Source organism: Pholcus phalangioides, unplaced genomic scaffold, assembly GCF_987345545.1.
Source record: "Pholcus phalangioides strain wild (caught in Gottingen) unplaced genomic scaffold, Ppha-v1.0 ptg000015l_1, whole genome shotgun sequence".
Taxonomy (NCBI): Eukaryota; Metazoa; Arthropoda; class Arachnida; order Araneae; family Pholcidae; genus Pholcus; species Pholcus phalangioides.
Window position 1 is genome coordinate 114,175,011 of NW_028301608.1, and position 121,896 is coordinate 114,296,906.

General features: G+C 36.6%; 1 protein-coding gene across 1 annotated transcript; it reads left to right on the forward strand.

Annotated features, from left to right (window-relative positions):
• Positions 1 to 15,645: 15,645 nt before the first annotated feature.
• Positions 15,646 to 118,338, forward strand: LOC149077634 (BDNF/NT-3 growth factors receptor-like). Its single transcript, XM_089245180.1, has 9 exons — positions 15,646 to 15,954; positions 64,301 to 64,441; positions 65,643 to 65,779; positions 86,490 to 86,874; positions 89,976 to 90,137; positions 92,712 to 92,839; positions 93,044 to 93,217; positions 93,337 to 93,495; positions 114,230 to 118,338. Exons 1-9 carry the CDS (start codon positions 15,876 to 15,878, stop codon positions 114,488 to 114,490), a joined length of 1,626 nt encoding a protein of 541 aa, XP_089101306.1. The 5' UTR covers positions 15,646 to 15,875; the 3' UTR covers positions 114,491 to 118,338.
• The last annotated feature ends 3,558 nt before the right edge of the window (positions 118,339 to 121,896 follow it).

A 121,896-nucleotide genomic window follows, 5' to 3' on the forward strand; every position in this document is an offset into this window, starting at 1 on the left:
TATTTTTTCCGAGAACATCAAAAAGAGTCGTGAAGGTTCATTTAAATCTGCATCGCAAAAAAAAGTAAAACGTCCTAAAATTCTTCAATTTGCATCCGTGTATGCTGAGAGGATGTCTTATACTTACATTAAAACTATTAAGAAAAATGTGGCGCTCATGAGAGAAAAAAGGGAATTTCTTTTTTTTTTCCATTTTGTGTGAAATTCAAAATTAGTTTATCTTCTGAGTAAAAAAAATGTTTTGAATATTTGCGAAAAAAAAAAAATTTTAAAGGCCATTTCACGAACCATCATATTTTCTTGCATGAGTCTTAAAATTTCAGAATTCAGCAAATGATGAGAATTTGTGAGAAAAATGGCGATGAAAATTTAAAAACATAACTATTAACTTCAAAAAAGAAACAGAAGCATAATGTGTATCTCTAAACCTTTTCTTCTTTATTTTTTCCCCTTTTTGCTCCCCCATTTTAACTTACTATATAGGATACGCCTTTGTAATTACATGTTGTACTGCTTGAATTCTAGTGTAGAGGGGTGTCCCATTAATTTATAAATAGTTAAAACATTCATAAAATTGAAGGAGTCCGTATATATTCGATGCGGTTTCCGATAATTTAATTTTACGAAAGAGGATTTTTTTTTGGTACAAAAAAGAACAATTAGTGCAAATGTTTGTTAGTAGAGACCGCGCTGCATGAAAGCAAATTAATGGAAATATTAAATTCAGAGTCCTATAAAAATCGGTATGTACGGTTCTAATAGCTCATTTCAGAATTTTCCTATTACTAGCGCAAACACAAAAATGTTTGGATTCCGCTGTGGTGAATTAATTTGGCAATTTAATCTGGAGTCACCAGATTAAATTGCCGCTATGGTGGTTGAGTGGTTATAGTGACAGACTCGCGATGCGAGCATCCGGGTTCGAACCCCACAGTGGTGGTCGGCTGAAGTTGGTTTTCTGTGGTTCCCAACTTCAAGGCGCAAATGCGAGCCGATCTCCCCGTTAAAAAGTCTCGCCACAGAGCGTGTGTGGTGTAGCAGTAGTAGGTAGGGCCTCCAAAAAATGGCTCGGGGAACCATGATGTTCTTAAGTCAGCCACCTCGTTGGGCAATTTGCCCTGTTGTGGCGTTGTATTTGTATAATGATGTTGGCCATTGGTGGATAAAGCATCATTGGTGCAGTTGTTTCACCTCAGCCTCGAACCGCACGCTCAGACTTTACTAACGTTTCAGACACAGAAGAGGTTGCAGAAAGATTTTTCACGAAAAACGTTTTTTCGTAAAGCGCTCTCTATGGACAAAAAACTAAACATTTCTTTTCTGTACCTTAAAAAAAAATCCCTCTTCGTTCGCATCTACGATTATTGTTTCCACTGGACACAAAATTAAAATCATTACATGATCTTGGATGACAAAAAATAATTTGATATCACAATTTTAAATGAATGGTACTTTGAGTTATAAGTTTATTTTTGCAATTATTATTGTACTTGCCATATTATACATACAGTCGAATCCCGTTTTAACGAATACCGTTATAGCGAAAATCTCGTTTTAACGAACACTATTCTAATCCCTCAGATAAGTTCACATAGGAACAATGCGAAAACTTTGGAATTCCTTTTTAACGAAATTTCGTTATAACAAAGTGATTTCTCCGGTATCTTGGAGTTCGTTGTAACGGGATTCGACTGAATTATGATAATTAGACACAGAAGCACACACAACCTGAACAACCTGACAATTATGCTCAGAATTTTCAGGATATCCTCATATAATACCGCGATGCAATCTTGAGAATCTCAGCAATTGCATAAGATTTACTTCCAACATTAAAGTAATGAATGTATTCACAAGAAATATGCCTTTCAAGTATCAATCATACAAATGAAGCGCTGTTTTTTCGGGTTTTCTCCAAGTATTGAGACTAACGATCTTATTTGGCTGCTCACAACGAATAAAAGCAATGAAATAGGAAACATCCAAATATCATGTATCGAAAAAATGCTTTATCTTATTTTTTCCTTTTCGATCAGTGTTTAGTATTGAGGTATACGTTCGATAAGGAACGAGGAAATGTTGTACGGAAGAAACATATCAAAAATACTTTTCTCGTAAGCCGTAAGATATTTGTGATTCCTCAAAGGAAACTGATTTCCCAGAAGTAAATATTACATCACATACGGGTGGAAATATTTGCTCTATATTCTGTTGCATTCCCTGAATAATTATTTCATAACTAGCATGAAAAATCCAGGTTTTCTCCATTTACTGGGAGCGAATACAATGCTCGGTTTCGTTCTTAAAAAAAAAAGTCTCTTCGCGTTCTCCTTTCCGCTTTTCCGGAGCTTATTTCGTCCTGGACGATGCCGTAAGGTTTTGGAGATCGTACAGAAAAGGAAATAGACGCGATTGAGTGGGTGCAGAGAGGAGCCACGTGTGGTCTTATTGGCACACAAGGCTATGCAAACACCAACTCTTTCCCTTGTGGGATATAAGCAGATTACTTTACGGCTGGGCCATGCTGGAAAAAAAAAATCCCCGCCAGCCACCAAGACAACGGGCCGAACGCCGGCCGGCATCGCGTCAGTTGGCCTCCGACCCACTCAAAGGACCACTACACTAACACCAAACATGCCCCCCCCCCGCTCTGAAGCAGATTACCTAATGGAAAAACCATGCCGTGCTGGTAAAACTCCCGATGTCCGGGTCCTGCCCGTAAGCCACAGGACCCAACCACGCCGGGGGCCCTCATTTCCCCCGACTCACGGCAATCACACTCCTCAAAGTCCCCGGAAACCTTCGCCGACCGCCAAGAATCACAGGAGAACTGCTCGCCATCGAGCCCCCAACCCACGTAAGAGGTATATGATCGAAGCGCTTAAAATTTCCAACAGGATGGACCATAAGTTAATAATGCACCGTCACTCTACTGCTTCGACACCAGTATCGTTTAGTAAGGGACAATTCCAGCTTGTGGTGTCACATGCATTTTTTTTCAAAATGAATGACATGTCAAATGAATATTGTTACGAACTTTCGACGATAGATAGCGCGATTTGTTCGATAGAAATATCGATTCAGAAATATCGATGATACCGGTTTCGGTCTAAGCGCAGAGACATGCGATTGGCGGAGAACTGGCAGGGCGTGTAGAGAAAAATCTAGAAAGTCCCGCCCCTCCATATGGTAGCGTTGCCGACTAGGAAACTGTGAAATAGAATTTTGTGGAATGTTCTTTTTCTCGAAGTTTCTATCCGGGTTATAAATACCGTGGCGCTCACAAGATGGCAGACAGAGAGAGGCTAGACCGGCTAAAAGAGACTCGAATAGACAGACTCTATTGCTGAAGTCAGTTGCGTTTAAACTTTGCAAGGAAGTTGTTAGCTCTCTGATTAGCTTGTAAATACGTGTAAAGTGCTGTTCTGTAAATAACTCTGTGTTCGTCCGTCGAACCGCTTCTTGTTTTGCAACATCGAAGTCTTGCGGAAAATTATCCGGAACAATATTTAATTGAGCAAAAAGAGTTAAATGAAATACACATTGAAAGTGAGGAAGAAGAGAAGCTAATATCATCGTCAAGACTTTGACATTCAAAAATATGAATGGAGCATTCATGCATCTTGACAAATTTTTGACCGAGTGGAGAACGTATATCTCAAGTACGTAAGGTGATTGAGAAAGATACAGCACGTTATAGAACACTTTATGAAGAAAAGAAGAAAAAGGGTGGTATTCACACACGCGCACACAATAACTCTTGACAAATTTGTAAAGGAAACACCCGAAAGCAATTAAGCACTTCTCATTAACTTAATGTAACTTAATGTGTACAATTTTTTATGGTTTTTTCTATCCCTCTACTTCCAAACGTTCAACATTCGCACACATTTTCAGGAACAATTATGTGTGAAAGTCGAGTGACGCCTGTATATGCAAAACATTGCCAATATTGAGACAGTTTCAGTACCACATTTTCACTCTCGAAACTGGTACAGAGTGATTCTTAAACACAGTTTGAGTATTTCTTTTGAATTAGAGCCATACGATGAACGGTTGATAAGATAAAGGTAGAATTAGGACATACGGGACACCCTGTATATCCCTACTGAAACAACATAAAATATGTTCATTCTAAAGTACCAAAAAAATTGAGAAAACAAATTAGTATAATGGGGATCTTTTTTGCCATGTATTTGCCACGTCTATTGGCAAATACATAATACATTTAATTATCGTTGTGTAGGTTTACGTGATAAATCTGTTATTATTGTATATAATAACCGATAATTATTCATATTTACCAATAATATTGGTAATTGTGATAAATTCATAACTTTTATATCTATAATGTCGAAGTAACGTCGCTAAATTTGATAAATACTAAAACAGTTATCACTTTTACCGGAGATTATGCATAATAGCTAAAAGTCGTTAGTAAATTGGATAAATACTTGATATTTACGCGTTTATCTGTGATTATGCACAATACTCAAGTGTGGTTGATTAATTTGATAAATATGAAAAAAATTCTAAATGAGTTTAGCATGTGTGGTGAATATAGCCAATCCCCGATATAATGATAACAAATTTTATGATCGCACCTCCATATAATTATTCAATACATGTGTGAATAATTATAATTCACACATGTACAATGATAATTATCATTGTATAATATATCATATAGTACGATTTATCATGTTTACCTACGACGTGACACTTGGGTACTATGCATAATCGCATAAAAATTTAAATTTTTATCAATCAGATTTATGTTTCATTTTTTTTAGATGAATTATTTGTTCCGATATAATGATAAAAAAATAATAATTTTAAACATATAATTGATAAAAAGAAAAGGTATTATTATCAAGGAGAGTAGCATTAATGCAGTAAAACTTCTCTTTTATGGACACTGGTGGGACAAAAAAATTTTCGTCCGTTAATGAGGGGTTTGAAGTATATACTTTTATTACACAAGGACACATAATTTGGCCTTAAAAGAGGGGTTACCGCATCTGGGGGGACAGTGTCCGTTAAGAGAGGTTTTACTGTATTAGAATAATGATGTCAAGTTGGAGGGCTTATGAAGCGGAAAATATCGGAAATAACAGAGAAATTCCAAGAAAACTGTCGGACGTTTGAAGGGGAACATCTGCATTATTTTCTCAAGCTTCCCTTCGAGACAACGTCAATCAAGTCTTGTCCGTATAAGAGCGTGAAGAAGCTGAAAAGCGCCTCTTCATCTCACTTCCAGCTGCATACAGCTGGAGATGCTTTGAGAGTAGATTATATAAGGAATATATGGATTTTTCTTCGACTTTTTCCTTAACGAATCCAGCTCTGGATCTGAAATCATGGGAATAAACAACGTTGTCATTGACGTTAATAAACCGGACATATATTAAGAAAGCGTTTTCCCTCTGAATTAGAAACTCAACGCAATATCCATACCGACTTGACGTTAATAATACGAGCTGAGGAGAACATTGGATATATTTTTTTGTTCTAAAAATAGAATAAGTTATACTTAGACCATTGCATAGGTATATTCTGTAAATGTTACTGGTAGATAAATATACAAAACATGGTAGTCAAGGTCGATAACGCATACTCGTAATACTGTTTCTGATGCAGTGGAAGGTCGATAACTTTATTATACGCGGATAACTCGACAGTTGCAGTGAAACCTCGATACAATGATACTCTGCGGAAAAAGAAAAAAATATCGTTGTATGGGGATTATCGTTATATTGGGAGGTATCATTATCATCGGGCCCCGCCAAATTTATACGGTTGTTGGCATTTCTTCTGAATCGGCGTTGTTAGTACCTTTCATAAAATGCATTTATAAGCATTTATTCGGCACCAAAAAATTCCAATTAATTAGTTAAGGAATAATATTTGGTTGGTCGTTTCACTCTGTAAAGTAGATTTTCTCACAGCACTTTTGTGTACTACACAGAAAGTAGCTTCATTAACACTTTCGGAGGGTGGATATCGCAAAATACTCACGTTATTAATCATACTCGAAATAAACAAAAACAGGTGAGCAATACATTGAAGGTGATTTTGAGTAAAATACGAAAATTATCGTTGTGTAGCAGTTTTACAACCTCGTCAAAAATTATTGTTATAGAGGGAGTCATCGTAGTACAAGTTACCGTTGTATAGAGAGGAGTTTAACGTTAGACTGCATACAGGCAATACCTAAAAAGATTTCAAAAAAATATCGTTTTAGAGGCATTTATCGTTATATCGAGTACCGTTGTAGCGAGGTTTCACTGTATTATTCTCATGGCTGGCATTAATACCAAAAACCACTTTAACTCGACACAACGTAGCTAAATCCCGCTTAAGTCGACTACGATTCGCGATGTGCTATCACGGCTAATTTTTCGAAATTGTCCACGGATTGGCCAATTAGTAAATTTTTCACCATTTCCCTCGTATATCTCAAGAATTCTTCGTTTGATTGTTTTTTTTTGTCTCGTTTGTTGGTGAAAAATACTTCCTCATACCTTGAAGGTAGGGTCACTTTCTATTTTTTGGAGCCTGGGAACTCGACCTGTGGACTACGAATGTTCTACGTTAACGAAATTTAACTAAGTAACTAAGGTTACTTAGTTAAAAAAAAACAAAGTTTTCCTAACTTTTGGCAATCGCATGCTCATCCGCAAATAAGAGATATTTTTATACACTTATGCTTCTTCGATCAGAATTCGGGATTATTCGGAAACTTTAAGTAGAAATTTGCAGATTATTTTTGTTATTAACTTACAGATGGTGGATTGGTTAGTCTTACCCATTAACATGGGTAACAGGGCGTATGATATTTTACTGGCGAACCATTGATCCTAGAGGCATACTTCCAATTAAAAAAAGTATCCAAATAACACAAAGTACTCAAATATGTCATTCATGGTTCAAGGAGTTAAACAGGGTGTCTTGTAAGTGATAGCACGGACTTTATCTTATCAACCGTTCGTCGTAGGGGTTATAATTCCAGTTTAAAAAATGTTCAACAGGCGTTCAAAAAATTACTCTGTACCAGTTTTCAAAATGAAAATAAAGTGTGTACCAAAATAAAAATAAATCTAAAATTTCATATGGTACTCTTACTTCCAATAAGAAAGTTGTTTCCCTGTCTCTCCTGATACCAAAAAAAATTCCATGTTTCCAAGTGCAATATTCACAGAGATATTCGAATTCGAAAAACGGGGGAAATTTATGAAAGAGTAGTGTCTTAAATGCGAGAAAAACTTTACCCGCCTTTGTCGCTGTTTGCAGTAAGTATATTTAATCCCTTTATCTTATTTTTGATCTCTGTAGAGCCGATAGAGGACGCTAACATTTTCAATAACAGAAAAAATCTGTACAAATGCTCTAGTTTCATGAAATATCTTGAAATTAGAAAAATGATCGCGAAAAGAATGGATTTCTCTGTTTGTGCAACTAATTAAAAGTCAAATCCCCCCCCCCCTCCACGATATATACCTTTCAATAGCCTTATCCTGATGTTTTACTCATTTTGGCACCTTTGTGATAATATTTTCGTAATACATTGTAAGTTTGTAAGTTTGCACTGTAATGCCCCCCCCAAAAAAAGGGGTTTCTAAAATTTCCCGGTTCTTAATTAACGGATTCCGTGTTTCGTCCCGGTTTTTATCTAGGAATTCCGAGATTTGTCCCGATTTCTCAGGCCCCTTTTCTGGCCACTCTACTCTTAACTAAGGACTGGGGAAAAAATCTCAGTGACTGTGAGGGGGTGCGAACCAAAGCCTCCCAGATAAACTATTAGTATGTAGGAGGCTTTATGCGTACCCCACAGAGATAATAATCATAATATAGAGCCGTTATAGAGCAGCTATATATATAGCACTTTTACTGAACACGATTAAAGAAAATGTGCTACTTTTTGCTGGTCTTTAACCCTCCTGTTAATAAAATTAGTGTTGTCGATTAATTCACTCTGTGAATTTGTAATATTTCAAAGAATAAATATTTAGCTTAATCATAATGAGCCTGAAGCTGTGTGTTAATCTCAATAACCTTCATTTAACTGATATATTATATGTACCACATGCGAAGCTCTAGAAGAAAGTCATTTGATGTTTTCCATAGTACTGTATTGACATAGTTCCTTCATCTTTGCCCAGAAGGACTTATTTCAATTGAATTTTCTCCAACAATATTTTTCATCGTGTAGAAATAATTAATCCGAAGCTGAACACATTCATATGTATAGTAACTGTATTTAATCGGGAAAAATTCTAGAAATCCGTAATGTAAATACCGTGCAGGAAAAAGGGGGATGCTGTAGAGTGTCTCAAATATCGCCTACGGTTTCTTCTTGATTAATGCTGGTAACTGGTGGCCACTACCGAAACTGTGAAGCTCCCCCCCCCCCCCTCAGTAGTTGTTTGTGGAAGCTAGACGGACACCTGTGTTGTTTTTCTTTTATCTAGGAATTTTTTTCTGATTTTCGTATACGAAGAGTTAATAAACACGTTTAATTACTCTTTTTACTATAATCTGTAAAGTTCAAGTGATAACGTTATATCACTTGAGGCAGTGACAGTGACTGTAAACAAGCTGCATTTCGGTGTAGTTTGTTTCTTGGTTTGCGATTCGATTTCGAGGGCGATATATTTGAGAGCTAGATTGTTCCCAATATCGTTCCCATTATTGCTCTAGGCGACATTACGAACATTTTCGAAGTAGGTTTTTTTTTTTCAAATGTCACATAGAAAGACGTGGAACAAGATCAAAATGAGAGATGTAATATAGCGGTAAAAAATAACGAGAGATGGGACTATTGAAAGCATCGGAAGTTTTTAAAGCGCAGTGGAACTTCGGTTAACGAGCGGTTCGGTTAGCGAGTGATTCGCATAACGAGCAAAAGTTTTGAAAAAAAATTAATTCGATTAACGAGCGATGATTCACATTACGAACAAAAATTCTGCGCTTTATTTATTGTCACGTTTCCGCAACTAAGCGGACGATTTTTCACTTTCGTGCGCACACACACACGTACTGTGGAAAATTGTAGGAAATATTTTCCCTTACAGTATCCCGTCGGCGTGCCTCACTGGAACAATTGAGTGTGACTACTATACGAAACTAGATGTCGCATTGTAATCGCACGTATGTGTACTTGTTTTTTTATATACATTCTGCTTGGCCAGGAGTTTACAATAGACGAACTGTTGGACCACCATAGCATGCAACAGTAAGAGCTAATATTGAGGGAATATTTTTCTTAGGAAGAGAGAAGTGAGAAGTCCCTCACTTTTCAAATGTGATTAGACCGGTGTGCAAAATGTGGGAATCTGTGCAAAATTCTGTAGAAAAGAACCAATGAAATAGAAACACCGTAAAGCAAGCAATAAATCTGTCCAACGACAATGTAATTTCTCATCTCCGAGAAATCTTAAGGATGAAAAAATGAAGTGTCATTGGAATAGGCGTAAGCAGAATTTTCTCGGGGGGGGGGGGGGGTTTAAATTTATTTTTCTTCTCAAGCGGGGGTAAAATAACACTATAATCTCGACCTTGGGGGGAAGGGGGTGTTAGAACCCCAAAACCCCCGTTTGCGTACGCCAATGGTCACTGGATACGTTATTTTTAAAATCACTCAGAAAGAATAAGAATGCAAACCACAATGAGTCCTCAAATCTTCCAACACGAGATAGTCCTCTTCTCTCTCGTTGTTTAGAGTAAGTTAATTTGTATAAATTATAGTATCGCATGTTTGTTTATGGCGTTATTACATTATATATATATGTATTTTATTGTATTATATTAATATTATTATTGTATTATATATTATTATTATTGTATTATATATTATTATTATTGTATTATATTATTATTTTTGCATTGTATTATTAATTAAATGTCGTTCTTATTAGTCATTTTTATGTGAATGAATAATTGCGGAACGAATTATCCGTGTTTCCATAATTTCCTATGGGGGAGTTTGATTCGATTAACGAGCATAAATGCGGAACGAATTAAGCTCGTTAACCGAAGTTCCACTGTACCTGGATCTACACTAAAATACTACGTCGAAGAATCCGAAGATGAGCTTCAAAAATTGCTTGATGTACCACTAGGACGAAGGCCTTTTTTATCTCTTGATGTAGAAGATCAATTTGTTGAGAATTATTTGCAAATGGATGAAACATAATGGACTAACGACAAAGGATGTGAAAAAAAGATGAAATTTCAACTTGCCATTAGAAATAATGTATGCCACTCATTTTCTGAAGAAAAAAAGTTCAGTTAGGAAATGGTTTCCTCTTTTTTTTTCAACAGATACCCTACCTTGTTTCTGGAAAAGAAAAAAGAAAAGGAAAAGCACTATCACTTGAAAAAGTCCGTCAAGTTCTGGCAAGATACTGGCAGAAAACATCGGGAAAAGCTGCAAAGGAACCAGCTCCAAAAAAAACGCAAATCGGAAAAACGAAGGGAGATTTTTCCTCTTCAGAAGATGAACCTCCATATGCGGAGAAGATAATGATGCCCAGTGTTCAATTTGGAGGACTTTACTCAAACCATTGTCATGGAGAAACATGGTTAAAATGTTTGATATGCAACAAATGGTCTCGCGAAAAATGCGATGAGGGAAAGTAAAGGAAATAAAAGTTATGTTTGTAAAGAGTGATCCTTTTTTTATGTTGTATTTAGGAAAAGTGTCAAAAGGTTACGTTAATTTATATTCCCGAAAGTGCAAAATAGCTATCTTGTATTACTTTCGATTCTGTTGTGTCTTAATTTTCACGTTTAAATAAAGAAAATATAATCATAACACAAATTAAACTTTATTTCAACCCATTTTAGACTTAGGCGATATTAGGAACACTTTTTTTAATAGGAAAAATTCCGAGATCATAAAGTTTTTTTTGGAAATTTTAAAATTTTTTGGAACGTTAAAATTATGTGTCACAGTTGTAATTCAGTTTATTTTGTAGATAACAGTCCAGACAATAGATAGAACAATTTTTACACAAACTGCACATGAATTAGTCCTCCAATTAAAATAATGGCTTAAGTGGGTGATATTTCGGCCTCCCACCCACCCTATATCACCACAATAAGAATCACAGCATGAGATACGGTCAAGAAAACTGCTGATGGAAACACTAAATCCATGTGATTTCATTTAAAATAAAAAAATTCACTCAGGCGTCGTTAAAAACTGACAAAATGACATTTTTATAAAGGAATAAGCTTTGGAGCACAGTGTAGAAAAGTGAAACCTAACGATTGTCACTCAGAACTCACAAAAAATGAAACACCAAACACACCCTGTCTGCTGTAGCCCGTTCTTCAGTGGAGAATAGTTATATACAGGTATATAACGCGGATCAAATAAAATCGTTCAAATAAAAACACGTGGTTGTATAGATAGATGGTCGACACGCGATGATGGTGTTGATGGTTTTTTTTAGGATTTGAATAATAGACGGAGTGTTTCAATGATGAAAATGCAAGAAAGGACAATTTTTTATGAGTTTACCCCAAATATTGGAGAAGTATGGAAAATGCTGGAGAAATAGTTAAACAAACAGCGTTTTTTTTTTAATGATAGCTATGAAGCAAATAAAAGTCGAAGGGTATAGAACATTTTTTTTTTTTTTTGAATGATTTTAGCAGAATTTCATCCTAGCGAGCTGCCTGAACTTTATCAGACCGTTTTTTACTGAAGAAGAGGCTATATTAGCCTTTAAGTGATTGTTTGGTGTTTCAATTTTTTTGTATTTTGAATGGCATTTTATTTAAAAAATGTCGAGGAGCCACAAAAAGACGGGAAAGTCCTGTATGATTTATTTATCATATAGATATAGATGTCGCGAGGTCGTGGGTTGCGAACATATTTTAATATTAAAGAAATTATATGCTCTTATAAAAATTCTGACGTGTTGTGTGCCGCAATATTATTTTAATTAACTGGTTTTATTAATTAGACACTTCTGATCATAGATAACTATTGTTTAACGAACACAATTAATTTCTCATCGATATTTTACATTTTGTGTAAGCATCGTATGGCACTAATTGTTAATAATGAAAATTAACATATTTTAGTCACTCACCAGTAACCCATCTGTAACAATAGCCTTTTACGGCATTTCTCGACTTTTGGTCACTAAGCGCATGGTGTACTTATTTTTCTCTCCGTCTTTGATATACAGCCTCATTATGGCTCAAATGACAAACCAACTCACGAGCTCACTTCACGTAATTCCCATAACGACTCGCGTGATACAAATTTAAAGCACTTTTAGCGATCACAATTTCAACTCACTTTCTTACGGCTCTTAATCCAGGTCCACGTCATTTTTTTAGACACGGTAACACCTCGCCCTTAAACGCGAAGTGCCTTTATTTTAGGAAAAAATCCCGATGTGCCTTAGCACCCTGATCAGCGATCTACAATGTTACGTGGTCCCGAGTGAATTGTCTCTTTTTTGCAAGACTATCGAGGTTTGGTTTGACTTTGGTTGTTCGAATGAACAAAGAAACCAAATCTGATTGGTCGGATAGGAAGCCTTTGAACTCATCACGTGTTAAGGGACCAAAGAATAAAAAAATGTGTTTTATTTTCGAACTAGTTAAATCCAGATTTTGGCGGTAGCACTGATTCATAAGATGAAAACTTCGCCATCTTTTTCTGATGTCAGAGATATTTATGAAAACAAGGCATATTATGGCATGACGACTTTATGCCACGATTATGCTTTCATATATTGGCGTCAAAGTTTTTAACGGATCCGAGCAAGTTATACCCAATATAAATAATATTGATGCAATACGAGGTTTCTCATCGTGGGAAAGAATGTAGGAACACGTTAACTTCGAACTTAATACTGTAAAGGGGAAGAGGGAGAGTTGCGATCATGCCATATATATTCTTTAAACCTTTGAAATAAAGTATTGAAAGCAGTCCAAAAAAATAAACTAGACACCTCAAGAATATAGATTTCAGTAGACATGCAGATACATTCACAAAGAGAATGAAAGAAATGGAAAATTTTTGGATTCTGACAACAATATTTTATCGAAATTCAAGGAAGTTCAATGAAGTAGCAGATGTTTCCATGATCATAAATATTCATGACGACGAGAACTCTCTTCGTGAATATCACGCATTTCTGCACATGCTACTAATTCTAAGAATCTACTACAGCTTGAAAAAAGCCTTGAGTAAAATTACGGCCACAAACTCTAAGAAGAAACTCCAATCTCTCTCGGTCCTGGATAACGATAGAGTCTATATGTTGTAAAAATAAAAAACAAGCGAGATGCTAATGGCAGCGAAGAATAAAAAATGAGCTCATCCCTCGCACCTAAATGTTACTTTAACGAGTTTTAGGAAACTCCATTCATCGTCTTGAAGCTTTTTTTTTAATACCGAATCATGCCAATGATACCTTCTGAGATCCATTCTTGAAATTCCATGTCGCGATCGGGCAAAAAATCTCATAATGTAAGTGAAAGCCATTTTTCTCTCCAATCCTTTTGTATTAAAGTCTGTTTCATGAAAAGGTTAATTATCGCAAAAATATCGATGAGAGGAAAAGGAACATGTTCGACTTTTTTCGAATCATAATTTTACGATAAAATTATCATTGATAGAATTTCTATGGTAGAGGTACTATCGGTCTATCGATCAGGTAGCTATTCAATTCGTTTTACCTTTTTATAACTGAATATTCATGGCAAAGCGGGTCATTTAATATTTTTCCGATTGGATTTTATTGATTGGGAGTCATGGATAATAACCCAATACGTACTTTTGTACTGCACGATAACATGGTGAAATAGTCAGGGATATGGGTTCCCTATAATGTAATCAATACATGTTGGATTGTCCATGAAAAAGTTAACCTTTTTGTTTTCAAGTAATCGCCGGGTTTTAAAAATATCAATCTGCATTAGAAAGTTAATGCTTGCTTTTAAATCAAGTTCCATCTCATTCTTGGATATCGAATCGATCAATCAACATTTTATCTAGTTCAGTCAAACCCCGATTGAATGAATCGGTTAAATCCGTCATTGTTATTCATTAAATCGAGGAAAACCGTTATATCGAGGTTGAGATTAACACAAGCACAGAAATTTGAAAAAAAAAGAAGTTAAATCGGAGTTCCTTATATCGAAGTCCGACTATATATCAATTGGAAAACAAAATCTGCACTCTATTAACTGGTTGGATCTTCCGATCTGTGTCCCGTTGAATGGGAATGCCTTATTCTCTAATGAGGGACAATTTTGACACAATTTACCTCTGAATAAGGGAAGAAACTTCTATTTAAGGGATAAAAATTCTAATTCGAAGGTTGTGCCGTACTTCAATTTACTCGCATATTACTTTTTTTATTAAGTTTGAATTTTCATTTAGTTTGAAATAACTTCTTTCACCGATTCCGATTTTTTTTTATTAATGATTTCGTTTAATAATACTGGGATTTTTCCCAATAATTCTGAAGTTGTTTTTTCATCGGTTTTAAATTTTCATTAATTATGAAATTATTTCTTTCATCTTTATTCTTAATTTTTTTCACGAACTTTTAAACAATTCTGAAATTACTCTGTATATAATTCTGCATTTATCTCTTTCGGTGACTTCGTAACTATTTTTTTTTCATTAATTATAAACTTTCATCAATTATGAAATTATTTCTTTTAGTAGATCTAAAATTATTTCTTTCTAACGAAAAAAATAATTTTAGATCTATTTAGGTTTTTTTTCAGCATTTTTGTAAATTCTATAATTAGGTATACTTTTTGGATGCCATATTTTGCCTCTCGGAATCTATGAAAGCACAGGTCCCAAAAAGTGTTCTGCAAGGTCCCTCAAATTCGTTACAACTGCTCTTATTATGTATCGAATTCACAGCAATACTTCGTGAATCTGGAAATTGATTCACAGTTCTAAATACAGCAGTACAAATTTCAGAGGTCCAGCGTTGCTCAATGACTTTTTATTTATAACTTAATCGTTTTCATATGTAAAGCTACTATTTTCACAAAATGTTCGGTGAGCCACGACATAAAAACTCCGAGGGCCACATTTGGCCCGCGGTCATGGGTTGTAGACCCATGCTTTTAACGTTCATCTTTTTACAATATGGCTTGACTTTTCTAATGATTATTAATGATCCAAATATATTGTGAAAGCTCGTTTAATAACAACGATTTATGATAATTATTCAACAGAACCAATACGATCGAAAAACATCACCACTCACACCGTTCTGGAGTGTGAAAACATCACTCAACTCATTATTAGTAACGAAATTTACTTTCATTATTTTATTGGCACATTTCTTTCACTATATAATGATTTGTGTCAAGATCAATATAAAGATGGCAGTGCTGTGAAGGCAAGTGCAGTATGGTACCGAATTACGATGGAATTATTTCTGGGAAACTCGGTATTTTTTGGTAAAAAAATGATCGGTAATTCGCACCGAGCGAGGTTTAAGGTTACTGCGGCTCACATGTTAGACACGTCTTCACATTAGACATTATTTATTACGACGTCGCGCCCCCAAACGGAGGATTTTCGGTCTCTATGAATGAGTTACTTTTGTTGGCTCTTCAGTCGGATCAATTGACTTGAGAGAGGAAGACATGTTCAGAGAGAGACTCCCAGGATAAGTTCTGTGACCTACTGGCTGAGTTATTCTCTGCTCTTCGAAACATTCATCACGTGCTCTTTTCCAATATTATTATTTATTGCTTTAGAATGTTTCCAAAGTATTAGTTGAACATTTCGTTCATCCTATAAACGATATTATAGTATTGTGCTTTCTATAAAAACTGTTTATTATCGAGTGTAAAAGAAGAAGACTGGAATAATGAACTCTACAAAAGAGAACAACACATCATCAGAAACTCCGATCATCGTATCCAGTACTGAAGCTGATCCGGTGCTGGGTGAGTTACTGATTAGTAATTGCTTAATCTCTATTAACAGTTAATCTCCATTAAAATTGATGGCAGTGGTAAATTTCTGCGAAATGATGGATTATGTGTGGTAAATAGAAATAATTTCTTCATCATATGCAGGTTTCCATGCTTGTAACATCAGTAATGCAAAAACCGAAACATAACATTGATTATGAAGAATGCATTCATATTGAATACTGACCATGGACTAGGTCACAAGTTTATGAAAAATACTGTTGTAATTATTATAAAGTGTTTATAATTTTCTTAAATTCGATTTTTATCTATTCTGAAATCCTATATAACGATACCGTTCATAACGATATTAATCTATGGTCTGATACACTTTTCATAGTGTATATATATATATATATATATATATATATTGCATTTATAACGATGACTATAATAGTGATACGTTTCTCTGGTCCTCTGGGTATCGTTATATAGGTGTTTCTTTGTATCTCTGTGCGTATGTACTTTGTTTCAGTGCAGTATCCTTCAACGTTTTTACATCTGCGGACAGATGAAAATAGTTGAACCATTTCGTGGACCGACGAAAATGAGAAATAATTTGCGTATCGGCAAAAATTGAGTAAATAAGAGAAATAATTTGAGTAATAATTAATTTTTAATAATTATTACAAAAAATAAATTAATTGGGAAATAATTTGAGGATCAAAGAAGATCTTTTACAAAACTTAAAACACAAACTACCAACAAGCACAAAATAAATCAAATGAACTTTTGTAAAACTTTTATAGTGTAATCCTAGCATGTTAAGAACTAATGTAGAGACAGTATAATATTTAATACATTTATAAAATTATGCATTAGCTACATGAATTGGTCTGAATGTTTCGTCAACAGGCTCACTGACCGATACCGATCCGTGGATCAGTGGTTCGCGAGAACACTGTTTCAGAATATACTGTTTAGTAACTTTCCAATTATTTCTGTTGCTGAACTGTATTTATTGAGTATTGTGTATTAAGAAACGTTACTGATGCCTTTTTTAATGTTTGCTTGTTTTTTTTTAATTAAATTAGCACAAAAATGGGATCATTGAAATCGGTATTAATTTTTGAATTTCATTATTTGATAATATATTGACGTGCGCCTTTGAGTAATTAAAATTACAATTAAATGAGAGTGTTCTCACGAAGTTAAGAACTTTCTTCTTAAATACATAAAATTTAAGGATAATTTCTGAAATCGATAGCCTTCGAAAATTTAAAGGATTGTCGAAGGTTAAATAATTACAATTGATTTTACCCATCAATATGGAGATCTATGAGTGCGGATAATTTTAGAACTCTTGTTAAATTTCAATTTATTAGAAGATAACTACTATTAAACCATACATGCACCTCATCCATATTCCTCTGAGGAATTTCTGACAAATTGGTACATGTTAGAATATGCATGTACGTGAAGTTTGTTTCTGTGTAATGCTTGTTATCTTTGGTTCTGCCATCTGCCATCCATTTTGCTCCACATTGCTAATAATATAGCAATGATTGAATAATTTTATCGTTGTAGACCTGTTGCTCTCAGTGGCGAGACTTATTTAACGGGATAGATCGGCTCAGATTTGCACCTCGAAGTTAGGCACCAAACTCGAAGTTGTTTTAAATGATAATCAACATTGTAGATCTGGAACATAGGGTACAGAATGTGTTTTTGGTTAAAATAATTCCATTAATTCAGGAATTATTTTTTTCCTATCAATTCGTTAAACCTTTCAGACCTGAGCATTTATTTTTTGTAATTTTCAAAATGTTTTTGCATTTTTGATACTCAAAAAATGCATTTCAGCAAATCTTTATTTTTTCACATTTTGAATTTGTTGTGGTAGGAAATAATTCACTTCATTTAAATTTTTCAGTCAAGACGAGATGCAGGGTATATTCAACTTCACATGCATTTTTTTCCAGAATTTTATTGCTAAATTTTGTGTAATAAATCACGCTTTTACCAGAGACACTTTCTCCTGTAACCCATATTTAAACTCCCCCCACCCCCTCCTTCCGAAAATTGCTCTTTGAGTGCTGCCCTCTGATGAAAACCCCTTTAAAATTCATATTCACCATAATCCTGACTCAAAACTTACTCAATCCTTTAAGTCAAGGCTTAACTCCTTGTGGTTGTAAGAATAAATTCTGCAGTGAGAAAATGCAATTCACACATTCGTCGCATCACAGTTTCAAAGGGATAATTCTAAATTCTTTTTTTTTCTAAAAGTAATTTTGAAAATCAATTTCTCTGGATTTTTCAAAAATAAATTTCTTCATTAAGATTTTTTTTTTATTCTGTAACTCTATGAAACTCTTTTCTTCGGCGGCCACTGCAGAAAACTTCGAGGACCACAGATGGGCTCATCCGAACCAACCAGCGCGACTAACGAGGCAAAGCCGACGAATGGATCTGACTGGCAAGAAGGGACGTGCATTTCTGTATGTGTCATATATTTTTAGCGAAAATTATTCAGAGGCGCTGTCACCCAGGTAATGAAGTTTTGGTTGCAAATAAAGCTACCTGGAGACTTTCGGAGCCGTGACGCGGGGGTGTGGGCCGGGGCACCTGCGGCCGGTTTTCCGGCCCGTGGGATCCCTACTGCGCCGGTCTTTTGTTGGAAGTTACGCAGCAATACGGGGGTGGCGGCAAGACCCCAACGACCAGGCTCTCCACCTGCAGCTTGGACTTAGAGTATCGTGGGTGCAAGGGGACTGCCGTTGGTGATTCTCTATCGGGGGCGCCCTTGCCAGGCTTCCCCCCCCCCTCCAGATCCTCTCCCAGCATTTCCCAACCCACACGGGTAGAAGGCTACTATCCCAGAAGAAAGAGAGTCCGGACCTTCTCTCGTCTGACAGAGTTTTACCTTTGTTAACATTTTACAAAATACTGAATAACTCTATGTATTTTATCGATGTCTCATGGAGCATTAAATTCAAATATCACTATTTTGTGCAACAAAAATAATAAAAATGATAGTAGCTTAGATCGAGAACTCGGTGCTAACAAACATATTCTAACCAGTAAAACCAGGTTTTTGACCTCAAGTTCTTTTCACTGCTTCGAAATAGAAAAATTATTCTCACATCAAATATATTAATAAAAGATGAATTCAGAAAAACAATTACTGGGAGCTTTAAAATAACTCCAGACAGAGTGCAACACATTTTTGTCTTCGTTTTTTTTCCTATGTGTCAACGAAGTGATGGTGCACACGTGTTGACTGTCTTCTGAACATTAACCTGTCGACTTGTCACGAGATCCATGTTATAAAATACACCTGCGATAAAATTCACAAACGTGGAAAAATATGTTTAGCATTTCACGATTGTCTTTGTTTCGTGTTGTTCAGTTTCGTTTTCTTCATGAGTTTTTGTGATAATAACAATTATTTATTTCTTTAATCTAATTTCTTATTTGAGTGGATTTCAACTTAGTTCTTATGTTACGGTACGCGTGATAAATCCGGTTATTATACACCGCATAATTTTTTATATTTGCTGACCATTTGGCAGTTTGATGAATTTCCCTAAATTTATCACTTCTACCGACGAAGATGTGAAAGATACCCAAACGCCGTTGGTAAAGTTAATGAATACTTAAAAAATTATCACTTTTACCGGTGATTATGCATAATACCGAAACATCGTCGGTAAACATGATAAATCGTTCTTAATTTATCACTTTTTGGACTGGTGATTATATTAAACATAATCACAATTTCGTTTTCGTAAACATTATATATCGGTTCCATTGCCGTAATAAGATTGATTTTGCACAGATCATACTGATCTCTTGGGAATACGTGAAGATCACTTTATTTAAAAAAATGTTATCATTGTTATTTAGATGACAGTACTTGTGAACCAGCATCTGAACCGGATATAGGGAACTCGGATTTAACGAAATTTTCTGAATATCTCCGAAATAACTCCTATAATTAAATCCCGTTCAACGAATTCTGAAAGTGGACCTCGATATAACGAACTCCTATTCAACAAAAAAATTTTATGATTGTTCTGCGATATAACAAACTTTGATTTGACAAATTCTTGGATTTAACGAATTTTTTCAAGTTTTTGTGTATAAAACCAGATCCCGATATAGCAAACACATTTATACAAATTCTGCAATTGGACCCCGATATAACGAACTCGTGTTTAACCAATTGCACCACGATATAATGAACTCTCGTTAATTCTTTGTTCATTGAACCCTTGAACCCTGAATGGCAACAAGGTGAAAGCCAGAGACCTCCTTTGCCAGTAAGATGAAAGCCAGAGACCTCCTTTGCCAGTAAGATGAAAGCCACGGACCCCTGCATACATAGGCGTACGCAGAATTTTCTCAAGGGGGTGGTTACGTTTTTTTCTGCAAAATAACACTATAATCTCGGTTTGGGGGGGGGGGTTAGAATCCCAACCCCCCTCCCCCTTTGCGTACGCCAACGCTTCGGTATAATCTTTTAATATCTTCTGTCATCGAGCACTCTTAAATGCTCCAAGGAGCACCATAGTGATTGATAACAATAAGTTTAAAATGTTTGTATGGTGTTAAGTCTTCCAAACTCATTGTTGTCATTGGCTCTCTCTCTCTCTCTCTCTCTCTCGCTACAAAAAATAATAATTCTTATCGCACCCTGCCCAAGACAACCTTAAGATCCCATGTCGTATTTGTAGATTTTATCACCTTTTTGGTTCATTCCTTCCATCAACCTTCCCTATGGGGCAATATCACCCATTTTGGGTGACACTGGTCTGTCTCTACCTTTTCACATTCCATAAAGTTCTTGTTGCAAGCTACAGCATACCGTGAAAAAAACTGTCGCGACACAAGAAATTCACTATTTTTAGAATGCATTATATATATATATATATATATATATATATATATATCATAGGCGTACGCAGAATTTTCTCAGGAACAAGAGTTCAATTTCTTTTTCGTCTCGGTTTCTTTTTCGTCTCGGACGGGGGGTGGGGGGGATTTACATTTTTCCCTGCAAAATAAAACTATAATCTCGGCTTGGGGGGGGGGGTTAGAACTTCACTTCAAAACCCCCTTTGCGTATGCCAATTCCTTCATATATAGAATAAAATTCAGCACATAATGATGTAAGAGCCATAAGCTAATTGCTATCTCATCCCCGCTCTCACGGAAACCCTGAAACCTCTCCAAGTACCCCCAAGGGGCCCGCGGTCCCCTGGTTAAGAAACACTGCTGGAAATGAATGAAAATTCTCTCGATACCCGAATCGGGTAACCTGGTTGTGGTTAGAGAAATTCTCAGTTTTCTTTTATATACCTTGTTTTCAGTATCATAAACGTTTCCACACTCGCTTTGACTCCGACAGTAGCCATCTAGAATTTCCGTATTGAGTTTTTAATTTATGCAGCATGAACCAGTTGTTATTCGGCCATTGTTGCAGAGAATTTTCTCTGACAGGGTTCTCCAAACAAATGGCTTATCCCAGGTGTCATGAATTCTACCACAATTGACACGTTTAAAAAGTAATACGGTATTTGTAATTGGATGAATCGAGATGCTATCCGCGTACTTAATAAGACAACCTTAATTCTTTACTGGGAGTGTATTTTACTTTATTATAATCATTGGTTTTATTTTAGTGTTTGTTAATTTTTTTTTCGTTATAATTGTTATTGGTTTGGGTTGCTATATTTTAGTATTTTTGGAATCCATATTTTTAAGAGCATTTCACCTGTTTTGTCCTTTGTATTTGTATATAGTAGGGGTTCTCTAATGAACCAGGAATGAAACGAATCATTTAATACGTTGTTTTTCTCATTTTTCTTTGCCGACTTCGGTGGAAACCAAGATGTAAGCGTAGTAAGATAACGTCAGTTATGAAATGCTTTCGAAATTTCGTCATCAAATGTGCGCATCAAGTTTTGGTCATGTTTCCGAGAACGGTAGCGTTCGTGTTGGTTTTAATATCGATAAACGGCGTACTTAGTAAAGAACGAGTTCAAAGTGACTGCAGCTGTCATGGAACTTCTAATCGAAAACCTAATTAGACCAAAGTGCACTTTCGTAAGAATGAAAACTTTTCTCGGTAAATTTTATTACGCTCCATTTCTCTTCGCTACTTCAACTGGCGTATATTTCGATAAATTATCAGTATAAGCAATCACGCAAACAGCATCAGCAATCACGTCTTGAAATTCCTTTCAGACATTCAAAAAAATCGAGACTTGGAACCCTATAATATTTTATTAAACTAATAACTAACGTAAGAACGTAAGAGCTTCAAAAGAGGAAAGGGACGTCTTGAACTTGCTACTTGCTAAGCAAGGATAGTTTTTATGAAGCCAATTGCTATTCAGAATGGTTTAGAGACAATTTTGTCTCAAAGAATGATCTTTTTTCGTTGAGAATTCAGAAAACTAGGTCGACTGAACAATGATGGAAAACTTTCTTTTTTTCCAAAATGTCTTTTTTAGTTTAAAGATTGTTTTTCAATGAATAATTAATATCGATATTCAACGCAAATCTTGAATACCATACAGCTTTAATGTAATTTTTTAGTGTGAGTAGAAACAGAAACTTTATGAGTTTTATCTTCTCATTAATGCGTAACATCTATGATTTCATATAATTTACTATGTGTATATAATCAGATATCTATAAATATGATTGCTGCAAACCAGTGTGCTTCATCCGCTAGTCCGTGGACCTCTGCCGGTCCGTGGGAATTACCTGCCGAACCGCGAAACATTTCGTCCAATCCATGTAGCCACTGCATAATTTTAGATTTTATAAATAAAATACAATATACATACTGTTCATGTATTGCGTTCTTGAACCCCGATCTCTCGTTTGGCAAACGAGAACCAGCAAAAGATAACTAATGAGAAAAATAATTTACATACCAACATAGAAAATGAATAAATGCCAGAAAAAAATTGTGGGCCGGAAAAATAAAATAAATACGAGAAATATAATTTTCAGGAGAAATAAATAAGAGAAAGTTAAACTTGTGGGCTGACAAAAATATGACGAATGAGAGAAATAATTATAGACCGGCCCAAAAATAAATAGAAAAAATCATTCATAGAACCTGCTGATCACCAAGACAGAAATAATAATCAATAGTGACAGCATAATATTCAAATTAAATCTTAAATTATGTATAGGACTGCATGAAGTGACCTGAAACCGACCATGACCACCGCTTTGTTCCCATAGAGGATATAAGCTAATCACCCAGAGGGATTGGGCCATATGAAGTGACCGGAATATCTCGCGGACTGGCACCGGTGAACTAGCTGATCAACGGTTGGAGGACACTAGAAAAGTGTTCACTGTGGGCCGCTGGAGGTAGTTGAACATTTTCACGGACAGGTGGAAATTGACGTAAACCAAAAAATAATTTACTAATAAATAACGATTTTTTACCAAAAATAATTTACCAATAAATAACGATTTTTTACCAAAAAAAAAAAAAACAGAAAAAGAGTAATTTGCGGCCTTTCAAAATAAGTAAATAGAAGAAAAAAATAAGCTGTAGAAGAGTAATTTGTGTGAACAGGCAAAAAACCCCAGTAATAATAGAATTCATAAACAGTAGAAGGAAGTAATTTTCAAACAGGCAAAAAATAAGTAAAGAAGAGAATAAATAAGTAGAAGTGATTTGCGGACCGCGCAAAAATAAGTTTTTCGGAAAAAAATAAATAGAACCTGTGGACTGAAAAATATTAAGTATCTACGAAAAATGTGTGAGTCAGCAAAAAATAAACCAGGGAAAAATTAAATAAGTAGGAATAATTTGGTATAGAATAATTAACCGGTGAAAAATGAATGAATGGAAAAAACGATCCGCAGACCTGCTGATGGATAAGACAAATAAAAGACAACATAGAGACGGTAAAATATTTAAATTAAATCTATAATTAGGTATATCGGTCATATGAATTGGTCCAAAAATCTCGCGGACCGGACATTGACCATATTTCTCACGTCACATTTCTAACAAAAAAAAAATACAGCATTCGAATTTTTTTTATTTCTGAATGATGTCTTACCTACTCAGTTGAATAATAATTTCTCATTTCCAATACATATTTTAATTCAATTCAAATTTCATATCCTATGTTCGAATTTCTTTAGGGATCCATTCTTGTTACAATGTCATTCATCTTCAAAGTTATTTGAAATTGATTTAATCTTTTGAAATAACTAAATGGCTTCCAGCACTATTCGTAATATCGGTGCATATTGTGTCATATACATAATAAATAATCCTCAATCATAATAATTAAAACTAAAATACTAACTGGTGATTAATTTTAACAAATAGAAAACACCGATTTTAAACACTTCATTTTTTATACGTGTGATAAAAGCAACTGCCTCCGGTGTTTCGTTCAATATTTTATTTAAATCCAACTGTATTGAACACATTCATGAGTTTTTTCTCCAATGCGTAATAAAATTTATCTCAGAAACAATAATATCACAAGTTTTTAAAAGAAAGGTAATAAATATCATTAACGCTTTTAAAATGCTTTGATAATCTCTTTACTCAAATAGAAATCGCAATTATTACGAACCCATAATCAAATTTCGAGTTCAATTTTCGAGATATTTATGTAACAAGATATCGCGATTAAAATATAAAATACTAAGTAGTAAACGTTACCTGAACCAATATTTTCATTTCGTGGAAAGTACTTAGTTATTAAGTCATTATGTAAATACTTCTTTAACTTCCATACAAAATGCTGTCCAAGATTAGAAAATTGCATCAATAATTTATTAATTTTCGAAAATTTTCTTTCTTTTTGATTATTTTTATTTCAAATTAAATTAATTAAAAATCACTAGAAATTGCTACACAAAGGGAGAAAAAAGGAAATGCATTAAGCGTAAATATATTAATAATCTGAAACCAATTATTACTTATTATTTCAGCGCGTGAGATCCAAAATGATATTCTCATTCAATGACGACGCTGTATTCAATTCGACTTTCCGTGTAATTGAATTACTCACGTTCATTCCGTTGTATCCAGCGAAACTGACATTTATTGAAATGTTGTTTGAAGAAACATCTCTTAAAGGGGATTCGTAACTTTTTAATAAAGTTTCTCTGGAATTAATGAGATTTAATATGCACACATAAAATTCACGGAATTCATTAGAAAAACTAAATGTAATTCTTCCCATTCGAAGCACGCTTCCATTATTCTAAATTTGAATATAATATTTAATTTTGAAAAAATTGAACTCTAGTTCCCCTGTTTTCAACCTCAAGTGGAAAAGAAAGACAATCATGCCTAATTTTACCTATCTATATCTTACCTAATTTACAAAAAAAAAATTTGTACGGAATACGAAATGTATAGACAGACCATCTTGGGACTGTTTGCACTATTTCCCAAAGGGATGGACGGTCTTGGAGAGCCTGATGATTTCAGACTCGATTATGAAAAAATTCATCTTACCCCAGGAAGCACCATTAACATTTCGCGAGTAGAAATTTAGTGCTCCTGAGGTTGCCTGTGAAATGTACAGTGTGTCTCTAATTTGAGTAATGCTATTCAGGAACTTTTTCGAGAGAGAAATAGTATATGAAACAGCAAGCTGTCGAATTTTTAATGTAGGGTGTCATATTTTCACCTTTAAGTTATTTTAAAAAAAATTTCAATTTTTTTTCAAAAGTCTGAAATGCATACCATTCAAATTTTGTGCAGTTTCGCCCGCTGATTCTCCTGCCAGAGGAATTAATTAATTAGTTCCAGAACGAATTATCAAAATTCTAAATGTATTTAGTATATTTCTAAATTCCATATCTGTTGTTAGTAAATATAGTGTTATAATTGTGTGTGCGTGGTTTATATTGTCTATTTTTATTGTCTATTTAATATAAAGGATATTAGTTGTTAATTTTTTTTGAGTGAAATAAATTCATCATATTAAGAGTCGTAAATAAGAAACACCTTTGATGTTTCTCAAACTTCACTAAAGATGCTTTTTACAAACATTTTGGATCTTGTTGCAGTTGTATTTGTTTTCCTCTGAATTATATGAAAAATTATCAAATTTGAATTGGAATATATTGATTTTTGCAACTGTCACAGACTTAGTAATATTCATGTGTTCAAATAAAAAAAAGACCTACATAATATCAAGAGATAAACGGGAAATCCGATCCCGAACACGGGATATTGCAGCAAAAAAAAAAAAAAATTAAGTTTTGTACAATTTTTTGATTATTCCTGAAATAGTTGAAAATCGAGGAAATAAATTGCAAAACCACAGTAAACAAAAACGTTTTCATGAAGAAGGATTCGATAAGTCGGCAAAATCACACAATTTCTGCCAAAATAGATGAACAATAATGGATGGGAAATAAATGTAAAATGGAAATCGCAGGGAACTGAAATAGAGTTCACGGAAAAAAGGGAACTGACAAAAGGGAAGAGAACTGTGGAAACTTGACAAATATTTGAGATGAATATTTAAATTTGTAGTCCTAACTTATACCGGATACACCCACCCTTCGGGAACGCTTCGATATCTCTATGAGATGGGAAGCGGGGTGTGTCCGGTCTTCAAAGGTCAAAGTCCTAACTTATAAATAATCATAATGTATTTATTATAATTGTCATATTTTTATAATTATCACAATAAAAAGTATTATAATTACAATGATGTGATTTATAAGTTAAGAAAAGCGTCTTCATTCATTATTTTATAAAACATGAAAAAATTGCTTTGTTAAAAGAATGGGAAAGTTTTGTACAAAAAATGTCGAATGACAAAAAACTACAGGAATGTCCCGTAAATTACGGGTCCATGGAATTGTTTTTGATTGTTTATTGGTCCTTGGGATTAGAAAGTTTGAGAAACGTTGCTTTAATCAGAACTCCACAGAAGAAAACTAAATTTCGAAATAGGTTATCTTCATCGGAGTTGATGAGATTTTCCAGGTTTTGGAGATCCTGCTTCGAATGACAAACACATTGGTTAAGTTTGGTGTATCTGATGAAGAAAAACAATAATAACAGATGAATTTGTCTCTTTGATTGAGTGTTACACTAACTTTCCAAGTGGTTATGAAGTCGAAACGAAAAACGAAATAATAGAAATAAAGCTTCAATTAAATATAAATAAGCTTCAATTAAATACAAATAACGTTCAATTGAATATAAATAAGGTTCAATTAAATATAAATAAGCTTCAATTAAATACAAGTAAAAAATTCGAACGGCCTTAACACTGCAAGAATGTCCCGTAAAAAACGGGTCCATGCAATTGTTTCGAATGTTCACTGGTTCTTCGGTTTAGAAAGTTTGAGAAACGTTGCTGCAATTAGAGCCCTCCCCCATCCCCCCACGGTAGAATAAAACTAAATATATCGAAATAGGTTATTTTTATCCCAAGTTGAGGAGGTTTTCCAGGTTTTAGGAACTCCTGCTTGGAATAATAAACACATTGGTTAATTTCGTTGTATCTGATGAAGAAACACAGTAATCAGATAAATTTGTCTCTTCGATTGAGCCTTACATGAAGTTTCCAAGAGGCGATCAAGTCGAAACGAAAAAAAAAAAATGCAGTGTTGAAGCTACTGCGTGTGGGCGATGATGGCGGCTGTCAATGTAGTACAGCTAAGAAAAGATCGGAGGGTAAATTTCTTACAGCTGTCACTGACGTGGAATAAGATTACCAGATAAGGAACATCGGGTGAAAACGAGGAGAAAAATGCATAGAAAAACAATCACCAAAGAATGCTTTTTTTTTTTGGCTCCGAGGGAAAAATAGCAGAAATGTCAGGATGAACGCATAAACACGTTCTACTCGTATATGAAGGATCTGTTGTTTTCCTTTGTTATGAAGGAAACGCTAAATAAAAGAATTCCATAACTTTTTTTTGTGTGTTTTTCTCCCTGCCAGTTTCCATACACAATACTTTTACCTTCTTTCCTTAGTAATTTTTCTCGATTAAAGGCGTCAATTCTTACATCCAAAAATAATACTGATGATTCACAAAATGAAAATAGCTTTGTTCATAACTTTGTCTTTAATTCGTTTAAATTGCTTCCGATTTCATTTGTTCAACGTGTAATTCTGCTTCTTGCGAATTTTTCGAATTTCAATAATTGTTGGTTTTCTTCTTGTGTAACGTTGATCATTTTTGTCGCGCCACGATCATTTTCTGCACACGATGGCTAATTAGACCGGGACCTACAATTTGTTGCCGATTCCGAATGGCAGTCTCGTTCTTTATACTCATCGAGAGGTTGATGTGGAATGATGTGGAATAATGTGATGAATATACAGGACACCCAGTATATTCTTGAGAGAAGGGCTGTCATTTCAACTTTTCCGGAGGGGGAGGGGGTGAAGAACGTGTACTCAAATACAAATACAAATACAACGCCACAACAGGCAAAATGCCCAACGAGGTGGCTGATAAAAAGATGCCCATAAAAATATGGATGTCATATGTTTCAAAAATACAGCAACCCCATTAAAAATGCAATTAACATATTGTATGTATATATACATACATATATATACATACCATTTTTAGTGTATTTTCTAAATCCGAGAGGGGCAACGGCTCTTGTCAACTACCCTTGACATCCCCCCCCCCAAATGACGGACCTGCCTGTAAGTGCATAGCACTTACCTTTATCTCCTCAACCGTCCGTCGTAGAGGTATGATTCCGATTTATAAAATGTTCAACGGGTGTTCAAAAATCACCCTGTAGCAGTTTGTAGAGTAGAAATTCAGTGTGTCACAAATAACAAAACTATAAATTTTTATACGGTACCCCCTTCAACTTCCAATTAGAAAGGTATTGCTCGGTCTCTCCTGATGCCATCCAAACAAAATTCAATGTTTCTAAGTGCAATATTCACAGAGATATTCGAATTCAATAAGCGGAGTAAATTCGGGAAAGAACAGCGTTAAATGCGGGTGAAACGGCATTATTTGCGGTTGATGAGATAAAGGAAATGGACACACTTACTGGACACCCTGTATAATGCAATATTACACGGGTTTCCAACTGCCCTACCGGCTTAAAAAGTCCTACTGAGTTGAATAATTTTTTTTTATTTCGGTGGTACCAAGGATACTTTTTGTTTTACAAATAATGAGCACTATCATTTTCCCTGCACAGACCGGTTGTTTCTCTGCGCACAGAATTTAGATATCTGTGCATCATGCTACCTCATGCAATAAGGGATTTTTCTTTTTATGCACGAAGGAACCCCGTGTACACTCATTCTTAGTCATTTTCAGACTCTAAACATTCGTTAACGGGGAGGCCTCACTTCCCCACAACAAACTCATTAACCATAAACCTTTATTAACTTTTAAGAACCATGAGAAAATGGTGCCTTTCTTGGTTACTTTTGTCCTTTCTTAGTTACTTTAATATATATATATCGGGCCAAAATATGCCTTTTATGAAATAACTATACAGCACTACATGCTAAAATAAGAGACTTTTACGGAGGCGAGATATCTCGTCATTGCCGCTTAAAGGGTTAAAAGAATAATTAATTAATTAATTTGGGCCGATATCTTTAATCAGGACCATTTAAGTTGGGGTACATTTTTTTCGTTAGGTACAACATAAGTGTAGCTTAGTTAAAAAATAATCATTAAAAGCCATTCAGAACCAGGACTTCCATTTAAAAAAGTCTCTTCGCAGAGAGTAGGCAGACTGTCAAGATGATGTTTACATAACATGAAAATTCAAGCATTTACCATCTTTGCGTCAATATATGGAAGAAATATTCACTACACCAGCAAGAACACGAAGCAAGCGCAACTAATAAGAGAAATACGTTAGGGCCATGCATATACATACACTCACACAACACTTTCCGACATATACCATTCGTTAGAAATTCCGCAGATGAATGTGTACCTGTTGCATGCACGGTTAAATAGCAGTATTAGCCATCTTCCATGACTTCAAAAAATCATATTCATTATTTTGAAAAACGTAAAATAAATAAATATTTAACTTTGGCCGGAATCAAACTATAAACGTTTGATAAAAGATATTTTACAAAACTTTAAAAAAAACAACCAATAAATCCTATTTCTTACATTCGTTTGAATGTAACCGATACGCTTATTGGTTGCATTTTTCAAGTTTTATAGAAGAACTTCAATATAACTTTAATAGTGTAATCCCTCGACTTTAACCCTAGATAACTAAATATTCGCCTAATAGACTACTAACTAAATTAGTTACTGTGTAACACACACTGATTTCAGTTCAGTTATCTAGGGTTAAGTTATAGTGATCATCTACTTCAATATTCGTACTCGAGTATGCTTGAGCGTATCTTTCCGAAGATCAGACATAAATAGCAACTGCCTTGAGTTAGCTCTGATGAATAGCACTTTGAATGCTACGAGGGAATATTTCATAAATAATGCATTTACACGTACTCGGTATTGTATATAAAATATTATATATACGCGGTGTCTCTTTTGATTCCATCTGCATAGACTCCTTGCTTCTCGAATGACCACCACATTCGAGAGATATAGCTATTCCACTGAGAGTACCAATTTCATTCAGAAGTCGGACAGCTTTTGTAACTTCTGAATCTGTCTTTCCGATGCTCGTTCTCAATTCATACAACCACTTCTTGCACAATGAGAATTTAGGCTGTGACGTGACACTCATATTCAAAAGCGTAGTTCTCATACCCCATAAATGTTTATATATATATATATATATATATATATATATATATGCAATATGTTTTATTATATATTTCAATGCATATATATATATATAGGGCGATCATATCGTCGTTTTTTGGAAATTCAACCAGAAAATTCGTTACAGAATATCAACATAATGTACGGAAAATTTTCCATAGCTGGTAGGGAGTAAATGTGAAATAATATAGCGTACCAGAGTTGGAATTTATGAATACGCACATTCTTCTATAAATAGAATTACTAGCATTATTAAACGGTAAATCGAGAAATGGATCAACGCACTAATGCTACTCAGAGGTCCCCCAACTTCGAAGCGCAAATGCGAGTCGATATCTCCGTCAAAAAAGTCTCGCCACAGACAGCAACAGGCACATACAACGGTACAGCTGTTCAATCATTACACTTCACTCATAGTTAAAGAAATTTATGGCAAATGGCAGTAGATGGCGCATAATAAGAATTACCCAGAAACAGGCTTCACGGTAGGTTCACATCGCGTACGCGCACATTCCAACACACACACACACACAAGTACCAATTCCTTAGAAGTTCCGCAGAGGAATAAGGACGAGGTGTATGTTTGGTTTAGTAGTAGTAGTGTAGCGCTACTCAGATTCAAATAAATTAAACAAAACAGCAATGTAGATTATGACACACTTTCCACTTTTCATACAACGTGTAAATAACTGAAATAAAACGAAGAGGTGGATTATGGAAGGAAAATGCGACAAGCCCCTGCAAGAAATCGAAACACTTTCCCCCCTCGTAATCCAGGTGAATGCGCTGGATCAGTCGTTCTTCAACTTGTCTATATCCGCGGTCCGGTACAAATAGTTAAACAATTTCGCTGATTGGCAGAAATGAGAAAAATAATTTACGGACTGGGAAAAAACAAATAAGTTCTATAATTTACGTGCTTGGTGTTGCGAACTGGCCGAAAATAAATATACGAAACTACCGAACCGTCTTACATCAGCACATCCAGGGATCTCAGACCACTGTGAAAACTGGCCGACAAAAGCCCGAATCATTTCTGAAAATTGTACTTTAGCTAAAACTCTCGTCAAATTCGTGAATTGGCAGAACTTCGGGTTTTGGCAGTAACACATACAGTTGTTAACACTTTGTATGAAACATTCATTTCGAAAAAGTCGTAACGGATCGTGAAACTTATTCATTGCTATCATAGTAAACATTTGCTGAACAATAAATTGGGCGCGGTTGCCCTGGTCGATAAGGTACTCAAGTACCAAAGAATGTGTAGAGGTGTGGCGAGTTCGATACCCGGATCGTTCTTGTCAAAACCCTCCCTGACGCACGGGTATAACAGGAACGATGACATGGCCACAGAAAAATATTGTTATCGCAGGGAGTCCGATACCCCGAGGGGTTAGCGCACCGATCTCTCGGTGAGTATAATATCCCGCTGTCGTTCGGAATCGGCAATAGGTCTCGGTCTAATTAGCCCTCGTGTGCAGAAAATGTCAGTGGTGCGACAAGAATGATAAATCAATAATAAAATCTATTTAAATAATTCATAACTGACTATTTTATGTTAATTAGCTCATATTGAAATATATTCACTTAGTTTTTAACGAGACATGTACGAGTAATAACTTAGTACACACACACACACACAAAGCTGCGCTCAGTGTGCCTTTCTCTCCTTGACATTTTTCAAATCATGTCACGGAATTATTTCTCATAAAATGATTTCCCGAATTCAAATTCCATCGCGAAATGGAAAATAAAGTACGCGTACAAAGAAAAAAAATTCTATTCAAATAAATTTCAATATTCCTCTAAGAAATTAATATTTCAATATACGATGTACGGTCGAGTTTTCCCCGTATAACAAGTCGCTTTATTAGATTAAAATATTCGTTACAAAACTGAGTAAAAATTTAGAAAAAAGCCAGCCACACACACATTTTATGTAGAAGTTTTCGAGTCCCGTGGAGTTCGTAAATAGTAAATCACTGAAAATATGCAGATCAAAGACTCCTATAAAAAGAGCAGAGTGTGCGATTATCAGTTTATTTCTGAATTTTTTTTGTTACTGCTGCTTACATGATGTTTACAATGTGATGCTGCCATTTGTGAAGTTGAAAATAAAGTTTCCGTGTAACGAAAAAAATTCCCTTCAAATAAATTTTAATATTCCTCTACGAAACTTCAATATTCCTTACGTTTTACTCGACACGGATCGCGGTAAGCTTTGCCAACGTTTCCGATACAGAATAGATTGGAGAAAGGTTCAGGAGTCCAATTACTCACGCTGCACCGGTTAACAGTGCCGTCTGTCGACAAAAATTTGAACTAAATAGTTTTCTGTTCCAAAATAGAAAATCTCTCCCTTAGAGAGAATAACCTTTTCGCTAACCGCATTCAAATTCACCTATTCCTTTAATTTTTTCTTTACGCATTTTTCAAATATTTACGAATTTATTATATACCTTGCATATATATTTATTATATATATTGTTGCACAGGGTGTCCTGTAAGTGCTAATACGGCCTTTATTTTATCTACCGTACGTCGTAGTAGTATAGCTTGAAAAATGCTTAAAAGAGGCGTTCAAAAATTACCCTGCGCTAGTTTTGTGAGTGAAAATATAGTGTATCACAAGATAAGAAATCTCTAAATTTTAAGTCCCCCCGTCCTTCCAATTAGAAAGTTGTTACCCTGTCTTTCCTGAGGCCAAGAAAAAATATTCAAAGTTTCTAAAATGCGATATTGGCTGAGTTATAATTCAAAAATTTGTGAAAATTGGAATCATACCTCTACGACGGATGGTTGATGAGATAAAGGCTGCATTAGCATTTACGGGACACCCTATATGCATTTCATAAGTACTGAACAAAAATTCACTTTCGCATTGGAATTTCCGAGTCCAAAAGAAAATATAAGGTCTAGGTTGACTCTTTGTTCTGGACCTGCTAAATTATTTTTACAGTGAAACCAATTTAATTCCTAGACTCGCTTTCTTCGTGTGTCACTTTTAATATAGTTTTTCTATTCATTAGAGACTGGCAGAGAATTGGTATTGCAAGTGAAAACAAAGAAGTTCTCACTTCCGAAACCGTCTTAAATGTATTTGGTTGGAAGTATAGCGGCGACAAGTTATATAATCGTATCAGGGTTATTTACTATCTTTTATTTCAGGTGGTTTCATCTCGAACTGCGTGGGTGTTTCCTCGCAAGACCCAATTTGTTCCAGTCTGAGAACATGAATGAGGTTTCCTTCGCTCCAAGTTCTTTTATTGGCCGAGATTTCTTTAGAAAAGCCGCGTCTTGACAAAATTGATGGCTCAGAGACGTTCTCGTATGATTTACCGCGGGCTCTGTATAATACTTTCAAGGACCCTTCGCCACCCTTTTGTCTTCATAAAAGAATTTTTATCCGAAAATCCATTAATCCGACGATACTCTCTGGAATCCATTAACATTGCTCAGTTTAATTATGCCTGCGCCTACTACAAATTCGATGTCAAGGAATTATCTGTTTTCCTTTAAATGTATATCTAGTTTTTCCCTTATAATTTTTTTGTTGTGTATTGAATTGCATGCTGTAGAAAAACAGTCGAACTTGGTTAATTCGAATCTCAAGAGCAAAACAGTTTGAATTATCCAAAATTCGAATTATCAAATTCATCGGTACAGGATTACTTACTTTCATAAAAACATCAAAATCTCTTGATAATTATGAAAAATATATTAAGCGATATTACTCGCCTTGCTAATTTCTTCCTTGTTGTATAAAACGTAATCGTTTGTATATAACGTATTCGATCACGAAAATTATTTCATTCACAAATTTGTAATTTTCTTTTTGATGATTTTAAACATTGCACGTAATCTTCAAGTTGATTTAGAGAATTGAAGATGAGATCTTCGAGCTTCAACAGCCTTATTATTTCTAAAATAAGTGTGAGGATAGAGAATTCTGTTGTTTCCTTAGATTATTTTCCGAACATTTTGCGAGAAAATTCAATGTGACTTTATTCTCTACTTTTTCACCCATGTCCACATCTGTAAGTTAACCAAAAACGTTTTTAGAGTTGGATAAGTGTTTAGACAGGGTGAAAATATTACATTGATATTCCAAAATAAACAAACAATATAATTCTAGAGATAGATGAATCTTCAACGTGTCCGACCAGAAAAGCCACTGGAATTTCAGCATTCCAGCTTTTGAAAATTCTGTCTTGGGAGAAAATTACCACAGATACTTTAACACAGACGCACTTCCTGACTAATAGAATTTGCATATTCAATTGACAAGTGCTAATGAAATCATCGAAAATTCAGTGAAACACCCGCTGCAGCGGGAATTACAAGCGCATGAAATAAAATATATCCATTGGAGCGAGTCATCTCACTTAACACCTTATTGGCGAGCAAATGGTTTTGATAATTATCGGACTAGAAGCCAGCATCAGTTTTATTGGGTTGAGTTGACTCACTCCGGTGGATTTGATGAAAATATACAAAATAGAAATATCGTGTGTGGGGGGAATATATACAATTAGGGATCACCCGTGCCATCTCACTTAGCACCTTATTCGGTGAGCACCATGAATACGGCAATATGAATAGGCACGTGCGTTGTGGACATGAAATGCGTGAAGAACTTGAACAGAGGGAAGTGAAATATACATTTATATACATATATATAACTGCCAGGCCGAGTCGTCTCGCTCTAAACCTATTTTGGAGAGTAATGTGGGATTAGTTTAAATGGGGGATTGTCTGGAGATAGCTTTAGCTAAGGATCAGGTTCGGTCTTGTTGTTTTGGTTGACTCGCTCTGGCTAGTTGTATTTATTAAAGAAAAAAATTAATATATATAAAATAAAAACCACATGTAATGGTTATTATGAAACCATTCGTGTCCTCCCGCCTAGCACCGCCGCTAAAAAAAGCTGAATGGAGGGCACTTGTGGTTATCAAATACATTTACATTATTGTATAGCCGTTGTTCCTTTTGCAATTTTGGGTCTGCTAACGTTGCTCGTTAAATTGTGTTATATTTTTTTGTTTTCGTTGGCGTGTATACAGTTGCCACTCGAGCACTGACTACATTAACTAGAACTTTTCTATAAAATAGTACTGACGTGAACTTTAATATAATTTTTTCATAGAAAGAGTCTCTAAACGTTGAAAACAATTAATAAATTTTGGACTAGCGGTGCCATTTCCTATGAAAGTCATTTTTATTTAAAATTTTAAGCACAATTCGTGTTATCTTCGAAAAAAAGATGAATAATCAAAGATGATTCCTATGAATGTAATTTTTGTTATTTTTGCAATACATTCTGTTAGTGATGATGCTAATAAACCGATGTAATTAGGCAAATATATTCGATAGACCTTAGATTTTCGTTCATAACCTGAAAAATATTCGGCAAAAATATCACATTAAAATTTATGTTAATGATATAATTATTGATTTCTAAGCAATAATTTATAGACTTGATATAAAACTTGATATAAGACTTGATAAAAAGTTACTTGATATAAAAACGCAACACCAAAGTGGACGTAACATTGGGGCCGGGATTACGCTATAAAAGTTTGATAAAAGATCTTTTAAAATACACTTATTGGTTACTCGAATGTAACCAATAAGCGTATTGGTTACATTCGAGCGAATGCATCCAATAGGCTTTGTATATATTAATGAATATCCATTGATATGAATGCATCCACACTGGTTGTTTTTTTTTTCAAGTTTTGTAAAAGATCTTTGATCAAACATTTGTAGTGTAATCCCGACCTGAATTCAAATTAAGTCCTGTTTTGGAATCCCAAGCAATGGGGCTTCATCGAACCAAAAAAAAGGGATTTTTTTTCAAAAATAACATTTTCAACGCGTAGTCGGATATAAAACTATATTTATAACGTTGGTATTAATACAGGCACTGTCACTTTCCCTGTTTGTTTCCAAAATGTTAACAAGGAATAGTAGTCACCAATTAAGAACACGAAATTGGTGAAAACGCTAATTATAATTTTCCGTGGTGTTGGTGTCGGAAAAGAGAGAAGTCACGAAAAATTTAACTGTTCTTCATTCATTGAATCTTACTTTTTCACATGGTGCATATATCTTATATTACAGTACCAAGTTTCATCAAAATACCTCTATCAGAATGTGCGCTATGTACGTCTGACTTTTTTAAAAGTCCCCCGTCCTCTAACTTCCAATTGGAGAGTTTTTGTTGTCCTGTCTCTACTGAGGCCAACAAAAAAAATCCCAAGTTTCTAAGTGCAATATTCACTGATATATTCGAATTCCAAAATCGGAGAAAAGTTGGGAAAGGACAGCATAAATGAGGGGTAGGAGCATTGTACACTAGTTTTTGCTGTCCTTTCCCAACTTTCCTCCGATATTCGAATTCGAATATCCCAGCGCATTTAGAAACTTGGTTTTTTTTTTCTTTTTTTAGCTTCACACACACACAGGAGATACAGGGCAACAACTTTCTAATTAGAACTTAGAGGCAAAGAGACCGTTTAAAGATTTAAATTTTTCTGTTTTGTTGCACGCCTTTTGAGCATTTTTTAAATTGGAATCAAATACCTCTACAACGAACAGTTGATTAGATAAAGGCCGTATTAGCACTTACAGGACACCCTGTATAATGTACAGTAGGGCCATAGGCAAAAATATATTTTTACGTTTTTATGCAAATTATGAAGTCTTTTCTTCCTTTAATACCAGCAGGATGTACTATTTCGCCATGGGCGGAGATACGAGCGGGGGGGGGGAAGATGTCGAGGGTGGAGTCGACTGATCTAATGTATATATGTATATATGAATTGACATCATCAACGTGCCCCCCCCCCCCAGACTTCCAAGTCTATTTCAGTCTGCAAAATATTAGGACAGTGAAAATAGATTAAAATACATTTTGACTACACATTTGTATCATGACAAAAACCTTTTCGCATTCACACATGTGTGTAGGAACACTTGCATTATCCTCAATGAAAAAAAATTTCATTTATTTATTATTATTGTGTGTTGTTGTTGCTATTAACTAATTAATTAATTTTTTATATGCCCAGGTATGTCGGGCAACAGATTTGTCGCCATTCGATTTTTATGCTCTGTATCTGTATATTTTTTTCACCGATTTAACGTTGAACCAAATGTTAATCAGTTTTAGCATCTTGCATATCGATCAAGTCTCATAACTTCATATATTCTAGTGGCGAATTTCTTTTATTCGCAAATCAAGCTTACGCATGTTTCCCATAGGAAATATGTTAATTACCATTGATTCTCAAGGGCAGAAGAAATAAGCATTCTCCCCATTATTCCTGCAAATAATTTACTTATGCTCAGTTTGAAGGACTAATTCATTTACTTATATGTTCGGTTCGAGCGTTCGTGTGAATTTTCGAATAAATATTTGTGCGGGAAAACATAATTGCATGAAAATACTGTTACGTAAGTGTATAACATACTTTAAGTCAGAGGAATTTCCTACCTTCCAGACATTTCGGGCCAAAAAAAAAATTCCCACGAAGCCTGAGGACCAATAAGTCCTACTGCAGTGTCTAGATTCACACATAGGCCAAGATCTCCGAGTATGATAACAGAAAGCCTTATATGATTGAAGAATTTTATTTATTCTGAAATTATTTCTCCAATTTATATGATTCTGAAATTAGTTTCACCAAACATGAATCTTGATTGATTCTGAAAATTTTTCTTTCAATAATTCTGGAAATATTTTTCATTAGTATAAATTTTCCTAAATTGAGAAATGGTTTTTTTTACCAATTCCTAAACTATTTCCCATTAATTTTAAATTGTTTTCCTTAATCCTGAAATATCCTTTCCTTAATCCTGATTATTGTTTCTTTCAATAATCCTAGTTATTGTTTCTTTCAATAATCCTAGTTATTGTTTCTTTCAATAATCCTCTGATTATTGTTTCTTTCAATAATCCTAGTTATTGTTTCTTTCAATAATCCTAGTTATTGTTTCTTTCAATAATCCTAGTTATTGTTTCTTTCAATAATCCTCTGGTTATTGTTTCTTTCAATAATCTTTAAATATTGTTTCTTTCAATAATCCTTAAATATTGTTTCTTTCTATAATCCTTAAATATTGTTTCTTTCTATAATCCTTAAATTATTCATTCTCAATAGTTCTGAGATGTTTTCAAAAAATAATTTCGATAATTTGCTTCGTTCACCAATTTCGGAATAATTTTTTTTTTCATTACGGTTCTTTCTCTTCAGCATTTCTGTAAATTCTGTAGATTTACTAATTATTTTATGTTACGGGTAGAACTCGATGACGGACACCTCGGGACGGAAGATTTTGTCCTTTAATAAATAGTAAACTACATTGAAGCCCGTCGACATAATTCAAAAACGTATCCCTTAACGCCGTTAACGATAAGTTCCACATTTTCGAGGGCCACATAAGAACCACATAAGAACCACATTGAAGGTTCCTGACACAAGTTTTCTCAAAACACTTGACGACGAGAAAATCAAAATGATGTCTGTAAAAACTGAGGAATTTTTTAGATCTTGGGGAACCAATTTACGATTGGTCTAACTAGGGTTACCAACCGTCCTCCCTTAGGAAGAACCGTCTTCCTTTTTGGTGTCATTTCAAGCGTCCTCCTACGTTTTCGAAAATTCATTCTTTTGTCATCCTTTTCATTTTTCTTATTTTTTCCGGAGATTTTTTTTTTTCAACATAACATATATCTCTTCATTGGCATGAATGTTTCCGTGCGTGTGTTTTTCAAGCACATTTTTTACATGCTTTGACCGACGCCCTCGAAATTCCCAGACAAATCCAAGTTACCTCCTAACAAGGCAGATGATATTCTGCCCCAGCTTGTCCTCGGATAACATGAAAAAGACAGTCGGAAAAACAGCTCTTAAGGACGAAAATCTCAATATCCGTTTTGAGAATACCATTGTTTACTCACCAACAGCAGATGGCGTGTACTGGAGTGGGTAGAGGTAGAAAGTTCACAGCAAAGTATCCTTTTTTTTAACTAATTTAATTAGTTCACATGTACTGATACTAAAATGCATTTAATAGATTAATCAAGCGACTTAACAACCAAAGACAAAGGTTTTAAACGTACTTATTCAGAGAATATTTATGAGAATACGTTGATAAGACCGTAACAGTGCAACGCGATTGCACCATCCATAAAAAGTTTTTTTTATTTTTTGCTAATAGTGACTACGCCCTCGCGCATTAGCGCGAATTTACAGGCATTCATTACGTATGTACATTTCATCAGCACTTCCATCTACTTTCTCTGATAACGATACATAAAAAATAGCGAAGTACGGCCTGTAAAATCTCGTATGCGGTGGCATGTTGTGAATAATGATGTTCTCGTTTCATCGTGACCACGTTCAGTCGAGGTAATGCTAATGCCGCTCTTACCATCAGCATGAAATCTATTATTTAGTTTTATTTAGAACTCTCTTTCTCTCGTCTTTTTATGGCTGCTTTTTCTAATCTGGGCTACGAATGGGTTCAACGAAACTCATGGCTCATTTCCATTACCGTTATTTGAATAAATATTTCACGAAACATTTCACTTAGTTTTTTTACCTTCTTGAAATATTAGTGAGGTTGTGAGGTTGAATATCCTACAGATATCTTTTACTTTCAGTGAGGGATATTCACGTTGACATCTGATTCGTATTCAGTACCCCAGCTCCAATTATTTCAAGTGGCAATAGCCATCGTGAAAAACCCATAGCCGTTATGAATACACAAAGCAATTTTTACAACGTACGGATACCCAAAGTTTTTTTTATATTTTTCTTTTACTTCCAATGTAGAAGATAGATGGTGTTGAACAGTGTTATGGACAGTAAAATAAAGTATTCATACATCATCGGTCTGACACGAGCGACGCTGTAATGTTAGATTGGTCGCTATGCATTGAAGGGGAATAGTTGTTATCTTGCATACTAATTGCTCCTATTGGCATAAGCAAGGTTGGGCGCAAAGGGCGCTAGTTTCCCCTAACCCACTCCAAATGATCAAAATTTTTAAAACATCTTAAAAATTTGTAAAAAAAAATATTAAAATTTCGAAGGAAAATGCTTCTATGTGCTATTTCAATCAATTTCTGTTAATTTAAACTCCTTTTTGCAGGATAGTAACTCAAAATTTCTCTGGTAGAAAAATCCTTGTGCCTCCCTAAGATTCCTCTTCTACACAAAAGTAAAGAAAAAATATCCATCACAAAAATATAGGGTTCCTGCTGCCACCTAGCAAATAAAAGCTAAACTGGGTGTTATAATTCTTCAAGAAAGTTAGTTTTTGGTTTTAAACTGTTATGTAGAATAGAAATACACGACATTTGGCATAAAACTATTCATTTTTATACTGCATATTGATACACAAAGTAGCAGTTAATATGCTTTTATGTTTCTTTTGCTAAATTGTTTTTCCAAATGTAAAAAAGAACACGTTATTCAGAAAAACATTTTATTCATTTGGTCCTTATGGGGCCCCGGCTCTTACGCTCGCTAATTGCTCGAAATAGTGGCAGTCACGAGCTTTAAACTTAGTAAAATTGGTATTGTGGCGCATAAAATTTACATCGATATGCAAAATCAAATTTAAGAAAAAATACAATTTCAACTTAATTTTTTCATAGGTTGTTTATCTTCAATCTGTAGATCGGTTTTGAAATCAACAATTTTTTTTTTCAGAATTATAGCAGACAATTTTGCTTTTGTTCAATAGATTATATGAGGGACTTTTAAGTTTGAAGCGGTTTCTCGTGTTTATAGTAGCAAAGGATAAAAATTCAAATACAACGCCACAACAGGCAAAATGCCCAACGAGGTGGCTGAGAAAAAGATGCCATATGTCATATATTTCCAAAATACAGCAACCCAATTAAAAATGCAATTAACAAAAATTGTAAACAATATATCGACGCCTATCAGGTTTTTTCTTTTTTTCTCGCCGGTTGAAAATCATTTCTCACATTTATGTCGGTTCACAAAATTTTTCACTTAATTACAGCGGTCTGCAATCAGAAAAACGTTCGAGATCACTGAGCTAAAACGTACAAGGCCAACACCATATTATAGCAGAAGGCTTCCGCGCGAAGCTCGTGACGTCACTGAAGAAGACTATTTCACCTAAGGCGACTTGATAAGGATATTCTAGTGGCTATAATTTCACCTATATATAGCAGGCCGACGCATGCGATATCTTTACCTTTTTTGCACTATATCCAATGACTGCACGAGAAATGGACTTCTTCAGTGACGTCACGAGCTTCGCGTGGAGGCTTTCTGCTATATATGGTGTTGCCAAGGCTTTTAGAGTCAATAGATAGATAGATAGAACCGCTCACAACCCCGGACTGATGCAAAGCACCTTTCCCGTTACCTCAAAACAGGCAAAGGGTAATAGAGTCAATAAAGGTTTAGTGTCAATAGGTAATTTTATCCTAATTTCATCCATTGCCTTACAATTCGACATTATAGTGTCCTCTGATTTTTTTTTTCAATATGTCCCGGATTCTATCAGTGAATTTGTATTATGTCCCGGATATTATCAGGATTTGTCTTGGTTTCTCTGTCGCATGTTCTGGCCACTCTATCCTAGGCCCGCCAATTCCGAAGTCCGGTCCGGTACCATAAATCGGCTATGACACTATGAGTGATGTGAGTTGAAACTTGGCGATTTCTTTTTGTCCAGAAGTTTCTTCTAAAGTGAAACTTTAATTATAAAGACTGTTTATATCACGAGAAAAAAAACGAATAATTATCGATATATGATTGCATACCAGACCGGGTACGCAAATTTTTGGAGGTTCGTCCAATCCTGCACTGCATACTTAAGAATTCGTAGATTCCCCCATCCAATTCGGGACATTGAAACGGTGCTGTAAAGACGTAATAAACAGAGAAGGAAAATGAGAAATCTTTTAACGTTCCACATAAATTCGATGTATTTTTATGTGTATACTGGATTCATGTGTGCGTGTATACAGATACTCGTGTTCCCACTATGGAAGATACTATTTTGTTATTTGAGTATTTGAAACGTTATCGGAATTCCTAAAATCCATTTAATGTGAAACGGATAAATACCAAATAGCCTTTGGCACGAAAATCTCACGAATATATTTTTCATTTCCGTTCAAAGCATCTATAAAGTGAAGTGAAAAAAGATTTGCGTAGGTTGTTTGAAAATGTTCTTGTTATATCCATAAAAGTTAACTTCATTACTTGTCTTCATGTTTCGTCTGATAATACGGTTACATGAACACACTAGGAAACTGTAACAGCATCCTCTTAGTGATAACTCTTTAGTTTTATTTATTTTTTCTCTACAGTTTGACTAGTCAAAGCGTTCGGCACCGACTACTGATGGGGTTTCCTAAGGGTGTGTTTTCATGTTACATTAGTACAATGAATTCGTATCACGCTTATTTTCTTTGGCATTTCAAATAAACGTTGTAACGATACCAAAAGACCAAGATTCTTTTCTGAAGTACGGTATTTGTGTTATCTAGACGGAAAAAGGAAAAAAAAAGAGTATCCGCCTAACTTCAGTCGGGGGCAAAGTTTCCGTGTGAACCATATTTAACTGTAATACGCATCGTACACCTCGTGAGATTCCCCTCCAGTAAAAAAACCTCCTTAAATAACTGGAGTCGAATGTGAATAACGCGAAACTTATGTTCACCTGAGAAAGTTTATTCAGTTCGATTGCGAGGATGATGGTATAAGAGGGTTAGAGATGTTGATAAATTGATAAATATCTATTCTTAATATGATGCTGGCGAATAAGAGTTTTAAAACTTCAATTTTTCGATTAAGTGATTTCGGTAGTGTTTACACTTCGTTTGTATTATAAGTTTCAAATTATTTGAAGCAAGTATTCTAGAGAATGAATGCACATCCGTAAATGTTTCGAGCGATAATTTCATAATATTAATACACACACACTTCCAGGTTTTCAAACTTCTAAAAGTGAATATAAGCCCCAGTCTCCTACTAGAAAGAATTTCTCCGCAGAGAGCAGGTATTTACAACTTTTATACTTCAAAATGTGGAAGACAAATGTGCAGCACCTGTATAACACGGACGAGCATGACTCCGACAACATAAATATGTTTTAATATCATATAATAATTACGCATATACAGGGTGCCTCATAATTTCGTGAATTGTTTAAAAATTTAAAGAATTGGTGTATTTGAATGAGGTTTGTTAAAAAAAAGTGGTTCTTTCACGGGGGTTTTTTTTTTCCTTTGGTACGGAAAAAAAATTAGTTTGAATTATTGTGTATAGAGGGCGATGTACGAAAGCAAATCACTGGAATTATGCAAATCAGAGTCCTATAAAATTCAGTTCGTACAATCCAGCTCATTTCTGAATTTCCGTGTAGCTGGGGCTTACATAAAGTTTTCATTGTGTGATGTTGATATTAGTGGATAAAGCAGTGTCCGGGAAGTAGTTTTGCCTCAGCCATGAATTGCCGGCTGAAGCTTTAAAAAAATTTCGGATCATTGGCGTACTCAAAGGGGGAATTTTGGGGTTGTAACCCCCCCCCCCCCAGAGCCAAAATTGTAGAGTTATTTTTTAGGAAAAAACGTAACCGCCGCCCCCCCCCCCCAGAAGGAAAAAAAATCTGAACGCCCCCCCTCGAGAAAATTCTGCGTGCGCCTATGTTTCGGATACAGAAGGGTTAAAGGAAATGGAATTCCATAGAATTAATTCTGTGATTTGCTTTCTTGCAGCGCCTTGTAAATTCGAACTATTTTTTTTTAAAACTAAAAACAATCCCCTTTCGTGGGAATAACTTCTTCGCACACCGCATTCAAATACACCAATCATTTCAATTTTTATGAATTTTTGAACTATTTTCGAGTATATGGGACACCCTTTACATGTACACAACACGCTCCTGCATGTAACCAATTCGTTAGAAATTCTAGAGAAGAATGTGTACTAGGTGCATGTCGAGTGCAGTAGTAGTAGCATATACACTCCAACACTAAGTACTACTTGCTAATCGTACACATTCTTCTGTGAAATTTCTAACGAATTGGTACGTGCCGAGACATGTGTGCGTATGCGTCATCTTCACGTATTTATGTTGACAGAGTTGTTTCGTGCTCTTGATGGTGTTGCCATTTGTTTTCCATATTTTGAAGTAAAGATGATAAATGCTCGAAGTCTCGTGTCATGTAAATATCATGTTAAAGGTCCGACTGAAATAGGGAGGCCCAGCTCGCATTCACGCCTCGAAGTTGAAGTTGAGGAAAACACACTTTTCTTTGAATAAATGATATTCTCTTGAGTTTCAGACCCTGTGTGTGAGAAATTGCGACAGAGGGAAGAAAATTCATTGAACCATACACGCATTCTATAAGGATTCCTCTGAAGAATTTTTAACGAATGCCGGAAAACTATGCATGTATGCGAGTGATTTCAACGTACTTATGATGCCCAATTTTTGCGTGTTTCGTATTTGAGATGTGCTGCCATCTCTCATCCACATTAGAAGTCAAAGTGGCAGATGCCTGAATTTTCGTGTTTATCTGAATATCTTGTTGGTGGTCTGGCTGCTTTCTGCGGAGAGAGACTTTTCAAATCTGAGACCGGCCGCAATATATCTTTCTGTGATTCCACATCTTGGGAGACAGATGGCAGCACCACTATAACATGAAACGCGCATAATTCTGACAGTATTAACACGTGAAGCCCACAAATATAATCACGCGCGTGTGAATAATGGGTTCTGGCGTGCATTGAATCGGTTAGACATTCCTCCTGAGGAAGTTCTAAACCCAAAACTAAACATTAGAACATGGATTATTGATCTCTTCTGTTCCACGAACCCTTTCTTTTATCAATAACGCGAAGTCCACGGACCCCTAGTGCCTATGAAATGAAAGCCACAGTTCCCTTGTGTCAATGAAAGTGAAGACCACAGATCCTTTTTCAGAATAATATTCAGTGTATAAATTTCGGCCAAACCCCGAAATCGGCCAGTTGACCCGGCCAATATGCGAAATTCTGTGGAATTTCTGGCATTTGCCGAAAGTGGCTGGAAATATCTATAACATTGGTATTATCGTTAGAGGTTACCACAGGTAGCCATAATTATGAGTGGCAATAACTATCACAAAAAATACACCAACTTGGTGATGACCCCGAATCGTACCTTTTCTTTGACCAAGGATCTCCAGCCACTTCACGAACAGGCTGGTGAAAGTCCGAAATTCGGACATTGGCCGGGTCAACTGGCTAATTTCGGTCTTTGGCCGTAAAATATTCAATGAAAATAATAGGCTAATTGTTTTCTCGTCCAAGCTGACGCATCTCTTGAATCTTGAAGGCTTCCCAAGAATCCTCCAAGGGTGCCTGTATCCTTACCTATAAGAACCCTTGTTCACACACACAAGTGCACGGAGTTCATGAACCCCTTGGAGAGATTGTAGTGAGGTCTGTGAACTTTGAAGAGAAAACAATCAGCTCATTCTTTGTACAATGCTGTATCCTGAATGACGTCCGTGGCATTCACTTTATTGGCTGGGGGGAGGGGGGGAATCCGTAGACTTCAACTTATTGACAAAAAAAAGGGTTCGTTGAGCTCAAATGGTGTTAATAACTCCTGCTGTAGTTTCTGATTTTGGTTACTGTGCAAATGCGAGCCTATCTACCGGTTAAAAAGTCTCACCACAGACAGCAACAGTCCTACAAACAGTGCAAATATTCAATCAGTACTTTCACTGACTTAACTTCAGAAATGTAGATGGCAGCACTGAAAAATCAGGCACAGCACTTGATACGCACTCAGACTGGTACACACATTTACACTGCTGGCACAACTCACTAGGTAGTAAATTGCCCATGGCGATAGACCTCAATTGTGCTCGGTTTGAAAGAAAGAAAGTTTTGGTTTCGGCATTCGAGTTGGAGATACGGCTGAGTAGTGTGTGTGTGTGTCATGGACAAAAACATTGATAAAATAAATCACGTTAATTCGTTCGTATACTTCAAATTCTGTAAATCTAAAGGTAACCATCACGTACTGTTAGGTTTTTACTTGAAAGATCTGCGTGTATTTTCTGTTCCTTTGTATTAACGGAATTCTAGTAACAAAGAAACTATATATATAACATGTACTTTCTAATAAGGCCAATGCGCTTGGTCTAAATCTCCCTCGCAATAATTGTTTCAAGTGTCAGGCTAATCGTATTTGCTACTCTGAAGTAACTTTGTCTCGCTTTTTCTTCTTCGGAAACAAACTTCGGTCAATATAGTTGTTTTTCTGAGAAAAAAGTGTCGTTATTGATGTTTCGGATATTGATCAAAGCAGCCATACTCTAATGACAAAAGTACAATCTCATTTTCTGTCTCGTCCTTTCTGATTCTTGTTTTATTCTTTTCGGAATGACCGGCTGATCAATATTGAATCCTCGGACACTTGTTTGGTTTTGCGTGATCAACCAACGTACGACGCAGTTTGCTATTTGACCAGCGATAAAAGACACGAACAATGTACGAACTAATGAAACAATGAAGGAAAATTATCAACAAAAATTTATTCATCAAGCTATGCAAACAAAAAAATTGGTTTTTTTTTCCCTTTGCGCCTGTGCAGAAGTTGTCATTTTTGCGCTTGTTTTGGCTGAATATTTATGAAAATGATGATTATTACCAATTCCAAATTTTCTCGTCGAACAGCTACTTCGACAAACGCTTATTTCAGTGATGTATTAGAGACAAAAGACTAAATTTCTCGTGAACCAGATCATCAATATGGTTTATTGTAGGCTTTTTCAAAAGCTGGTATGCTGGAGAGGTTTTTGGTAAATTTGACCGATTGTAGGTAGAAGGGTGTTTGAAAAATTAGCGGTTAAAAACTTTGGCTACAATTCGATTTTGAGCTGCCAGGGCTTGTAGATCGCCAGTCAATAAAAATATTTCAATGGAAATGGTGTCACATTATAGGATTTTTTTTTTTTTTTTTTTTTGCTCTTTGGAAATATGTGCTCAGTTTGCGTGTTTAGGATTTTCAGAAACTTCACAGATTCGGGGTTTTTACACTTGAGGCATTTTTTTTTCCTATAATCGATTATCCACCATAACTTGAAAACGCTTCGAGATAGGAAAGAGTTTGTAGGGTGTTCCGTGTTCCACTTCGTTTCGTCTATCACCACTCACTCTGTATATCTACAGTATTTTTTGTTTGTTTTTTTTCCGTCTGAAGTCAGCTATTTTTTTGTTTCGCATAAATTTCGTTTAGATGATTATCCTATGATTTTTCGTCATACTTCTAAGAAGAAAATAAAATAATAGGAAGCAGTTTATAAAACATAAAATAAATCTATTTTCTGCTTTATTTTGGTAGTAAAATATTGGGAAATAAATTTGGTTACCCAGGGAATAAATCTCGTGTTATGGAATAAACTCATGCTGCCATAATTGATTCACTCAGAAATTTTTTGTGGATTTCACCTAAATATCCCCCCCCCACCCGCGATTATACACAGGGAATGAGAAAAATTGGCAATGTGCTAGTTATTTGAGGTTTATTAATCTTCATGTAATAAATACATTCGTTTGTTTCAAAAAATTAAGTATTCCAAAAATTTGCAATCGTTGGCCGTAAAATGCTCGTTTACTGTATGGCTGAATGAACTCCAAAATCTCTTAGAACCCAGCTTCGTGGCCGAGTCCTTTTACTATATGACTATAATAGCATTTACATCTTCTAAAATGTTTTTGAGCACATCCCTGTTAAAAAATAAAAAATTACATGAAACGAATGGTTCCTAAAATACTAAAATACACTTTAACTTCCATTTCAAAAAATTACAACACCCGAATATATATAAACACTGATTATTACATGAATATTTTTATACAACTAGATATAAACTGGTTGTTCAATAAAGATTTATGTTGTTTTCTCTCAGCAGCTTTTGGAACTTTTCGATATCCAGACCAATTACGGTATCCGTTATTCAGTGGCACTTCAGTATATAAGAAGCATTATCTTAGGAACATAAATATACATCGTTATTTTATTTCACTATATAATACGAAAAACTATCAACATTAAATTTTTCGTTATTTCGGACAAACAATGTCCAGATTCGTAATCCTCGTACATATACACACAAAAAAGGTGCATTAATACAAACATCCTATTTGTAAGTATAGCATAAAATACGTTTATTTTTTCAGATTATTCGATGCAAAGTAAATTAAAAGCATAAATAAAGCAAAATACATTTGTCATCGAAAAAGTGCATTATGCGCATTTCAATGGACTCTCTTCAAATCTATTACAAGGTATTCGTGTACGTTAAAAAAAAAAAATCAGGAATTTTTCCAGGATTACAGTTTTTTCTTTTGATTAATCCCCCAGTACGAAACTTAATTGTAGTCAGTATTGTTTAGTGAATACCAAATAAACTCGAAGTGAATTTCTATGCAGATTCTATTCCTCTGAGTATTTGGATAACCATTAGACATATACGTATTTTCTTTTCCAACAATCCCGCTTTGTCGCCATAAACAATATACTGCTGGTTTACTTCAAAAAAAAAAAAAAGACGGCTTCGTCGGAATTGTAATTTTTTTTGTGGAACCTGTGCCTGTGCATATTCGTAAATACCGTGCATGTTATAGATATGTTATGTTCAGATGCTACTCTCTATTTTCTGAATCGTGAGTGGAAACATTGCATTGAATAGTTACTTTCTGCATTCGCCTTAGATTTTGGATACCATACAGCAGGTCTGTGTACAGGGCGATGTATAGGAGCAGTAGTTATGCACTATGTTTTCGGAATTACATAAGGCCGAGTACATTATTATGCGCGGGAGTGTATAATAGAGACTAGCGACGAGAACAGTTGTATTGTTTCGTTCTATACAGCAGACACTCGAAGAGCGAGACAAAGGAGAGAAAGAGGCCACTCAACGAGGAGCACGACTTGAATATGCACGTTTGGTTTCACCTCGATATGCTGGTTTTCGCTAGCTGCTGATTGGTCCATTTTCTCTTTTCTCTCTCTTTAAAAAAGAACAGCTTCTGCGGAGAGATCATCATCGTCACAACGTTTCAGATCCTCTCCGGTCATTTTCTCCATCCTGCTCCTTTACTATGTGCGGACATCTCTTCCTCCTCCCTTATGCGATTTTTTCTTCCTAGTCTCAATTCTTGTAACACGTACCTCTTCGTCCCAGTATGTGCGCAGCTAAAGTGATGGGAAACCCGGTTGCATGTATCTGGGTCTTCAGGTTCAGTTATGCACTGTCAGAAAGTACGTACTAGAAACTCTATCAATCCAAAAAAACAACTTTGCAACATAATATCATTTATAAAAAAAATTTATCTTATTATTAAAAAGCATTATTATTATAAATCGTGGCATCAAAAAGAAAGCTGCAGCTGCTTCCAAGAAACCCGGCTACTTACGTACTTCGAATTCATCAGCCAGAACTTTTTTCGCTGATGAGTGACACTTATCACGCACGTGGAGGGTCATTAGTGATCAAGCAAACGAATATTCACATGATCTAGTTAGCGGGATTTTCAAAAGAAAAAATTTATATATACATCACTTTCGGAAGATTAATGTTTTCTCGGAAATGAAGTTTTTTCACTTTAAGGGAAAAAGAAAAGTTGCATTTTCTTGACGATGGGAAATTTTCCTTTTCTTTTCCGGTAAAAACGCCATTTTTTTTTATAATTCCCATTATAACCGCCTACGAAATTCTTTTGTTAAGTTTCGTCAGCCTGCCTTTAAAAAAAGTCTGCGATTAAAATGCGTTAAGAAGGTATTTCATAAGAATGCGTAATACAGAATAAAATGAGTTTTTTTTTTCGCTTAAAAAGGAAGAGTTTGGCTATTCAGGCTATTTTTTTCAGTGTTTTCAGCATATTCTGAAAGTTTTCGTGGATTTGAAAGAACTGTTGATGGCAACACATTTTTTTTCCGGGAAAAAAAACATGTTGATTGGGAACTTTACCCGGAAAGGTGTATTATTCGTTATTATACTTTTTGTCGTGATCGTAAAATTTGCAATAAAAAATGGTTAAAAATTTTTCCGTGTTACTTTTGCCTTTCTTTGTCATATTAAAATACTTTCAAAATATTATTTTTGAAGAAAAAAATGGATTTACAAATTCATTCTCTCTATCTCTCTCGCTCTCTGCCGCTGTGGTGGTCGAGTGGCCATAGTGACAGACTAGCATCGCGAGGACCCGGGTTCGAACCCCACCGTCGCTGCAAGGGTGGTCGGCTGAAGTTGGTTTTCTGGGGTTCTCAACTTCGAGGAGCGAATGCCGATTTCTCGTTGAAAAGTCTCGTCACATAGAGCAACAGCTGTACAATTATTCAATCATTACATTTCACTCACAATTTGAAATTTAGATGGCAGCACTAATTTACGCAAAAACACTTGATACGCAATCAAACTGTTAGATACTCGCACTTTCGGCAGTACTCAATCGGTAGTAAATTGCCCACGGTGATAGACTAGAATTGTGCTCGGTTTGAAAGAAAGTCTCGTTCTCTGGTAATTATTAAAATGAGTTGTATAAAAGCATGAATGTGGTCTATACAGAGTGATCCTGTACACTGAGTGATCCACGAGACAAACTAGAAGAGTTGAAAAAAGACACCTGAATAAGAATTTTTTGTTCGTAGAATGTGTGGTCGAATCACAAAAGCAAAGGTGGAAGCGGGCCTTTTTAATGAATGTACAACAGCACTTCACCAAATGAAAATACATATTTTTTTCCGACGTATTTTCTGTGGTATATACTATCAATCAGTCGAGGGTGTAGGGGTTGTAATGTGGCAGGCTTCCTCATGATGCAACCTGGTTAACCCAAAATCTACTACAAGTTATTGTACTGCTTATCACAGTAAGGATCCGGAGAGGTGCAATGGGGGGCGATCACTCCGTCCAAAAGCTGAATATAATATGGGAAAAAAATTATCTTTGTCCCGTATTTTAAAGAGCAATCAAAGAACTATACAGGCATACACATTAAATTGCCTTCTGGCTCATTTCTCCGAATCCACGCTTGACTTGTCATTGTGTGGCACAACATGACCTTCATGGTCCACGCACGAATAAAAACCAAACTTTCGTGTAAAAAAGTTAGGTTTTTATTGGAACGTATGCACCTTCGGATTGGGTAGGAGTTTGGTTTTCATTGGTACAAGGACCAACAGGGATATGCTGCGCCTAACAATGATAAGTGTTATAATGTCTTGTGGTAAGTATTGCGTTAACCAAGTTGCACCATGAGGAGTCCTACCACATTACAGACCCCTGCATCCTCGAATCCTGCATCGTTTATAGCACTTATCGCGGCAAATGCTTCGGAAAATATGATATTTTCTTTTGGTATGAAACGCTGTTGTGCACTCTCTAAACACATCTACCGTGTTTGCTATTGCATGTGTGGTGTAGCAGTAGTAGGTGGGGCCTCCAAAAAATGGCTCGGGGATCCATGATGTTCTTAAGTCAGCCACCTCGTTGGGCAATTTGCCTGTTGGGGCGTTGTATTTGTATTTGTATTCGATTACACATTCTATCATCAGAAATGATTGTTTCGGTGTCTTATATTACCTCCTAAAGTTTGTTCCATGAATTTGGAATCACCCTGTAGAGTACGATGACACACAGATAAATCACAGTGTTTGTTTCTTACTGAGCTTTATTTTAATGGTTTCAAATGCCGTTTCTGATACATAATTGGTGTTTCATCATTATTATTTATCTCACTTTTATGTTGTTTCCGAACAATTTGCTACTGACGTTACTATCAATCATTTTTCTTCTGACGTAATTGCTAATTATTATTTTCTGTTACCATGTAAGTATTTGCTACTATAGTAAGTATATTGCTGATCACTTTGCTACTGACGTATTTGCTGATTACCTTGATACTGACTGTTTACAATCAGAAATAGCTTTCTTTCTGAGTTTTCAACTGCCTCAGAAAACCATGAAATTTTGGGAGCGTCTTAATGTAGATTCGGGGAGAATTTTCAAAAAAACTAAGAGTGTTCACATTGCTTTTGATGCGTAAAATCACAGTGTTTGTAAAATAACTTCACCACCATCAGCGTTAGAATTGGAAAATAAAATTCACTTGCCCCACGGAACTTTCTGGTCCGCAGACATCATCATTGGTCCGCCAAACTAATAATCTCTTCTGAATAATAATAATTCATTTTCCGAAACATATTTTGTTATTTAGAACAGTGATATATCATCAAGGGGTGAAAAAATCCCTAAAAACTATTAAAATTTCAGTCCAACCTTATGAAGCCACCACTATTGATTCTGTTTCTTTATCGATAAACAAGTTTGTAGGTTTAAAGAGGCATTTTTTATTAAATTTTCAGAAAACAATTTGCAAAAGATATTTCCTACTACGAAAGAAAAATATACTGAATAGTTTTTTCCTATGATTCTCAAACAGCAACATGATTACGAAATAATTAAAACAAAATATCTTCACATAAGTGGACATTTTTTTAGCAAATTCAGCAAAAAATAAGACACTTTTCGCTACTTGTCCCACGAACCACCACAATTTTTTTCTCGGAGGTCCGACTGTTTAATCACTGGTCTCGGGCCAGCGTACCACCAATGATTTCGAACTCTGATCAAAGCGCGTTCTTGTATACTCAACGTTATAGTTTTTAATGAAAATTTAGAATGGAAACAGTTGTCTAAGAAATATTTAAATACTCGGTCATCAAGATTGAGCAGTTCTGTCCTATGGGTGCAAAGAATCAACATGCGTACTATACCAAATACAGGTTCTATCTGTATTCATTCTTCCTTAATAAAATCAGTTTCGGAACTCTTTTTCAACGCAGTAGCATCATTGCAATCACCATCTCCAGAATCATCGCTAATCACTTTGATACTGATTTCATAGCTGCCAATGATAATTTGTCCACTACGTCGCTGTAGTACGAGAATTCGATGCCACACCTCTGATAATACAAATAATACAAATACAACGCCACAACAGGCGAAATGCCCAACGAGGTGGCTGATAAAAAGATGCCCACAAAAATATGGATGTCATATATTTCAAAAATACAGCAACCCAATTAAAAATGCAATTAACACAAATTATAAACAATATATACACATGATAAAATATTATACAATGCCCATAAAGAATACTTATGGTTGTCTTATTCTAAGAATGGATAGCTTCTCGATCCACCCCACCATGTTTATCGTATTTCTTTTTAAACGTGTCAATTGTGTTACAATTTACTACGTCCGGGGGTAAGCTATTCCATTTATTAACAACACTATTAGAGAAAAATTCCCTGCGACACCATAACCTTGCATTGTCCTTCACCAATCGATGCTGGTGTCCCCTTGTAAAAGCAGTTGATTGGCGGTGTACATCCTATGGTCCATCCTATCCATTCCGTTGAAAATTTTGAACACTTCGATCATATCTCCTCGACACCTGCGTTCATCCAATGTAAACATATTCAAAAAATGAAGTCTCTCTTCATAACTCAAGCCCTGTGGGCCAACAAGGACACGCGTAGCTCTTCTCTCCACCCCTTCAACCAATTCTATGTCCCTCTGTAGGTATGGTCTCCAAAACCTTACAGCATACTCCAGTCCAGGACGAACTAATCCTCGAAAAAGCGGAAGAATGACTTTATGAGAACGCGAAGAGACCTTTTTCAAAATGAGACCAAGCATTCTATTCGCTTTTTTGACCACCGCTAAACAATGTTCAGAAAACTTAAGTCGCTCGTCAATGAGAATTCCCAAGTCGGTGACCCTAGTTGCATCCGGGATAGTGACACCATTCAACTCGTAAGAGAACCGTGGGTTGTTCGAACCAAAATGAGCGACCATTCACTTATCTACGCTAAACGTCATGCTCCATTCATTTGCCCATGCTGCAATCCTGTTTAAGTTGGTCTGGAGCAACTCCCTATCGTTTTCATTCCCGATTACCCCCATTAGCTTCACATCATCTGCGAATTTGCTAGTAATTCCATCGATACCCTGATCGAGTTTATCGATAAAAAGTGAAAAAAGTATGGGGCAAGGACACTTCCTTGAGGAACTCCACTTGTGACGTCTGTCCAGCCAGAGAATTTCCCGTTCACCATAACTCGTTGCGACCTATCTCTTAACCACGATTCTATCCAATTCAGCAAGTTGCCCCCTATTCCAATCTCGTGTAAACGCTTCAAGAGTTTGCCATGTTGGACCCGATCGAATGCCTTCTGGAAATCAAGGTAAACAACGTCGACATTTTTGCTCTTACCCAAAGCTTTAGTCACGTGATCATAGAAGCAAAGGAGGTTAGTTACACATGACTTCCCCTTCCTGAACCCATGCTGATTATCCGACAATACATTATTCTCGTCTATCCACTTCACAAACTGCCTTTTGATGATAATTTCCAAAATTTTCGAGAAGGAGCTCGTCAAACTCACTGGACGATAATTTGACACCGCTTCTCTACTACCCTTCTTGAATATCGGAACAACGTTAGCAAGTTTCCAATCTCTTGGGACGATACCCTCAGCAACACTACTCCTGTATATCTGTGTGACTGGCCCCAAATACAAATACAAATACAACGCCACAACAGGCAAAATACCCAACGAGGTGGCTAATAAAAAGATGCCCATAAAAATATGGATGTCATATATTTCAAAAAAAAACAGCAACCCAATTAAATATGCAATTAACACAAATTATAAACAATATATACACATGATAAAATATTATACAATGCCCATAAAGAATTGCCCCAACAATTCATTAGCACATTCCCTGAGAACCCTGGGATAGATATCATCTGGTCCTGGTGCTTTGCTTGCACATACATTTCTTAGAAGATTTAGGACCTCCACGTCTTCTACTTGAATATCGTTGAGGGTTTTATTGCCCCATGCAACACCCGTATATCGAATATCATTATCTCCATTAAAAACCGACGTGAAAAAGTCATTGAAAGCACTACACATGCCTACATTGCTCTCTACCCTAGATTCTCCTATCGAGAGGCGGCCAACTGTCCCCTTACATCCATTATTGACGTATCGAAAAAATGATTTTGGGTCAGAGCCAATGTTATCTGCCAACGTAGATTCAACTTCCTTTTTACTATCCCTTATCACTTTCTTCAACAGTCTTCTTTTATCAGTAAACAATGATAGGTCACCTCGTCCACTTTTATACTCCCTGAATGCCCTTTTCTTTCCAAGATAAAGGTTCCGCACGCTATCCGTGAACCATAGAGGGTGCGATGTACAAACACGCTTTTTTCGAACAAAGGGTATGACGTCGTGCAAAACAGAGGACAGCTTCGTACTAAATTCTTCCCATTGACTTACCACCCCTACTGATTCCAACCGGTCTTTGAAAACTTCCGCTAACCTCTCAAAACATCAAAGTTAGTTCTCCGAAACCGTCTCTACCGATTCGATTACTTGAAAAGCGCCGCTACTTATGTCATCATTGATTTTGAAATATTAGAAATTGAATTCCTTTCGAGATGCTTCAACTCTTCAGTAATGTTCCCTTCATGAAGTGATTTTCTTTTCACAAATCCTAGTTATAAAGATATTTGAAGAACTGCGTCAGAATTCGAGATTCAAACGACAAAATTTTCATGTGTTTGAGTAAGAAGAAAGGGAGATGTAGTTTTTCCTTCCTCCCTTTCGGCAATTTTAACTCCCGAAATTCTATAAGCTCCGAATAGCGATAAGAATTGCTATTCAACAAATCTTTTGATGTCATTTTGAAGCGCCTCAAGAAGAAATCTTGCACTTTTAGATGAAAATCTTGAAATAATATCTACATAAAAAAAAAGTAAATAAGGATTTTACTTTAAATTGGGGTGTAAGACGCCACCAAAATTATGTTCATAAATTATATTTCTTACAGAACGAGAGTTAATGCATTAAATCATGGGGTGGCACAATCTCCAGCCCGCGGCCCAAATGAGCCACGACAACGGATTTTCTTCCGGCCCGCGAAATTTGTTTCTGTAGAAAAGTATAAACCCAAACACACACATCACGGTAAATATCCAAGCTTACCATATTTCCTTCATAAAAATACGGTAAATCGGGATCCATGCGGGATATCACTCATTATCTTTTAAAAAATTTCAAATGCAAGTAAAATTGCAAGTTACAGTCGAAAAAAATTGTCAAAAGCAAGTAAATATTGCAATTACAGACAAAAAAAACATTTTTTTAAAGGGAAATAAGGTTGCCAATCACAGCCGAATGAATTAATGAACGCCAGAACTTTGCCACCGGAGCTTATCTAGTTGCCGAATCTCTTCCAGACCAGTCCGGAACACTCTCAGTAACAAAAAAAATGTAAACACATACAAATTTTTTACAACATATTTTCCCCAGATACTGTCACGATTAACAAATTTTGTGATGATAACAGACGAGATGGGATTGGGAGTTTGAGAAAAGTTCCGGGGTTTCGTTAAGACGGGTGAATACATATTTTAGAATGAAGGTATATTTTAGAAGCAATTGGTGGGGGTCCATGCGATCTCTCATCTGTTATCTTACACTTGTCACATTATATACCTAGGATACAACAAGCAAACAAAACGAGAATCTTATTGTATAATACAAAATACCCATCGGCGCGAGTCATCTCGCTCAACACCTTGTCGGTGAGCAAATAAGTTTGATAACTTATGGGATAGAAGCCAGCATCAGTTTTATTGAGTTGAGTTCATCACTCGGGTGTATCTGATGAAAATATACAAAATAAAAATATCGTGTGGGGAAATATACACCAGTAGGGATCACCCGCGCCAATCATAGCCAAATAGGAAGTAAGGTTGCGACTTACAGCCAAAAAAATTATCTAAGACAAGTAAAGTTCCAAATTACAGCCAAAAATGTTACATAACATATAAAACATGTTTACATAACATATGAAATGTTACATAATATATAAAATATAACAAAGAAACAGATATTTTTTCTGGATATTATGCTGAGGTGAACTCGGAAAGAAAAGTCATCTTGTCCCAGCCGAGACTCTAACTCTGGCCCCTCTTGCATACCGGACAAGCAAGTTACCATCTAAAACGCTGGAGACGCGACCCTGCCTAACTTATTTCACGCACTGTGACGTAAGGTGCTGAAGTAGAGGCATTATTAGCCTCTCTTAAATTCAGGAAATGGCCCTCCAAGTGAGACAGTACAGAGTCAGACGGCTTGCTTTTTTTTTCAGCATAAGATATCAAGGAAACGGATATTTTCTGGATATTATGTTGAGGTTTACCAACACCATCTATAGCAGGAGGCCTCTGAGGAAAGCTCGCGACGTCACTGAAGAAAGTTATCTCACCTACACCCATTGAATAAAGCAGGCCGACGAATGCGCCAACTTTACCCTTTTTTTGTAGTATATCCAATGGCTCTGAGTGAGATAACCTTCAGTGACGTCACGAGCTTCGCGCGAAGATCGTGTTGGAGGAACTCGGGAAGAAGAACCATCTTGTTCTCTCTTGCATACCGAGCAAGCATGCTAGCATCCACACCACTGGAGACATGACCCGGCCTTCCTTATTTCACGAACATTGCTTAAAATAAGGAAGGCGCTGAAGGGCCTGGGTTTGAGCAGCACCTCCTAGAGATAGAAGGCATCCGCACGGGTTGCCAAGTTAATCTGTCATGTCATTGAGACTACCTAATAAGTTTACCACATTTTGAACCATCTCATCCTATTTCGTTTCTTCTTATTTTGGCGTAGAATCTTCCTGCTTGGCTCACAAATACCAAATATGATGATCCAATCTACATGGTGATTGGATGTGGAACATAGAAATCGCCAGTTCTGAGCCCGGTCGTTTCCTTTCCACGCAACGATGATACTGGCGCGAGCAGCGGAATTTTTTTTCCTGGATATTCTGAGGGAAAATGGACGTCACGAGCAGCGTGCGGAGGACTTCCATCTCTAAGAGGTGCTGGTTTGAGTCCCAGCAGAGACAAAATGGCTACTTTCTAAGTTCACCTACACATAATACTGTGGTGTTAGGTCAGAACATGATAACTCCACATTTTTGAGATATAAGCATTTTCATTGTCATTTAAAAATCAAAAATAAATCATGCACACAAATACAAATTGAAATATTTTACATGAGCATGTTGTTTAGCCGTAAGCACGTATTTGTGCATTCAACGCACTTTTTAATTATTTATAATTAGCAAGACTTACTTTTACATCAAAAGGCCATTTTTTGAAGATATCATGTTCTGACCAAGCACCACAGAATATTCTGAAGATATCTGTTTCCCCTGATATCTCAGGCTGAGGGAAAAATACTGTCTATCCCTCTATAACAAAACACAATTTTAATTTATTGGTCCCCAGTCAATTACGATAAAACTATACAAGTTAAACTTTACAATTAAATTACATATTTTACAATATTTGAAGGAAAGTATACGAAGAGAGTATGCTACACACTGTATTTTCACTCTCAGAACTGATGCAGGGTAATTTTTGAATGTTTTTTGAGCATTTTTTTAAATTGGAATCATACCTCTACGACGAACGGTTGATGAGATAAAGACCGCATTAGCACATACAGGACACCCTGTATATATAAATACGTTGAGAGAGAGAGAGACAACATATTTGCATCATGGCTAATGAAAAAGCATTTCTGGACACTTTCATTAATGTGTGTAGAAACACCTACATTACCGTCGATGTAAAAATTAAAAAACGAAAATGTTTAGATTTATTTTCATATTTTATACTCCCACGTTGCATCGGGCATGCGGTTAACAAAAATTAACATGACAACTCGAAATTTTTACATGTCCCGGACATTTTTGGCCTGGTTGCGGGCCATGTTTGTCCTACTGGCCATGGGTTGAGCATGTATGAGAATTACCGTATTCTTTCAATTGTTCAATTTCTCAGTCTACGTAGCTCTTTTGTTCTCGATCGATAATGCTGATCACGCAACATCACGCATATTTCCAGGATAATCCCGTGAAAAGCTGGCACGTGTGACTGAACACATCAAGAAGAAATTATGACACATTGTGGACACACGTGTGGGGGAAGATATTCAAAGGGGAGACGATCATCGCCTATGAAAATGTCTCAGCTTCGGTGAAATATTGCTCACTAATATCGGAATTGTGATTAACGTTAATAAATTATTTCCATTCGATAAATTAATGAGCGACCGAAACCGTGCAACTTAATGTGTAGCCAACATAGAAGCAACACGACGGGAGATGATTCATTTGCCAATGCTTAATAACACGAGGACAAGTCGTAACGCGTCACTCGCATTTGCAGAGAAATTGATCGCTATCAGATATCAATGTGATGGAAACTGACATGTTGTTTGTTTGCGTCGGTTAAAATGCGAGAAATTCCCCTGTTGTAGTGTTTCTGACAGCTGAATAAGCTGGTGGCATTTAGGTGGTATTTTCTGACTAGTTTGGGGTGCTGATCAGGAATTTTATCATACAGGGTGTCCCAGAAATTCGTAAATGCAGTGAGACGCCGCTTATTAAAATCACGGATAATGATAGATACACGGCTTTTCTCTCAGCCCAACATGTCAAGGCAACAGATATTTACTATATTTTATACCGAGGTGAACTCGGAAAGGAAATTCATCTAGTGCTTGCCCGGAATGCAATAGGGCCTGGGTTCGAATACCGGGGGAAACCAGATGACTTTTCTTTCCGAATTAAACCAGCACCTCCTAGAGATAGAGATCTAGAGACAGGTATCATATCTATCTCTTTTATATATATTTATATAAACTCGGCATAAAATCAAGGAAATATCTGTTTCCTTGATCACGGACAATGTTATCATTCGGGAGTTGTTACCACTTTCGCAAGGAACGGAACGGACCAGTACAATAACATGGGGGGAAAATAAAATAAATAAATATAGTAAAATGTGTATGTATATATATATATATATATATAATATTATAGTAAATATATACAAATACAAATACAACACCACAACAGGCAAATTGCCCAACGAGGTGGCTGACTTAAGAACATCATGGATCCCCGAGCCCTTTTTTACCCTACCTACGAGCCCTACCTACTACTGCTATACCACACATGCACCCCGCGGAACCCCCAACGAATCGGTACATGCGGGAATGTGCGTGTACGTGTAGTGAAACCTGGCATGGAGTTTTTTTTTTTTGTTTCTCTGTAATGCTTGTTATGTGTAGTGCTGCCATCTGCCACCAGTTTTTCTAACTATGAGTGAAGTGTTATGATTGAATGATTTTTCGTTGTAGGACTGTTGCTCTCTGTGGCGAGACTTTTTAACGGGGAGATCGGCTCGCATTTGCGCCTTGAAGTTGGGAACCACAGAAAACCAACTTCAGCCGACCACCACTGTGGGGTTCGAACCCGGATCCTCGCATCGCGAGTCCGTCACTATAACCACTCGACCACCACAGCGGTAATAATATAATGATATACAATAAATATAATAAAAATTAAAAATAAATTTCACGATGCACAACTCAATTGCAGAAAACAAACTCATGCACACTATTGTACAGTATGAATACACATTATTTCAACCGTCTCAGCGGCATTGACGAGGTATCTCGCCTCCTTGAAAGCTCTTATTTTAGCATTGAAAAGCTTAAGCGCATTTTGTAAAATTATTTCTCAATAAAAAACACCTTTCACCATACCTTTTAGTTTGCACGTGCTGAAAATCGGAAGATAGTGTACTTCATTCAAAAAATATGTAACAATTTTTCATGGGTGTTTAGTGATTTTTACTGACACGCGGAAAGGGCTAAAATAATCAAAATATAATCATAAAACGTAGGCTTAATCCACACAAAAATTATTTTAACGTACTTCATTGATAAATGATTACTTGCAACGCCTTGCAAAGTAAATTACTCACCATTTTATAATGGAGAATTGGTATTTCTTGATAGGCCGGATAGTACACGGTGGCCGGATTGTCGAGAGTCTACTGTAATAGTAATAAGTATTTAAAATGGCTCATAAAAAGAGTTAAAATTTCTTCCATTTCATATTATCATTTTTTTAGTAAATGAAGGGAATGTTAATAAAAATTTTATCAATATTTATAAATTTCGGGAAATCAACATTTTGATGGTTTCGCGAAGGGAATTTGAAACTATTAAAAAGGATCAGATTAGATAAAATGTTGAAAAGGGTAACAGTAATCATAAAGAGGTAGAAATCGGGAGGAAAAACTCAAAATATGGAACAGAGAATCGAAACATTTCTGAAAATACAGTCCACAGTTCATCTGCTGAAACAATTTCAAGAAAAATTGATAGATCGATATTGAGTGCGTGACATGCTTGTGGAAAGCAATGAAAAGAACCTATTTCTGAGAGAAGCCTCATTTTTTTTCTCTCTTCGCCCAAAAAAAATGCCATTGCATCCAAAGAATGCATATCCGCGGCACTGACCAAATATCCCACCATCTCAATTTCATTTTTTTTCCCTGCCAAGAAAATTCCTTATGCGGAAAATCGTTCGCTGAAGTACTTACAAAAGCCACAAAAGTTCATTTTTTTTATTTTTTCCATTCTAAACTAGTTGAACTCTGCACGGAAGAAATTTTGTAAATAACCGAAAAATACCTTAAAAAGAGAGGGGGTAGGAATTTGTTTGAGTATATGTAGGAATCCTTCAATAATTACAGAGGTGAAAACTCAAAATTTCTTGGGACGACCTAATCAGATGCCGCCCTTGAGTGCGGTTGCATCAGGACCCGCTCTATCACGACAAATTATTGGAAGCTTTCACCAATTCTAAAATTATTTCTTGCATCAATTCTAGAATTATTGCTTTCATCGATTCTGGAATTATTGCTTTCATCAATTTTGGAACTATAGTATTTCTTTCATCAATTCTGCAATTTTTTCTGTCGTCAATTCGAAATTTTCTTCGAAAAAACCTAGAATTATTTCTTCCGTTAATTCAGTATTTCATCAAATCTGTAACTATTTCTCTCATAAGCTCTGAATTTTCATCAGTTCCGAAATCATTTCTTTCGTTAATTCTGGAGTTATTTCTTCCAATACTTCAGTGTTTTCATCAGTTCTGGAATTTTTTCATCAATTATGAATTTTCATCAATTCTAGAAATATTTGTTGTATTATTTCTTATTTTCATCAATTCTAGAAATATGTGTTGTATTATTTCTTATTTTCATAAATTCTGGAATTTTTTCTTCCTTTAATTCTGAATTTTTATCAATTGTGGATTTTTTCTTTCATAATTTCTAGAAGTATTTCTTTCAGGAATTCTGGAATTACTGTTTTCATTAGTTCTGAATTTTCATCAATTTTGCAATTACTTCTTTTATTAATTCTGAATTTTCGTTGCTGCTGAAATTATTTGTTTCAATCCTTTTTTAATTCATCAATTCTAAAATTTTCATTAGTTTCGCGAATCTTTTCTTCTCATTACTCCAAAATTACCCTCAGCGCTGAATTTTCACCGATCTTTGCGATAATTTGCATTTGATCGTGCGGGTTTTTTTTTTTTGTATGGATGTTTCTCAGCATTCCTGTATATTTTGAAATATTGGATGCCAAGTCTCTTCCCTCACTAAATATATAGAATCGGCGCAAAGGTGGTCCTAAATATTATTTGGTGCCTTGGAATTGTTGAGAAATACCTGGTCTCATTATTATTTTCGCTACAGGTCTCCGTCTGCTAAAGGCGGCCCCAGACTCAATGCTAGGTGTTAACTACTTTTATGCGTCCGTTTGTTAGGGTTACATGATAATTAAATAGGCATAGCTGCGTATGGATTTTGTAAAATACGTATTTCGATGACTAATTTAATGATTATAATATGTACTTCGGTGGTGAATGGTGACGACATACACAAAAACGGCCTTTGCGAGGATCGAATTCTAGGAAAGCGTCATTGAAGATGTGCGTGCGTCCAACTTAACGTACACGAAGCATACAGGCATTGAGATCCGATAGAAATAACTACTTGATCGAGACAGGTTAAAAAATTGTGACTGAAGTGACCGACACATCCATTGAATGTCTTAATAATGTCTCGGTGAATGCGGGGAATTCGTGTACTGTTTCGTCTGTTTGAAACCAGTGAGAATTGGCTTTAAATTAATGTTAATTCCATTTTGAAATTCATAAATTTACGTAATGGTCAATTCGCTTTATAAAATCCGGGTTTCCGCATTAATTTTACATTTCAAATTACTGGAATACGCATTAAATTGGTAATTATTTTGTGATAATTTCATTACATGTCAATGGAATTCTAAGCCGTGTTTATATTACGATTTTCAAAGCGTATTAATGTTATTCATGGAATCCGAGGATTTATATATATATATATACAGTGTGTGGAGTATATCGTATCATATAATATATGCTTATATAATAACTGTACGCGATTTGACGTTTGTCCGTAGGTTACGAAAGTTTCATAATTTCTTTTACAATCCTCATTGTTGCGTTTCAATGCAGTTTTTTCTTTTCTTCTTCAGATGATATTGATGAATGTAAATTGTACCCGAACATATGTGGTATGGAAGCTGGATGCCATAATACCAAAGGATCTTACGTCTGCATCTGCCCCAATGATCTGACGGTTGTTGGACAAAACAACAGTTGCCACGAGGATAGACGTAAGGCTTTTAATCTCAGTACACAGGCTGTGTTGCAGAAAGGACTCCCTGACTTTTTGAAATTCACGCAACTTTGAAACAATGGTAGGTAGAAAGATGAAACAAGTATAACGTTTGATGGAATGGCCTGGAATTTTAGATATCCCTGTCTGCAAAATTAGTTACAATTTAACTGATAGAAGCTAATTTTTTTTAAATTTCACGACTTCTCTCTGTGGGCCCATTCGAAGGTGTGTCTAACAGTAAGAGTCCCCAAATACTGTGTCAGCTTAAATAGTTAACTGTGAGTTATACGCATACATTACATCGAGCCGCTGTTGTGGTCGAGTGATCAGTGTCAGACTCGCGTCGCGAGGTCCCGGATTCGAACCCCACCATCGCCATAGTGGTGGTCGACTGAAATTGGTTTTCTGTGGTTTCCAACTTCATGACGCGAATGCGAGTCGATATTCCCTTAAAAAAAGTCTCGCTACAGATAGTAACAGACCTAAAAACAGTACAAATGTGATTCAATCCCTACACTTCACTCACTTCATTTCTGAAATATAGATGGCAGCACTGAAAAACCAAGCACAACACTAGATACGCACTCAGACTGTACACATGCACACTTACTCTACCGGCTCAACTCACTAGGTAGTAAATTGCCCATAGATGGTGATAGACCTGAGTTGTGCTCGGTTTGAAAGAAAAAAAAACAAAAATAAAAAAGTATTAACATCGAGGGAAGTGGTTTCAAACGCATCTCTTCACTTTTGTCACGCCATTGCCAAGCAAGGCAACCATTTTGAATCTATCGTTTTGTGATTTGACCCGTGTTTTCGAAGGACAGTATCACCAACTGCTTAATTTAAAGCCATTGCACCAAGACTGGGGCGTCATCTATCAGCCTGAGTTGTAACTATGTTCACAAACCGGTGAATCCGAAATTCCAAACCTACCAATTAAAGAAAAAGCCTATTTCTCTCTGTGTTTCATCTTTCAATCTAATCAATATTTCAAAGTTGTTATGTCATTTCGGAGTTTAAAGAGTTCTTCCTAAAACACTGTATATAACTATCTTTCTTTTTTTTTTATTTTAACTGGAATTTTAAATGTACAGCATAGTTCACTCTTGACTCACATTGAACGATTGAGCTTTATATATTTTTTTTAATCGCGATACGTTCAATCTGCATACACATTGTCGTTTCTTTTGCAGTTCAATCGTTGCCTTCGATGCCCAATCCAAACGGTACTCAAGATGCGCGCGGAACCGAAACGTCTATCGAACTACATCAGATGCCACATCCTTTCCCGAACACGAAATCATCACCCATGGCGCAACCAGGTCATGAAGTAAGTATTATTTGCTCTCCCCCCTCCCCCCACTTTGCGAGACAACAAGCACCATTTTTCCACAAATTTCAGTGGAATCGCTAAAAATATTGCAGTTTTACCTCATCCAAAAACTGTTCTAAAAGTTATCGGAATCCTATTTAATAGAATTAAATAATCATATATTACATAATTTTTTGCTTAGAAAAGGTGATATTAAATTTTTTATATAAAATTCCCAATGCTTAACAGACAGACAGAATTTAATTTTTCTCGTCGCTGCCCAGCCCAAAGGGGCTGCCTGGCGACTTACAGACTGCTCTTGCTAGCTATGAAGAGGGTTATAGACAAGTTTGTGCGTGTTTGTGTAGATGTGAAGTGCTTGTAAGTTAATAGAGAAAAAAAAAAAAAAAAAAAAAAACACATACAGTCCGATAAATGCTACCATCAGAATAGTAAAATACACAAAGATCAGACAAACTTCTCCAAAATGGCACTCTATGCAATAGAGCAGTTGATCAGTAAAATCAATAGTAGTAGTAAAAAAAAAAAAAAAAAAAAAAAAAAAAAAAAAAAAAAAAAAAAAAAAAAAATGTATATATACACATATATATAAATACATACACACACATATTATGCGATAAATGTATATTATAATAGACACCAAAATGAAATTACTTATGTACAATTCACCAAAACGCTACATAATGCACTAATGAGAAAATAATAATAAAAAATAAATCTAACATACAAAAGAAGTCATAGAAAAACAAGTGCGTTAGCCGAAATTATACAAATTGATGCAGTGCAAGATCAGTCATGTACATCAAACCACAATACCACTCTATGCAATAGAGTTGATCGATTATTTCGATAGCAAATTAAAAGTACAAAAATATTATGATAGACAAAGATTATACAGCTCAGTAGTTCAGACCCTAACGCACCGACCATGGCACGTGCAGCACGTTTTGAGGCCTAAGAAATTTTAGTCTTTCACGTGGGTTGTAATCGACCAGCTCTCTCAGATGCTCGTATTCTGAGTTCCTCATCCTTTCAAAGTGATCCTCTGAGATTTGTTGGATGTAGCTGAGGATGGTTGGAATCTTCAGGTCTTTTCTAATGTCAGCCCCTCTGATGTACTTTGGTGCACGCACAAGAGTTCTCAGTATTTTATTCTGTTGACTTTGCAGACGCTGCATGTTGGTTTTTGAAACATGAGCCCATACTGGGGCGGCATAGGTCATGATAGGTCTAATGATTGATTTAAACAATATGACTTTGTTTTTAAGAGTTAGTCTTGCACTTGGAAATGTAATGCGTGACATCATTCCCATGGTTTGGGTAGCCTTAGTTCTTACGTGATTTATTTGCGGAACGAAGGATAATGATTGGTTTAGAATACATCCCAAATATTTCACTTCCTTCACAGGTCTTATGGCTTCTCTGCCCAGGTAGATTGGTGCTCTAGTGAATTTGGTTCTTCTTGTTAACCAGATGAACTGACACTTGGCATGATTAAGCTCGACAGCATTATTCTCACACCAGTCTTCAACCTCCTCTAGAGTCTCCTGAAGATTTTCTCTGCATTTATCAGATTTTCTGTTGTTGGTGATAATAATTGCATCATCCGCAAAGAGTCCCAGTATGCCCATTTGGGGGGCAGGGAAGTCATTGATGTAGATGGAGAAGAGCTGAGGCCCAAGAACTGATCCTTGGGGAACCGAGGCTCTTATTGGACGAACAGAAGAACAAGCATTTCCATTTTTTACCAGAAAATGCCTGTCTTTAAGATAGCTGTTGAAGAACAACACGTAGTGGTCAGGAAAACCGTATTCAACAAGCTTGGCCAACAGAGTTACGTGATTCGTTTTGTCAAACGCCTTACTAATGTCCAAGCACATTGCGCAGGTGAAATCCTTGTGGTTGAAGGCTTGTATTGCGAATTCTACGACTCGATGCAGCTGTGTGACACAGGAGTGGTTTCTTCTGAATCCATGCTGCTCAGGACGAAGAAAATTAGAAGATTCGAGATAGTTATTGAATCGTATAAGAATAATACGCTCAAACAGCTTAGATATATTGCTCAGAAGGCTGATCGGTCGGAAATTTTTGGCTATGAGAGGGTTAGAGCCAGATTTGTGGATAGGTTTGATTACTGAAAGCTTCCATATCTTCGGGAAGTGACAAGTTTTTAACAAGCTATTAAAAATGTTGGTGAGAGTCATAAGGGCAGATAGGGGCAGATTTTTGAGAGCAAGATTGGAGATTTCATCCAGTCCAGAGGCTTTTTTGATCGTGAGCTTGTTAATAAGTTCTCTAACCTCCTCCATAGTTGTTAGCTCTGAATCTTGAAACCCACTAAGACTCTGATGACGTGGCCTGTTGAGAAATTCCTCAATTTTATGCAAGTGTTCCCGCTGAGTGCCAATCGGTTGATTCGTGTTAGGTTTGAACTGACCCTCATAAGTTTCGGCAAGCACTTCCGCTATCTCAGCATCAGTGAAAACCAATTCACCTCGTTCGTTTTGAATTTTGGTAATTTTCTTGCTTTTCTTTTTACAGATCTTCCAAACTTTCCAAAGGGAACCTTCACTCGCAGTGGCCTCTTCAACGAAGTTCGAAAAGCGCTCGTTGACGAATCCTTTGATTTCTTTCCTGATTTCCTTTTCCAGTCGATTGAGGGCAACTTTATCCAAAGGGCGACGAAATCTTTGCCAGGATTTTCTTATTTTATTTTTGAGTCTAATTTTTTCCTTTAGCTCAAGAGAGATTCCAAATTTGTTTCCCGGATATTTGATTTTTCTAGTTGAATTGTGTAATGCGGCTTTAATACTGTCCGAAAAGATGACCGTTGCTGCATCAACTTCCTCCTTGTTTGCATGCCGAAGCTCGAGAGCTTCGTCAACATCTAGCAGATCCCTGAATTTATTCCAGTCAGTGGCAAGGCAGAAAGGAACATCTTGAGGCCTTGTTAGATCAATCGTGAATATGATTGGATTATGTGTTGAGTTGAGGCCAGTGAACGATTCTAAGTCAACATTATTCCGAAAGTTTTTAGAAAGACCATAGTCAAGTACATCCGGTGTACCCCGCCCTCCAGGGTGATGGGTTGGTGTGGAACTGGAGTGTATTTGTAGGCATTTGTTTCTACACCATCTTTCCAGAATTCTACCACAGGAATTTGATCTGTTACTGCAGAAGGCAGGACTTTTGCAATTCCAGTCCCCAGCCAGTAGAATTGGATTGTTGGTGTTGATCAGAAAATTAAGTAGATTCAGGTCAAGTCTTTTTCTAGGTGGCTTGTATATTGCACATAGAGATATTGGATGCCTATTAATAAAGATGGTAACTGCCAGATATTCCATGGAGTCGGAGTCTGGTGTATCAAGTTCTTTAAATGGTATATCATTTTTGATGAAGACTGCTATTCCACCTCCTCTTTCGTTTAGTCTATCTTTTCTGAGGCAGGTGTAGTTAAATATATTAGTGGTGTGTGAAGGCTTCAACCATGTTTCGCATACGAGGGCTATATCAATTTCCATGTCGTAGAGTGCCTGCCCAAACTCTCTAAGGTCATTTCTCAGACTTGTGGCATTCCATGCCATAATACGCAGCGGTTTGCTGCTGGCAAGTCTTGGCGTGCTAATTGTTGGAGTGTGAGATTATAGTTATCAAAAATTGCAGTATGAATTCAATTTTGTCCCTGGATAGACCCAGTTCCCTCAAGAACGGTTCTAAGAGGTTCAGTAATTGTTCAATATTTTGAGCTGGGGAATGAGTTGCTGCTGTTGGATGGACTAAAACTTTATTTTGTGAGTTGTCATTATTTGGTAAGTCTCTGTCTATATTCTCTTCTATACTTTCGACTATGATGTAGGTTTGATCACATTTGGTGTCATTATAGTTCCGGAAAAGTGAAGGCCGTAGAAGGGAGAGGTTTGTTGAAGACACACCCTTACCCTGATTCGTCACTTCCAACTCCAGTTCAAGTTTGTCCTGTACAGCATGATGGGTCATGAAATCTTCTAAGACTTCTTTATATCTCATTCCTGTTTCGCTGGCTTTGAATTTAGTAAGTTTTTCACGCTCTGCCTCTAAAAATTTGTTGTGCAGCTCCACTGATAATTCTTCCATGGAAAGCTGTGGCTTGCCTTGCCCCAAAATGTGTAATCCTTTCCTCGTTATTTCCACAGGGGGTTCTTGGTCTTGAGTCGGCTGCTTGTCATTATTGTTAGCTCCTATGTTCCAAGGATTTATTCGAGGTCTAGACGGTAGCCCACTTGTGGACGAAGGACTGAAGATGTGAAGGGGTTGACTTGTTTCAGACTTGTTAGAACTTTTTTCCAAAGAGGGAAAGTTCATTAAGCTGGGAGGTAGCTTGGGAAGAAAAGTTCTTGCCCCGTCACTTCTACTGGAAGGTCTTTGTGGACAGCCTGTGAAAGTTCCAGTGTGTGGACCACCACACATAATACATTTCATTTTAGATTGATTCCCTTTTGAGGGGCAATCTCTGGTGCTGTGTCCAAGGGCACAAAAAGCACAGTTTGGTGAATTAAAACAGTAGTATGATGAATGTCCAAATAATAAACAATTTCTACATTGTAGAGGGAATTTATTACCTCTGTAACGGTCTATTTCAATTGGTACGTCTTGAATATCAACTAAGTTGGCAATTTCTTTGCTGCTGATAGGTACTTCTATCAAGAACAGTGGTAGAATACGCCCAGTGGAATAATTTCTCATATTGGAGATTTTTTTTATCTCAAAACCCTTGTTGATCAAGTCTGATTTAATGTCATCAAAGCTGGTGTTCGCCGGAAGGCCTCTGATGACGAATTTTAGAGATCTCTCACTGTCTAGTTGGTATGTGTGGTATTCCAGATTCTTTTCATTTAAATACTTAGTAGCCGTTCTATGATCTTTTTCAGAAAAGACATTTAATAATATATTTCTCGATGTTGGTTTGGCTACCGGAGGGAATTCGCACATCCCCCTAATTCTTTTGAAGTCATTAATCCATTTTTCACCCCATTTGGTGATAACTATTTGGGGAATACCCGATTTCTTTCTTCTGTGGTTCACTTGCGTGAAGTAATCATTGTTGTGGTCACTGTCATCCTCTGATTCGTCAGAAAGTTCCCCATCCTCTTTAGCTACATCCGCAGGAACACCAGTAACCGTAGGGGGTCTTTGAGGACCAGGTTTGTTAATGAGTGCAGCCTTGGTAGCAAGCTGTGTTCTATCTTTGTCAAGCTGATGGGTCGCAGACACAACCTGTTTTTTGGAAGACTTAACCCGAGAGAGCTGGGTTGAGCTTGTCAGTTTATTCTTATTGTCATCTTTTTTAGAATTTATAAGTTCCATCTGTCCTTTCCTCTCTGCTGCTTTTAGCTCAGCTGTAGAAAGTCCACTAGTACCAGGGACCGCAGCATCATGAGTAGGGATCTTTCTCTTTTTATTCTTCCCTTTTTTCTTTTTATTTGCTTTGAATGTCGCATTATCACCAACAAGGTCAGCGTTTACATCTTCACTGTTCATAAAATCAATAACAGATTCATTATCTAGATTTTTATCACAATAATTATTTTTCGCTTTCTTCCTAGATTTCTTGTTTTTTCTAGTTATACTCGTTTTAATTTTTAACTCACTATTTTGCTTCTCCGATAAGGAGTCAGATTTATACTCAACATCACTTATGATATTATTGACATTAGCATCAGAATTTTTTGGAGTGCCCACCATGTCATCATCGTTCTCTGTAGCATTCATGGGATCAGAAGTACTCAAAGGAGCAAAAACATTAGAAATTCTAATACCATAGGTTAAACAGTCCAAACCACAATCACTGCTCAGGGAATCAGAAGCATTCAGGTCATTACATACATTGAGAACGTCCATGACAGAGTGGTCACCCCTTTTCACAGTAGCTAACCTGTCATTAGCGCACGTATTCTCACTCAAGAAACAGTTTGAAGTAGCAGACTCATTTGGGGCTTTGCTATAGCCACTAATACCCGAGTCAACTGACAGTTGTGTACCATCAACACGAGTTTTCCCTTCCAAAAGAACGTTACATTCAGACTGGGAGTTACAAACAATGTGAGAAAAAGTTTTATGAATTTTAGCATGATCAGCACCTCCAACGTTAGGAACGCAGTGCTTTAGAGCATTAGTGTGCGCAGTATCACGTTTATCATGTGCACAAGCATTACATTTCAACAAATATTTATTAGAAAGCACAGAATCATTAACAACATCAGTTTTATCTTGCAAAGTGATACCACCATTAAGCATAATTTCATTGGTTTGAGCATTACACTCTGAGAGACAATCAGTAGAGCAACCATACATATCAGCACCATTAGTAGTAAAGACACAATTTACATCCAAAATTTTTTTGTCATTCAGAGTGACACTATTATTAGGAACATCTTCTAAAGTTCGAGCATCACACATTAAATTATAATCATTTGTGCCACTATATTTGTCAGAATTATCACCATTCGGAACACTATTTTCATCAAAAAGTGTTGTGACATTTAAGGTGTTACCATCACTAATTACACCTTCTGATATATGAGCATTACACACTACATGACAATCCTTAGCATCACTATATTTATCGGTGTCATTAACAGAAGAATTATCATGTTTATCCAAAGATTTAGTGTCCTCCACAGAGGTACAACCGTTAGTAAATACTGAGGTTTGAGCATGACATACCAAATGGCAACCATTAGTATCACTATTTGAATTTGGTACAAAGGAAACACTATTTTCATCTAAAAAATTTTGACCTTCCTTAACACATTTTGCTTTATGTGTAGGCCTAACTTTTTTGCTAATTACTGGCACTTTACCATCTGTTTCAAAGCGAAAGCTTTTTTTGAAAGCACTAGCCAGTTTATGTATACAATCAAAACCATCCAAATTGTTAAAAAATCTGACAGCTTCAATTACTAGTTTACGGCATATATCTCCATTCGATGGCTCTACCAGATACTCGACATACACTGAAATTACATCTAATAACTCTCTAATCACTTCACAGTCATCAACAAAACCATCATTGCCTGCATCATATTGAGCTCGAATCCAGGGAAAGAAACTTCCCGCAAAGGTTTCGAGATCTCTCCCTTTGTCATCGTGAGCATTTTCCGCAAGCCTTCGAAGCCCCAAAATTTGGGCCCTGTCAACGGGATTTCTATAGATACAGCAGAGTGGCATGACGCAGTCGAAAAAGTCGAGAACTTACCCCTGACGAGCCACATCTATGGTCAGGGCCAGGTTTTTACCCTGGGCAAGACCGTACGACCAAAACAAACCACGAGAAAAAGTTTCGGAAACCAACCGATGTCCGTTGAAATATCAAGACCGTTGATCCGTGTCCATACGCAAAAACTCGCAACTCTTAGGCGAAAACACACGTCATTATACTGACGATTCGAAATAACACTTATTTCAGAGAGCAAAACCGTTGCGACTAGTTGATCCGATGGCCAACGTAGATCCTCTGACAACAGGACGGCACAAAATCTAACAGACCGAAACTACCTTCGCGCGACGAAATGTCTCCCAATGCTTAATTGAATAGTATCTAGCCTAAATACTGTACTCGTGAAAAAGTAAACCAGTCATTTATCGTTGTTGATGGATGTTAAGTGTTGTTATAGTTTACTTTTAAAACTACTGGTTTGCTTGTCACATGCACATGTTCAGTTTCAATTTACCTACGAACTAATCAACTGGGTGGTCACTCTGTCCTTATCCTACGGGATTTCTGACCGTAAATCCACCACCGGGAAATGTCAATCACATATCCATGAGCACCTCATACATATTCAATAGTTTTTTGGATTAATATGAAATATATTTATAGGTATATATATGATTTATGAATATATGTCATTGGGTATATGGTACCAAGTAAAAATATTTATACATATTTTCAATATGTTTAAAATGCAAAATAAAATAGTACACATACTCATAATACACACACGTACACATCCCATACACATTCCACAATTTCCAAACATTTCAGACATAGTAATAGAAACAAAGAATGCGTTCATCAAGTAACTCCGTCACACACGACTAAACATCAGAGATGCAATACACTACCATAAATTTATACTGTATAGTTTCAATTTACTGGAAAATTATAGGTCACTTTGACATCAAATATCTCCGAAACCCCTATAGTAAGAAATTTATGTATTTAATCCCTCAGGCACACGTGGCTTTGATGTATCAGAAATTCAACGTCACTTCTGACGGCCGGGTAAACCGAGCACACCTTGAAATGACAAGGGACGACGGCTCATAAACGAGGAGACAGACATACAAATATATTTTGTATGTCACAATAGGTAGAAATGTCGAGGTAGACCATTTTTCGGGAACTTTGCGTTTGACTAAATTATTCGAAAGACGGAGAACTTGTGTTCCTCCTGACTTTCGCATGGTTACTCTCTGCTGAAACTGCGTAAACGGTATTATTGACGGATCGAAAACGGTCTTTGAACTGGTGGATCTAGAGACAACTGAAATACTATTTATAATTGGTAAAAGGAAAATCATAAAAAGGGATAAGCACACACCCGTTCAATCCAGGCGAATGAAGTCCAGGGCTGGACAAATCTGTAGCCCAGCATGCCCGGGCGTGTCAAAATTTCGAGTGGGCATGTATTTTTTCTTATCATGTGCTCGGCGAGGGCACATAAGAAAATTTAAACACACTTCCGTATTTTTATTTATTTTTTTTTTCATCGACGAAAATGCAAGTGTTCCTATACACAACAGTGCGTGAAATTCCACAGAAATGCTTTCTTTGCCAGCCATGATCTGTAGTCATCGGATCTCGATCAATTTTTAAGGTCTCAATATTTATCAGCCCCGTATGGTCATGGGGGCCCCTCATAAACTACAACTGAGCGCATATTCTGGAATCATTTGCGGGTCCCCAAAATAGAGTTTTCATTGCCAATAGGTAATTTCATCCATTGCCTTGAAATTCGACTTTATAATGCCCTCTGAATTTTTTTTTTAAGGTCTAAGTTTTTTCAGTGAATTTGTGTTATGTGCCGCGGTTTTCATTAGGATTTGTCCCGGTTTCTCGGTCTCAAAATCTGGGCAAGCCTATCCTAGGCCCGCACTTCCAGTCCGGTCCGGTACCGAGAATTTAGCTACGATTCTATAAGCGAGGTGAATTGTAACTCGACTGCTTGTGATTTCTTCTCCTGCAACAACAGTGCGGAATATTATAATTAGTGGTTTGACAAATTTTAGGCTTTTAACTAGGTGAAAGTTTCATTCACATTTCATTCCACAGAAAATCACATTCCTCTTGATTTTTCGTTTTTATTTAGAAATTTCCCATTATTTAAAACAAAGTTATATTATTTTCGATATTTTTATAATATGCAAATAAATCAATTTCTTCTTTACTTTTTTTCCCAAGTAAGTCTAGTGATAATATTTTTTCGGGCACCTATTATTTAAGTTACATGCCCGGTCGGCATGTAAATTTTTGGGGGATACACGACTTTCCAACCCTGTGGAAGACAATTTTTCATTGGCTTTAGAAAAATAAGCATTCAACTATAAAAATATTAATGAGCCGCATGCACGTGGATTTGAATGCTATCTTATAGGCCACTGGTTCTCAGCCGAAAGCCATGTGGTCCTCTTGCAGTGTTGAAATATTCTAAGGAAGACCACGGGTGAAATCTAAATGGAAAGGTGCCGGTACCGGTGGCAAATGAGGGGTCATAATGAGCTGTGAAAAAATATAGTCGGATGTGAACAAATCAAGCTTTTAAGTGAAATGTGGTAGAGGAAAAGTGTGTGGCTACTACTGTAAACTGTTACTTCCCGTTAAGGGCTGCGCATTTGCATATTTACTCTCAAAAATCATACAACCAAATCGCATCCCGTAGGCTCGCTATGGGCATGAGGTTCTCAGGCTATGCCAGTATGGATCCCTGCGTTTAAATGGCCCTGGGGGTAAACTATCTACCCTGGTTCTATGCATGGTTCCGCTTTATCCCGAAAGTAGTCACACTTTTTCCCAGCCATATTTCACTTAAAAGTTTAATTTCTTCACATCCGAATATATTTTTGTAATTTATTTATCTAAACCAACTTACAGCTAAGTACAAGGCAACAGGCCTAAAACGGTACAAATCTTCAATCATTACACTTCGCTCATAGTTCTAAAAATAGATGGTAGATAGGAACACTATAACAAGCATTACACCGAGACAAAGGTTACGTTAGTTTCACTGCACGTACACGCACATTCCAACACGTACCAATTCGTTGATAGTTCCGCAGAAGAATGAACGAGGTGCATGTGTGAGGTATAGTAGTAGTAATAGCTAAGTACGGGGCCCCCAGAACATCAGTTACCGCGATCCCATAGAACTTACGACGTTGAGACTGTCAAACATAGGGAGGTGTTCCACAAGAGGAAGCTCACTGAACGCCCAGGGATCCGTAAATTGACGTTATTTATAGAATTTTAGTTGTCTATATATTTACTCATAAAAAAATCTATGTAATAAGTAGAAAATGTCTCGTTCTTGGGCAGAGGTGCATCTACGGAAGGGCGTGGGGGGGGGGGGTTTAATTGTTCTGATGCCCAGGATGACAAGTACGGGTAACATCTAGAGTAAGGGTTAACCTATAAAACCACCTTCGCTCATGGATAAGAATCGGGTGTCCTGGATACGACCGAGAAGGGGCACAAAATATAACCCATAGTGGAGGCCATGAGAGGAAGCAAAGGTTAAAAACCCTCTAACAGGCTACGCTATGGGTATTCTATTCGAAGTCCAAATCTGAATCACTTTTCTGAGCATTTTTCGGGAAGCTGTTAATCCAAATTCCTTTTCAATGACTGATAACTCGATCGCGAATTAACTTCTGAAGTAATCGTACTAAAGAGAAATGAACGCACTAGCCAGCTAGGCTTGAAACTATGGCGAGTGGATGACAACTTCGTGCTGCTATAACAGCTTCAACTTGAGCTGGAATGAATTTCTTCCATTTGGGTTAGGACGAGATATCGGTCATTGAAAGCTTAATTTATTCCTCCTTAAAAGGTATTCCAGGTATTGCAGTATCTTTCATACCAGGCGTGTCCGACCTTCGGGAACGCTCTGATGTCTGTATCGGATGGGGAGCGGGACGCGTCTGGTTGCAAAAGTAAAAAAAAAAAGTATCTTTCACAGTGATGAACTAAATAATAGACATACTGGAAGACAATAATACGAGAACACACCGAAATCATTTTCGTAAAAGTGGAGTTTGTAGCATTTTCCTAATTAAACATTGTTTTACAAAAAAAAAACGCACACAATGATGGTGTTTACCTGTGTTTTCACACCCGAAGAATTTTTCTCATCCTGGATTCCAGCCCGTATTGTCGTCATCAAGAAAGTTTTCTGGAAACGGCTGCCAGAGTCAACGTATGTATTTCGATTTAATGCCATTGAATAATTCATCAAAACATGGAATGAGAAGCGATCTTCCGTGAAATATCGCAAGACGGAAGATGATATCACACACGAACATCATCATCCATTCCGGTGATAAAGATACCACCTCATTAGAAGGATAATCTAATTCATTACCGAACGCGGTTTATGCTCTAATGGCCGCTTTTGATGTCATTTCAAACCCCGGCGAAGGAATTACTTATAATATTCTCGCGAAAACCTTCTCTTCTCTATTTTATACATTACCATTCTTACATCATTAGGTAAAATATTATTTAGCTTCAAACCCAACATAATTTAGTCTCCCCAACGTAGTTTCGCCGCAGAGAGGAACAGGCCTACACCGGTATACTATGCAATCATTACACTTCACGCATAGTTAGAAAAATTGATGGCAGGTGGCAGTACTACACATAACAAACATTACACAGAAGCAAACTTCGTGGAAGGTTCACTAGACACACGCACACACACATTCCATCATGTACCAATTCGTTAGAAGTTCCGCAGAGGAATATGGACGAGGTGCATGTCTGGTTTAGTAGTCTCTCCCAACGTGGGGCCCATGCCCCATAGGGCAGTGGTTTTCAACTATTTCAAGCCCGCGGCCCGGCTTCATTCATTTTTGTGAGTCGAAGGCCCGGTCAAACACACGACCAACGGAAAATGAATGAGGAAAAATGGAACGGTAACCACTCGCGGCCAGGCGGTTGAGAAGCACTGCCATAGGGGATCAATATGATTTCCAAAGGCACAATTTGATTTTTTTTAAGGGGACAATCAGGATTTATGAAAATTCATATGTGATAAGGAATAATAATTTCTCAGACCTAATGAAAAATTTATATTTACTGAGCAATGAATTTCAAAATTAATAAAAATTCATATTACACAAAAGAAAAAATTTCAGAATTAACGAAAACTAATGCTTAATAAATATAATAAGCGAAAGGAAATTAATTTCCGAATATTTATTAAATTCGTATTATGAAAAATAATAATCCATAAATTAATGAAAATTCAAATTTAATGCGGAAACAGTTTAAGTATCGATGAAAATTCATATTTGAAGAAAAAATAATTTCTCGGACTTAATGAAACATTCATATTTAGTCGGAAATTATTTTCAGATTAAAATTAAAAATTCAAATTTTAATAAAAAAATTCATATTGAACGAAAAAAACGTACAATTTCATAATTAATGAAAATTAATATGTAATAAATATAATAAACGGTAAAGAAATAATTTCCGAATAAATGAAATTCATATCCTGTGAAAAAAATAGTCCACAAATTAATGAAAATTAATATTCAACGAAAAAAAGCTATTTCAGAATTAATGAGCAGTAATGTTTTTGATGAATGGAATAATTTCATAATTAACAAAAATTCATAGCTAATGAAAAAATAATCTCGGACTAAATAAAATTCTGCAATAACTGTATGAATTAAGATACTATATACTATGATGACTTGTTGGTGTCATTGGACTTCATGGAAATTTTTTTTGGCACGCATTGCCTTAATGGTACCTCCTTTAGACGTTTAATTGTCTATTGGGCTTCCTCTACATGGATAGGAGTTACTTTTCCAACACGAACTGTATGTCGCGAAAAGAGGCCTAAGTAGGACCTACTTTTATGGGAGCGCACACGCAAAGTTGAGGTTCGTGGAAAATTCCAAGAAAATTGTGAGTTTTTAACCTTCAAAAGGGTTTTCAAATTCACAGCAATTGATCGGAACAAATAAAAGGGTTTTTTTTTTTCTAAATTTTAATTTTGGAGGGGGGGGGCTGTGTGTGTGTTCCCCATATACCTCCCCCCCACCCCCACGGTTTTCTTTTAAAGAAGGGCATCAGGGTTTTACAAGATGCTTGGATGGGGCATATCGAAAAAAAACGTTGGAAACCACTGGTCTAAAGAAGCGTCTCCACAAGATTGGGAAAGGCTTTTTATACAGGATGTCCTGCAAGTGCTAATGCGGCCTTTATCTAATCAATCGTCCGCCTTAGTGTTATAGTTTAAATTTTAACAAATGTTCAAAAAGTGTTCCGGAATCACCCTCTGTACCATTATTGAGACTGAAAATACAGTGTGTAACAAAATGAAAAATCTAAATTTTTATACGGTCTCCCTGTCCTCCCGCTCACAATTAGGAAGTTTTCGCCCTGTCTCTCTTGAAGCCAAAAAAAATTTGTAAGTGCAATATTCGCTGAGATATTGATATTCAAAAATTTAAGAAAACCTGGGAAAGTACAGCATTAATGAAAGGGGAAGGGATCGTTGTCCGTTAGCTTTTGCTGTTCTTCCATAGCTCTTCTCCAATATTTTAATTCAAATATCTTAGCGAATATTGCACTGAAAAACATGGATTTTTTTCTGTTGGCGTCAAGAGATACAGCTCAACAAGTTTGTAATTGGAAGTTACAGGTGGCCGTAGAAGAAATTTATATTTTTTGACACACTGTATTTTCACTCTCAAAACTGGTACGGGGTGATTTTTGAACGCCTGTTGAGCATTTTTTTAAATGGAATCATACATCTACGACGGACGGTTGATGAGATAAAGGCCGCATTAGTACTTATAGGACACCCTATATATCGACACAATTTTTAATTATTTTTCTTTTATTCTTTCTTTGAACTGCTCTCTCAGTATTATATTACATCCCCTCACTACTCATTTAGGAAACAAACGGTTAATCTAGACCAGTGTTTCTCGACCTTTTTTATCCTATGGCGTACATGCTCAACTTTTGACCCGCGGGCCAAATGTGTCCGTCAGAATCCTTTGATGCGGCCCTTTAGCTCAAACCTAATTTTGTAAAAATGAACTGAGCGGCATATAACCACGGAGTCACTTAAGTAACCCGCGGAGCAGTTCCACATAACTTAGCCCCTGACATTTCATCTGCTCCGAGTGTATGAGTGACTATGTGAGTGACCGTATGAGGGAGTGCCCATAAAAGTGAGTGAGTGAGTGGCTGTATGAGTGACGTAGGAGTGAGTGAGTGGCTGTATGAGTGACGTAGGAGTGAGTGAGTGGCTGTATGAGTGACGTAGGAGTGAGTGAGTGGCTGTATGAGTGACGTAGGAGTGAGTGAGTGACTACATGAGTGGCGTATGAGTGACATGTGAGTGACTACATGAGTGGCGTATGAGTGACATGTGAGTGAGTGACTGTATGAGTGACTAAGTGAGTTATTGACTGTGTTGGTGACCATGTGAGTGTGTTATTGACTGTGTTGGTGACCATGTGAGTGTGTTATTGACTATATGAGTGACCACATTGACTTGGTCACTCATACATTTATACACTGTCACTCATTCCGTCAATTACTCACTTGTTCACTCACATGGTCACTCACCCCTTGAACTGGTCACACATAAGGTCACTCACGCATTCACTTGGTCACTCATACGTTCAAGGCAGACGAAATCACCTATGCAAAATATCAGGGTCAGAATGTCCGGGGCGAAATGTCAGAGGCAAAATTTCCACAAAAACTGTGATGGGGTGCGAGATTTTCAAACACATTATTTTAGTAACCAGTAATGACATTTAAAAATTATGCGCAATTTGGTTAAGAATTGCAAGAGGAATTAAAAATATTTTTAAGAGCGTCATCTGCTTTTGATTTAGCCCACTAATTTCTGAATTGATGATTGTTTTAGCAGTACTGTATTTTTATCCTTTTGTTTGGAAAAATTGAAATCGCGTATTATTATTTAAATAAATTTTTTGTAAATTAATTCAATCAAACTGAAATTGGATTTAGTCAAATATCAGTTAAAACAATTTTAATTTATTTTGTTCTCGTTGCCTGAATCATTAAAATGGTTTCGTTAATTACGCGCTCCAATCAAAATTAGTTTCGGTTTCCCTAGAGGCATCTACTGTTAATAATTGGTGATTTTTTCTGATTTTATACGTACGCGCGACCGATATTTTTATTTTCCTCTAAAACACATTTTTTTTGTTTTAAATATGTTCTGAAATTTATCATTTCACCAATATTTAAGAAAGTTGAACCCACTTACAACAAAATCGGATATACAGAAATTCCCGTTAATACGATTTTTTCTTACAACTATGCGTGCCCATATATACTTGTTTTGTTTTACAGCGCCATGTATCTCTGACTTTAAATGACACTTTCTGATTTTACACATAATTTTGTGATACCTCTTTTTACTTTCTGAAATTCTCTTTGTCTGAAAAATTAATTTCTTAACCCTTTAAGCGGCGGTGTGGGTCCTTCTTTGTCCTAAAACGATAAAATAATGAAACGGACTGTATAATTACTGCAGAAAACCATTTTCAGAACTAGTTTCTGTAGTTTCTGCTAGGTATTAAATTAAATTTAATATAAAACCTTTTTTGGCAGTAGTTACGCTCTTGTTTCACTTAATCGCATTCAATCATATTTAATTTCAATTTTATGTCTATTGTATTTTACGATCCCCAGGGGGAATTACTCTATTCACGAATCCTGGCTAGACCTGTTGTGATTACGTTTATTTTCTTTGAAAAAAAGCCCTTAGTGTGTTAGGTGAACCTTAATGTAAATACATAAGTCGTTATGTCAAAGCGCACTACTGCTACAGGAATCGGCAAAGTAATGATGAAGGGTTTTTGATGGGTTATAACTATCCATTGTAACCCCGGAATCACCAATTATGATTTTCAGGTTCTCTTGTTTCTGCTAGGTACTACCTCGCACAGTTCATAAAATGGTTTTCCATAGTAATTAGAATACGTTATATTATTTCATCGTTTTAAGACAAAGAAGAACCCCAGGGCCAAAGAAGTCTTTTTTTGTCAAACATTATATATACTGTATATTTTTAATACCATAGGTTTGTCAGTGCAATGACAAGAATTTAAATTTCATTTTAAAAAAAGAGCAAAACTACAGGTTCCTACTATAGTCATAATTTTTGGATAATCGAATACGAGGTGGCCAACCCGTGGCACGCGAGGGTTTTTCTTCAAACATTAAAGAAATTCTATTTCATTTTTAGTCGAACAAATTCTCTCCAATAATTTGGAACAATCTTTCCTTATGGATGGAGGTTACGAATTATCTCTTGCAATCTACCAAACCTATATTTATTACTGTAAGTATTCTTAATTAATTATAATAATTAATTTTTATTCCATGCATCCTGTTTGGATTTTCATCTTTGGGGCCACGGTTGCTGGGCGCTCCCATATGTACGGAATTCAGGGACATCCGCAGAGGGGGCATGCATTGATATCCATGAATTCCTGCGGGGCTCAGCCCTCTGGAAAAATTTAATTGAGGGTGGGCCCCAAGTAGCCCGAGCGCTCAGATTCCTTGGCCAACGTAATTTAGGTAAGATGAACTTCTATCAAGATACACATACACACACAATCTGCATTGCGGTAATCGAATTTACGATTAAGAAATGAAAACAGTTCCAAATTCAAAAGAGTGACAAGAAGAACAGCCGAACAATATTTTTTTTTTTTGGAGGGGTGATGAAACTCAGGGTCATATAATACTATACAGTTCTAGTGGAAAATGCTCATGTCCCGTGAAAACGAAATGCGTGATCTGCGCGTTAAAATTTCGCACGAGCATCGAAAATAATCTTAATTGCGGCGCTGCTTGGAAAAAGGGTTGGCCACCCTGTCGGTAAATACCACCCATAGACACTTGAATGAGAATGTTAAAACAATAAAGCATAAACTTATTATTTTAACGTAATAATAACAATAATAATTATCTAGTATAATTAGAATGTGTTCATGTTAAGAAATTTTATATCGGTTTAATGAGCTATTGTTTTTGATTTCTTTAAAAAAGGAATAGAATTTCCTTGCGTAATTAGGGAGAATATATGCAAATCGTACAATAATTAGAGAAATGTTTCTTAATTTTTCAATTTTTATTCTTCTGGACTTGTCTGAAATGTACCGTGACCAGCAAAGAAACAAGTATTGGACACGTGCCCAGAATATCATGTCTTATCTTTTATGTAGTTTGAAAAAGATTTAATCGCCCGTTATTCACATTTAATCGCCGTTCTATTTTGTTTTTTACGATTTTCTTGCGCAACCGACTGGATACAAGTTAATTGAATTCCCTCGAATAATTTACTACATCTAATTAGAAAAAAAACACAGAAGCAAAGAACATCTCGTAAATACACACTACTTTAGGATGTTTCAAGAGTTGTTCTGCGATCAATATCTTTAGTCTATTTAAAACATTGCATAGGCATAAAGCTCATTTGACGCGTCTGTGAATTACGCGGATTAGCTGTACATTCATTTCAGATTTTCAGAATTATTAGATAATAGAATAAAATCTTACATATTCATAAATAACAATTACATCTCCAAACTTTTAATGTAGACCTATATTCGAAAGAATAATTCAATAGATTCTTTACGTAACAAATTTGATCTTTGGTCTTTCAAAAATTTCCCGTATTTTTTCCCGTCCCAACTTTCAGCCAAAAATGTACGGGTTTTTTTATCGAAACGTACCTGAATTCGTTCCCTTCACCTAACTTGTGAATATAAAGATTGTTTTTATACATTTATAACTTCTAATAGGAACCTATGAAAATATTTAACTTTTTTCATGAAATTCGATTCACTGCAGATTCGGCTCCCTGCTCGGTGATTTTGCTTTGGTATGTCTGAATCGACTTTAGTCCCCTCTATTCCCCGCCAATTGGCGATTTATTTTATGACAGTCAGTATATTTTGGCTATTGTAGCAGCCATTAGCGATTCACAGAAAGCAGGCAGACTTTCTGCATGATACTTGTATAACATGAAAATTCAAGCATTCATCATCTCCACTTCAAAATATGGAAGACGCGGGACAGCGCCAGTATAACACGAAACATGCATGGTTCTGACAGCGATCACTTCGGTGATAGTTAGCGATGTTCCCGTAATGACTATCTACATAGTGTCCCATACATTCGTAAATAGTTCAAAAATTCATAAAAATTGATGGAATAGTTTTATTTGAATGTGGTTTGTGGGAAAAGTTTTTCTCACACATCCACACAATAATGGTGTTTTTTTTAATACCAAAAAATGGTTTATCCCGATAGAGGGTGCTGTATGAAAGCATATCACTTGAAATATGCAAATCAGAGTTCCATAAATGTAGTGTACATGATCAAAAGCTCAATTCTGAATTTTCCTATTACTGGCTCTTTTATAAAGCTTTCATTGTGATATTCACATTAGTAGATAAAGCATTACACATTCCCTCGTTTTATGCGATTACAGTCGAATCCCGTTGTAACGCGAAATCCAACAGAACAAAGAAATCACTTCGTTAAAACGAAATTTCGTTATAGAGGAATTCCAGGTTTCTGCATTGTTTCTAAGTAAATTTATCTGGGGGATTTGAAAAGTGTTCGTTAAAACGAGATTTTCGCTATAACGGTATTCGTTAAAACGGGATTCGACTGCAATTGGGTCAGCAAAATTGTTGCGTAAGACGAAATCGCGTAAACAGAGTTGAATTTAACATGAGAAAGATAGGGACAGAGTGATTAGTTTTCTTCAGAAAGATTAAAAAATTTAAAATTTTAATATTCATTAAAAGGAACTTTTTTAATGAATTAATTATTCAAACTCATGAATAAATCCCGTGAATTTAGCCAATGTGAATGAATTAAGGTAATACTTTTATGCATTCACTACTTTAGATTGATTCTTGTGAGTATGAATGTCTTCTTCAATGAAGAGCCTGGTATGATAGTGTGATAACTCTTTTTAATCAAACAGTCGAGATTCGGGTGATATTCTATCTCTAAGCCAGAGAATTCCACATATTTCTTCGCAAACATGAAAACTCTAGTTTCACTGTAATTGAATTTCTCATGTCATTGTCAATGTGTTACGAAACGTTTTTCATCAGTGAGATCTGATGAGTTGTATGAATCGGAGAATTATTTCTGTCATATTTGTTTTAGCTGCTATATCAAATCCAACGTATTCCGTCGTCGAAGGATTTAACTATGTTATACATCTTCAGTTTGCGAGCCCATTTCCAGGATCAAAGTTGAACTCCAAGCCGAATTTCGCAGGTTGCAATTCCTAGAATAAACTTTTAAAAATCGCGTTAAGTCAAACAGCGTAAAGCGAGAGATACCTAAATAGAGGAGTTTTTTTTACCTTAACCACGAATCACCGGCTGAAGCTTTGCGGATGTTTCGGATACAAAAGAGATTGAAGAAAGGTTCAGGTCCAGTCACTGCTATTTCGTCGTATACGTTGTTAGAAAAACAGCAGTGGCTGGACCTGAACCTTTCTTCAATCTCTTTTGTATCCGAAACGTCCGCAAAGCTTCAGCCGGTGATTCGTGGTTGAGGTAAAAAAAACTCCTCCAATAGAGGTATCTCTCGCTTTACGCTGTTTGACTTTCCATGATTTCGCTATAACGCGAGTTTTTGAAAGTTTATTCTAGGAATTGCAACCTGCGAAATTTGGCTTGGAGTTCAACTTTGATCCTGGAAATGGGCTCGCAAACTGAAGATGTATAACATAGTTAAATCCTTCAACGACGGAATACGTTGGATCATTGTATACGTTTTAGAAAACGGAATACGTTTTCATCTATCAACAAATATTTGAACTTTTTTTTTTTCTCCTGTAGCAAAAAAAGAAATCCCCCCCCCCGAGCATAAATGTTTCGCAAACCGCATTCAAATGTACCTAATCCTTCAATTTTTATGAATTTTTAACTATTTACGAATTTATGGAACACCCTGTATATGCGCCATAACTTTTCAATAATTTTAAGGAATTGTTCAAACATCTATGATGAAATATTATTCGTTTTTATAAATTAAATATATACACCTTACCTCTCATTGACATTTGATTATTTGATTCGCGTGCATAACATGACATAAACGTTCACTAATTTACAAATATTCGCATGTCGGATGGTTGGCGCTCCAACTTCCAGCGGCATGAATTTATGAAGCTACTCAGCTTCGTATAAAGAGAATTCGTGTAAATTATTCACCTCAGTTTTACTAACACTGAAGGTATGTTTCGCGTTTTAATGCCGGAACACGTAACCGACTGTAAGAAGCGGAACATATTTTTGTTCCACGCCTGTGCCATTCCCTCGTACCACATTAAATTCCTTCCAAGTGTTATTTGTATTTCACGAGCCTCTATTCTTTTCATGTCGTAATGTATTATATCCGTTCCAGGTCAGGAATTCCTCCTCGCAAGATGCTTCTTCGAGCATTTCTTTAATGCATACTACGATCGGCAAGGATGCCGCCGAAGCAGTAATCGTAGCTTGCATAGCGTCCTTTATATTAGTAACTTTCGTGATCCTCGTTGCTTGCTTCTGGAACCGTAGGAGGCGGCACCTTCCCCTGCTGCCGTTCTTTTTCCGCAGGAATAGAGGGCACATCGTAAATGCGGCGTCGCTGGGCAAGTGCCTTCAGCACTACGTCACCAATCCCAACTATTACTCTAGTTCGCCGGATGGTCCTTTGATGAAAGCCTTGAGGGATATGGAAATCCCGCAGGAAAACATCATATTTCTCGAAGAAATCGGAGAAGGATGTTTCGGCAAAGTACATAAAGGTATATTCATATTTATTTCAAAGTACATTCTGGTGTAGTTTTTCTTGCGGTTTAAGAACGAGAGTGTAACATTCACAGCGGAACTTATGATTTCTGTGCATACGAAGACAATATAAATACGTAATTTAGTGCATATAATAATATTGATCGCCTATATTTGTGTAACATAATAATCGTATGTACATATATGGTGCACAGGAAAATCCCTTTATCCTGGAATAACTCTCGAACTATTGATCCTAGAGAGAAACACACTTCAAATTCGAAAAAGTACTACTTTTTGTTGCGTTCGACAAGCACTCAATGTTGCCAGTGACTCCGTAGCGTATGTTATTTTATTTCGTCGCCAATACACCAATATCCCCGTGCGGAGAGCTTCCTAGAAATAGGATCTATCAGTTGTAAAACTTCAGTATCCCTTGTGCAGGAGTCGCACCTGAGTGGCGTAGTGGTAAGATGCTCGTCTTCCACTATGAAGGTTACCATCAAGGTCCATAGGTTCGAATCCGGGAATTGAACGTCAGAACCAAATTCTTTACCTACAGAACCTGAGGCGACCACCGATAGATGCTCCTTCATTTCCCACCCAACTCCACTGGTTGGAAATTGCCGTATGGCGATATATGACTGGAGTTGGTGTGTAGAAGCCTTTTAAAAGGTATCAGATACGTATACACATCAGAGACGTCGTTCATATTGCAAAGGGTTGTATTGAAAATAAAGTAAAAATACTTTTTATACAGTCACTCTGATCTCTGAATTCCAATTAGAAAATTGTTGCCTAGTCTCTTTTGAGCACAACGGAAAAGAATTCCATATTTTCTTTACGCACAGTATTTGCTGAGAAATTTGAATTATTCGAAAATCACTGAAAATAAAAGGAAAACCGCATAAAATAAGCAACGGACAAGCTCATCTCACTCTTGATATGCTGTTCTTTCCCTCATTTCAGTGCTTTTTTTTAAATTCAGATACAGGGTGGTTTTAAATAGACTGAGACTACTCAGACGTATGTAGCGCTCACTGGAGGTATTCTGATGAAACTTGGTACAGTCGAATCCCGTTTTAACGAATACCGTTATAGCGAAAATCTCGTTTTAACGAACACTTTTCTAATACCCCAGATAAGTTTACATAGAAACAATGCGAATACCTGGAATTCCTTCATAACGAAATTTCGCTATAACGAAGTGATTTCTCCGATCTCTTCGAGTTCGTTATAACGGGATCCGACTGTATATGCTTATATGATATATGGACCATGATGGAAAAGAAAGATTCAATAAAAAATAAGTTAATTTTTGACCACCATTCAATTTTAACGCCACCGGGGCGTATACAGTTCAGAGTAGTGTCAGTATAATTAGGCTGAGTGGTGTCAGTTGAATTATACTGACACTATTCTGACCCAGTGTTCGTCAATACGCATCTAGACGCGTGATTCCCTCATCAAAATTCAATTTTACCACTTCGAATTTCGTTGAGGAATGATATTTATGTCACATTCAGCCGCATTCTCTTGCATAGGCTTACAGTTAATCAGTTCATAATCGTACAATGTCTTTATGTAAATAGTCGTACATTAATCTTGCCTTGTATATGATAGAATCTGGAATTGAATTTATCCAATTTAGAATAAACCAAAGTTCTGATTAACTGTGAACGATTACAATTTTCATTCCACATTCTTTATTGGAGATATGTAGGCTATATATATGTTCAATATATAGGCTTTCAAGGCTAACAATATTGTATAAATGAATAAATAAATAAAATATTTTCCTTCAAATATTAGACGCTTTTTTAATGATGTTATTTCTCACTGATTAAAAAAACTGCCCCTCGTTTTATAAAAACCACCCTTTAAAATTTTGGAGATGCATGAAGGTGCTCTCAAAAATTGTATTTTCGGATAACACTGCTCCGACCTATGTAGCGCCTGTTGTGTTGGACGTATATCATTGTGTACAGGGAATTTTTGTACAGGGCAGGTGTCGCAGGGAATTTTTCTCTAATAGGGTTGTTAATAAATGGAATAGCTTACCCCCGGAGGTAGTAAATTGTAACACAATTGACACGTTTAAAAAGAAATACGATAAACATGTTGGGGTAAATTGAGAAGCTATCCATACTTAGAATAAGACAACCATAAGTATTCTTTATGGGCATTGTATAATATTTTATCATGTGTATATATTGTTCACAATTTTTGTTAATTGCATTTTTAATTGGGTTGCTGTATTTTTGGAAATACATGACATTCATATTTTTATGGGCATCTTTTTATCAGCCACCTCGTTGGGCATTTTGTCTGTTGTGGCGTTGTATTTGTATTTGAAACGTGGTATATATATACATTGTTCAGGAAAAGATGACTTCGTTAAAAAGCGCCACTATGTAATCTGGTGGTCGAAAATTGAATTAATTTTTCTTCTTTGAATCTTCCCCCCCCCCCCATGGTCCGTTTCATCAAAATACTTCCACCAGAATGGACGCTACATACGTCTGAATAGAGTCAGTTTATTTACAACCACCCTGTATCTCGGTGAATAGTTAACTCAAAAACATGACTTCTTTGGGGCTCAGAAGACAACTGAAGGGCAACAACTTTCTATGATTGTGTTTTTTAGGACAGGGTGACCAAATAAATATTAAATTTTGTACCTGAGTACACATATGGCCCTAGTAAAAAACTTAAATACTTAAAATGATCACGTCAATTGGATCCTTTTTGTACTAGAAAGTTTGTCAAAGTTATTCCAGGTTAAACAGACTTTCCCCTTATGTAATAAAACGATAGGATTATTGTGCAGACTCGGTTCGATGAATCTCTTTTTCAGTTGAGTATGGTTTCCGCAACAAGGTTTAGAAAAATAATTTTGGAAAATGGTTGCAGAACTTTAATTTTTCATAACTTGACGTTTTACAGGTACTTGGATTTTAATGACACACACCATTAAAATCCAAGTGTTCAATAAAATAACTGAAACGAATAATTATTCCAACGCGTCCTTCCATCATTAAAATTTCGACGATGAATAAAACAGAACTTTGTAAAGAGAAATGCAACAAAATAATATAATTTCATCTTTTGTCGTTAGGCTTGTACACATCTCCATCTGGTATAACCGTTCCAGTTGCCGTAAAGCTTCTGAAAGATGGCGCCACGTCTGAAGCTCACGCTGATTTTGAGAAGGAGGTTGAAATCATGTCCTCCTTCCATCACGAAAACATACTGAAACTCATGGGTGTTGTTATAAAAGGTAAATTTGCAGTACATAGATGATATTATAGTAGTTAAATCGATGCCCCGTTTCAAAAAGGCCACTCAGAAAATTGAATCCCATGAGAACGATGGGAAATGCCTCTACACAATGCGAAACGGCAACAACTCCATATTCGGCTTATACGCGCCCTATTGTAATTAACCCTTTAAGTGGTTTTTAAAATTTTCCTGCTCCTCTTCATAACTACCACAATGGAAATTACTGAAGCTTCTACAAATTGCCACCCATTTTCGAGAAAAAATATTTTACGTTCGCGTGAGCTGATAAATGCTTTCCTCTCCAACCCGAAAATAATGATAATAAACAAGGCAAAAGATAAAACTGTATCGTTTTCTGTTGTTTATGCTGTATAAGAAATAATCCTATACGAAAAGAAAAACATCGTCTCACTCCTTATGTTGTCACACTTCGAATAAAAGTTGACTCCACCCACTGGCAGTTGATCAACAGATTGGAGCTAACAAGTAGTGACCGTTAATAGATAGTAAAAACATTTAGCCCCGTCGATGTAGTTCAGAGAAGTTTCCGTTAGTACAGGTTTCCGCCAATGGGATTGTCCGTTATGGAAAGTTCCACTGTAGAATGATTATGTTTCTCATGTTACTCGCCAGAGAGTTGTAAGAGTACCCTTTTTGTGACTTGGTGAAATTTCCAATTTTAATAAAAAGGTAACATATCCACTAATTTCCTTTCAAAACGGAACATTTTCGAAATTTAAATGTATGTAACTCCCTTAAGTGTCGATCAAGAAACATAATAGTTAAATATTCTTATACCACTTCCATATGAAACCTGGGCTATTTTCCACTTATGGAAAGTAGCCCCGTTCCGGAGAAAATCTTCTTGTTTCACTTTTACTGTAAATTTAGTAATTGTGAAAATGTTCCCTTTTGAAAACAAGCTCCGCAATGATTTGATTCCCATTCAGTTCCATAAAAAGTGAATCTTGATATCTTGAAACATAGAATTTTGAGTTGTTGCTTTTTTTGAACTGAGGGGTCCAAATATAGAATGACTTTATACATACTGACATGCTGATTACAAAGAAAATGTAGCGATTATTGTATCATCATGAAATTCAAATGATCAATGACGACAACGTTCGTAAAAATTATGGACTCTTTAACCGCTCCAAAACGGAAATGCTCACGTATAAGCTTTTGGCAACAAATTTCAATTACCTTTCTTTAACGAATCAGCGATAAATCTGGTAGCCTCGTCCTAACGTAACCACATGTTAGAAAAAGGAAGGGAGGAAAAGAAAAATATGTAAAAGGTATAAGGGGTCATTCAAGTATTACGTCAGCATCGAGGGGGGGGGGAGAGGGGTTTCGGATTTGCTGACTTTTGATGACAAGGGGTTTGATGGTTGCTTACGTCATCGACCACCCCTTTCTGAAGATATGAAATATTCTAAGCTGCTGACAAAATTTTGCTGGGGGGGGGGGGGGGGGTCAGTGTTTTGCTGACTTTTTCTGACAAGGCGGGGGGGACAAAAATGGCTAAAAATCTGCTTACGTAATACTTGAATGGCCCCTAATAAGATAGATAAGATAAACTTAGATAAAAGTTTATTTTTTGTTTTTAGATTCTCTTTTCAAACCCTACGTGTTGTCTTTCGCTCTTACGTGCATATAATAAAAATATACATAATATATATATATATATATATATATTTGGGGAGGAAATCATTAACAACAGTATAGAAAGAAAGAAGGGAAAGGAAAAGCAACTTCAGTTGATATAAAGTTACTATTAAGCTTCGCTATGGTGAAGAAAGAGGAAAGAAAATGAGGAGAACTTGTTTGAGTTTATTCCACTGGAGTTTGAAAGCACTCCCAACTCCAACCACTGGAGTTACGTTCGTCATCGTAAAGGGGTTAAGGAAGGTCAGATGAATTTTCATGCTTGAATGCTCACGGATAGGCTATGTGTCACTATCAACGATTTTGTACTTGTGTTAGGCACCGCCATTCATGTGTTTTCCCGGCTTTTTTTTAACAGTGGCCATAGTAACGGACTTGCATTACCAGAGTCCATCCTTACTAACGGCATAGTGTTGGTCGGCTGAAGTTGGTTTTCTATGGGTTCCCAACTTTAAAGCACGAATACTGTCTGCTTCTGAAATTGCTTTTTTGTACAGAAAAATATTAGTTTAAATTTTTGTTGATAGTGGGCACTACACAAAAGCAAGTCACTGGAAATATGCAGATCAATTGTGATGTTGGAATTGGTGGATGAAGCACTATTGGTGAAGCTGTTTCATCTCAGCCACGAATCACCGAATGAAGCTTTACTAACGTTCCGGACACAGAAGAGATTGCAGAAAGGTTCAGGTTCAGTCACTCCTGATTATTTCGAGCAGCGCCCTCTATCAACAAAAAATTTAACTATTTTTCTGCACTAAAGAAAATCCCCCTTCGTGAGAATGACTTTTTTCGCAAACCACATTCAAATACATCAATTCCTTCAATTTTTATGAATTTTTAAACTATTTACGAATTTATGGGACACCCTGTATATCTAAAATTTTGTTTCTGTGTTCAAAAGCTGAACCGAGGACAACTGAGTGGATGGTTTTCGAATTCATGCAGTTTGGTGATTTGGCGCAACTCCTTCGTAGCAGTAGTCCATGGTTCAGGCGTCCCAATAACCAGCCTACAATCGACTTGAATCACGTAATGCTTTTACTAATCATTTTGATGATTTCTTTGCATAGAAAATATTGATGTAATATAGTACAAAAGGTTCAAATCACCGCACAATGCTTGCCCATGTTCTAATGCATTGAAATGAATGTTCGATTGCTAATATTATTTTTATTTGACACGTAAATCAGAGGTATGGATTCTGATACACACTCCATCTCAATGTTTTTTCAGTCGGATCTCGTTTATATCGCCTTACAAATAGCCAGTGGTATGGTGTACTTGTCGTCGCAACATTTCGTGCACAGGGATCTGGCAACGAGAAACTGTCTGGTCGGAGAAAGCCTCATTGTAAAAATTTCAGACTTCGGTATGTCACGAGATATCTATACGTCGGACTATTACAAGGTATACTTTCTTCTTCTTCTGCAACTTTAATTAGTCAGATATGTACATTGATGATCGAATCCGTATTCGAAACCGAAATACGTAATTAGATATGTATATTTCTTTTTTTTTTCTAAAAGATTGGTGGATCGAGGATGCTTCCGATCAGATGGATGGCTCCAGAGAGTATCACATACGGAAAGTTTTCACTCGAATCCGACGTATGGGCTTACGGTGTCGTTCTATGGGAAATATTCACTTATGGGAAGCAGCCCTACTACGGACATTCCAATGACGAGGTACGTATTTCATTGTCTATGGGCTCTCTGAAGCGTAGCTCTCGATCTTATTAGCACATCGAAATGCATAAATGACCACGGTTGATTCTCATCGTGAGACAAGAAAACAGAATAGCCAAAGGCGTTGGGGCCGAATTAACAGCTAGTTGGGCGTGTATCTCTTACATAGCCAGTTAAGCGTTCAGTAAAGGTCTGCTGGACACATATATCCGCACCGTGCCCGACACGTGCGTCGGCCGAGTGTAGGTCATCACGCGGTCAAAGAATAATTCTTTGCTAAGCAATGCAGCCGTTCACACGTATCCGCACCGTAGCCGAGCATCGTCACCGCACCGCGTCCGCACCGTCACCAAGTAGTTTATTTTATATTTTTACGGTGACGGTGCGGTCTCGGGAGAGAGAGAGAGCGCAGATTTTTTTTATAAAAAAGGAGAGAGCTCATTTATTTTATGTCGCTTCTCAATTTTCATCAATTGCTGAATTATTAATTCCGTTTATTTCTTGATTTTAATCAATTTCCGCATTATTACTTTTATTAATTCTGAATTTTCAATAGTTATGGAATTATTTCTTCCGTTAATTCTAAATTATAAAATCTATTCCGAAATTATTTCTTTTATTAATTCTGAATTTTCTCTCTCTCATTGGTACTGAAATTATTTCTCCCAATTATTTTTAATCCCTCAATTCTAAATTTTTCATTCGTTTCGGAAACGGTTTCTCACATTAGTTTAAAATTATCTCCATCAATTTTTGTGTTAATTAACATTTGACGGTGCGGTCTCGGGATAGAGAGAGCAGATATATTTTCTTATAAAAGAGCTCATTTATTTTATTTCGCTTCTCAATTTTCATCAATTGTGGAGAACTATTAATTCTATTTATTTCTCTTGATTTTCATTAATTCTGAATTTTCAATATAATTCCGAAATTATTTCTTTTGTTAATTCTAATTTTTCATTGGTACTGAAATAATTTCTTTCAATTATTTTTAATCCATCGATTCTAAAGTTTTCATTAATTTCGGAAACGGTTTCTCACATTAGTTTAAAATTGCCCCCATTAATTTTTTTCTGTTAATTCACATTTTTGTAGTTAGTTTTTTTTTTCTATGGGGTATTTCTTAGCGTTCGTGTATATTCATTCATGATGCCGATTCACTCCTCTCCACAAAATATATGAAATCTTGTTAAAGGGAGGGGGGTGTGTTCTAAACATTTTTCGTGCCCCGAAATTGTTCAGGCGCATTTGGCATCGGTTCCGTGGCACTAGCGTAATATGTAGAAAACATATGGATAAACATTTTCACAACTTTGATCTCAAAACCAAGTTTAAAATTATGTTTCATAGCATATAACGAAATTTTGCCGGGGAGATTTTTGTTAAAATAATAACATAAACTTGGAAAACTAACCGGGTTTAACTTCTGATGATAATTGAATGAATAATGATGATAAATGAATAATTGTTTTGGTTTGAACATAAATTAGTTAGAAAACGGTTCGAAAATTTTTGGGTATTTTTTTTATGTGAAAATATAGGAGACATTTTAAATTTGGTACTCACATGAGACGCAACATGTTAAGCCATAAATGCTCAACCCATGTCCTGTGCTCCAAATGTGGCCCTCGGAAGCATTTGATGCGGCTCGTGACAACAAAAAACAAAACAAACCTCTCAAGTGGTCTCAAGCATATTTCATCACTTGAGCGACTAGCGGCACACCTCCAGTTCACTTAAGTGGATCGTGATACATTTGCAGATTATCCTATTGAGTGGTTAGTGGCATATTTCCAGATCTCTCGAGTGGTCCGCGGCACGCTTGCAGATCACTTAAGCGGCACGTGACATTTCTTTTTAGATAATCTTGGAAAATCGAGGCTCATTTCTGAATAACTCAAAAGCCCGCGAAATATTTCAAAACAATGAAGTGGCCCACACCTTCCAAAAAATTGAGCATCTTTGTGCTAAATATCTGACAAAGATATTTCAGCGACTGGGACTTTGGCAATGAGTGCTTTAAATTATTATCGAGTACTGGAGAGGCATTATCATTGAATCAAGCCCCGGCAGACTAAACACCCCCAATCGTTATTGATTTTAATATCCATTTGCCATCTGCAGAGGAGCCAATTTTCAGTTTAGAAGATTCCGCGAACACACACACACACAGAGTAAAAGATATGCTCACTCTTTCGTACAATATGCTCCTACTGAGCTGAGATACACTTCTCCGAGGTGTTATCGGAATTGGACACCATCTGCCCCTACAGATGATTATATTTATGATGGCGGTTGACTCTGAATAAAAACGAGTGTGGAAGAGAGTACCGTTCTCCCCAACAGATTGTTTTAATTTATATATATATATATTATAATGACTTTTTTTCTTCTCTCCCCTCTCTTTTATCACTCCGTAAATAATCTCCTCTCTCCAAACTGTAAACTAAGCAAATGGCCGTCTTTTTATTTTCAGCTGCATTTAAAGATCCTGTCCTTTTTTTGCGGGTTCGTCACATACAAAAAATCTATCGGAGGTCAATCCAAAATAAAACAAAATAAAAATTTCTTTAGAAAACATACACGAACACATATACAGATAGATTAAAAAAAAATTATATACATGTATAGACTATTTACAGAAATGTTTAGAACAATTAATTATTGTTAATTTACGCTAGGGCTATTATATCCAAATCACTCTTGTTAATTAATTTACTGAACATTTTGATTGCACCGAACCGGCTGCAAAGCCTTGAAGCAATCGACACAGCTTCGTTAAGCTAGTAGTCAGCATACGGTAGAGACACGGGCAACACACGGAAATGTGTGGTCTGAAGAGGAACGAGCCGAGCCACGGCCAACTGACGCCCGAGCTGCGGTCCTGGCACGGTGCGAATATGTGTGTCCAGACCTTAAGTGTGTGGCTATTAGGAGTAAATATTTGGATTTCTCTCCGACAGCGGAACTTGATAGCACTCGAAGCAGAACTGTCACGAGCACACTGTCTTTTCTAGGGAAAATAGTTCCAGTTCAATAAGTCTGCATAGAAATGAATGTGTAGAGAAATTGTCACTTTAAAAAGACGTTAGGATCATCAAATCTTCTGTTTTTCAGCGGACTTTTTTTTGTGGGAGCACTTTCTGTCTTTTCCTAGCAAAAGGATCTCATTGTTCTTATCAGATTCAGAAATATCATAATACTTCCAGTGCTTTCGATGCTGGCAAATTAGATCATCTTGCAAAGAATTTCAAGAATATAGAGCTCTGTAAACGCTGCGGTCACAGCTTCGCAACCTGAAGTAAAAAAAGAAAGGTGTGTGAACTGCCACCACCACCAAAACAAATCAGGTGGACTCAACCTGTCGACAACATTGAGTTATCGTTACGTACGTCCCTCAGGCCCACAAACTGTAACGGTCAATGAAACCTAAAAGCCCACAATAATTTAAATTATTGTAAATAAAATAACTTTTTTTTTTCAAATTACAGTTTTATTACGAATTATTATATATCATGTACATTTCAAAGGACAAATAAGATCACCGAGATCATACGATCCATACTGGCGATCATAAATGAAAAGGATACAATTAATTTCATGTACATAATTCATAAAAATATACAAATACAATTCAACATGTATGAAATGAAACGGTTTCCATTAATGTTGTTAGAATTTATTAGTCATATGAAGATCCCAATTTTTTTGTAAGAAAAAAATGACGTAAAATATTAATATTATCATGTAGTGTCACAGTAGTGTCATCAACAGTAGTGTCAGTTTTTCAATGAAATATAATATCAGTCATTATAATGTTATTTCAAAATTAGAGTGAAAAATAGATGATAAAATAAACAACAAGACATCAGATTCGCTATTTTAAAAATATTTTTCAATATTAATAATAGAAAGCACGAGTTTTTTTCAGTCATTTTTTGAAGGAGTTTTAATTTCCTTCGTTTTGAATTTCAAGGAGTATCGCTTTGGTGCTAAGTAAATGAAATTTTGACATAAAATATTTTTATTCGGTTAGGATAAATTAAAATTTGATATGGTCTCCTGGGATTAATAACATTGTGTCTATTGCACTGAACTCGATTTTTGTGAACGGTAAAGCAGATTTTGTAGAAATACAAATGTCTAATGGAGATAAGATGTACCTTTAAAACTTTAGTAATGTTAGCGCCAGCGCGAAAAACGACTCAGTCGCCGCCAGAGAGCGTTATTACTGACGGAGTACCAGGAGACAGAGAAAAAAAAAAAGGAGAGACACTCAGGAGAGAATCTGAGATAGCGGAGCGGTAGGTCGGTCCAAGGGAGGCCGCGGAGAGAGTAATTAAGAATTCTACACACTGAATTGAATATTTAGTAGTTTATAGAATACAGTAAATTGAATTGTGAATCGAGTATAAGTAAAGTTCAACTTGTAGAGTGCTTCCCAAGGAAAATTATTTAGCGTGAACTTGTGCATTAACACTGTGAAAAGATGATAGGAACTTCAAAATTAAATTCTGAGCATAGTAACGCCGTTGCCCAAGGATCATAAGATCTCTGCTGGCGATTGTTGTTTCTTTTATTAAAATGAGTTAAGAGGATGACTCTTTAGAGCCCTAGGTAGCAAGACCTTTTAGGAAGTTTCCTACATCAGCAGGACTAGTTGCGCTGCTCAGACCCCTTTAGAGGATTTATACCTGTAACTTGTTTCTTTTCTTTTCGAGATGTATAACGCAAGTTGCGCGTTTTGCAGAACCTCTCGTGCTGTGCAGGATTGCCCTAACAAGTCTAATCAGAGCTATATAAGGGCTGTTTCATGACGTGCCGGGGTCGGTAGCAGCTGACATCATCACCTTGACAGAACCGGTTTGCTGTTTATAGCCATTGGCTACACTGGTATTTCAAGGTCACTTTCGTTAAAAAGTATTAAAGCAGTGACGTCTCGCACCTGAGTCGAGACCACGCCCACTGTGCCAAGGTGGCAAGAGCAACTTCAGAGGGAGGAGACAGCCCTTACTCTATTGCCCTGAATCCGATCCTCAGACTCGAATCTACATAAGCCCCTGGGGCAAATCGGAGTGATCCTTATGTTTTTATCAGATCAAGAAACGGTTATATCTTTGAAAAATCATTCAATCTGCAGATTCACAAGGTATCTTTTTCACGATGGTGATCAGAATTTATGCGTCTGAGCCAACTCAATTGTTCTCTTTCTTCATAAAACTATTCTGAGAACCTATAACTTCGGCCAAAACAGATGAACCACTATTTAGACAAGTGAATACATGTCAAGCAGTCCAAATCGTTAGACCTTGAACTATCAGCAGAATATTCAGCTTATTCGCCACCATCTCTTCGGGAAAGAAGAGATGGTCGGCCATCTTTTCCCGGATTTGTAATGGTAGCAGCTATGACGATTGATCAGGGTTATGTATAGTTAATATACAGTAATGCAGTTAGCCGAAAGGTCCGTACAGGGACATTATCTCCGGCTTTAGAGAAATATTATTACCGTTCATTCAATTTCTCGTTCTATAGTCACTATGATTCGACTCCATTCACTGAAAAAAAGTTATGATGACATTTTGAAAGATAAATATATTCCATCAACATTTCTTCTCGCCCCGCACGCATTAAATTCTTAATATTCCTCGACGATCTCGAGGCCATAACGTTTTATAGTTGGAATTTTCATAAGCCTTGAATGAGATTTTTTTTAATATTGTGTGGCTATAAAAATTCTGAGATCTGGGTTCTTTAAACTGTTCTTATTTTTCCGTGTATATATTCTCTGAAGTTTCTTCATTTTTTTTATTCCATGTCACATAAATTCCATATACACATATTCAGGTTTCCAACGACATGAATTCAACACAGATCTTATATAGATGTTTAGTTTTTTTCAGTATTTCAATCTTTGGATTTCTGTTTTCATGTACTGCTTCCCTACCGAACGACTACCCCCGTTTCGTATCCGTAGCAATTTCTTACTGAAAGGTCGTCAATGTGTGTGTGGAGTGTATAAGCAACAACTTCCCCCTCACCACGGGGTGGTCCACCCAACAGTTTCGATCTCCCTAACCCCTCTAAAAATTGAGTTGACCAAAGTCCTCGGCCCCTGCTTCAAATACAAGCTTCCAGCGTAAGCACGACGACCCCAAAGCGCCAGCCACACCGATAATGAAACCCTGAGGGCAGTCTATTGCGCAAGAAAAAACACAGACACACATAAAGGACTACTAGTGTGGCAGCCACACTATACATCACAGGTCCCACTTGTAGCAATAGTCAAAAACAAAAACATGATTCATTCAGCATTAGAGAAAATTGTACCCGCGTAAAATTACGGGGATGTTGGTGTCCAGGGCCTCCCAAGACAATATTTCAGCATCGTGACTGAAGGTAGCAAACCACGAACACAGAGAGTAGCAAAACCGACGTTGTGTGCCAGAAACTGAGGATGAAGTATTATGGTACGGTTTGAGAATCTAAATTATAGAAATTGAGCAAGAAGTGTTCCCCTAAAATGCGAGATAAATCAAATCATCTGTATATGAAGTATTACAAATGGCAACTACCAATTTGTTTCGACAAAAACATAAATTATTATGAACAATGGTATTCGCAGAAATTTCAGGGCAATTATAATCCCACGTTGCGTAACAGTGGCGTGTTAGTGAACTCCACAGCATCACATAATAATTTACTGTATTCGTTATACATTTGCTGATAAATATGAGGATGAGGAATAATTAATAGTTCAAATCATGTGCAAGATTGTAGGAAATGGCAAATTATACGTAAATCAGTGAAATTGCAAGATGCAGACTGAAGGTGATAAACAAATACATATGCATTAAAATGTCTTTACAAAAAGGATGTGTAGAGAATACACCAATGCGATTGAAGACAGCGTTACAATAACAGATATGTATGTCACCCCTTTCACATAACACCTTTTGGCAACAAGTTTGAATGATCTTTATTTGACGAGTCGGTGATAAATCTGGTAACCTTGACCTAACGAAACCGCACGTTAGGGAAAGGAAGAAGAAAAGGAACGCAAAAAATTGAAGAAAAGGAAGAAAAAAGAATAAATGGCAAAAAAAAGGGAAAACATTATAACAGATAAATTGATAGGAGAATATGCAGTAGATTTCTGTTTCCACCCTCACCCTAAGTGTTTTCCCTTTCGCTCTTACATATACTATATACCGTAATAGAAAGATACATTATATTTGGGGGAGAATCACTAACATGAGTATAGAAATAACGGAGAGTAAAAACCGCGTTGAACTACGTTGTGCTAAAGAACAACGCGTGCATTACACATAAATCGGCAATACACGCGTTATTTTTCAAAATACGTGGTTTTTATCGTGTTTCCATGTAATACTAATGATTTCATATTGGATGACGTAAGTTTTCTTCTATTTATTGAAATAGTTTTAAAAACAATCCGAAACATAATATCTTTCAAAACATTCAATTACACTGCTGGCCACCAAAATTGCAACACCAAGAAAGACAAGAGATATCGCAACAATATTTATTTTGTAGATAACATGTTGACCAAGCATCAAATGATTAAATTTATAGACTTCTGCGAAGTGTGGTTCCTGCCAAAATCTGTAGCCAGAGTAACCGCCATTGTTGGAGATCACCGCTGCCACACGCCTCGGCATTGATTCAAAGAGACTTTGGATGTGTTCTTGGGGTACAGCAGACCAAGCAGCTTCCACGCGTTGCCAAAGTTGATCTGGTGTGGCAGCTGGGGATGTAATCTGGGTCAATCGTTGAGCAACCATGGACCACATGTTTTCTATCGGCGAAAGATCCGGAGAGCGAGCTGGCCAGGGAAGCAATTCAATCTGGCGATTGACGAAGAACCTTTGGACAATGCGTGCCACGTGTGGTCGCGCATTATCCTGTTGAAATATGGCTGTGGGCAAGCCCTGAAGGTAAGGAAGGACAACTGGCTCCAAGACCACGGAGATGTAGCGCTGGCTTTTTGAAGTACCGGCAATGCGTACTAGAGGAGTGCGAGAGTGATATCCAATACCGCCCCATACCATAATACCCGGTGCAGGACCAGTGGTGGTGCATAACGCAGCTGTTCAGCATCCTCTCTCCACGGTGTCTCCAGACTCGAATCCGACCATCGTGGTGTTGCAGACAGAAGCGTGACTCGTCAGTAAAGATAATTTCATTCCATTGTGCCGTCCACATCCTTCTTTCATCGCACCATTGGCGGCGGAGACGTCTGTGATTCTGCGTCAAGGATAGACGAAGCAATGGACGTCTTGCGGACAGACCACTCTGCTGTAAACGGCGTCGAATGGTACGCGCAGACACTGGATGATGCGGTACAGACTGAATGTGCTGTGCTATGGTTCGTGATGTGGCTGAGCGATCCGTCACTGCCATACGCACAATACGCCTGTCATCACGTGAAGTGGTGCACTGAGGTGGATGCGATCGAACACGTCGGTCCGTCGTACCCTCCTGCATCCAACGATCACATATCCGCATTACAGTTGTTTGGTTTCGTCCAACACGACTACCGATTACCCTGAAAGATAATCCACAATCTCGGTAGGCCACTATCCTTCCTCTGTCGAACTCGGATACTTGGTCAAAAGATGATCGCTGTTTTCTACGAGGCATAATTGATCGTTTTTTTGAAAAAACCACAAGAAAAACACAATTGCCGTACTTCAAATCGTCGAAATCTCCAAGCCTTATATAGCGCTTTGAAGTGGCGCCACAGGCGCGCGTGATGTGCGTCTGCGCTGAAATTCTAATCATTTGCATATCTCACCTCCGCTAATGCATGTTGTAAATTTCATTTTATTTGCATGCTTCCTTCAGGGTGTTGCATTTACGGTGGCCAGCAGTGTACATAAATTTGTTTCCTTCACACATGAAATAATGGCACACAAGCGATATCTCTCTCTCTCTCTCAACTCCACTGTATACCGATAAGACTACATTTTTTTATTAGAAACAGGTTTTGTTCAAATATACAAGGTGATTATAATTTGAAGTTAAGATTTCAAAACGCTGTAAAATAACAATCACTGGTCAGAATGATTTGAAAACATGCATGAATATTCTTAAAGCAATGGAATTTTGTTGGTGAAGGAAATAAACTTGAAAATTTACCAATAAGTGGCACTGCGCTGTACTCGAGAAACACGGAGGAGGGGGGGGGGGTACTCTGGCAGAATGGAAACAATAGTCAGAGAGGACAGAATGACAATTTAATTAATATCTCAAAATTTCGTAATTCAGGGAAACACCACAAAAAAAGATGTCAAAAAATAAACACCAACGACTTGTACAAGAAATGTTTAATATGTTATTCACCGTGTCGTGCAACGAATTGGAAGTATTAGAAATGCATGTTTTTTCCACAGCAGATCAGGATGTGCAGGTAATAATGCTATAGATGTGATGTGTAATGCAGACCTTCTCAACTCAGCCATGTTCGCAATCTGACCACTGTACACAACATTCTCGAGGTGCGTCCACAGCATTACCATCTGATATGTTGTGGATAATGCAGTTTTGAGCTTCAAAATCGTAGCGGAAAACGGTGGACAACATTTGTGACTTAATTTTTGTGCTCCATGGTATCCCGTATTTACCAACGCTACCTATCGGTAAATTTTTAAAGTTTTTCCCCTTACTTTGGCAAAAACAAAATTCCCTTGCATCAGAATTATCCATGCAAAGTTCCAAGTCATTCGGACCAGGGATTCTTACTTCACAGGGTTTTGGAATCGTAACTTTAATTATAATCACCCTGTATTTCCACTAGTTCCCATTATTGCCACTCTACATTTCATCTTCAACTAGGCATCTTCAACCTCTTGCTCGCAAACGACGCAGTTCTCACTGAAACACCCAAGTGTATTCGATGCTCACATTAAATTTTAGTACTAACGCAGAGTCACATGGTCGGCACTCTCCGATCAAAAGGCCCATCAAGTTGCATTCAAGCATTATCATTATGCTGCTTTGAGTTTAGGATTATGTTACATTCACCATAAGTGTGTTCATCTTCGTATAAGGGAACAGACGGTGTAAGAGATATAAAATATAGGTTGAGAATTACATTCTACCTTAAGCTAAAGACCAGGACATCAATTTGAAAACATCTGATCCATCATATTCATGAAGGCTGGACAAATATATTAATGCTCCAGCTGAGATTCGAATCCTGATCTAACCTTGACCTTTGAAGGCCGGAAACATCCCATTTCCCATCTCGGAGAGATATTGAAGCGTGGTCCTGATATAACCAACCGAAAGTCACCAGAGTCAGCTCCAACTCTTAATTAAAATTAGATCAATTTTTATCGATGAAACATTAAATAACCACTTCACGTACAAGGTTTTGGCAAAACATTTTGACGATCTGTATTTGAAGTATCGGTGATAAATATAAAAAACTAGTTCCTTTGTTTGCATGTTGGAAATGGAAGGGGGGAAAAAGATTAGTGCAGTAACTTTTTCGTAATAAACCACATCCTTCACCCTACCCTATGTATTTGTTCTGTTTCTCTATCATATATATCTACAGGGTAATAATAATTGTTCGTCGATAGGACTATCTTTGCAACCGTTGGCTTTAGGGGTATACTTTCACTAACAAAAAGTTTTCGAATGAAATGTGGTTTCTTGAAATGGCATAATATTTCTCGAAGTGGTCGTTACATAAACAAAAAGTTTTAACGTAAAAAAATTAACTTTAAACAGTACCCATGTGCTAAAGTATGCAAAAATGTCCAATTGGTGGAATATAAAACCTGCTTTGAAAAGTCATTTGCAAAAAGTTCCATACTTTTAAATACAATATTCATCGAGATATTGAAGATAGAAAATTACAATGTTTTGGCGACTTATCGTTTTGTTGACTTGTTTCTATCCGGACTTTAAACCTTGAGAATCTTCATTTTTGAGGACTGTATACAAATGAAATGACCTCACCTATCGGTTATTTCCTAAATATTATTTTATTATGTATTTCAAATATAAATGCTTCCATGGCTTGCTGCTTCGGATATTTTCTTCCTTCTCCGTGCCTTGGATCCGCGCCTGATCACATAAGAAAAGCAAATGAAAAGATGATTGAATTATGAAGCAACTTGACTGGAAAATGCTTTATCATTAAAATTATTGATCATTTTTGTCGCACCACGGTCATTTTGTGCACACGAGGGCTAATTAGACCGGGACCTACAATTTATTGCCGAATCCGAACGGCAGGCTTGTTTTTTATACTCGTCGAGGGGTTGGTGCGCTGACCCCTCGATGGGGGACTCCCTGCGGTAGCAATTTTTTCTGCGGTCATGTTGCCGTTTCTATGTTGTCCGCCCCTGTGTCGGGAAAGCTTTCTGACAAGGGCGAAGCGGGTATCAAACTAGCGACACCTCTAAACATCCTTTGGTACTTTAGGCGAGTATCTTATCGACTATCTGGGCTACCGCGCCCTTAAAATTATTGAAGACTGAAACTATTTTACTTTTTTAGTCACAATGAAAATTATATATTTTACAGAATTTTTACACTTTGAATTTAATTTAATTTTGATCAATTTGCGCACCACCGATAAATTCTGAAAAATTCAAAGTCCAATATCTCGATAAATATTTTATTTCAAAATTTGGAGCTTTTGCAAATTATTTCCCAAAGCATGGTCGAAATTTCATTAATTGGAAGTTTCCACACACGGAAAGTGTATCTTTTTGTGACTGGAGATATACTTCTAAATTCAACGTTTGCAGAGATAGTTCCATGGACAAACACTTTGAACCACTCTGTATGGTAGAAAGATACGGTATTATGCCCCCCAACGACAGTTATATGGGAAGGAACAATAAACATTAAGGAAGAAATAAAAAAACAACTTCCATTCAAATGGTTACAATGAAGCTTCGTGATGATGAGAAAAGGGGTAAAGAAAATAGGGGAAGCCAAAAGGAATGTATTTCTTCCTCTCATTTTGAGCCGAGATATCTCGTCCCTGAGCATTTGATCATTTTTGTCACACCACGGTCATTTTCCGCCCACGGGGGACTAGGACCTACAATTTAATGCCGATTTCGAACGACAGCCTTTTTTATACTCACCGAGAGGTTCGTGCGCTACCCTTCCGTGTGGAACTCCCTGCGGTAGAAATCGTTTTCGGTGGTCATGATGTCATCGTTTGTGTTCTACCCGTGTGTCAGGGAAAGTTTCTGACAAGGACGAACCGGGTATCGAAACTCGCGACACTTCCAAACATCCTTTGGTACTTTAGGAGAGTATTTTATCGACCTGGGCTACCGCGCCCTTCTCGTCCCTGATCCTAATGAGGTCAATATCGTGGCAGACGTTTTTGAAAAATTTTCTGTAAGATTTAGTTTGAAAATTTTCCCGCTATTAGCATTCTGGTTCATCAGATTGAATTATGATAACACCCCACTTCTACGTACGATTTTATCAACAAAATCTCACTACATCTCGTCAGCTGAATCGCCGCTTCCAAAGAAATGGTCTTATTGTAAAAAAATTTAGAGTTTTTCATCCACAAAAAATTGGAGCAGCTGAGTCGGAAGTTCTCAAAGTCGATCAATTCATCGTGTTAATAGAATGAGTTCAAAGAAAGATAGTAGTTTTAATCAGCTACGTATATTTTCAATTCAATAATATTACGGTATTTCAGCCGTCGTTCAATGGAACTCGATCTTGTTTGTATAAGTTAGCACCGTTTTGACCGCGATTGCAAAATTGTTGTTGGAATCAACGAGGTTCGACGTATTTATTGCCACCCTTTAACTCTTTCAGCGCCAATATCTCGTCTGTCTGCTTTATTTGGGCAATACAGAAATATCTCGGGTTCTTAAAACTCTCTCGTGTCGGCAACTCCGAGCTCAGTTATACTGCGATGAAGTTTTTTTTACGGTCAAAAATGTTTTCTATCCCCTCTTCCAACCTGTCGATCAACTGCCAGTGGGTGGAGTCAGGTTTTGTTTAAAGTTCGACAACAGAAGTGGAGAGAAAGGATGCTTTCCTTTTTGGATACCATTAAGAGTACAGTGTCGATAAAAGAAGACAATAGATTTTTTTCTCTTCCTTGGTTTTGTTATTAACATCTTGTGTTGGAAGGATAGATAGCATTTAACAACTCACACAATCGGGAAAAAAATCTTCTTGAGAATAGGTGGCAATTTCTAGAAGGTTTGGTGATAACCTTCCACTGTCATAATGCGGATCAAGAAAATTTTAAAAGCCGCTTAAAGGGTTAAGACGCCTCTGAAAAAGCATTACTGACATTAAATAATTGTAGTATCAATGAAAATTCCATTTTTTCTAAGTCGCATTCGAAAAAAACGGGGGAAATTTGGAAAATAACAGAGATAAATGCGGGTAAACGGTTTTTCGACATTTAACGCTGTTCTTTCACGAATTTTCTCCGTTTTTCGAATTCGAATATCTCTATGAATATTGCACTTTAGAAATATGGAATTCTTTTTTGTTAGCATCAGGAGAGCATAAGGGGACCGTATAAAAATTTAGATTTTTTTTATTTTGTTACATACTGTATATTTTCACTCTCAACTTTTACAGAGTAATTTTTGAACGCTCGTTGAACATTTTTTTAAATTGTAATCATACCTCTACGACGGACGTTTGATGATGTCGTGCAAGCACTTACAGGACACCCTGTATAACTTATACATGTATACTATAACTTGTTGAACTTCTCTCTGAGACGAATCAAACTTCACCTCATATGGTGACAGCATGTCGTATATATAGCCGCAAGCTAGACTAATTTTCACTGCATGGAAAGGCAATTTTAACGCTTCAGGTTTGCGCCATTATTGCGCCATCCGAGAGAGATGAAGTTATACAAGATTAGATTCTTTTCATTGGATACATTGGATCTTCCTCTTTGAGACGAGACGAAATAGTGAACACTTTTTACGCACGTGTTGTCTGCAAGTTCTTTTGATCAATTTTTTTTTTTAATTTCGTCAGATTCTTTTTCAAACTGGCATCCCGATTTAGAAGATGTTCATACCAAAACTTACTAGAACACATATTTACAGTTCACAAATTGTTATTATATCATCACATTTACGCTGCAGTATAGCCAGGGCCTTAGCGTGCCTTCTCGGGACTCCGGGGCAGACTTTTCCTTAGGGGGGGGGGGGGGGAAGGATCCCTTGAAAGGGTTATTTTGTAAAATGAATGTAAACTTTTGTGGGGGGGGGGGCCAGGGGCAGTGCCCCAGTTGCCTGCCTGGTTACGGCCCTGAGTGTATCTGAAATATGTATGGGCACACGCTGTAAGCGTAAAATCTATCAGTTGTCTCCCATGTGGCACACATTGAAACTTCGATATAACGATACTCTGCGGGACAAGAGAAAATATTGTTGTAGAGGTGTAATATACCGTTATATCGAGAGGTATCATTTTATCACCAGTCACCGCCGAATTCGTGCTGTTATTGACATCTTTTCTGAGTTGACGTTGTTAGTGCCACCATAAAATGCATTTATAACTATTTATTTGCAGGAAAAAAATTTAATTGATTAGTTGTTGAATAAAGTTCTCGGTGAGCTGTTTCACTCTGTACATTGGTTTGCCGCATCATACTTTTATAAACTACACAGAAAACAGCTTCACACAGCAATGTCATTATCTCTTTAGGCATTCATTCATTCATTCATTCAAACCGAGCACAACTCCGGTCTATCGCCATAGGCAATTTACTACCGATTGAGTTGTGCCGGAATTATGAGTGTGTGTGTGTGTGTGTGTGTGTCCCCCAAATACCCCGGGCCACGAAAGCGACTGTATGCATTCAACTGCCTGACACCTGGCCAGCCAACAAATGTGGGTTATCTATATTTGGCAAATCAGTGATTAATCAAATCATGTATATTTGTACTGTTTGTAGGACTGCTGCTCTAAGTCTCGCCACAGAGAGCAGCAGTCCTACAAACAGTACAAATATTCAGTGACTACACATCACTCACTTCACTTCTGAGATATATATGGCAGCACTGAAAAATCATCCACAACACTAGATACGCACTCAGACTGTTAGGTACACGCACTTACACTTCCGGCACAACTCACTAGGTAGTAAATTGCCTATGGCAATAGACCTGAGTTGTGCTCGGTTTGAAAAAAAAAATCAAATCATGATCAGCGACTTCCCGCGGTAGCAATCTTTATCTGTGTGGTCGTGCAGTCGCCGTTTCTGCTGTACTCCCGCGTCAGGAAAGTTTCTGGCAAGACCGAACTGGATATCGAACTCGCAATACCGTTAAACATCCTTTGCTACTTTAAGCGAGTATGGTATCGACCTCGGCTCCTAAAAAAAATAAATATCGTTACAGAGGGATTTATCGTAGCAAAGGATATCGTTGTATAAAGAAGAAATTAACAGTGAACTATTGGCAATTCCAAACAAGATTTGGAAATATATCGTTGCAGAGGACTATATCGTTCTAACTAGTATCGTATCGTTGTGGCGATATTTCACTGTATTTCATTTAAATATCAGACCTGAAAAAAAAAAAAACATTCTTCTTACTCCTGAATTTTATCCAACCTTCTATCCGATTTTTCCTTATTCGAATTTTTCAAAAGTAGACAAAATTTAAAACTTCGTCTGCTCTGGGTCAATATTGGGAGTGCTGAGTGACACATAAAAAGACAAATAAGAAATATTCTTTATAGTAACTTTTTTAGAGAAAAAACTTAATTTTCATCTAAATTCTGACAGCGTTTCACAAATTTGTGTAATTAGCTCATATTTTTCTCAAAAAGTTCTAAATTTAAGACGTTCAAATGTCTTTTAAGTCAGTTAGGAAAGCGAAATCTCGCACTTTCAGAAATGAGAATTAAATCTTATTTTCAGAAAACATCGAAGTTCAAATTTTTTTTTTCCTAAAAAAAGGACATTTTTAAAGACTTCATTGACAAAATAACCGGAAAAATATAAGAAGTCAGTTAACTGTTCGAATCTTGAAGGATTCTATATAAAAGTCTTTGAGGAATTTTATGAACTGGCAGTTATCGAATCTCTTAGATCGAAGGAAGTTCATATTTTCTGTCGTAGGCTGAATTTTAAAATTTTGCTGCACAGAATCTGAACAGATCTTCAAATAAAAGCACAAGAATTTATCAATCTATCCACCATCTTCCAAACAATAAAAATTTATCGATCTCTAAGAATCCAAAATATATCGATCTCTAAGATTCCAAAATATATCGATCTCTAAGAATCCAAAATATATCGATCTCTAAGATTCCAAAATATATCGATCTCTAAGATTCCAAAATATATCGATCTCTAAGATTCCAAAATATATCGATCACTTTCCAAAATAAAATTTATCGATAAACTTACAAAGAGTCGACAATATAGCGATCAACCTACAGAGTCGTCAATGATCGATCAACTTCAGCAGAACTGATGAAATATTTGAAATTTATCGGCGGACTTCGGGAGGATGAAATTTACCTATGAACTTCCAAAGAAGGATGGCATATTTATCGACCAAGTTCGACAGAACTTCTCAAGAAAGTTCATATTATACGTTTCCATGCGCGACCGACATCTACAGTTCTTTCTAGGAAGGGCAAGTCTAAAGATCGATTTCTAAGGATTGTCATTTAATCGATCAACTTAAGAATTTCAGATATTTTCTTACTAAATTCTAATTATAGCCCGCAAATATTTAAACCATACAAACATACACAAATAATGACACATATTACAACTTATGTGCACTGCTTGAAAATACGTCGGAATTTCTATACCCGAAAATATTTGTTACTACTGTATGAGATTTGTAGAAGTCGCAAACTATGTGATACTGTACCATTAAAAACCTTTTGATGGAAGAGTAAACACTTAACGATTGAAATACGGACAACATAATATTTTATTAATAAATTTGAGACAGTTTCAACTTTGGCGCTTGAATCATTACCAGAAATTTGTCGCCGTTTGAAAGTGTGTTTTATCCGAGGATATTCTTCATTCCCTTTGAAGTGAGATTTTACATTTTCTGAAAGATATACTTGGATACGTATATCAATAATTATTCTGGATATACAGTGAAACCTCGCTACACACACAACACACCTGATACGACAGATTCCTCTACTACGATATTCTTTCAAATCATATTTGGGCTTGCCGATAATGTAAGTCTAAGGTAAAAAAAACAACTCCACTCGTTATACCACGATATCCTATAATTACAATAAACCCCTGTATAATGATATTTTCCAAATTTCTGAAACTGTGTGTGCTAAAAAAACCCGATATTTTATTAAATCTCGCTCAAAAATGAACTCCTATATTTTCTCTCTCTCACACAGTGTTTGTACGGGGTGATTATAATTAAAGCTCCCGTGTGTACACTGTGTAGTTTTCTCAAAAATATGTATCCGAATACAGCCAAATCTTTAGGATATCTTAATGAGACCGACCATGGGAGAGAGATTTATAAAAATAAAAAATAGTTCAATTTTCGACCACCGACCACCAGGTGAAAAAGTGGCACTTTTTAGTGAATTTTCCTATTTCCCACATGGACCATATAGCTTATATACCAAGTATCAATGGAATACGTCTACCAGAATGGGTGCTACATAGGTCTGAGTAGTTTCTGTATACTGACACTGCTCAGACGAATGTAGTACCCGTTAGTATACTGCATAGTTTCTCAAACTTAATGATTCATCGCCCCTTCCTTCAAAAAAATTTTTTCTTTTCATCGCCCAAAACTCACACTTACCCATAGGATCCTGAGTACCAAACCCAAAGCTTCGATCGCCCCATGGAACTTTCCATCTTTCCTTTTCAGGAAAAACACTGGTATACTGACACTACTCGGATCTGTGTAGCTCCCGTTATGAAGAACGTATTCCATCGAAACTTGGCATATACGCTATATGGACCATGAGAAAATGCATAATACAATGCAAAAGCACCACTTTTTCACCTGGTGGTCGAAAATTCAACTATTTTTTACTTCATAAATCTCTCTCCCATGGTCTCATTAAGATATCCTAAAAATTTGCCTATATTCGGATAAGCAATTTTTCAGAAAAAAAACTACTCAGAGTAAGGGAACTTTAATTATATGCATCCTGTACTTGGTATGTATATGAATAATTATACTCGATATACAATGAAACCTCGCTACGACATTAAATCCCTTTACAACAATATTTTTTTTCAAATCGTATTTGGACTTGCCGATAGTATAAGGATAAACTCCTCCCCATACATAACGATATACTTTACTGCGATAAATCCCTCTATAACGATAAATAATAATTCGATAAATATGATTCGATAATCCCAAAGAATTTTCGAAACTGCTAAAACGAAGAAGAAAAACCTTCTCATATCCTTTCTTCCTCACAGTGTTTGCACTTTCGAGGGTGTTTAACCCTTTTACGATCACGGACGTAATATTGCGTCCAAATGCCAGTGCAATAAATTCAAACCAAGTTCTCTGTCTCATGCAAACGGATATTTTCTGGATATTATGCCGAGGGGAAATCGGAAAGAAAAGTCGTCTGGTCTCCGCCGGGACAAGAACCGGGCAAGCATGCTACCATGTACACCACTGGAGACCCTGCCTTTTTCATTTCACGCATTTTCTGGGGGGGGGTGCCATTTGTTGAAGTCAAGAGAGGTCGCTAATGCCTCTACTCGTGCCTCTAGTGGGGGATATGGCAGCATGCTTGCCCGGTTTGCAATAGAGCCTGGGTTCGAGTCCCGGAGAAGACCAGATAAGCTTTCCTTCCGACTTCACCTCGGCATAATATCCAGAAAATATCTGTTTCCTTGATACGAGTATCTTGGGCTGAGCTAAAAGCCGTCTATAAAAAAAAAGGTTCTCTGTTTTTTCTTTTCTCTCTCTTCACCATCGCGAAGCTTTATGGAAACCCTTTTAACTGAGTTGCTTTTTCTTCCCCTCCTTTCTTTCTATACTCCTGTTAATGATTTTTTTCGACACATATAATGTATCTTTCTACTATATGCATTCAAGTGAGAAAAAGAACACGTAGGGTGAGGGTGAAAAATAGACTAAAATACTTTCTTTTCAATTACTTACCAGTTTTCGTTTTTTTTGAGGATGTTTATAATAACATGGGACTGCACTATCTACCAATTGAAAGTTTTAGTCTCCCCCCCTTCGCGTACAAGCTGTTAGCGATGAATTTGAATGATCCGTATTAGACGTGTAGGCGATAAATAAGGTAGCCTTGTTCGTACGATAAAAAAGGGGAAGAAAGGGAAAGAAAGAAAGAAAAAGCAATACGGGTGGAGAAGAACAGGTGGTAGAAAATTAGATCAGAGAATTACAGAACGATAGGAGATGTACAGCACCTTGCTTTTTCGCCCTCACTTAGGTGTTCTCTTTCTCACTTCCATGTACAATATATATAATAGAAGGATTTGTTCTGAGAAAGATACATTATATGTGTGTGGGGGGGGGGGAATAAATGCTATGGAGAACAAGGAGGGGAGGGAAGCTTAGGAGAGCAGAGAAGGGGGAAACACACACAACTTTGTTTTCACAGGGTTATAATAAAGCTTTGCGACGAGGAAAAAAAAGGGGGGTTAAGAAACAGTCAGTTGAACTGAATTTATTCCACTGGCATTAGGACAGAGTATTACGTTCCTGATCGTAAAAGGTTTAATGCCATGAAGCTACTTTTGTGTACCAATCAAAATTGTTGTGTAGCAACCCACTTTACAGTGTGGCAAAAAAAAACTAAATGAATTTTATTAATATACTAATCAAACTACTACCTCTCGATATAACGATATAACCCCCCTCTACAACGATATTTTTTCTTCGTCGACAGAATACCGTTTTATTCAAGTTTTGTAGCGAAAGAGGGAAGCCGATGTCGTTATGAATATATTGAGACCGAACATAACAAAATATTTATTAGACGTTACGACGCAAAAAAATATCGATGATACATGGAAAAATACTGAGCGAGATGTCACTGCAGTGTCTTCTTTTTATTTATATAAGGCTTCTATGCAGCTTGACAGCAGATTGGCACAATAGACAAATCAGCATACAACTGACAGAAATTCAAGCAACAAATAACAGAACAGCATGCAACAAATAACAGAACAGCACGCAACAAATGACACAACAGCACGCAAAACAAATGACAGAACAGCATATTCCAATTGACAAATCATGTAACAATATATTGAACAGTCCTTAACAGTTTAAAAGGCTAGATGTGACAGTAACAGAGCATCATGCAACCCCAATAAACTAGCATGAAATCATGCACACAAACATCATGCTCCCAATAACCAAGCATAATGTAATAAATGAAATAGGTGGCAAGAAATAGACACATAGCATACAACAATTGACATAAGCGCATATAATAGACAAAACAAAAAGGGGGAGTAAAATCCTGGAGGAAGAGAAAAAAAAAACCGCGACACAACACACACCAAATATTAGAAACGCTGCTGCGCCAGCCTCATGGCTCGGTGAAAAAATGCTCGCTCGATTATACAGGCGAATTGGCTCACAGGGCCGGAACATGCTTTGCGCAATAATATAAGTCGGATCCCCCATAGTTTCATTGTGTTTGATATTTTTCACAGAGATGTGTTTGATCTGCATTCATTGTTCTAAATGTGTCATAATTTTGATTATTGCAGGTTGTGAAACTGATTCTTCAAGGAATTCTGCTGTCTCCTCCGGAAATCTGCCCCACGTTCATTTACAACGTGATGGCCGGCTGCTGGAAGACTGACCCACGGCACAGACTATTATTCCCAGAGATATACGACATGATCGCCCCAAACTGTCCGGACAGAACGACGACGACGTCGCAGCGAAACATGAACTTATCGTCGCATCACGATGACATCGCAGATCGTGACAACTATCTAACTACAACAGCCGTGACTAGTCTTTAGTCGGCAATTTTATACATGTTCCGCAAAATGTGATAAATCGGCTATTACGCATAATCACAAATTGTTTCTATAAAATTGATAAATGTGTATCACCTTTTTATCGCAAATTATGCATGATAACCACAAGCGTCGTTGGTACATCTGATAGATGCCAATAAATTTATTGCTACCGGTGAGAGTTCATTGTATCGGAGTACCTTAAAAAAATTTGTTAAATTAGAGTTCCTTAAATTGAGGTGCTATCCATCAAATATGAGTTATTTCGGCGATATTCGGAAATATTCCTTAAATAAGAGTTCATTATATCCGGTGCAAACTCTGGCTCACAAGTACGTTCATCTAAATAATAAATCTTATAACGGCAATAGGACCGATTTTTTTTTCATTTATACCAATACAAAATGGCGATTATGCATAATAACCAGAAAATTTGATTAATTTAGTACGATTTATCATGTTTACCCACGATGCTGGGATATTATGTTATAGTCACTGGTAAATGCGATTAATTCAAGAAAAATCATCAAAATTACCAAAATGGTCAGTGATTATGCGTAATGACCGGATTTATCACATTTACCGAACGTATATAAGTTTTAATCCTTGGGTTTTTCTTTTTTTCTAGAGCTTTTGTCGAAAACATAATGAAAATGTGTGTTTACGAGCTTCTGTTGAAAGAAATTATCTTTATTGTAAAATAATTGTTATTGAATGTGTGATTGTTGTACTGTTTGTTGTATATCCATCCGTGCTATGTATTCTTATACTTCATCACTACGATGCCATATTAACATGTTATTTATTACAGTTTTTCTTTTACTCTACACAAACTAACTGGGAAAAATGATAATGCGTTCTGTCGGACATGATTCGCATTAGACGGTAAGGCCGGCCGTCCCCTGGAAGCGACTTGAAGCGATAAACAAGTTGCGTGGAGACGTTCGTTTCGCAGATCTCATTGCACGGAGAGTGCGGGAATATCGTCCATAAGCAGCGATCTTCAGCTAGTGATTTCCGACTGCAATAACAAACGATAAAAATGTCCGATACGAATGGGATCTATCTTGCCGTATCCGAGCAGGCGCAGTAAGGTTGTTTACTTTTTCGCACTATTTGCTCCGTTTTTTTTCCCGACCTTCGTCTCTCTCTCTCTCTCTCTCTCGTTGATGGTTTCCACCGCCAATGAAAGTTGCCCCTCCCCTGAAAGATAGTCCAAATTACCCATTTGAAGCACAAAAATCCTCCAATATATCGTGTAAACCCTGCATGTGCCCTCTCCACTTGTTAGTCCGAGATATGTAGGAAACTCGTCATTTGTGTAGAGATGAGGATTTCTCTAAAGAAAATTCGTATTACCTCTACTGGGACTCGAACCACAGCTCTCTCACAATCCGGGCTAATGTACTACCACTGCTCTATAGAAGAAATGGGAAAAACACAGTTCCAGAACACTTAAGCGATCCGTGGCACATTTAGAAATTCCTTCAGTGACAATTGACACAGTTTCAGAGCGCTTAAACTACCCCCAGAGCGGCTCTACATCACTCAAGTTACCCCCGGCATATTCCCAGATTACTTACGTGATTCGCGGCATAATTACGGATAACTTGAATGATGCCTAGCACCGTTCGAGAGTACTTAAGCGGCCCAAACACACATTTCTAGATCACTTGAAGGATCCACGAAGCATTTAGAAATCACTAAATTAGCTCTCTAGGAGACATCAGTAGGTGCATTGTTAGTTCAGATGCCCACAAACCACAGTTCATGATGTCATTAAGAATATTTTATATTTTTATGAAGGGTGGTTGATGACGTAAGCATCATCGAAACCCTCTCACTCCCCCCCCCCCCTTGCCATCAAAAGTCTGCAAATCAGAAACCCCGTCCCTCCATCCATGCTGACGTAATAGCTGAATGACCCATATAGCATAGAGGTAGCGTACTGTTCCGGATTCCAAGAGGGATGAGATTCGAGTGAGATAGAGTGTGAGTAGAGGCAAATGTGAATTTATTACCAGGAATCATCATCTCTATACCCAAAAAAAAAATTCCTACATATCTAGTACAAGCCCTGCCATTTACGAAAAACACAAATTTCGTTTATATCTAAAGAAAATTTTTTAATAAATGCGGGATTATTCTCAAGAAAATTCTTAAAGATTTTAAGGAGAAAATATCACGTGGTTTTTTTTGTGATTCATTCCGTTCAATGGGAAAGAAATCACAAGAATTTCGTAAACTCGGAATGTCTATTCAGTCGAATCCGAAATTTCAAACTGATTCCACAAAAATTACGGTCACCATAGAGTCTTAATCGAATTCCTTCGGATTCAATAGCTGCAGCGTCACTCGATGCTAACGAGGAATTCCGCAGTCAAAAATAATTGGAAGTTTGCGCAACATCCTGCATACTCCCGGGTAAAATTCATAAATCCAATGTTTACGTATATAATTCCAGAACAGCGTCGAACGGGGATCGAAAATAAACCGATCCGTATAGCGTAATGCCTCTAAGAAGAAACTTAACAACTTTGGCAGCCAATTTCGATACCCGGGTACATTATTTACTTGCAAAGTTTCCACCGAACTCCGTGGGAATTCGTCACGTGTATTATCTCCTGAGGCGTATGCACCAAATGCGATATTTTACGGGACATCACGTGAGAGAAATACTACTTGGTCCGTCGTGGGCAGTAAATCGATCCACGCCCACATGTGTAAACAACGTAACAAACATTCCGGAATGTCACGAGGCCATCCCGATTACATGTCTGCGTAAAACGATGGAAAATCAATCTTTTCCCTCACCCTTTTGTTTGGCGTCAAATTAATCTCCGAGAAGTTCTTTGCACACTAAACACAAATTTTGATGAAGTTTCGGCAATTCTTCATAGTTTCAAAACTCTTATTTCTGAACAAAACCGGAGTCAAGTAACAGGATAGAACCTTCCAACCACGTGATAACAAATACAACACCACAACAGGAAAAATGTCCAACGAGGTGGTTGAGTAAAATTTGTCATAACAAATATGGATGTCATATACTTCAAAATAACAGCAACCTAAAAATGCAATTACAAAAACTAGAAACAGTATGCATGCATGATAATATTATGCAATGCCCATAAAGAATACTTATGGTTGTCTTATTCTAAGTATGGATAGCTTCTCGATTTACCCAAAAAAATCTATCGTATTTCTTTTTAAACGTGTCAATCGTGTTAGTATTTAATACCTCCGGGGGCTAAGCACGGCTATGGGCTAAGCCTCGGAAAAGCGGAAGAATGACTTTAAGAGAACGCGAAGACACATTTTTGAAAATAAAACCGAGCATTTTTTTCGCTTTTTCAACCACCGCTGAACAATGTTCAGAAAACCTGAGCCATTCGTCAAATGAGAATTCCCAAATCGGTGACCCTAGTTGCATCCGGGATAGTGGCACCATTCAATTCGTGAGAGAAATATGGGTTGTTCGAGCCAGAATGAGCGACCATGCATCCGTCAACGCTAAACTTCATGCCCCATTCATTTGCTGTTATTCCAATCCTGTTCAAATGGGTCTGGAGCAACTCCCTGTTGCTTTGATTCCCGACTACCCCCAGTAGTTTCACGTCATCTGCGAATTTGCTAACAATCCCATCGATACCCTGATCGAGTTTATCGATAAAAAGTGAAAATGATAACAGAATTTATTTGAACATCATTTCCCTCTGATTATGAGCACACGTTTAACCATATGATATTCTGATATTTTTCAGGTCAACTTTTCATATACATAAGATATTCATTTATTACGAAAATGTATAAAAATGTCCGATTTCTTTCTTGATAATGCAACAGATATTTTGTATTATAATATAATTTGTTAACGTGTATATGTATATATTATTATCATCATCTGCGTATGTATGTAACATATATATATGATATGAGTATTTATGTACCTGTGCTTATATGTACAATATATATACTATTATATTTGCATGTTGTCGAAGACGTCGTGTGCGTTGTAATAATGTGGAAAAAAAAACTTGTCAAAAGAGTTGAAATGTTTATTCTTGTTCGCAATTAATCAATAAACCTCTGTTTGATTGTATTTGTGTTTCGCAGGTGCTGTTTCATTCTATCTTGATACAGTGAAACTTGTGTAGAACGATACTGTCTATAACAATAAACTTGCCTATAACGATATTTTCTTCGGTCACGGCGTAATTCCTATTCTATAAGAAATGCTCAAACTGTCTGCAACGATTACTTGTATAATAACATTATTTTTTCTCTAGTTCCCTACATTATCGTTATAGACAAGTTTTACTGTATTCGCTCTCGAGTATGCTCCAAAAGGTTGAAAAGCGACCAATTTTCCTAAAGGTCTGGTAACTAAATTTGAAGACGATCATGTTGCGTCCATGTGATGGTCGCCTCTGTAAACAGCCATGCTTTCAAGGGATGTATAGTACAGTATTACTCCCGACTATTGTCATTTCGCATCGACAACGTCGTCCTTAAAAAGATGGGTTTTTTTTCAAAAATTAGTCAAAATTAGACGCAGGAGCAAATCTCGACGATTGTTATCATCTCGTTCTTAAAATGTAAACCCGTGGCATATGTCAGCTATAGGGGCCATTCAAGTAGCCAGCATCGATGGGCGGGAAGTTGTTTTGGATTTGCTTACTTTTGATGGAAAAGGGGGGAAGTTGACTGTGACGCTTACGTCATCCATCACCCTTTATAAAAAGTATGAAATATTTTTAATGGCACCTTTACAAGGAACGTGAAAAACGAGGAAAGCCTTTCCTTTGTTTCTGGGCACTGGAACTAACATCGCCCCCTCAAAGTTTAACATTAGTCCTCAAAAGACCTCCTTCTCTAGTAGACTGCTCAGTTCTCATCAGACGCATACTTCCCATATCCCGTCTCACTTATAATAGGGGGGGGGGGGGTTCGACAAAATAGTTTTATGTCCACTCAGCGCGTCACATGCGTTGTTCTTGAGTGATTTGCTATATAAATATGGATACATGGTTCTTCGAACGAAATGTAGGGGGGGGGGGGGGTTCACCGATTGTGTGCGTAGTGATTGAGGGGCGGGGGGGGGGGTATGTCTACCTTCGCCTACCCAGCCGCGATATGTATATTCTCGGAAGGCACTAACAATCAGAGGCGAACTCAGCATCGAGGGACGCAACAAGCCCAACACGTTTGGGAGGATCATAAGGTGCTCATCCCCTCCCACGCGTACGTTTCTCATATGCGTTAGGAGGTAGATGGACAGAGCTGACGAAATTTTGCTGACAAGGATGGGAGGGTCAAAAAGTTTCTCTGATTTTTGCTAATGTTGGTGGGGGGGGGAATGAATTGGTCACACACAAAAAAGGCTAAAAATCTGCCGACATAATACTTGAATAACCCTATAATGCGGATCAGGAAAATTTTAAAACCGCTTAATAGGTAAATACATTATTCTTACGTTTTTTAGAACTTTATGAAAAATGCATCAATCAAGTGATTTTTCTGTTTTTACATCCGATGTTTTTGTAAAATGATAAAACATTAAAGAATATAGCAGTCTATTTCGACAGAGGAAAAAGTACTGCTGTTTTAATCATTGAATACGGCCATTAATTATTCAGTGAAAGGGTTATTGAAGTGCTCATTTTTCAGTGTGCCTGCTAAAGGTGCTAAGGGACAATTATTGGCTTATTAGAAAAGTGCATTACAAAAAAAAGCAACTCGAGATAACGAGAATATCGCGTTTAAAAAATGAAGAAAGACCTGTCAGAGTAAAAGGTCAAGGAAGAGTTTAGCCCGAACATAATTTCCGTAGTATGTATGTATGTATCGGTTGCCTTTGTCGAAAATAGAAATTGATGGATGATCTTTTCTACTCTGCTCGTATCTTTCAGAGAGAAATATAGAGAGTGTGTTGTCGAGGGAAATTAATAAGATAGCCACCATATACACGTGGGTGTCGTCCAGTCCGAGTTTGATGTATCGATCTTCAAAGAAGTTGTAGGAAGTTGCCCGGAAACCCCGTCAGATTGGTTGTGGGCATTGTTCGAAGCGTGTTTGACGATGAATAATTCGAACATTTTGGAAATCTAAGTACAACAATATTTTCTACCAGTCTATGTGTTCTGCCAAATGTGATAAATGCGGTTGTTATACATATTTACCGAGCATTTTGTGGCAAGTTCGATAAATTTCCCTAGATTTATCACTTTTACCAGCGATTACGCATAGTACTCAAGTGCCGTTGGTAAATTTAATAAATGCTAAAAAAATTATCGCTTTTACCGGAGATTACGCGTGAAGCTCAAGCGTCTTTGGTAAATACGATGAATCTTACTAAATTTATCACTTTTGCCGGTTTTTCACATAATCGGCCATTTCGTATTGGTAAGTATGATAAATCGGTTCCATTGTCGTGATAAGATTTAGATGACCGTACTAATGAGTCAAAGTCTGAAGCGGATACAATGAATTCTGATATTTGACTAATTTTTACAGACATTCTAGAATCATATTGACGATAACAGTAATCTCGCATTTGATAAATTTTATGATCTTACTCTGTTATAATGAACTGTTATTCGACAAATTTTACAATCATACCCCGATATAACGAACTCTCATTTAATTGATTTGGAGATTTTTTTACAAATTTATGTGCGTGTACAATCAGACCTCAATATAACAAACTCCTATTTGACGAATTCTACAATCGGACTTCGATATAACGGATATCAAATTCACCAAATACATTAATGTAATATGAATGAAAACCAGTAAAAGTGATTAATTTTAGGTATTTATAAAATTAACCAGGTACGCTTGGGTAGTATGTACACATATATGTTAAATGCGAGTAACAGTGACAAATTTATCAAACTTACCAAGATGATTGGGAAGTACGTATACTAACCGGTTATGTGTAAACCAATTTATCACATTTACCGTAACATATACACTATATAAGGAAGTCCAAGAATATACATATTGTTACGAAAATTATATAAAGTTCTTATTTATCATTTATTACGTCATTTTTCGCTGTAAATAGTCATTATCTTATGGCAAATGAGAGCCGATTTCCCCGTTAAAAACTCTCGCAGCAAAGAGCAACAGGCCTGCAACAGCATACTTTTCAATCATTACACATCATGCATAGTTAGAAAAATTGATGGCAGATGGCAGCACTGCACAAAACAAACATTACACAGCAACAAACTTCACGGAAGGTCCATTACACGAACACAAACATTCCAGTTCAGCACAGGAATATGGACTTCGGTGCATAGTGTTTGCATAGGTGCATGTCTGGTTTAGTAGTCATTGTCTTATGTAAAAATGAAAATTTACGCATACCTATGTAACTATCAACAAATTGGCAAACAAACTTA

What these genes read in the sequence shown, in the direction of transcription:
- LOC149077634 (XM_089245180.1), top strand. Translation starts at nt 15,876, where the DNA reads ATGAACTCTACAAAAGAGAACAACACATCATCAGAAACTCCGATCATC. An exon ending in CTACAATCGACTTGAATCAC is followed by an intron (nt 92,840 to 93,043) that starts GTAATGCTTTTA and finishes ATGTTTTTTCAG; the next exon opens with TCGGATCTCGTTTATATCGC. An exon ending in ACGGACATTCCAATGACGAG is followed by an intron (nt 93,496 to 114,229) that starts GTACGTATTTCA and finishes TGATTATTGCAG; the next exon opens with GTTGTGAAACTGATTCTTCA.